The 144,179-nt window shown below is 34.3% G+C and overlaps 1 protein-coding gene across 2 annotated transcripts; it reads left to right on the forward strand.

Moving 5' to 3' along the window:
• Positions 1 to 1,622: 1,622 nt before the first annotated feature.
• LOC101712817 (SAM domain-containing protein SAMSN-1) lies at positions 1,623 to 81,837 on the forward strand. Of its 2 annotated transcripts, none has more exons than XM_087213839.1 (8): positions 1,623 to 1,694; positions 53,810 to 53,881; positions 57,565 to 57,714; positions 61,910 to 62,039; positions 63,702 to 63,853; positions 66,873 to 67,079; positions 68,935 to 69,085; positions 80,425 to 81,837. In XM_087213839.1, exons 1-8 carry the CDS (start codon positions 1,638 to 1,640, stop codon positions 80,625 to 80,627), a joined length of 1,122 nt encoding a protein of 373 aa, XP_087069965.1. In that variant the 5' UTR covers positions 1,623 to 1,637; the 3' UTR covers positions 80,628 to 81,837. The 2 variants fall into 2 exon arrangements, with proteins under 2 accessions (XP_087069965.1, XP_004842259.1); XM_004842202.4 differs by lacking the exon at positions 1,623 to 1,694 and adding an exon at positions 36,010 to 36,168 and having other exon boundaries at positions 80,425 to 81,284.
• The last annotated feature ends 62,342 nt before the right edge of the window (positions 81,838 to 144,179 follow it).

Below are 144,179 nucleotides of genomic sequence, written 5' to 3' on the forward strand. Positions count from 1 at the left end.
AGTATTTTTGACTTTTAGCATGACTGCAATAAATTGGTATGTCTATGACAAGCCAATGTCATATGTCTTTGATTTCATTTATTTATTTACAAAAATGCCTTATGAATCACAATGTGGTATTGTACCAATTAAACATTTGAATTTAGAGGGACTCAATGATTTAGAGCAATTTACTTTGGGTGCTACATAGTTTTGTTATCTGTAACTGCTTTGTATATTAAAATCATTTCTCCTTATCTGAAGTTTTACTTTCCACAGTTTAAGTTAGCTGTGGTCACCTATGGTTTCAAAATATTAGTGGAAAATTCCAAGAATAAACAATTCACAAGTTTTAAATTCTGAGCCATTGTGAGTAATCTAATGAAATCTGACATTGTCCTGCTTTGTCTAGCCAGAGACATGAATCATCCATTTGTCTAGCATTTCCACGCTATATAGTTTACCTGCCTGAAGCCAGTGGGGGGAGGGGGGCACAATGACATAACCTTTAATACAGTATAATGTTATAATTGTTCAATTATTGCTTTTAATCTTTTACTGTACCTAATTTATAAATTAAATTTGACCATAGCTATGTACATATAGAAAAACATAGTATATATAGGGTTTGGTACCATCTATCCACAGGGCTCTTGGGTCATATCCTCTGTGGATAAGAGAGGACTGTTTTACTAGAAAGGTTATCAGATGAATCACCATATTGTGTAAATATAGATCTCATTAGTCAACCTTTATGTGCCTCTGTTTTTCATTTTATTGGTTACATTTTTGCTTTTCCAAGATATTTTACTATGAGATAGACTTCTTAAATAAATCTCTTTGAGGATTGATATTCAGAAGCAAAATTTTAGAATATCAGTTGTATTTCTGCCTTTGTCCATTGAGATTTCATTCCTTTAAGTAAGGCCAAGAATTTCATTTACTCTCTTATGATTCTCTATTATACGATGACCTCAAAAAAATCTACAAATGTTTCAGAATAGAAGTGCACTATTTTATGCTTACAAAATATGGGTAATGATTTTTAATTAGTGATTTTTCTCGACTGTCTTGAGGTATGCTTTTAGTATGTGGCTCCCATTCATTCCAGTTCAATTAATATTAATCAATAAATATGTTTCAAAATGTTTGAAGTAAATCCAATTTTATAAAGCAATTACATATCTAAAATAACTTACTTTATAAAGAAATAGTACTATAAATTTGTGAAATTACATAATTTCTGGTTTATCTTAGTTTTACATGTACTTAATTATATGAAGAGAAAGAGTATTCATAATTTTTACATATAAAAATTTAATAGACATATTAAATTTTTAACTTATGTTTCTTTGTCATGCAGAGATGAAGATGACACATTGATTTCCTGTATGAAATTAACTAAATCCCAAGAAAAGAAAGCTTATAATGTTAATATAAGGAGGAAGGAGGAAATGGAGATTAGATTGTTATCTCTTTCTTCATCCCCGGGTAGATCCAGCACTTCAAGTGGGTACAACTTGGAAGATATGTTATCTCATTATGAGAATGAAGTTCCAATGTGGAACAGCTGGAAATTTTATCCAGAAAACCCTCTAAGGACATGTGTTGATTTCCAAATTGCCAAAGGTGAACCCTGGGGAAACTGCTTCTCCTGTATGCCCTGCGCTTATCTCAAAGCTTCTTATACAGATTTGGATCTCTTACATTTGTGGGTAAATTTGTAAACTACAGAAATGCATCATCTTAATCTGGGTGTACAGACAGGAAAAAACCAGATAACAAGTGTGCTAGTCAGTGAGGTTTATCAGTTCATGAAAATTACCAGAGTTGAAGCTGTCTTTTCAAAAATCAGAGCAGCTCTTAAGGCTGTTAGCAATATTATTTTCCATGTGTTCCTTTGTGTACAAATATACTACTGGATAACATTTTCCAGAGCTTTCTTTTTAATTGAAGGGAGTCATGGGATACCAATTCAGGTAAAGAAAATGTGTATTGAATTATCTAAATTCTTGCCACTGTAATGAAGTTGCATTAAAGTTCTCTAAGGCATGTATTGTACCTCAATTTCCCTTCAGGAAGTTACTGTTTGTATTTGCAGTGAATGAGTGGAAAAGCTATGTATATCTGGGAATCCTACTTATTCAATTTTCCTGTAAGCATCAATCTCTCATTAGACATGACCTACATTTTAAGATGCATTTTCACAAGAAGCTTATTCTCAGGTGGAATCCTTTTCATCTTTTAAGATTTGTTTATTAAGTCTCTGGTGACCTGAGTGAAGATCACCTGTGATTAGAGTATTATATTACATATTACAAGCATCTGGCAACGGACTCAAAACTAGTGACACTATGCAACACTAATCATTTTCAGAAATGCCTTTTCTACTTCTTTAGTGCCCCTCTTCTGGAGTAGCTGGATTTTACTGGTTTCTCTTCAGCAGATTCTTAGAGTGGTAATATAATTAATTAGGACTCATTTCAGAATTCTGTCTCTACTAACCTCAGAAGTAAGATCAAACAGCAAAGATAGAAAATAACACTACAACCAGAGATATTCAGACCTTTCTTCAAGAATAAAATCTAGTTTCTGCATTTCTAGATACCAGTAGTCTTTCTCCAATCTAATTTTTCAGTCTTCTCTTCTTGCTGGTTTTTTCTTGTGGATTTCCTATGCTGTATTACCAAACTGAATAATTTGATGTTCCTAAGAGCTTTCTTGAACGTTCCTGTTTCTGTATCTTTTTGTTTGTATTATGACCTCTGTCTTGTGTGTTTTTCTGTCTGTGTTGGAGCCACTGACTCATCTCTTAGGTTCATACCAAATACTTTGTCCTCCAGAAAATCTTCTTGAGTCACACTAGACAAAAGTAATCTTTCCCTCCTTTGCACTTCTAGATCACTTAAATGTGTTATTCTTTCATCGTACATTTACCAAATGCACATCAGCATCCACTATATGCCAAATCAAAATATTAGATAATGGGGAAAGAAAGCTTATATATATATATATATATATACACACACATATATATATATACACACACACACATACATATACACACATATATATATACATATATATATATATACACACACACACGCACACACACATATATATATACACTGATTCTGCCTTCATGAAGTTTACCCTGCTCCACCCTGTACTGGAATTCACTAGACATTGTTTCACTTCCCATAAGTAACTTATCTTTGCAATGTTCGTAAACTCTAGAATATAATATAAATATCTGAGAAATATTCACTGCCTAAATGAATGGAGTTTTAAAAGCCAATAGACTTTATTTTCATAGATTTAGATACATCACTCCTACTAATTTTCTGTTCTTATAGACAAAATTTTATTCATTGTAACTAATACACTCATATGTAAACTCGGCTAATGTGTGTTTGTGGATCTGTTAGTGTACATTTAGATAAATACACATTATCAAAGTTTTCTTTTTTCTTTACATGATTTTGTCTATTTTAGCACATCACTCAATGATTAAGTGAGTTTTATCTTCTGAAGGTCAAATATATCAGCAGAATGCTTAGAATTTCAAATGGTAATGTTCAGCATTTGTGACAAGAAGGCCTCAGTGGATTTGGAGAGAAGGTTCAAGATCATGTTAGAGTTAAATTGGTTTGGTAAACTTAATGAGACGATTTACACTCAGGGATTTGAGACACTAGAGTGAAAGAAGTTGGATGAGTGCAAATTATTATTTTTATATTCTATACATACATTCTCTAAATAACAAGTAAAATATAGTTTCATTTTAGTGTAGCTGGTATTTTTTCTGTAGTAATTGCAGAGTTATTATTTGGATTATTTAACTTTCACTCCATAGAAGGTACAGAAGGCAGATAATGTTGAGGGAAAAGATGTGCTTCTGAAATGAGTGTTACTTTAAATGACAGGTAGTGAAAGGTGACATTTTTGGAATCTTAGAAGGGTAAAAGTGTGACTTGATTTTTTAAAAAGTGTGCCAACATATTCAGATATAGAGGAACCAGGCCTGAAACCCCACAATTCATGGGAAATGACTCCAATATACAAGGACAGTAGTTTCTCCTTGAAGTCAGAAATTTCAGGACTGGTAGATTACAGTGTCTTTAATTTCATTATCAAAATCAAATGTTAAGGCAGTCTGAAACTGTTTTATCTTCCTTATTCACCTAGGTATGACCTGTATAAGCCCAGTGTAGGCTTGCGTTCTCTAGACTGGTTCTAATGGATTAAACCCAGCTCTGACATTAGCAGCAGAGACAGATTGAGCAACTGTTTACATTTCCTGAATTCCAGTACTGTATGTTGATTTCAATCCTTACTCTTTCCCTTTCCACTGACTGAGTCTTTGCATATGAAAAGCACTCATTTGTAAAGTTTTCAATATCTGCTATGCTGGACTATTGGGTTGATGCAATGAAATGATGTTAGGATTCAGTCAATGGTAAGTAACATTTATCCCCAAATCAAAGGATCCACTGGCCTACCTTAAGGTTGGAAAGAAGCAACATACCATTCTGTTGAAACACCATAAACAAGCTGAATCCGACAGGGAAGTGTATTGTTTGTGAAGAGCTCTTCATAGAAGTCAACAGGAGAATGAGACACACAGATGTTTAACATGCAGTTAGGTTTTTTGTTAAGACTGAGGGATCTGAGGAGTGGAGAAAGATATGTCAGTGTAGAATTGATATAAATTGAGAGAGTTAAAAGATCAGATTTATGAGTATTCCACAAGAGAAACTTGAAAGGAAAAACTAGGGATGCAGGTGTTTTCTAATATCTGAGATGAGTGGTTTTGAAAGGAATTTCAGATGCATCTTAAGAAAGATAATAGGAATGGTAACCAAACATAATATTTGAAGCCAAGTGTTTAGAGTCAGTTTACAAGAAGAGTGATTGAAGGATACTTAAGATGCTCTGCATGCTAAGAGCTTGAAGCAACTTAACAAAAAGAAGAAGAAAGTGAGCTACAGGCTTGGTAGGGTATAAAGGTAAGAAAGAAAGAACATGAAACTTTTCTTTAATAAAAAATTATAATAGCAAACATATTTTTTAAATCTGGGAGAAATTCTCAGAAAATTAAACAAATTATTTTTATAATACTAACAAATGGAAATGATGTAGACACAAAAAAGGAAATAACTATTCATTTCTCCCCTTAAATTTCTAAATTATTTTGAAACCTGTTTAATAAAAATAGTGATATATTTAAAAAGTGACAGTAACAAAGGCTTATACATAAATAGACAAAGGCAAAGACCTGAAATAACAAAACAGATACTTAAGCAGAATTCAAATACAATATAGTTAGAAATATATATATATATATAGTATATATATATGTATTTTTTTTTCTAGTACTGGGGATCGAACTCCGGTCTTTGTGCTTGTGAGGCAGGCGGTAGGCGACAGAACCACTGAGCTAAATCCCTGGCTAGTTAGAAAAATTATAATAGAGATAGAATCACATGTCAAAAATCAAAGAAAAATGAGTCAAGTTTGTATATAACATCTCAAGGTGAAAAAATAAACAAGGTTCCCCTTAAGGTATCAAGAAGAGGATGAAGAAATCCTGTTGGACTAGCATACGAACTAAACAAAATGGTGCCAAAAAAGAAAGTGTGAATAATGGCAAAAATTTTTGAAACTATTTCTGCAAGAGGAACAGGATGTGTGTTCCTGGTAACCATGGGTAAATAGTATGCTTTCAGCTCAGATGTGGAATAGTGGATGCTGATTACATGAGAAAATACTTTTAGAATACACAGATTCACTGCTAAATTGTAGAACAGTTTAAACACAGTGGTCTATGAAAGAAAGGTGATAAAATCACAGTAAACTGTTTGTATCTGTCTTCCACTTTGTCTCTCTATTCTACCCGTTTGGTGATCTCTTCTGGTATCTATGACTCTCCTATGACCCTTTTATCACTGTGACACCTTGTTACCAGATTAATTTACTTGACTAATCTAACCAAGTAATTCTACCTGACTCATAATCCTCAAGCTTGTGTCTACTAATGTTACTTTTCACCTTACAAAAAGTTGTGTCTTCCCAAGACCTATAGGGTCAAATACAAGCTTATTCACTTAATGTGTCTTCTAACCAGATCTCTGCATTTCTTTCACATGCTCTTCACTTCAGGCAAAGGGAGTAACATCTTTTTACTAAGTACAATTATTATTTACCTATCTTTATGTCTTTGTACCATTTCCCCATTTTGGCATTTCATTCTTCTGTTTTTGATGAATTATTCCTAGCACTATTGGAGGTTGAGGTAGGAGGATACAAAGTTCAAGTCCTGCCTGAGCATTTAGTAACTTAGTGAGATTCAAAATTTATAAAAAGGACAGGAGAATTAGCTCGGTGTGAAGGCTCAGGGTTCAATCTCTAGTACCAAAAAAACAAATAAAGTCTTAAAAATAAATGAATTTGATGCTGGAAAAATAAAAGGGGTTCGTATAGGGACGGGGAAAAAAAGAATTGAAATGTGTTATATACACATACCAGTTTCTTATAGTGAATGTAGTCATTATGTTCTGCAAACATGTACTAATAAAATTAACAATTAAAAAGAGTGGATGAATAACTCTTCAAGTGTATGGTGCAAATACACTTTGAAGAAAAAACAATAGTTGGAAAGGAATTAGAGTAGAGACCAGTAAAATATATTCTTTGTACATTCATGATGTTAGGCTGCCAAAAAGCCTCTGTGGTCTCATGAATAGGCATAATTTTTCTGACCCTGTAAATAATAAAATACAGTAAGAAGCCAACTCAGACATCCAAGCAGAAGAAGGTAGACTATAAATGATGAAACTATTAAACATAGCTTAATATTTGTGTGTTTCAACTCTATGACTGCAAAAACCATGTGTTGAAAGAGCTTTAAATTTTACTTGCTTTTACTGGAATTATTGTGGGATGGAAAGTAAAAGAGTTAGCTTTGGGCAACGTGTGAAAAGGAAGGCATAGTAAACAATAATTTGGACTGCGAATTTTGAAAGGAAAAAGAAGAAAATGTATATTACGTTTTATATCCAGAACGCCCCCACAAAGTTCCATGTTTGGAGGTGGGCCCTGATCTGAAGAGACGAATCACTAAGGATGCAACCTAGCAGGGTATATTCTCGTTCCCAGGTTCTGTCTTCTCTCTCTCCTTCTTGACTGTCTGTCAAAGGGTAAGTAGGTTTCCTCCCACAGGCACTTTTACCATGCTATTTCTTCCATGGAGCATGGACTGATGCCACTGAAACTGCAAGCCAAAATGGACTTACTCCTTGAAGTTGCAGGTGTCAGGTATTTTGTCTAAGCAACAGGAAAGCTGCCCAATATAATGATAGTCAATAGGCTCTTATTAAAAGGAAAAGGAAAAAAGGGAGATTAAATCAACACACTTCTTGGTGTAAAAATTCACTCAGATAGTGAACACAGTACAGTACTTGTATATAAAAATAAGTCTAGAGCATGATTTAGTCAGACTTTCAAACATTTTACATTTTTAAAAGTAGAGTTTATAGAAGAAACATGTAAAGTATGATACAATGTAATGTTATAAACTGTTAGGTTTATGAAAATTCTTTAGGCTGAACTTGGAAAAGGTAAATTGTAAGTTGTGTACAAAATATTTAAATGTCCTGTCTAATAAAGTTTTTGTAATAAAAAAAAGTTAAAATGAGAAAATGTAATTGCTCAGTAAGAATGAAGTATTATTCCAGAAGTCTAGGATAGAGATGTTATCAAATTAGTCTTTTGAAGGACAGCAGTGTAGCATTCAAACCAACCTAGTTATTTGGGTGAATGTTTGGCATTTCCTGACACACAAACTTTATGTATATTAGTAAGAATAATAGACCTGTGATATAGGTCTAAAACTGTTATAGAAGTCAAGAATATCTATTTCTGAATTACCCTAAGGCTTTTGCCACTTTTCTCTCTTTGTGGTTTTTTTTTTGCATTCTATATTTGTTTACACAAGTGTATCAAATTAAGGAAGAAGACAAATTGATACTGTCCATAATAAAATCTTGTTTCTATGTTGTTTCTTTGCTTTGTGTAAATATTTCAGGCTTAGTATTTTTTTATTCTTTAGCTGACCAGCTAAACTTCCTCTGTCATGACTACTTCCTCTCTTCTCCTGTTCTCTGGATAGAACACCAGCTGTTATTCCAGCAGTGAAGACAGAACCAGCAATTTGCATATGAATTTACTTCACTTAGGTTTCAGTCAAAGTTTCTTGCCCATGAAAAATTCTTAATAAATCAAAATGTGTACATTTTTATTCTTAGGTGCTAAAAAGGCCCTTGCCACTCCAAAAGGAGCTACTTAAAAATCCCTTTAAGTGACATTTCAGAGGACTAAAACTGCTTTAAAAAATGAATGTGTGGAGCTTAAAATTGTAGAAGTGGCCAGGAGATGAGGGGCTAATGAGTGCGGGGTTACAGTGAGCCATTTTTTTCACTACCGCCATCAGCCACACACATAACATATATGTTCCTTGTGAGTAGTTCAATTTCTTTGAGCTTTAGTTTGGTTCATGTGGACATATCAGAACAATGACAATCAGGCCTAGGATTTAGTTCACTGGTGCCGCCGCCTGCCTCTCAAACGCAAGGTCTGGAGTTTGATCCCTGGTACCAAAAAAAAAAAAAAAAAAGAATAATGACAATCATTATTCCCCTTCCATTGACATTAGACTATGTTTCAGTTGCTGTCTTTACTGCATTATGTCTGTAAGGCGGTATTATTATCCCTATTTTAATGAGGGAAATATGAAGTTCGAAGAAGGCAAGTAATCTATACAGTATAACAGCTGTATTTTAGGTGAAATCTGTGAGTCCAAACTTTTCTAAAATTGTGGTTTCACTACTTTTGAAACAATGCTAGTAGCTTAACCTTAACTTTTCTCATCTGTAAAAATGGAGACATTAGTTCCTAACTTGCAGTATAGAAAGAAATGATGCAAGCGAAAGAATAGGTTCAAGACAGGAGTTTATTAGCTTAGTAGTTAGAACCCTTGTCTTCAAGGTGCAATGTAAAATTTCTGAGATTTTATCTTACATTAATCCGCAGAATATTCTTCCATTTTACATGGAGAAATTGAGTCACACAAAGATTAAGTGAATTAACTGAAGTCCAACGATGGCAGAGCTGATGCTGAATATATCTTCTAAATCTCAGTCCAGACTTTTCCTATCACTAAATTGTCCTTAATTTCTGCACCAGATAGGGATAAATAAAGGTAGCAATAAAAAGAAGCAAAATAAAATAAAAAGAAAGTGTAAATTCCGTGAGTACTGTAGACAAATAAGCCCTGACTTCAATTGTAGCCTCATCATTATTGTATGTGTAACTGTTAAGTTACATATTTATCTGAGCTTTAGTTTCTTACCTATTAATTGAACAAAACAAAGAGTTTTTGTAGTATTCTTATAATAATTGAAGTAAACAATGTACTTGAAGTATTCAATTGTGCCTGACGCCTTGTTGGAAATTAATGAAACAGAGCTAAGAAGTGTGATCAACATATAAGGTAAATGCTTAAATCCAAAAAGAAAATGTATTACAGTGAAAAACACATTGACATTAGTCTTCCTCAAAATGCTCCCCACCACTACAAATACACTATGCCATCATTTTTGCCACTTTCTGAAACAGTTCTGAAAATTCTCATTTGGCTTTGTGAATGTCTTTACCAGATGTGATGAAATATATGTTGAATGCTGCTGCTGCTGCATGTCTTCCAATGGAAATGCAGGCTTCTAAACGCATTATGGTGTATCTTCACACACCTTATTCACCAGATCTGGAACTGTGTGACTTCTGGTTTTTCCATAAAATCAAAATGATCATAGAAGGTAAACATTTTGAATCAATTCAGGATACTGAGGCAGCCAGAACAATGTAACTAAAGACACTCCTGAAAGAGGTCTTCCAGAACTGCTTCAGAAAAATGATGTCAAGAATGATGAGATAAGTGTGATCAAAGTGAGGGGAAGTACTTTGAGGGGATTTATGGATATGTGTCTTTTACTGTAATAATTTTTTAAAATTTAAGCAGTCATTGTATATATTGATTACATGTCTCATTTTCGATGGCAACTGTTGCTATTTAATTATAATTTATAATTATATATTTATATTTAACTTCATTCAGTGAACAATAACATATATGATAGATCAAGAATTTTCTTGGACTGTAGGTCCACAAAGATGACAAAGTCATGTACTCGGTGTTAGAATACTACCATTACCAATTTGTGACAGTTCTGTGTCACATGCGATAACCTTGATTTAAAAGTACTATACTGGTTTTCACTAGTTTTTGATTTCCCATAGTTGAATTTTCTCCCTGCAGATATGAAAATCAGAACTACTTTATTGAAATGCACACAATTGGGCTAGGTTGAGCCTGCTTTTACTCTTCCCAGGGTACCATTGTTACCCAACTCCAGGACTCTCAGTTTCTGGAACATGAAGACAAACCATGGGGCTGGCTGTGGGTGCTGGGTTCACCATTGTGATTTCCTCACCTCCCAAATTATCACCTGGTTAACAATGTCTTACATAAGTAAAATAATTTAGCTTTCTAAAACTTCTGTGGTGCATTTTATTACAGCCACATTACATAAACACTTCATGATATTTTATTTCAGAATCAGAATATAACTCTCAGGCATAACCACATTTTTCAGATGACAATGAAAAATGAAAGAAGAAATTCATGTTCATTTTTCTTCTTGAATCATTGTAAAGCAAGTGGTTGAATTCATTCTAAAATCCTTATAAATATTCAGTGTAAGTTCTTATGCATCTCATGGTTCCCAACTATTAAAAACAACTATACTGATGAATAGAATAATTGGATAAAAATATGCCCTTATTCTAACTTACCTCAAGCCCAACCCAACTGAGGCAATGTGTAACCCGTGGAAATGACTTGTAGCCAAGGCACAAAAGACTTAAAATCAAGAAGTCATTCATTCATTCACTCCACAATTTGTTTTGGTGTCTTTGCATTGTGCCAGAGGATGAAATATTGGGTAGAAACATACACTGTGGACAGCATAGTTTAATAAGAGACAAAAATAGAAATATATTTTTCAAGAAATATGAAGTGGCAACTTTGATAATTGCTATCTATGATCTCCACGTGGTTTTATGAAAGTCTATAAGGAATAGATTTGATATAACTCTGAAGTCAGAAAACAATTTCAGGGGTACTGATGTTTGATTCCAAATCAGACTAAAAGTCAAATCTACCTAACCCCAAATAGGTAGAATAAAAGAACAATCGGAATGGCTGCAAGAGAAAACAAGGAGATGTGGAACAATGTCTGGGGGCAGGGGAAGGTGTCAGACAACATAGTACCTTATAGATTGTGTTCTTTTATTACACATCTTCTAAAGGCAACCAGAAGTTATGCAAAACTTGTTTTAAGTCAACACCTCGCTCTTTTGTTTCTTGTTTGTTGAGGGTCTGAGGTGATGCAATTAAGTTTGTAGTTTGAAAGGATGAGTCTTCTGAACACAGTGAAGAGAATAGTTTGAAAGGGAAAATCAGACAAAAGATGATACTGACTTAAAGCAATGATGGTAAGAAGACAGAGATTAATGAAATGTTCTCAGGCTCATAGGTTTATGTCCTCAATATACACATTTCTCTAAATGAAAGAAGTGTCAGTTTTAAAAGTCATCTTCCATGATGCTAACAAAAAAGTCCCATTCATTCTAAGACATATGGTCACAGATTATTGTAGGACAATGATACAATGACAGGATTGCACATCCCAAATCTGTCCTTTAATTTTTACAATTCAGAGTCTCATAGCCACTGCAGAAGTTTAATGGAATAATTACCAGTGGAAAGGAAATGTCATCCATTTGCCTCCCCTGATTCCACTTGGACATAGGCCATTGTTTCTACAAAAAGTGGCTTACAGCCATGTGAGGTTCCAAGGGAAATTGGCCTTTCAGAGGGGCATAAGAATAGATAATGCATATTGCCACTGTAAAATCTCTAATGAATATTAAGGGTGGCTTTCATTTGTGGTGATTGAAATGAACTCATAAATTCTCTCTCTAGGATGCGGGAATTTTTTCCTCCCTGTGGAGTAATTTAATGGATTTGCAGCATTCTGAATGATTTGGCAAGAAATCAGAGGTACCTGTGCAGTCACCCACAAAGGGCACTTAGTTTTTGCTTGTGATAGTCAACCACTACAAAATATTTTCTGTGAGAACCCAGAATGATTGATGTAACCCACTGTAAGTCATGACAAGATGTCAACTGAAAAACTGGAAAAAGAAGTGGTTAAAGACACCACAGCTTTAAAAGCAAATTTGACTTTTAGAGAAGGGCTATTTCCTTTTAGAAAAAAAAATGTTAACTTGCCACCTGCAAGAAATTTAAATCAGTTGTTTGTGGTAAGGGCCATCATATTCTGAGGCCACTGAGAGCTCCTACTGCTCTCTGTATGGAGTAAATTAAACTGTTTCCACACAGTGATAAATATATCACAAAAAGCTGTAACAGGAATGCAGTAGTTGTAGCAGTTAATGGTACAACTTCCAGTTAAAACAATATTCTTTGGGCTTCTTTGGCCAGTTCTCATTTTCTGTGTGCTATTTTTTTTTGATAAGTTAATTTTTCACATTTGCAGAATCAATAACTTTCAAAGCTTTATAGGACTGAAAAGGAAAATTGAAGGCAAGTATTCTAAGAGGTTTGTTGGCTATTGGGATTGGATTAACAGAACAATTTCAGAAAAATGAAAGAATAATCTATCAAAACATCAGATGATTATTTGCACTAAAATTATCTTGTACATGTGGAAAGAAAATGAAGAAATAACCCGAAGATGCAATGTCACAAAATTTATTCATATGAAGTAGCAGTTACCCAAAATGCATTCATCCATTTTACTATGGTATGTAGAAGACAATCTCTTTTCAGATAAAGCAACTCTTTCATGCTTTTTTAATGGTGGAATTTCAAATACTAGAAGTAAAAAAGAATTCTGTGTGATTTTATTCAGTGGAAGGAGTATATTCCTTTGTAAAATGAATCTGTGATTTTTTCTGTGATTTCTTATGGAAATGAGCAGGACATTTAGAAGAAAGTTAACTTAAATATCCAACATTTATTTGCATGAAGAATTTACTGCCATCATTTATGACAGCAGACTCCTTTTAAATAGTGGATGGCAGAGCTTGGCTTAGTTGGGAAATTCTTCTGAGTTTAGACTTGGCTCCCAATTATGCTTTACTTGAGTGAGAATCTTTTTCATTTGTGATGATTCTGGACTAGACAGGACAAATGGTATGGGTATGGTTTCTTTAGCTTTAAAATAAATAAATATTGCTAGATGATAACTAAGATCTCTTCCTTGAATAAATATCAGGAATCAACTTTGCAAAGGAGTGAATAGTAGTTGTAGGCTATATTATTAATTTATCATCTCTGGGGAAGGACCTAATTCACAAGAAAATATTACCAAACTCAATCCCTTATATGGCAGAATGGTGATCATCTGATTTTAAAATAATTTTAAAAAAGAAGCACTGTGTAGTCTTTTTCTCATAGCCATTATACATGTATTAGAACTCAATGCTGCTCAAATGTCAAAGGTTATTCTTTGAGGAGGATTTAGGGGACTCATTCTTGATGATAATCTGGGGCCTTTGTAAGTTTAAAATTTTGAAGGAGAGAAATGATATTGGAAGAAAGAATCATTGCACATATAGTAATTATAAATAAAACAATCTCTGTTTCACAATTTTAGTAGAGCATTATATTATAAAGCTTTATTTCTCAACATGTGGTCCAGTGAACCAATATCAGAGTCACCAAAGGCATTAATGCTTGCCTGTTCCAGATTTACCAAATCATAATTTCTGGAATGGACACTCTTGTACAAGCTCCTATCTTGTGTTCATCAAAGTTTGAAAATCAATTCTGAATAGAGGAAAGCAATTTATTATCCTCTAATTTCTCAGTTTTTTGAGAATATTTCATCTTTTCAGATGATTAAATCTAAAAGACACAAGAACTTTGTAAAGCAAGTAATTAAATTTTCCAAAGGAGGCTGGCTCTCAGGATTGAGGAAGCTTCCTAAGGTCAAATCAGTATCAGAGCTGAGCTGGGGTTTCAACCAAAGTCTTCTGAATCTCATTCTTATATATTACTATAGGGACCTCACACTGAGAACACAGAAAAGGATAAGGCCACAAAGAATGCACTGGATGACCCTAGGTCATCCTTGGTACTCAAAGTATTTATGATCAGCTGAAAAAAACGTACAGTCTCCAATGAGTGCAGCTGACAAATCCCCAGAGGTAGCTTTGTGCTTTCCAACTGACTTGGTTAAAAATCCCATCAGAGAGTGTTTGGGACTTTTTATAAATCATGTAATAGAAAAATCCCCAAGTAAAGGGTATAACAAACCATCAGGCCACTTACCACATTTTTTCCAGATTTTAGAAAATGTTTTAAAATAAGATTTTATGATTGTAACCTAATCATTATTTTCTTTGTTATCTGTGTAAATCAAATTTGATTATCTTAAATAAATCATTGCTTTTGTTTTTTTCCTTCAAGTTTAATATCAACACTGGACTAAGAACTGTTCACCTGACTTTTCGTGCTACTTCTTCCAACTTGCTGATACTTCCGTATTTTCTCTGTTGCCATTTTCCAGCCTCACTTCTGACAACTCCCTTCTGGGTTGGGTGTTTTACTGGATTCCCTTCCCATGGTTTTCCATGGGACTGCCAAAACCACTTCTGTATGCCTTAAGGCCTTCAACACAGAATCATACCAAATCACTGAAGAGCAAAAGTCATCCCTTCCACCAGAGGGTCAAAAAAAATCCGCAGACTGCTAATTATTAAACTCACTTACTATATCAAGAGTTTTTAGTATTGTTTGGCCATGATCTCTGAATCATAATATATTAAACTTTGCTATTATTCTGAAAGAAATCTTGAGATGGAGAGTGTGTGTGTGTGTGTGTGTGTGTGTGTTTGTGTGTGTGTGTTCTTCGTACTGGATTACACTAACAGGTCAAAAAGAAATATGCAAAAGGGGAAAGTTTAATTTGATTCACCAGGAAGAACCTCTCTCTGATTTTATTTTCATAAAAAAATGGTTGCCGGGGATTTAGCTCAGTAGTTCCACTGCCTGCCTTGCAAGTGCAAGGTCCCGAGTTCGATCCCTGGTACCAAAAAAACAAAAACAAAAACAAAAGCAAAAAAACCCTAAAAACGGTAATTTTAAGTGGCAATATGTGCTGGTAGCCATATACAGTGCAATAGATTTTTTTCAGTTTCTTTAAATATCAAAATAGATTGTGATAAGTGAAAATCACTGGGGTTAAATGAGAACAAAACTAATGATTTTGAAATATTTATATTAAAAGATTTTTTGAAATTGAATACTTACCTTCTGAAATGTGCTTTTCCAGACCATCTTTCAACCTAGGATATTCTTACTCAACATAATTAGTAACTCTGATGGCTGTACTTACTGTACATTAATTCAGTTGAGATAAAAGTGAAGAGGAATCTTTCTTGACTAAAACACAACTGAATTTGAATTGAATCAAAGGAACTGCAGTGTAAATGTGGTTTCTGTCAATGAGTTTTCTACCAAACTCTTTGTATCTGGGCATTAGAGAGTCATTCTACATAGATGTAATGGTAGATGAAGAAACTATGATATGTACATATCATTTCCATTGTAACTGGAAATTGGAAATGAAAACTGATATCTCATTGTCAAGGAGAGGCAGTACATTGGTTGCCTTTGGAATTAAACATATTAAACAATCAACAAATATTTATTAATCTCCCAGGATCTGCCAAGCATTGTTATATTTTAGTGTGGCTAACTCTGCATTTATTACGTTTAGAAGCTTATGTTTTATGGTGTAAGGAAAAGACCTTAAAAGAAGAAATTCTGAACTTAAATTTGGAATCCATGGTCTTCACAGTCATACAATTCTTTTATTCCTAGTCATTTCTTCTGTGTAGCAGAAAAAACCATAGCCTGTCCCTAGGACTTCTCATTAGGTGGTTAAGATGTCTGTTTCTTTTGTATTGTTATAACAAAATTGCCAAGGACGGATAATTTACAAAGAGAGAAGCTTATTTAGTGATATGCTTCTAGAGACCATGAAAGTTCTTGAAAATTCAAGGGCATAACACATTACTTGCTTGGCTTCTCATGAGGCCTGCCTGTTGGTTTACCTCATGGCAGAAAAAGCAGAAAGGTAAGTGGGCATGTGTGAAGAGAGAGGACATGGGGTCCTGGGGGACTTGCTTTAAAATGACCCACTCTAATGATACCTGATCCAGTTTGTGAGAGGAGAGTCACTCATGAGACAAAGGCATTAATCCACTCATGAGGGCTGACTCCCATGACCCGAGTAATTCCCAGTATGCCCTGCGTCTCAAGGTGGCCACACTGAGGAGTGAAGCCACTCATGACTTTGGGTGGGAACTACATTTGAACCATAGCAATATGTGATGATGCTTAGCTTTCTGCTTCATATACAGATATTGGCTACAAATCAGTGTTGTAAGGAAACAAATGTGTATATTAGGAAACCACATCTCTAAACCAGTAAGTCAATTATAGATTTATGTGTAAAGGGAGACTTTTGTTGAGTTCATTTATTTGTTTTAAACTTTCACACTCTCTCTAAATTTATCAGTATAGTTCATAGTGTAAATGTTAACATTATCCACTGAGAATGAATGTTGAAATTATTTTCCATATATCTTTGAGGGCTTCAATATGATGCACACAGATCAAAATGTTCTCTTTTCTTCCCAGATTGTCATGTTCCCTATGGGTCCCTCTCCTTTACCTCTGTTCAGTTTCCATTAGTTTTCCAGTCATTTTCCCATTCCAACCAAGCTTCACTGTCTTGTAAGCTTATGCACACTACAACTTTTCTTCCTCGGTTCATTTTGAGTGATCATCTTCAGCCTTCAGTTTATTCCTCTGACTATTCTTGAAGAACACTCCTTTGGGTCATAGGAGGAGGTGACATCATAGTGAGCCCTTGAAAAATAAATACAAAAAGAAAGTGCAAAAAAGAAAAGAGAACAGAAGAAAGGGTGGAGGATAAGGAGGCTATATTCTTTGCTTATAAAATCAAAGATTATGCATACAGTTAACTGCTAAGCAAATGAGAAGGGTGGTTTTGGTTTATAATCTTTCTTGCTTAATTTTCTTGTGAGTTTTATTCTGCATAAAAGGTTCAGCTGAGGAATAGTGCATTCTGAGAGGATTCAGAGAAGTGTTTAGCTTTTTTTAACTATAAGTGAGTTGGGTGTTATGTGCCTCAGTTTCCGCTTTGTAAAACAAGAGATTAAAAATTGATACTGTTGCTGAAAGGATTAAATAAAATGCAGTGATTACAACAAAGTATCAATAAATGTTTCCTCATTTTCCTCATGCAACAAATCTCACTTCTTCTCATCTCCTTCTATATTTTAATAATGAAGTAGACTGAGCTTGTGAGTGTGGGGAATGGTGACTTCCTAATTCACCAATCACATTCTCCAACTGGATTTCCACATAACCATTCATTCAAGTCTGTACGGAGGCATGTAGTTTCTTCTTAGATTATGTGATTTGAAATAAATTGCACAGGTTCAGAGTAGATATTACTCCTAAAAAATCCAGATATTATAATGAGAAAAGACGTTTAGAACCTTTGTTAAAGGGAAGAGGACCAAGAAATGGAGGGAGGGGAAAAAGAGGAAAGGGATAAAAAAAAAAAGAATTAAGACATATTGTGTACATGCACCAACTCTCCACAATGAATGTAGCCATTATATACTGCAAATATGTACTAATGAAAAAGAAAATAAAAATAAATAACATGAAGATTAATTGCAGATGTGAGGCATCTATTAGAGATTGAAGAATGGTATTTGAAGGAAAGAATGAAAAAATAATCAAATAGCATGGTTAAGTATACACAACTCAGCCATACCACATAGATATAAGAGATTTTGGTTTCATTTTCACAACTTAATTGTACCTCTCTCTTTGTTCAGTCCTTTTCTATTTAGGTAATTCTACCCAATACCAATCCTGAAACAGTTGCCAGTTACAGAGAGACAGGGCATCCTCTATCAATACACATGTTCTAACTTTTTCCAAATGTGTTAAATCTGTTCTTTCCTTGGAGAAAATGTATTTTGCAGGATAAAAAACTATGATACAATCCTGACTAAGGTTCCTAATCTCTAAAATGTACAAAAACTTGTGCTGGTTTTGGATACAGGGATTTATCTACTGGAGAAGAGTCATGTGCCAATGGTATGGAGCTACTGTACATTCGCACCACAAATGAAAGGACTTGGGCTCCAGATCCAGAGCTTTGTCCTCGGCCACCTTTCTTCCTTTCCTTCCTTCCTTCCTTCCTTGCTTCCTTCCTTCCTTCCTTCCTTCCTCCCTCCCTCCCTCCCTCTCTTTCTCTTTCTTCTTTCTTTCTTTCTTTCTTTCTTTCTTTCTTTCTTTCTTTCTTTCTTTCTTTCTTTCTTTCTTTCTTTCTTTCTTTCTTTCTTTCTTTCTTTCTTTCTCTTTTCTCTCTCTCTCCCTCCCTCCCGGCCACCTCCAGTGATCAAACTCAGAACCTTGCACTTGCAAGGCAGGCACGGCACCAAGGAGCTTAAATTCCCAGTCCCATCTTTGTTTCTTTAAATCAAGCCTTTCCACATCCTCTCTGAGAGTTAACTATCCCAAATTAAGTTATTTTACTTAGTGCAAAGGCAGGTCTGACTATTAAGATATACACAAGAGTTTTTCAGGTTTAGAAAAAAAATCCTCACTGAATAATATCATTGCTTTTTAAACTTATTTGACTATTTATTTCATGTATAAAACAAAGAAAAGTTATATTAAATTTGTCCTTCAACATAATTCAATTAAAAATATACACTTTACAGTTTTGGTGATGTCACACAACTAATATTTTTTGTAACATTGTCAATTATGATATTCTAGGAAATGAATTGAAAGAAATAATGAAATATCCCATATCCATTAAATGATTTACTCATATATGAAGCACAACATATCATTTCTCAGGAGGTTGTCATGAAATTGCAGAATGTGAATTAGAATGCTTTAACTATCTTCTTGCTCTCCAGTGAATTCTGTCATTTTAGTAAAGATATATCACTTATCATGTCTAAGTGCAAATATTTTTACGTTGCTCCAAATACTGAAAATATATTAAACTCCTCTGTATTTATAATAGGAGTTACTTAAACTATGCAAGGTTAGAAATCATTAAAGAGTGTAATCCTGTAGGTGTGTCATAGGTTTGAATGCCACTTACCAAAATTAGAAAGAAGTCATTTGCGTGCAGCAAACCTACCAATTATTGTCACAGCTCATGACATTTGGAGGGAATATACCTAGAAAATTATACTTTTCCTCCAACATCCTTGGTATTGATGTTAGTTATAGTGTATGTCTGAAGTTTTGTACTTGTTTAGGAATAGACATTTCAAAATATAGATATAAGTCAGTTTCTCCAATTAGGATAAAGATCATGGGAAACAATTCTGGGAACTCAAATGGCTAGCTACTGGAAAAATTAATTTTACTTATTTTATGGTTATGAGTTTCAAGTGAATTTTTTATCAGCATCAAAATATCAATATCAACATAATTTAAATGTCTGTATCATAGTATTAGTGCTATGATTTTTCATTGTGACAACCTCATCACTAAATAAGAAGTTCTGGCAGGACCAAATGCCAAAGTACACCTCTTCTGTACCCAGGTAATATAATGCAAACAGGAGAAGTCTAATATAACATTATGGGTCAAATTGAGAGAAGGTGAAATGTGATTTTTTTTTCTCCATTTCATATGCTTGTTTTGCAGATAAGGAGATACCGAGGAAGTATAGTGGTCAACAATCTCTGAGAATCTTGAAAATTGGAGGAAAATTACATATTCTGTTCACTTCTCATCTCTAATCTATGTTTCACATTCAGCCAGAAACTTTTATCTAAGACAAAAATCTAATTATGTCTGTCTCTTGCTTTGGCAACAATCCCTCATCTCATACAAGTGTATGATTCCATTACATTAAACTCTGTAATACTTAGTGTAGAATATTGGTTTCTAGGGCTACCATGACAAAGCAGTATAAGTTGATTGGCTCAAAATAATAGACTATATTGTCTCACAGTTCTGGAGACAGACTAGAAGTTCGAAATCAAGGTGTTGCTAGGGCCATGACCTCATCTAAGCCACTTGAGAGATTCTATCCTTCCTTGCCTCTTCCAGCTTCTGATAGTCCCAGGCATTCCTTGCTTTGTGGTGGCATAACTGCAATTTCTGCCTCTATTATCCCATGGACACCCTCTGTGTGTTCCTGCCTAGCTTTCCCTTTGTCCATATTTCCCCTTTCTTTTAAATATATCAGTCTTGTTCGATTAAAGGCTCACCTGCCATGTTAAGAGCTCTTGTTTCCTAACCGAAATAGATCTGCAACAACCTGATTTCCAAGCAAGATCACATTCTGAGGTTCTGGAGATTAGTACTTCTGTATATCTTTTCTGTTGGATAAAACCCATAATACATGCCATTCAAATCTCATAATCTGGCCTTAACCAAACACCTGCCAGACCCCTCTTCTTTCTTTCTCCTTGTGTAATATACATACCTGTTGTAAGGAATAACTTTCCATTTCCCGATCATACCAAATGCTCTTAGCCTCTGATCCTATCACATAGTCCGTCCATCAATCACTAGAATGTCCTTCACTTTTCACTTGCCCATGTGGCAGATTCCTATTTTGCTCAATATTTCTTCACACATTGCCTCATTAGTGAAACTACTTTCTTACTTCTTTAGGCAAATTAGCAATTTTTCCCTGTATGTTTTTACTACTTATTGTATCTTGGATTGATACAGAACAAATTATAGTACATTGGTTTCTCATTGGCTATTGGTCTGCCTGTTTTCCAGTGAACTATAACCTCTTAGAAGGCAGGGTGTATGCCTTTTTATCTTTGTACAACTGATAGAGTGCCAGGCCCATAGTAGATACTCAATAAATACTTTTAAATAAGACAAGGTCACCCTCTAAATCTTTGAATATGACAAGAATAACGGGAAGATCCCAGAAAGAATGTCTTATGCTTGTTGAAAATTCATATCTCATTCAATCTTCTCTCTGCTTACTCTAAAAGAAAAGGATTTTATCAAGGGGATCTCCCTAGGGCAAGGAAAACATAGGAAAGACTCTTGAGTGTAGTGTATTAGGGTTTCCCAAGCTTATTGGTGCATTGGCTTAAGGTCTAGCAGCACACAGAAGTTTCCAAGTAGGTGTCATGGCAAGATTATACTACCAAGGGGTTATTGTTCACTTCCTGCTTGCCAGTAGAGAAGATGACCTTTGCTAGCTAAAATGAAGAAGTTGGCTTCACTTGGACTATATGACATACTTACAGATTGCATCATGAACAGGAAAACAAATGTTCATGTTTTTCCCCCTGATATTTATCATCTCATAAAGAAAGTTTCTTCTTTCTTTTGAAAGAGAAATGTTGGTTTTCTAAAGTGTCATCACCATAAAGATGAGGTGGCAAATTCAAGACAAAGTCTAATATTCAGAGAATTATAGGGCCAGGATTTTATTAGAGATTTCTTTCAATAGGAAAATAGATATTTCATTTCAATGAATGCTTTGCAGGAAAGATCAGAAGCTCAAAATTAGAAGTCCTGGAATCAGGAGCTGAGATGGTAGAAAGGGAAATTCAAACAGTTTCCCATATGAGCAAAATCAAGATGAATACTTCAAAGGAAAGCTGTTTGAGTAAAACAATTTATATTAAAAGATGTTGGAGCCTTGAAAAAGAATGGCATATAAATGAATAATAGATTACTATCATTAGAAAGGTATTTTATATGTCTTACAGATTTATTTATAAAACAAGAAGTATTTTTAAAGTGGTTTGTAGTCTGTATTTCAAAATTTTTCAAAGTTTTAAAATTATCTAATTCAACATTTACTACACCTAGTATATCTTTCTTAGTTTTAAGAGATACAAAATCTGAGATTTTAATCCTGATATATGTCAGTCTAAGGAGGAAGCCTAAAGGGTATGCATCTATAGGAGTGAGTTTACATATTTATTCAACAAATACTTCTGGAGCTCTCTCTTCTCCCGGGTTTAGTAGTACAAGCAATAGGTCTGGCTTTTGCCTTCTAGGTTACCAAAACAAACCAACAAACAGAATAGTAAAAGCTATCAGTAACCTCCGTATAATTATTTGGATAAGCCCTGCTGTCTAAATGAAATGAAGGCTGATGTCTTACAGATGACAGGGAGCCAGCCACATCAAAATAAAGGGGAAAACATTTCCTGTAGAGGGAAGAGAGTATGGCAAAGCCTACCTCCAAGAAGAACTCAATGATTGTCCAAGCACAGAGAGACAAGATCAGTATGACCAGAGCAGAGAGAAAAAAAGAGAAAGACATAAATGCAAAGGGAAAAGGGCAAAGAAATTCAAGCCTTTCTGGTCATTGGAAGACTATGGAGTTTAAGGTTATTTGCAAACCTACAGTCAAATGCTATCACCAAATCTAAGTGAAAGCAGAACTGAATTCCCCCATAGAAATTTCCCCTACCTGGCAGGTCAGGATAAAAAGCACATTCAAATATCATTACAACATGTGACAGTAAGGGAGCAAGTTATACTAGCCAGACATATGTATAGACTTTGGAAATTAGGTTGAACATGTTACCAGGAAGTTGAGTCATACTGTGACCACATCCTAAAATGAAATTAAAGCTTGAATGCTAGGAATCTCGTGCTTTCCTCTTTGTAAATGATAGTATTAGTATTTATTAAGACTTTCTCCATGTCAAGAATTTTATATATTTTTCCTGACTTAATTCTAATAACAATCTTATGAGGAAATAGCTATGTCAAATCCTCCAAACATCATTCACTTTTGTCATTCCACAGTTCCTCCGTGAATGAGTGGCAAAAGGAAAAAGACAGTCCCCCAGCCAAGCTTTCTTTGCAGACCAGTCCTCAAAGTACATAACTGATTGTAAGAGTCACTTCAGGTGATCACAATTCCTAGCTCTAGAAAATCAAATGAGTATTGATTTCTCTCCAACTAGATAATGCTTTTCGGCTGATTAGTTAGTTTTCTTGGGCAGCCAAGCGCACATATTAAATTGACTATTTGGTTCAGCATACTATTAGTTAACAAAGAAAACCAGACTTTTCTTTCCTTTCTCACCAGTTTAGTTGCAAAAGTTATGGAAATATTTCTTATGAGAAAGAAAAGTGGTATTGACTTTCAAGTAGCAAACTTACAAAAGCTGTAAATGATATGCTAAGGTTTTTAAGAATTTCTACTTTTTAAAAAAATTCAATTCTTTTATTGGTACATTGTAGGTATACAACACAATTACATTTCTCATTGGGAATTGTACCTTTACATAATGCATCTTGGTTCTTATTTTTTCCCCATTCCTAGCCCTCCCTTCACCCCCTCCACCCTTCCCTATTACAAAGACTTTATTTCCATTTTTTCCATTTCTCATCATTTTTCCTTTCCCTTCTTTCCTTTCCCTTGCCCCTCCCACTACCCTTACCCATTTGGACCTTTTCTTCCTATTTTGCATTATCGATTATTCACTCTAATCATTGGTACATTTTAGGTATACAATATAATGACATTCATCATTGGAAATTTGCACCTTTACATAGTCTCTCTTGGTTCTTATTTTTCACCGTTGCCCAGCCCTCCCTTCAACCCCTCCATTCCTCCCTATTTGCAAAGATTTTGCTCCTATTTTTCCATTTTCTCATATTAATCCCATTCCCTTCTATCCTTTCCCCTGGCCCTCCCACTTCCTTAACCTTTGCCCCTTTTCTTCCTATTTCACATTACCTATTATACATTTAGTCCTTATTTACACTTTCAGTTTCTCACACCAGAGAAACTATTCAGTATTTATACATGTGTGTCCTATTTATTCCACTTAAGAGTATTGCCTCAATGTGCATCCACTTAGCTATAAATGTCTCTAATTTCTCATTTTTTATGGCTGAGTAGTACTCTATTTTATAAAAAAAACACATTTTCTTTATCCAGTCTCCAGGTGATGGGCATTTGGACTGTTTCCAAGTTTTAGCTATTACAAACTGTGCTGCTATGAACATGGGTGCACATATATCACTGTGGTATGATTCTTTTAATTCTTTGGGGAAGAGCGCCAGCAGTGGAATAGCGGGGTCAAATGGGACTTCCAGTCCTAGTTCTTTGAGGTATCTCCATACTGATTTCCACAGTGCTTGCACCAGTCTATACTCCCACCAGCAGTGGAGAAAGGTTCCTCTTTCCCCACAGCCCCACCAGCATTTGTTATTGGTTGATTTCATGATAGCAGCCATTCTTTCTGGAGTGAAGTGGAATCTCAGCATTGTTCTCATTTGCATCTCTCGAATGACCAGTGATGTTGAACATTTTTTCATGTATTTATTTCCTATTTCTACTTCTTTGTCTGAGAAATGTCTGTTCATTTCAGTTGCCCATTTTTGGATTGGGTCTTTAAATTTGGGAGGTCTGATCTTTTCAAGTTCTTTATAGATTCGAGATAGTAGACCTTTGTCTGAGGAAGAGCAGGTGAAGATTTTTTCCCACATTATGGGTTGTCTCTTCACACTGCTGGTGGTTTCTCTTGCTATGCAGAAGTCTTTTAATAAGAAGAGATCCCACTTGTTGATTATTTGTGCTAGTTCACAGGCAACTGAGGTTTTGTTCATAAAATCTTTTCCAACACCAATGTCTTCAAGGGCTCTACCTAACCTCTGCTCCAACTGGTTCAGAGTTTCTATTTTAATATTTAGATCTTTAATCCATTTTGATTTTAGTTTAGTGCATGGTGAGAGATATAGGTCTAATTTTAGTGTTTGGCAAGTTGAAGCCCAGTTTTTATAGCACCATTTATTAAAGAGGCTATCTTTCCTCCAGTGAGGGTGTTTGGCTCCTTTATCAAAGATGAGATGGCTGAGTGTGTCTCGTGTTGTTTCTGCATCTTCTAATCTGTTCCACTGATCCTCAGGTCTGTTTCTTTGCCAGTACCATGTTGTTTTTATCACAGTAGCTTTGTAGTATAGTTGCAGGTTGGGGATTGTGATACCCCCTGCCATGTCTCTGTTACCTAGAATTGTTTTTGCTATTCTGGGTCTCTTCTTGTTCCAAATGAATTTTTGGATTGTTTTCTCGAGGTCTATGAAGTATGCTGCTGGAATCTCAATTGGAATTGCATTAAAACTATATAGCAGTTTTGGAAGTATGGCCATTTTCACTATATTAATCCTTCCTACCCAGGAGCAGGGGATGTCTGTCCATTTTCTGATATCATCTTCAATCTCTCTTTTCAGAGTGCCATAGTATTCAGAGAAGAGGTCTTTGATTTCTTTTGTTAGGTTGATTCCTAGGTATTTTAGTTTTTTGGATGCTATTGTGAAAGGAATTATTTGCCCTATTTCTCTCTCAGTGAGTCTGTCATTTTGTAACCAGCTACTTGCCTGAATTTGGTTATTAAGTCTAGAAGACTTTTGGTGGAGTTCTTGGGGTCTTCTATATAGAGTATCATGTCATCTGCAAATAATGACAATTTGGCTTCTTCATTTCCTATCTTTATTCCTTTTATTTCTTTCTCTTGTCTAATTGCCATGGCTAATGTTTCCAGAACTCTATTGAACAAGAGTGGTGATAGTGGACATCCTTGTCTTGTTCCTGATTTTAGTGTGAAGGATTTCAGTTTTTGACCATTTAGTATGATATTGGCTGTTGGTTTTTCATAGATGGCTTTTATCAGTCTGAGGTAGAGACCATCTATTCCAATTTTTTGTAAGGTTTTTATCATAAATGCATGTTGGATTTTGTCAAATGCTTTTTCTGCATCTATGGAGATAATCATATGATTTTTGTCCTTGGCTCTATTGATAGAGTGTATTACATTGATTGATTTGTGTATATTGAACCATCCCTGCATCCCTGGGATGAATCCCACTTGATCAGGGTGTATGATCTTCTTGATGATCTTCTGCATTCTGTTTGCCAGAATCTTATTAAGGATTTTTGCATCTATGTTCATTAGTGAGATTGGCCTATAGTTCTCCTTTTCGCTTGGGTCTTTCTCTGCTTTGGGGATCAAGGTGATGCTTGCTTCCAGGAATGAATTTGGGAGTATTGCTTCCCTTTCAATTTCATTGAAGAGTTTAAACAGTAGTGGCAGCAGTTCCATTTATTCTTCATGTGAAAAGGAAAATGTAGAAAAAAAAAAAAAAAGGAAAATGTAGAGTTCTGTCTAAATGAAGCTTGTCCACATACGTACACCTATGTAAAATACGTTGGATTATCATGTCATTTGATTTTGCTGTGGTGAACATTCTAGATTAAAAGCATATGCCACAATTCTGTGGTATTAATTTGCAATTCAAATGATACAAAATTATAGTATTTTACCTTATAATAGCACTGTTGTAAGAGGTGAGGGTATGAATATCATACGAGGGTTTTGATTGTTTTAGAAAATAGACTATACAATTGCCATCTCTTATGGCTAGCTATAAATTAGCACAATTTCTTAGGAAAAGGCCTGAAAAATAACCTGTTCATATTTAAATCTGCTATAAATTTTGCTTATGAGTAAAGGTAGAAAGAAAATAGAAATGATGTTGCTCTTATTGTTTAAGAATAGCTTTTCTAAGAAAAGGAAATTGTATCTATCTCTTCAGTAGTATTTTATTAAGTACATTTTTCTTTAGTAGGTAGAGACAGGAAATCATGGTCTATTGATCAGTGTAACTTACCTTCCTCTTGTGCTTCTGAAGAACAAAATACAAATTAAACAGGAGATTTTAAGAACACATGTGAAGTGCACTGTGCTCAGATAAAAGTGAATAAAAACACTTGCTTGCCAAATTGTATTTATTTTGTCACTATTCTACTATGAAGAGAAATTACTTTCAGCCAAATGAAGTATAATTTGGATGATGCTGAATTAAACTCAGTTTAAAATTGTTTTGAAGGTTGTTAACAAAAACACAAGTCTTTGGTTATTGTGTTATTGTTATAAAAAATGAAAAGGTGAACTATTACAAAAGATACTATTTCCAGTCTTTGATAGAAGACTATGAAAATGTGGAGAGAAATTAATTCTTTGAATCTGAGAATGGGGTTCCATGGAAAATTTCATTTGTGTCATGTATTCTTCCTACTGTGCCACACCAGCAGCCATGACATTATGCTATGTGAGATAGAGGTGGTAGTGACAAAGATCAGTTTTATATAATTAACTATGTGTTTCCTTGCCAAATTAGAAAGGTGCAAATGTTTTAAAGAACAGCATGAAAAATGAGAATCAGAGATAATAAAAATGTGAAGCAAAGTATTTTGCCAAACTACATTTGCTGAGATATAGATGCTGTGGTGTGGATCTCCCATGTCTCCTGTTTGTTGGACATTTGGTTCCCAGCCTGTGGTACTATTGAGAGCTGGTAGAATCTTTAGGAAGGGGGCCTATTGGAAAGAAGTGAGGTCACTGGAGATGTGCCCTTGAAGCAACTATTGGGGTGCTGGTCTCTTCCTCTTTTTGACTCCTGGACACCATGAAATAAACAGGCCTCCTCTAGAACATGCTCTGGTTATGCTAGATCATGCCACAACAGACAGAAAGCAACAAGACCAGAAAGCCATGGACAGAAGCCTCTGAAACTATGAGCTACAATAAACCTTTCCTCCTTTTAAATTATCTTAGATGTTTTGTCACAGTGATGCAAAGCTGACTGACGTAATTATGGATTAGCCACATACAATTAGCAAAAAATGCAAACCCAGGAAAATAAAGCGAATTTGGGGAAAAAGTTGAAGAAAAGATGTCCACTAGTGTTTTAGCTAATGAAAGATAAACAAAGGATCAGAACAAGTAGCCATATTGCAAACTAAAGAAGATCCTGCAAGGAAGTGAGTCAGCGGGCATCACAGACCCCTAAAAGCCTCTGAACTGGAAGGCTGTGAGGGAGCTTTTCTCCCTCCTACACAGCCCTAGCAGGGCATGGGAGGATTTTTCACCTGCAGAATCTGAATGGTCTCGGAGAAAAAACTACACAAACTGCTAGTTGAGGGTGATCTGGTGACAGGGCATCCACACTGTCATGCACATCCATTTACACAGAGATTCCAGTTGGCTTTTCACACTATACTCTTAGGAATGCACCAGCAACCAAGAATTACTAGACATTTGATGATAGCTATGAAGATGAAAGACAAAAAGCAAACAGAAAAAAAGAAATACAGACAGCAACAAGGGCAATAAATAGTACAGAGAAAACTTCTAAAAATGAAATTTTATTAATTGCAGAGATAAATATTTCATGTATTTATTTGGCTATTATCTAGTGTGCAGTATGTATATGTTAGGCAGTTTTCTACTAACTTTATAATAAATTTTCAGTTAATCCTCCTAACAACACCTGTCAGGTAGGCATTATGTTGCGCACTTTAATGGAGGCTAAAATAACTTATCACAGTTACTGTAGTAAATAGCAGAGCCAGAACTGCTGTCAGGTAGTCTAGTTAAAGCCTACCCTGTTTGTTTGTTTGAGAGTCTTGCTGTATAATTTATAACTCAGACTGGCCTTGAACTCACTATGTAGCCCAGGCTGGCCTCAAACTGATAACCCATCTTGGTCATTTTCCTGCCTCAGCTTCCCCAGTGCTGCAGTTACAGGAGTGGGCCACCACGCTGGCCTACTCTCTTAATTATTGCACTTAATGGGCTCTCCAAAAATTAAGAGCAGAATGTTATGAAAAGAGAACAACCAGGAAAAAAATTTGCAAACTAAAAATACCGTAACTAAAATAAAATATTTATAACGAGAAATAGTAAAACAAAAATGGAATTTTCTCAGAATGTAGAACAAAAACTCAAAGAAATGAAAAAATATATATATTTTCAAATAGAGTAACAATCCTGGATGCCCAACATTAGATTATCATTTTCAAAAAGAGAGAACACAGAGAGATGGAGAATTTATCATGGAAACGCAGAACTTCAGGGAATAAAAGAAATCACCCTTATCAAGTCACATAATATGATGTTTTTAAAATGTACCAAGGATAAAGGAAAAATATAGAGACTGAAAGAGAGAGGAGAGAGAACGGAGGGGGAGGGGAAATAATCCATACATAATAAAGGAAGAATAACAAAGACATTAGACCTCTGGGCAACTCTGGAAACTAGTAAACAAATGGAGAGGTCTAGATCCTGAGAAAATAAGATGATTTGCAACCTGGAATCCTATTTCAAATCAAAATATCATTTAAATGTGAAAGATCTGAAAGGAGCTAGGTGTCCTTTTTCTGAGGCAGATGTATTTCTGCAAATGAGAGAAGAGACAAAAACAGATGTGAGACTCAGGCCAGAGAATATTGAGAGAGATCAAGGAGAAATTTCCTCTTAGCCTCAGAGGACAACAATCAAACTACACTGACGAGAGGGGAAAAAAACCTGAAATGTCTGAGCAACTGAAATTACAAGTGTGATGTTTAAAATTAAATATTCAAAACAAATCACTTGACAGATTTGTTGGACCCTTTATTTAGGAAATCTTAACAATAATGCATAGGGAAACAATCATATAAAGAGAGATATTCATTTCAAAAATTGACAACAAAAGAAACACAAAGCCTTAACCACTATTTGACTTAGCCATTAACAATATTATTTACATAATAATAATATAAGCAATGACTAATTATTTAACCAAGTAATTTAAAGGGAGTTGGAGAGTGAGAAGAGTTACAAAATCCTCAAGGGCAAGAATGGGAACCAGTGCATAATGTCTCATACATAAATCAGGAAAGTACTAGCCTATTATTCAGAGAAATGAATCTAACCAACTAGAAAAATGGTATTAACACAAGAGGGATCAAAAAAGGGTTGCAATAGGAGGTTTCAGTGGAGTAGAGAGCTGAGATTAGGAGCTCCTGTTTTTAATTTTTTTAGTATAGCATTTTCATTTTTATGAAAATAAAAATGACATTTAAGGGAAAGAAGGAAAATACTACAGAGATACAAAGATTATGATCATAGTTTGAATGTGATATTGAAGCAAATAAAAAACGGTTATTAAAGTTAAGAGTCCAAGACTAAGGGAATAACAAGTACTTTCTAGAAACAGAAATTGGAGAGTTATAATTCCAAACCAAACAGAAAGTATAGAGTAGTGATTTCACAGATGATAACAGTTTACAGATAGATAGAATACAAATATTCAGACTATGGTACCAAGGAACTTTAGAACCTAAGGAATTTCATAAAGTGTAGACAAGCCAATTTCTGCTCTTACCGTGATTTACCTACACTGATTTTTGCATGAGTAAAATTAGAGAAAATGATATAATCAAGTTCACCACTGAATGACAGAATCTCAATAGTGTAGCGTGGGTTGAAAGATGGTAGCCTTGTCCTTGTGGGGTTTGAGTCTTAACTACAGAAGAAGATTCTGGATTAGTTGCACAGTTTTTCTTTTATACAAGTTATGGTTGGATCAATTTTCTCTACAACCCACTGCCAACAGCTCAATATTATCCTTTCCTTAGTCCTTTGTATTCTTGACCCTAACTGCCATTAAGTCACTCCTATTTTATGCCAGGTCTTGTAAGTGGGCCAAGACTTTGTTATGACATGGAATGATGGCTATGAGCTGAGGGTTTGGACTGAATCCTATGCCAGCACTTCAAAGATGATAACATTAGTAGCAGCGCTTGAAGGTTTGTGAAGATTACATGAGAGATAATATATAAAGTACATGGCGTTATTCATGGTATATAATAAACATTCAAAATGAGACTCATTGTTAATGATATTAACTTTGAGAATAAGATTACTTCATGAATATTATGACTTAATCATAAATGAATGGCTCTATTTTATTATTATTTATCATGGCAACTACAAGAAGGTCCTTATGTAGCTTTGGAATCACTTGTAAGTGTATGTTTATAAGTTATTGAAGTAATCTCAGTAATTTATATTCATTTTAACTATCAGCTACTCTAAATATTTCAAACCCATTTGAACTGGTATTGTTCATTTTTTGTTTTACTCAGATATATCTTACACTGTGTTTTCAAACATTTTGTCATGTATAGATGAGATCTAACAAGTTCTTTGTCTCTTTCAAGGCAGTTTCATCCTAAAAGATTCTTAGGGTTTATTGCTCATCTTAGACCATTGGTCCTTTTTATTTATTTTAACTCTCAATTTCTTCTACAAATAAGACAACAGTATGCTGGATTATGTTTTTAGAAATTTAGAATAAGAAATAATTTTTGCAGAATCAAGCTCTCTCCAAGAGGCTTCCAAAGATAAGCAGAACCTGACAAGGACCTCTCGTCTCTCAGAAACATATTTTAACTACAATGGTAGATCCTTCTTGGGAACATGTTCTAATTAGCCATCATGGAAATTTTAAAATTTAAAGTCAGAACTAGCAGTTGCAGTGTTTTGAGTACTTGATGTGCATATAAATGTTCCCTTCTTCTATTCTAGATATATATATATACACTAACCTAAGGAACTAAGCTTTCATTTTCTAATAAAGCTTAAAATCAAAGAAAGGGTAATAATTGCACAAATCTGTGTTCACTGAAATCCATCTAAAATTGCTTAATGAATCCATCTCCACATGGTGGATTGTCTCATAAGAACAAAAAATTCACTGACGCTTTCTTTTCCTTCACTCTACCAGCTTGCATGAGTACTACTAATATTCACCTCTGTTACTCTTCTTTATCTATGCAAGGCAGAACTAATTAAGCTTCTCCCCCTTCCTAATTATTTAAAAGTGTTTTGGGCATCACCTCATCACTGTGATGTGTGTATAGGGACTCTGCAATGTAACTTAGGCAAGGGCAGCATATCATAAGGAGAAATTACTAACAATTTAAACATTTCTCATGTGGACTTGAAATACATTCAGGAACTGGGGAAGAAGAAAATCCCTCAAATGAAAAGGGAAGACAAGATGGACTCCATAGGCAGAATAGGTAAATGACTTCAGAAAAGAAAGGGATATAAGTCCACAGGAAAGCCGCCACTCCCGCCTCTAACTCCTGCCATCAGCCTCATGGAACTGCTATTCCATCATTCCTTCATAGACTCCAAGTGCAAATGAGGGAACGTTTTATTAAGAATAAACTAGATAATGAGAGGAGAATACAATACTCAGTTTCCCATATCCCTTTAAAACTAACATCTGAATTATTTCAGAACTTCATAGAATTTCTTCAGATGCCAGTATGTAACTGCTTTAGGAAATCCTGAATAGAAATAGGATTTGTATGATAGTGTAAGATCTGCAATTCCACTAAGCCATAAACAGAGAGGAAAACAATAACGGAGCCTGAACTTCTTTTATGAATTTCCCTTCTCTACTGAAAAAAAATGTAGCCTGATCTCAGGAGCCAAGTAGAAAGGAGGCCCTATCAAGGTTAAGTTTTTTTATGGCTGATTTGTTTTCTTTACCATAGATGATTGCATTCTGAAGACTTAAATGGAATATAACCTACTCTTTTTCTATACAATGATTAGCCTATTTTCTGCTTTTTGTATACAAAGATTTGTCTATTTTACATTAAATGTTAATTTCATAGTTGAAGCCTATGATGATCCTATGTCTCTTAATTTCAAGATCTTGGACAATACCGCTCTGTTGTTTTTCTCCAACAAAGCATTTGAGATATAGTCAGTGGTCTTTTAGGCTATAGTTACTCAATTAGCTCTTGGGCATGGTTGTCCCAGCAATCCATGAAGGGATAAGATTTGTGACCAAGTCTACACATTAGAAAAGGTATAACTGTTAAGGCAATGAAAGGAACCTAGTCCCAGTCTTTAGGTCTGATTTTGAAGCCCTTCATCCACTGAACAAATATAAATGTCCTAAAATAAAATATGGACTAGAGTTAATACTCTTCACCTTGGTTACAGAGGACACAAAGATGTAGAAGCAGGTCCTCTTGCAATCAATGTCTTACAATCCAGGTCAATGGAGAGTTTTTGCATGATAGTAACTTTTACTAATCTTATGATTTAAATTTGATGATTCCCATTTTAGCACTCCACTAAACAAACATTTGTAAGATTGCTGAAACAACCCTTCTATGCTTCACCTTACTTTCCCATAAAATACACCTCAATCTCTGTCATTAGATTGCAGTTTCTTTAAAATTTTTACTCACCACTCATGACGCAGGAAGTGACTGATATATAGGTCACAAAGTCCCAACCTTGTTTCACCTTCCCAGGGTTATAAAACTATTAAAGTAATGTGTGAAGACAAAGTGGTTTGGACTGTGCTTTTGCAATTTCCCTGTTTCAGTACACCTTTTAAGCAACATGTGGTCTAGTGGCTTAATCATCAGCCGGAGTTAGGGAGCTCAATTGACTTTCCATCTGAATCCTATTCTGTCTTTGACTTTTGAGGTTGTTAGGTCACTCTGGGTCACTCATTAGAAATCCCAGTGTCCTCAGAATTCCATTAAATAGAAGAAGGGTGAAAAAAACATTTGCCACCTTGTCATCTGGGATTTTGTTTAACATCAAATAGCTTAACATTGTGAGGTTATAATAGGATTTCAAATGTTGTACCTGATTTTCAATCTCCAGGAAGTGATTATCCCAAGTAGAAGAATGATTGGAAATTACTTCTTCCATCTGCAATTTTGAAGGAAAACATTCATTTTATTTACATTCTATATATTTCTTAGGTATTAACGATGGACAAAAGACTAGAGATCATAAACTGAGATTTTACACAAAGTGTTTGAGTAAAACCCTTTTTAAAATTCAATCCAGTCCAGCTAGGTTACCAGGAATATGGGTGTTTGCTATTCATTAGTTATCACTGCAGAAATAAAGACTGGAACAAGTACCAGCACAAATGTAACTGATATTTCATGCCTTTTTAGGATCCATAAAACAATTGACATAAAACTTTTTAAAATACGTCACATCAGTAGGTATGGCCTTTATTAGTATTGGCTTTTGTTCTCAGAAAACCTCTATCACGTAATAAATTAAGCATTATCTTTCCCACTTTAATAATTAAACACCACTAAATTAATACATATTCATAGATAATGAACTTGATATTCAAAGGATGCAATGTTTCAGCTAAGAAATAAACTTTTTCATGACTTTCGATTTATTAAAAGATGGAATAAAATATTTGCTTAGGTTACTACCTTAAAGCCCAAAAAGGAAGTTTAAAAAAAGCAAACTTCTAGGGAATTACCCAACTGTAGAGCGCTCAAATCTTTCAATGTTATTTCCCCATCAGTATTTTGAAAACATTAGCCCATTAATTCTCAAAAATATATCAGTAGGCAGCCATGGTGGCATTTGCCTGTAATCCCAGAAATCTAGGAGGCTGAGGCAAAAGGACTGGAAATTCAAGCCCAGCCTGGATAATTTAGTGACTTAGTAAGACCTGTCTCAAATGGAGATGATGGAGGGTTGAGGGAGGAAGGAAAAACATAAAAAATAATAAATAAAAGGAAAAAAGGAAATAAAAGAAGGCAGAAAGGAATTATGATGTGTTATGTACATATACCTATTCCCCACAAAGAATGCAAACAGGTAAACAGTATGTACTACAAACATGTACTAAAAAAAATGACATAAAACAAAAATAAAAAGGAGCTGTGAATATAGGTTAGTGTGATATAGGTTAGTGTGCATATAGGTTAGTGGTTTCAATCCCCAGATATCCCATACCAAAAATAAAAAAAAGGACCATAATTTAATTCTATTGTAGAAGAAAAACAGATTGGGTTTGTTGTTGTTAGTGAAGAGGTTTGATGTATTGTCAAATGGCACATAAGAGACACCCAATTCACTAATTCTTAAATAAATTAGTAAAATTTGAACACAAACTGTGCTTCCAGGTGGAGGGGGTTAGAGGTGTGAGAGAAAATTGAGAAACAGAGCCAGTTGATTCTAAACCTAAACAAGCTGGTGATTAAGAATGTGGCACTACTGCTTTTCAATTCAAGGAAAATATGAACAGAAATCTAGGTTGGTTTCCTTAAAGTAGGCCAGGTTTATGAGAACTAGAGTGTCAGACATTGTCTGAGCCTCCCTTTGGTAAATCTTCATTTAACAAGAAACTCGAAATTCTTGCTTTTGCCTCTAAGTATCTTGGTTTTGTTTATAATGAAATCTTTAATTTGATGAGGAAAGTTTTTTTAAACTCATATTAGCACTATTGCATTCCTATTAAAGAGAGTCTAAATGCTTCATTGATCTGCTGGACCATAACTGGAACAGCAATTATGTGTGAGAATAAGTCATTATACTTTGTGGCAGAAAATCATCTACTGAATTGGAGGTTCATTTAATTGATTTCTTTATTAATCAGGACTTTACAACAGAGTAATACATTTTAAAAGTAACATGCATAATCATTTACTGCTGGAGTTATATCTGCATTTATATTTAATTTCATCCATATTCTAAAGTATTTACAAATATGCATTAAATAGGATTAGTATTGCTTAACTTCTCATTTGTTTCATCGTCTAACAATGTTTATTTAGAAATATAAAATTGAATATCCAAAGCCAATATCTCAAGTTTTAGTTAATATGTTAACTCAGATATTTCCTTCTTTATTTCCATAGAATGTGTCATAGGTTTTTATTTTTATATAAGCAGAAAATGAGTTTTCTTTTGAAATCTTCATGGCCCTTGTTATCGTTGCAAGCATGTCACAGCGTGAGATTTGAGAATCTATCTCCTAGAATATAGCAGATACAGAGCGATAGTTACCAAAAAAATTACAGTAAAAAAATAAAATTAAAAAAACTTTACCCATGTAGATGTTGAAGTCATATCCTGACCAAAAGAGGAAGTGGCAGATTACTGGGCTCAAACTTATCTGATGCTGTATCTCACGGGAGGCAACTGCTGACTGTTTTTAGTCGTTTCTGTAGCAGCAGAAAGCGCACTAAGTAGAAGTAGTCTGAATTCAAAATGCTGAAGAGAAAACCATCCAATGTTACAGAAAAAGAGAAACATCAAAAACCAAAGGTAAGATAATTTCATAGTAATTAAATAAATAAAACTAAACCATTTCATATAAAACACACAGTGTTCTTATTGGTCATAAGTCAGTTCAAGCAGAGTTGAATGCAAAGGCAAATATGGAGAAGTTGTATTCTGAAGTAACAACTTCAGTAAAAATTGTATTCTGATGTTAATAACTAACAATTACTGTCGCTGAAGTTTTTAAAATATGATCAGTTACATCTTTAACTGAAGTCTGAGTTCAGATCAACTCCATGAATCTCAATTTGGTTGTCTGTGTTTGAGAGGTTCGATGACTGTGTTTGAAATTTTCAATGACTATGAAGTTGTCTATGTCTATTTAACTCTACCAAAAGCACTTATTCTCTTAAGAACTTAGCTCTTCTTAATGTATTTAATTATGAGAAAGTTGTAAATGGGGATCTTTCAATTAATGTATGAATGGTAAAATTTTAGAGATATGTTTTTCCTACTCTTTCCCTTAAACAAAAATTATTACTAGAGAGAAGAGTAGGCTGTGCTTTGAGAAATATCCAATCCCCATCAACTGGTACATTTGACCAGTTGGCATTATGTAGAATGCTATTCTATGCTCTGTCTTGACATTAATTCTACTGTGAAAAAGTAGAGTATAGGATAATAAAGTTTAAATTCTGTCCTAGAACTCTAAATTAGGTTCATTAATAATATTAAAAATTTATGAAATACTGAGGTCAAAAACTTTCTCCAATAATTGCACATTTCTTGAATTTCTTAGGTTAACAAAAATTATAATCTCTTTGTGATTCAGACAGTAGCTAAGTCCAGATGTCTTTTTTAATGATTGATTTACTGTTTGTTATCAGCCTTTGTTAGGCACTTCTTTTAGACAAATGGGTTGGGAATTGACTATGATATTTCAAACTAATGTGGCATTGGAAAATGATCAATATTTTGAAACATTTTGGAAGTTACTGTACAACATCTTTGACGGAAACCAGAAACAAATTATTTCTAATCTTTGAAACTAAGAATACTGTAACTGTATATCAATTTCAATATTTTCTGACACAAAAATCCGATAAAGACCAGATGAGCATCTTCAGTTGAAATTTTAGCATATAACATATTATGATTTCTGTCTTGTCTCCAAATAAAATTAAAAATGTCAGGTAACATTTTCCAAAGTATACAAAAAAAGTTTTTAAAAGCATCAATTATCCTCCTATTTAGAATTAATTTTACATAAATATATCTGATTAAATATAGCAAGTATTCATTTGGGGGAGATTATAAAAATTAATATGAAGCTATAGCTTTCTTCAAATATTCAAAATTTAAAGCTAGACTATTTCGTAAGTACTGAAGTATGTAGTGAGTTACTATCTATGTCACTGAATTATTTCTATATTGATGCTTTATCATCATTTGGCTTAATAGAAAAAATCATTGTAATACATGTAAACTACTTTTTATCTTATTGACATCCTCATTCATAATATAAAAACATATTTGATAAAATATACTCCAGAGAACAAAATATTTCACAGAAAATAGCCATATTAAAACATGTTGTACTGTTTTTCTGTGAGTGAATTCTCTCTTTAGGTAGATGGTTCCATTCTATATACGAATTTAAAGAGATGTGTGAGTTTAAATGCATAAATGTGACTTTCTTATACTTCAGATCAACTGGATTCTTTAATTTTTATAATTTTCTTCATCAGAATATATTTTAAATCCTTGACATTTAAATTTGTTTTACATTTATATATATTTATATAATTTTCAATACCCTCTTTCATTCTCCTTATCCTTCTCCCCTCTCCCTTCCCCTGAACCCATTCCCTTTCTCCAAATGTTTGCTTTTATTTTATTCTTTAATTGGGTCCTTTCTTTTCAATATGGAAGGGATACTTTTTTAATTATTATATTTATGTCTCTTAATTCATAGTTATTTAATTGTGTAATTTTCTTTGAGTATTTTATGTATAAAGATAAAAATCCATGAAAAATGGCAAAGATAGATGATATGATGATCCCACAAATAAATGGCTAGTAAAAGGAGAAGCACAAATCCTTTCATCAACTGAAAGAGAATGTAAGTTTTGTGTCTAGAAAATAGACTATAACCACAAAGAAATTGGTCTGAAACATGAGACTCATTGTACTAATTATACAGCGGATGGTAGTCTCCATCTCCCTATCCATAAACATATAGTCTTTGAAGTATACTCTCAAAATTTTGTAAAAGAATTTTTTTTGTTATAGTAAATGTTGAAGTAGGTAAGAAGTAACAGTATTAAAAATAAAAGAAATATTGTTTAATATCTAGTTCATGTTAAGTCCCAGAGTTACAGTTCATGTGACCCACTAACCAATTCAAATATAAGGCATTTTATATTCCATGTTACCTAAAGTAAAAAGTATACAACTTTGCATTTCAAAGAAAGTAAATGGATAGTAAATTATAGTTAGATAGATGTAATAATAGATGAGAATGTACTGTGCATTTTGAAACCTGGAAGAAAGGAATTTAAATGTTTTCACCGTAAAGAAATGATGAAGATATGTATAGCAAGATTTAAACTTTTGCACAATGTATACATGAATCAGCAAATCACATGGAACCTCATGGATATGTATACTTCTAATATTTTGATATATCATGTAAACATAAATTTAATAAAGGAAATAAACGAGTTTGTTACTAGTATTTTCAAATAGGTCCTATATTTGTGATAATGTTAAGAACATTCATGCAGTAGTAGATTTTATAAAAATCCTATATCAAAAGTAATTATTTTCTTATATTCATAATTCTTACCAACACATATCCATGACTAAAAAAAAAGTAAATCAAAATATATGTTAAAATGTAGTTGTACTATCTATAATTTTATCATTAATGTGATAACATTTTCATTTATTCTGCTGTTTATTTTTGATATGGGTTCTTTCCTTTGCATCAATAATATGCCCAATAGATTCAAATTTATCAGAAGACATTCACAGCATAGATTGAGAGTCACAGGGTAGAGATATTTCCCAAGGGAAACTTTAAAGCCTTTGGAAAATTGTTGTAAAATAAACCAATTACATATACTGGAAAACTAATGAATTCTAGCAAGTTTAATATGTGCCTCAGCATTTTCTAGGTATATAGGTAAACTCCAATTTTAAAAGAAATTTGACTAATAGTGGTTAAGTAATTCACATTTAGACTAGTTTTAAAAAACCTTGTTAAAGTATTGAAACTTCCTTCTTAAATTCTGTTTTTACATTCCTACCACTAGTGCCAAATACTGATAGTGTATATCCATGCACTATCATGTCTATGGTTTAGGATTTATGGCATATTTTCATTCAATATTCTCTAAATACTGAAATTATAGAGAATAGTTCTACTTGTTTTTTTGACTAAAATATTTCTAATTGTGAGTTTATTACATACCAGTTGCTGTGCTCAGAAATAGATGTGAACTAATTTATTAAATATTTTTGACAACTCTGTGGAAGAATCACTTGTGTTTGGCCTCATAGATGAAGAGCCTAAGGGATACAGAAGGTTAAGTATTATTTAAAAAGAAATAGATGAAGAATAAAACTGTCATATGAAAAATATATGATGTCAATTTCCCACATACTATTCTTAATTTTCTTTTTTTTATCCTGTTACAAGTAACAGGATTGTCAATATTATTTCTGTTTCTGTCTTAATTGACAGATTGATTTTAGAGAGACCAGGGAGATTATTTCTTTAAAGAGCATTTGTAATTTGAACAGGGATTTGGTTCTCCATTTTTTTCTCTGACTAAACACAGGAAGTTCATCTATGAAATCTCTCCAGGTATCTACCCAAGTTTCAAAACTTAGAATTATTTTTTTTAAAGAAACCAGAAATTTCCTAATATTAAAATACTTAGAAAAAATGGTGAACTATATTGAAATGAGTATAACCATTTATCTTCCTTCTGCACCTACTATAGAGCCTTCAGAGTAGGAGACTTTCAATAAATACTTGTGAAGTGAATAAAGTTTCTTGAGTCTACCTAAAAAGGCCTGGTTCATGGTTAGATACTCACTAAGTACTGTGTATTCTTATTATTATTGGTAGCAAGGCTGTTAGTGAGCATGTAATAAAGTTTGTGTGTATGTGAATAAATACAACTGTAATTCATTTTTAAATTGTATTTTACCAACTCCAATATACCAAATGTTATACAGTTATCCTAGAGAAGCACATTATTATATAATAGTGGATCTTTGTACCAGGTTAAAGATTATGGTAGAAACTTTGAAAATAAAAAGAATCAGATCCCACAAATAAAACTTGGTAACTGTAATTACAACAACTTGGCCTCTATTTGGCTGGATTAATGATCTGTGGTAGTAAATTTTAACTGAGATTTTCTTTGTCTTATGAAGATTCCAGTACCACTGTTTTTGTAAAAGGAAACATTGGAATGATAGCACTTTCTGAAATAGCTATTTTTTTTTACCATGCTTTTTAATCTAAAGTGCATACTAAATGAGACACCATTAGTGTCACAGATGCTAATTTTCACTAGCAATGACTGAAGTGGCATTCTTCACCATTTGCATTTGATCCTAGCAATGATGAGAGGTGATGAGTTGATTATGAGCTGTTTTCACTGCAGTGCCCGCTGTGCAAATTTATGCTCCTAGACAGGGATGACACATAGTTGTGGCATTAAAGAGCTTTCTTCATTGCTTTTTGTATTAAGTCTGTTAAAATACATTTTAACTCTTATCTAACCAGTTGTACGAAAGAGAATTATCTACTTGTACTGGTGCTTATTTCAGGACAGGCTCTTGGTTGAGGAGCTCATGTCTATTATTTTTGCAAAATCTTCACAGGGCTCTTAGATATATGCATTATTTTCCTCAAGTTTACAGAGAAGAAAATAGTCCTGTTGATGTGAAATGTTTTGTCTAAGATATCATTATTAGTAAAAAAATAATTGTTTGGGGATCTATAGGACTGCTTTTCAGCTTCTGAGCCTGTGTCCTACTACTGAGCCCACTACTCCTGTTGCTTCTTCATCTGGACTATAATTTCAGAGATTAATTTAGATTAGTTCACTTGACTGTTTGGCTTTTCAAACAGAGTTCTATGGAATGTAGGTAATATATTAGATTCACTCTTTTCCCATTTAAGTAGTGGGTATAAATAAATGTTTATTTTTACTTTTGGTTATTCCTGCCTTCTTCAAAAAGAAATATATATATATATATATATATATATATATAGAGAGAGAGAGAGAGAGAGAGAGAGAGAGAGAGAGAGAGAGAGAGAGGGAGGGAGAGATTCTATTCCTTCATGAATTTACTTAGTATTTATGCCATGTTTGTTTCCAAAAATGCCAAAACTTCTGAAGTAAATTACAAAGCAAATGTAAACCAAATAAGACAAGCCAAGAGAAAATGAAGTATAGACTGTGTTAAAAGATATCCAAGAGTCACCAAACTTTAATTTAACATGGTGGCCCTAAGTACTTAGCACTGTGGTCCTACAGACCAGCAATACTGACCTTCCAGGAGAGTGACAGTAATGATGATTCTTCGGCCTGCCTGCTCTGCAACTGTTAGAATATACATTTTAATAAGATACGCAGGAGTTGTGCAAACACTTTAGAATTTGGAGGTGATGTTCTAGACTGATGTTTTTAAACTTAAATGGAACTTCCACTCCACACAGCCACTAGAAATTCATCTTAAAATTGATATGCCACTTCCAAAGATTTTTTTTTCCTTTTCCTTCAAAATATTGGATTTGATTTTAGATGGTAGTAGAGGAAGTGATTCTTAAATAAATGGAGAGAGCCATTTGTTACAAGAGCAGACATTGTCTTTGTCTCACATAAAGAGCTTTCAAAGTTTTACCTCACTCTACAGTAGTTTGCCAGGGCTGCCACAAGTGTTGGGTGGCTAAAGAAAGTCCAAAATGAAGGTGTTAAGAAGGTTGATTTTTCACTCTGGGTGGAAGGGAAGGATGTGTTCCAAGCTTCTCCTTTTGGCCAGCAGATGACTCTTTCTCTGAGCATGCAAGACCTGGAGTCTCCTATTTGTGGATGCTTATATCATCTTATAGGGACATCAGAAGGATTAGACAAGCGCCCATCCTAGTGGCCATGTTTTTAACTTAATTATCTCTATCAAGGCCTTATCTCCAAATTCAATCACTCTCTGAGATCTTAAGAGTTAGGATAATAATGCATGAATTTGGCAGAGTACAATTCTGCCGGTAATATGGTCTAAAAGCTACTACTAATTGTAAATGAGGATTTGATTTTCAGCTGTTTCTTTCACTCCAATTACAACCACTTTCAGTTGATCAGTATCCTAATGTTGTTATCCCCACATATGACCTAGACTCCCCACTACAGAGTTTCCTTTTTACCCACACTCACCAGTATTTTTCTTATTCTTTCCTTCTCACCCAAATGCATCCCATTAGACCTTCTACTGCATCCCATTAGACCTTCCACTGCATCCCATTAGACCTCCATTAGGAATCATTTGAAGACTAATAGAAAGGTAACATATCTGTTCTACTCCTTGGCCTGCTTTCTAACCTCATAAATTCATCTGGGTTGCTTTCCTGTGTTGGAGTCACACTGTCAGATATCTGGTTTAGTTGATCCACTGAGGCCTATGTTCCTGATGCTTCGACCATTCTCACACTTTTATGTCTCTACTTCCTTTTGCCTAAAATGTTTCTGTGCAATTTTTTCCAACTTGAGAACTCCTTTCTATTTGAATATCTAGCTATACTTTCACCCTCTCAAGAAACCCTCAACCACTTACCCCAAAGCAGAGTATTACAGGGCCCTCTCGTAGAATAATAGACAACATAGACTAAAGTCATATAGGCCTGGCTTTAAATATCCTATACAGATATGTCCTTATCAGGGGACATGGAACATTTTATTAAACATCTTTTGAACCCCAATGTTGTAATGTGAAAAACAGGAAGTATTAAAATATGTTACAAAGAGTTGATGTGAAAATTAACTACCATATGTGAATATCTTAGCCCATAGTATATGTTGCTTAATAATCTCTTCCTTTTTTCTAATTTCATAGTACCTGATCCACACCCTTACTGTTTCTCTTGCCTTGGTTGATTACAGTATGTCCTCCCAACTACATCCACCATCAACAACAGGGGATGTATCTTATTCGTAATTGTATCTCTGGCATTTTGGGGGAATTCAGGAGGATTTAACTTGATCTGTGTGACTTTCAGACTCAGTGTGCTTTCTATTACATGTTGGTTACCACCAAAAATATTTACAGAACAGAGCCTAGTAGTAATTTCTCAATGTATGCAGAATGAGGGCAGGATGACTAATGGGTAATATTAGTCATTTACAGAAGTAATCTATTCCAGAGATGGAGAGAAATCTGGGCAATACATCAAAATAAAGTAATTGTTGCTGCAACCAAAATATAACGAAAAAACAATAATCAAACATTGTAATGTAAACTGTGTAAAGGGCAGAAAAGTGTTAGCAAAGGGGTGTTGCTTTGTGGGGAGCTAAGAAATGTGTTGGAAAGTGGAAATTTGCCACCATATTTGCAAAAGTATACAGAGCAGCTGAAGCAAATAACCCATTTAGCTCAGTAGACTTCTCCCAGGCTGTTACAATCACTTCATATGTGCAGCCTTGATATCACCTAACTGACTTTACTGAAGCTACACTACACTAATCAAAGACACTTACAGAAATGATCTAGTATCTCATGAACTATTTATTCCAGGAAAGACCATTCTTTGTTCAATCAGTAGGAATATGCATTTTTCTTGACAGGGCAAATTTCTTATAAGACGTCAGTACTTGGTATTTTCATTATGGGTAGCTTATTAGTTTGGTTTATGAAGCAGTCAGTCTGAGGTTATTTATTTCTGGAGCTTGAAAAATGAAGTACCTTTAAAGGAATAAGTGTAAAAAAGAAAGAAGACAAATTATCATTATTTGCAGATGACATGATCATCTATATAGAAGACCTCAAAATTCCACCAATAGTCCTAGAATTAATAAACAAATTCAGCAATGTGGCAGGGTACAAAATCAACTCAAAAAATCAATAGCATTCCTGTATACCAAGGATGAAATTACTGAAAAAGAAATCAGGAAAAAATATCATACGTAATTGCACCAAGAAAAATTAAATACTTAAAAATTAGCCTAACTAAAAAAAGTGAAAGATTTTTACAATGAAATCTACAGGGCTCTGAAAAGGAAGATGAAAAAAGGTATCAGAAAGATAGCCCATGTTCTTGGATAGGCAGAACAAATATCGTCAAAATAGTCATTCTTCACTTGATCTTAGCCAAAAGGCCGAGAAGCAATAAAATAGTCATTCTTTCAAATATATAGATTTAATGCAATCCAAATCAAAATACCAATAGAACTGGAGAAAACAATCCTTAAATTCACATGGAACTAAAAAAGACACAGAATAACAAAAATAATACTGGGTAATAAGAGCAAAGTGAGAGGCATCACAATCCCAGATTTGAAGATGTTACAAAACTACATTGAAAAAAACAGTATGGTACTGGCACAAAAACAGATATGCAAATCAATGGAACAGAATCCAGAAACAATTCTGATGCACAGTCAACTGTCTGATCTTTGACAGATTGACCAAAATGTACACTGGAGAAAAGATAGCCTCTTAAATAAATGGTGTTGGGAAAACTGGCTATCCACATGAGGAATACTGAATATAGACCATATCTCTCACTACATAGTAAACTAAAATCAAAATGGATCAAAAATGTAAATGTTAAGACAGAAAAAATTTGCTGGAAGTTAAATAGGTAAAAATTTTGAAGTCAGAGGCATAGGCAAGGACTTTCTGAACTGAATCCTGGTTGCACAGGAAATACAGTAGTACCAAGAATCAACATACAGAATCATATCAAATTTAAAAGCTTCTACACAACAAAATAAACAACCAACAGAAACAGAATGGGAAAAATTCCTCAGACAGAGAACTAAAATCTAGAATATATAAAGAACTCAAAAAATGTAGGTTCCCTAAAAATAAGACTCAATCAGAAAATGGGCAAGTGAAATTAATACGTATTTTTCAGAAGTACAAATGGCCAATAAATAAATGAAATGCTCAACACTGCTAGCCATTAGAGAGATTAAAATTTAAGCAACACTAACATTCTATCTTACCACTGAAAGAATGGCTAACATCAAAAAATCAAATGATAACAAGTGCTATGTGGCTAAGGGGAAAAAGGAACATGTGTACATTGTTGGTGGGAATTCAAACTAGTACAACCAGTATGGAAATCCGTGTGGAGATACCTCAAAACATTAAAATGAGAAATCCCACTTGGCCTAGCTTTTCCCTTTTATATATATTCCCAAAAGAGTTAAGGAAATCATATTAGAGTAACATTTATCTACCCTTGTTTATAGCAGCACAATTCATAATAGCTAAATCTAGGAAGTAGCCTGTGTCCATCAACAATGAATGGACAAAGAAAATTTATCTTATATAACCTCATAAATTTATTTATCTTTATATAAACTAAAAACTAGACTAATGTGCCAAAAAATATAAAACATGTAAGACAATCGTACCAAGTCAAAGTACACTTTTAGATACACTGTCTGTACTGGATTACAATACCTTTTCCCCTCTCTCTCTTTTTTCCTATATCTGTCTTATTTTGTACTTTATTTATACATTAAATTTTTCGTATAAGAGAAACCATGTGATACTTAATCTTGTGTGCCTGATTTACTTCACTTAATGTTATGGTCTTATAATTTTTGTTTGATTTACTTTATTAGCACATCTACAAATTTCAACTTATTTTAAGATAATGAATATCTAATCATAATTACTTATCAATTTTAAGGCAGCTTTTGCAAATAAAACAAATGTCTGTAATTTTAAAAATATATTTTCCTAGGCTGTGCTTGTAGCTCAGTAGTAAAACTGGTTCAAGTGCTTGCCTAGCGTGTGCAAGGTCATGGTCTGGATCTGCTGAGATGCAAATACACAAATACAGTAGATAAATATTCTTCAAGTATTTGACATTACATTGTAAATCAAGAAATTTTCATAAAGTGAATTCATTTCTATTCTCAGTATTTACCCCTCAATTTACTGAAATATTCATATAGCCAGTACCAAATTTGCTGAAAGTAAAATAAATGTAACTGACAATGAAGAAGGTATAGAACCCACTTGTCTCTTCTTTTTTGCACCCATTCTTTCCCTCTTTAGGATTATGTACCATATATTTGCCCCGCATAAACATGTCTGTTCTTACTAAGAAAAAAACGTTTAAATTCCTAAGCCTAGTGGCAGCGGGTGCTGCCTAAGATGGGAATGTTTATAAGCTTTATGATATTAACTGCAGCACTCAACCTCAGGTGGCATAAAGCATGTAAAAAAAAAAGAACTTTCTGTCAGTTTTATTATTTCTAAAAAGGTTCCCCTTGAAGCAGAAGAGTGACCTTGCTCTGCTGAGCTGACATATGCCACTGGATTAATGGTGGAGCTCTGCTGGAGGGAAGCTCACAGAAACATTACAACTCCAGAAGCTGGGCTGGCGGTGACCATTAATCAGGGGGACCAAAATCATGCATCAAACACACTCATTTAAAAGCAGTAAAAAGGACTTTAAAAAAATTTTTTTTGAGAATTAGCTTATTGTTTGTCATGATGTGTTCAAGGAGACGGCTGCATGACTAAAATATCCCTTGGGGAGACTTTTAGAAAGGTTAGTATGAACCCAGAGGTCAAATGAATACAGAGGGCCTTTAAGACATAGAAGTTACAGGGAGTTTTTATTCCAGAGAATTGGATGAGAAAGTTTATTAAATGGATTATATTTTCCAAACGTAATTTTCATACCTTTAGTTAAGTGGGATTTCAAAGTAATGGGTACTAAGGATGTTTACCTCTTTGTTAAAATTTTATTTTAATTTTAAAACTGGGTTGACAGGATTTTGTGGTATTGACATATGACTCACAAATGTGTTTGACAACTTTTCAGGGACCTAAAGTTTAAGTCAACATATTAAACTATTAAATAGATTTTAAAAAGTATCTTAGGCTTAAAAGTTCTGTACATTCTATCAGGTTAGCTACTAAATATTTTCAGGATATTTTTTCCCTCTTTGATGACTGAAAATGAAAAAGAGGTTACATATAAGACCCTGAAAATGTTCAGTTTAACTAAGCTGATAATTAAAATTCTTTAATGCTAAAATTAAGCAGACATAATTTCTTTTATTCTTTAAAAGTTGTCTTTTAGATTAATGATACTGCACATAATACATATGATATAATTTTATTAATAGGTGATACAGATGGAAGAATCAGCCACTTACTAAGAAAACTAAAATAAATTTGTTTTTAAAGATTATAGTTAAGGGGGCCGGGGATTTAGCTCAGTGGTTCCACCGCCTCCCTCAAAACCGTGAGGTCCTGAATTCGATCCCTGGTTCCAAAAAAAAAAGATTACAGTTAAGGTAGGAAAGGCCTGTTGAGATCAGCATTTCAAAAGTCTTCTTCTAGCTATCAGTTACCTTCTGTTGTCATGATCACCAGTATTACCTTGTGTTTATTTACTAGACATATCTTATACAAAGTTATTTATGCAAAATTCATTATTTATAAATTATTTGTTTTTAAAATTTAGATAAGATTGAAATCGTTGATAAATGGTCTGAGCAGTTAAAAGGTTATTCAATATTTGGTTATAAGTAGAAAAAGTACATAGAGCATAAAGTCAATTTTTAACCTTTTGGGAAGATAATGTAAATATCTTTTAATTGAAAATTTCTATCACCCTTCCTTGCAACCACCTTTACTGTATCAAAGTACACAGAAAAGAAAATTAGTAATATAAAATTTACTCGGGAAAATTTGAGTACAAGTAATGGAAAAAGATCCTACAATAGGATCTGAAGAAAGGATTGAGCAGAAGTGCAGGCTAGAAGACTGTGTTGGGTGCATTACATTTTGCATTATGTGCTCAAGCTCCCCAAAATGAACAGTGAGTAAGTACAAATTTTAATAGTACAAGTACAGGATTCAGAGGCAGGGCCCAAACAGACGCCCAGGGGTGGCAGAGACACCTGCCTTCCAGCCCAAAGGCAGGTGGACAGTGACTGTGGACTAGAAGAGGTATAAAGTGAGCTTCCTAGCCGGGGATTTAGCTCAGTGATTTTGCTGCCTGCTGAGCAAGTGCAAGGACCCAAGTTCGATCCCCGGTACCCCCCAAAAAATTAAAAAAATAAAAAAATAAAGTGAGCTTCCTAGAGAAACTCCTGCACATTTCAATAAAGTGGTAGAATAATAAAAGAACTACAGGAGGATCAAGAAGGACCATTTACTCTACTTGCTTATGAGTTTAGTAGTCAAAGAGAGAGAAGAAATAGAAAGTGTATAATAAAGCAGCGTAGGAGGGGTGGCCCAAATAGAAGTTTTATATTAACAATAAAAATATCTCAGAAGTTCAGGGCAGTGTGATAATAGTCACATTGCTTTAAAACTATTTGTTTCTTTTATATTTTACAATATTTCAAAGAGTTGGTCACATTGAATGATTAACTTTTGCTATGTTATGCATTTTGTTGAAAAAAGACACTTAAAATATATAAAATATTGTTTAAGAACCCTTTCAACTAAAATATAATTTTTATTCAATTCTGAAAAATGTGGCATGACTTATAGTCTTTGTAAGCAGTGTAAATAATGAAACATTGATGTAAATTACTTAGAAGTGCAATTGAGAAGTTTAAATATTTGAGGTTTTTAACTCATAAAATTTTTTCCATTAAATAATTTGAAGCAAATACCTGCTATTGCAAGTGAAGGATCACTCCTCATTACTTTTTGTTCTTTTAAAAATTTCTAATCCCCACATATCCCCACCCCACACACCTTTAAGTAATCAGGCATTTTCAATTTGCAGAAAACACTTTAGTAGTATATCAACTTCTGAAAGAAAGCTTTAGCATGGAAATTTTGATCATTTTTTTAAAACTATGGTAGATATTGAATTTTGTACTTCCCCTAGATATTTTGCAGTTGATATAAAGGTATTGAATCAAAGAGATTAAGTGAACTAACTTTTTTGTTCTTAGAATCCAGATATACATCAAGAATATTTAGAGTACTGATACAAGTTTGAGCTCCAACTTGCCTTTATCTGAGGTTAAAATGTTAGTGTTAAAGTCAAGATTTTGCAGTTCTGGTTGATATTTAGCCTTCAGTTTTCTGTTACTCCACACACCATCTTCCACTGGCACCACGTGATAGTCTAATTATTCAACACTGAGGCAATCATAACAGATTATTTTAAGTAAGTTAAATTTGATGCGTCCTCTTAGTACCTGCGTTAGAACAATTAAATCCTCGAATGCTTTTGGAGAAAGGCTGACAAGCTTATTGGGATTTAACATTTTGTAATGGAATATTCATACAAGGGTGTGCTGAAACAGAATTCTGATTTTCAAAAAGCATCTTACTAACCAATGCTTTAAAAGCAATATTTAGAAGATGTGAGAACTTGTTGGCAGAATATGTATAATTTTTAATTTGCCAGGATATTTCAAAACACTGCAGATGTCTGACTCACATATGAGAAATTTTCTTTGATATAGACTGTAAAATTTTTTCAACAGTACCTTACTCAAATACTAAATCATGTTAAAGATGAGATTTTTATTTGATGACCCCAAAAGTTACTGGCTGGTTAAGGAAAAAAGTAAGACATGTTCTCCTAGTTTTAGTCAAAAGCTTGATTTTCTTTTCTGAAGGAGATTCCCTAATTTTCCTTTATGTTTTTGAACTCAGCCTGGTCATTGTTTCAGGAAACCTACTCAGTACCATATTTTTTATCAAAGTAACTTTGCCACACTTGTCATTCTGCTCAGATCACAAGTTTTGTTGGAAAGGAAGACTGTCAAAATTCTGTAATGGAATGCCATAATAGAGAGTAAATCAACATAAAAACATTTTAAACAGAAATCTCTTTACAAGTTGAAGTTCCTACAGAATTTCTTCATTGAGAGGGACTAAATGGTTTCTAAAAACACCAACAGCTTTATAATATGAAATAACATTCTAATTATTAAAATTGTTATGTAAACCTAGAAAAGTTTTTTAAAGTATTCTAAAAAAACAGAATTGCCTTAACTGTCTCTGTATTACTCATTGACTTGTGCAGGAACACATACATATACACAAATGTGGGCAAACATTTCAACTGACATTTGTTCAGCACTATTTTTTTGGAGGCCAAGTAGATTATGTATAAAAGGAAATCTGCACCATGTGATCACAGTTTCAAAAAGGCAGTCCCTAAACACACTTACATAAGAAAGATGTATACAATAAATTTAGATAAAATGAAACTTGATTTTCTCCTTTAATTTCTTTACTTCCAAATAACTATAACCTAAGCAATATTGAGAAATGTATATGAATTTGTTGCTTAATAAATTTATGAGACCATTATTTTTTCACAGATTGTAGTTGACTTATCTAATTTTCAAAGTTTCTTAACTTATGCTTTACTCTTATTTCTCTCTATTGATTAACTGAAAAAAACAGGTTATTTCTCCTGTAGTTTCTTACCTGGATTTTTTCTGATTGACTGCCTCCCTTTGGTGTCATTTAACATGATTCTCTGTCTCTTTATTATCAGAAATCTGGTAGTTAAATACAGAAGCTTCATGTGTTTCCCTCCCTTTCTTTCTCTTCCCTTTCATTTACAAAAAATATAAAGAAAAAATATAATCTAATGTCAACATAACCAGAGAATTATCTAAAATATGAATTGCACTTTTATTTAAGCTACTTTTCCTGTTGACAGCTATTTGTTTATACAATATCTCTATCTTGATGGGAGCTTCCTTCACCAGATAGTATTTGCAATATCTAATCTGTTAAGATTATACAATGCAAAATTATCAATATTCAAACATGTCTTTAAAAAAGTACTATTACGTAGGAAGCAGATTTTGCTTCCACATGGTTCCCTTTTCATCAGAAAACCTGGCAGGAGAAATTACGAATTTGTTCCTTTTCTATACCTCATAGTAGGCAATAACTCATTTTCTTTTATATTTTTTATTATTACACATTCATGATACATAATATTTCCTCTGTGAGGAGTTAGTACACATACACACTTTTAAGTTTCCCTCCCCACCTCCATCTCTTCTCCCTTCATCTCTAGATCTTCTTCTCATCTGCAAAAATCCCTTTGCATCATAAGCCATGACCTATAAATACCTTGTGCAACTATCTCAGAAAGTTATTACATTTTAGAATAGAGAATAATGAAAAATCATAAATGTCTCCTTACATACTTAGATTTGCTTAAGAGTGTCTTAGAATGGATTGGTGTTCCCTACTGATTTAAAGTTGTTGAGATGACTGACAAAATCCAAAGTAATAGGCATATCTTTTTTAAACCACTACTCCTAAATCTTCTTTTCTTTATTGATATAATGGGAAGATAATTAATTGTAAAAGGTGATGCCTATTGATTACTTAATGGAAGATAATAGTGTCAAGAAATGCTGAAATGAGTCTGTGCTGTGCCCTCCTTTGCAACACAACCCATTATCCAGTAGTGGAAGTCATTTTGTAGTTCTTATTAATATTTAATAGGCAGGAGGCAGGCTGGATGTAGGCTACAGAATTGCCATAGGCATAGGTTGTAATAGGCTTTAAGAGTGTTTTAAGTATATAACAGAGTAATAGATTTCCCTATTTTCAGATTATTTATATGCAAGACAACAAGCCTTCATTTCCCTTTTGTGATCTCTGAGCAACGATGACATGATGAAAACACCTAGTAGGCAAGTTAAAGTGATTAAAGCCCCAAGAAGTCTCTCTAGGTTAGTAAGTTCTGCACATTAAGACTGGGTATTTTCCAGTGTGGGTCTCAATTTCAGTCCTTTTTTTCCTTACCTCTCGCCATAAGCAAAAGGGGCTGACAGGCTTGTTCAGCAGGGATAGCAAGTCAGCAAAAGGTGCTAATTGTGTCTAACACAGTCATCATCCTTGGGGTGACATTCTGTAGCAGTATCTCTCAGGCTAACCCCTTGTCCTGAGTCAGAATCTTTTTACTTCAGTTCACTTAAAAAAGAAACAAGAGATTTTAAAGATAGCTGTTGGGGAGATGTGAATGCGAGGGTTCTTAAGGAGAAGGACTTTTGAAGCTGACTTCACTGAAATGGGCTTTGATTTCTGAGAGGACAATGCCAGTTTCTGTAGTTTATTGACCCTCATTATTAATTTTCCAAATAATTAGGTCATTTGTTCAGTACCATTGGCTTTTTAAAAAATATGGTAAGTTCAAAATGAGCTAAAGTTCTTAAAACAGGACATAATCTTGGGATTTATAAAAGAACCTAAGATCAGATATCCATCATCCTAAATAATGCACAAAATTAAATAGATTGTGAAGAAATATCAATTTTTAAATCAACAACTCCAAAGAATTTTGAATATGTGTTTAAGAGAACAATTTACTTCATAACATATCTGGATTATTTATAATTACTTGTCTGGAATAGGTTCCATAGGAGTAAAGATTTAGCCTTGTAAGCAAAATGTATTCAAGGGAATAGTCTCCTATTAACATATTAAGCTTGTTCTTTAAACCACTAAATGAAAATGACCCAGAGGTCTCATTGTAATTCTATGTTAAAGTGAAAAAATTCAGTTTTATTCCCAATCTTAGGCTGCGTGTATGCTACTTCAATTTATTAAGTCTCTAGGTGTGCATTTCCTTTCTGATATGCAGCGGAGAATTGCAAATTACCAAGAGTTAGTGTTGGGAAATGCACTTGTGTTCATTTTTATTTTTTAACAATCTTGATCTTTATGAGGTATAATGGTGGATCTAGTTAGATGCTTGTATTTTAGTTGTTTTGTTGTGTTATTTGTTTATTAGTTTGTTAATACCACCTGCTAGAAATGAGTTAGTAAAACATACTTTGTACCTTTTTAAGAAGTCCATCATTCATCCTTTACCCATTCATTTAAAGAACGCTCAAGGATCAAAATGTATAATAGACGTTGTGAAATAGGAAGAAAATATTCAAATGGGAAGGAGAGCCAGGGAGGAGTATAAGGGAAAGGAAGGAAGGGAAAAGGAAAAAAAGACAATAGAAGGAGAAATGGAAACAAAGCTTTTGAAAATAAGGCGGAGAAGAGGGGTTGAAGGGAGGGGAAGAGAATGGGAAAAAAAGATCAAGATATACCATGTACAGCTACAAATTCCGTATGAATGAATGTTATCATTATGTATATCTAAAATGTACCAATAAAATTAATTTAAAATTTAAAGAAGGCTCAGTTAGAATTCACAGATTTTCCAACCTCTGCTCTCAAAATAATAAAAATAATTACATCAAGACTTTCTCCAAAGTACTTAACACTATGACATAAAGGAGGGAAGATATTTTATCAACTATAAATAAAAATGTCAATAATATTTATAACTTCTATGCCTTTTGATATTGCAGAGAAGACTTTTTTATAGCCTGTATATGCAATATATAATTTATTAATTTTAGGAGTGAGAGTTACAAACCTTGACTTTTCTTTATTTTCCTTCCCAATTTTATAGCGCAGCAGCAGTTTTGGGCATTTTGATCATTTTCGGAATAATTCCATTTCAAAACCAGATGATTCAACTGAGGTTAGTCTTTTATTCTATTTTTATGAAAATTATATAAACATAAAATTAAACTTTTTGAGGATAATGTCACTTTTGCAAAGTATAGTACAGTGAATAAATATATTTTCAAATCATAGCCTTATATAAAGTTTTGGAATAACAAACAATTATTTACTTATTAGCAAATGAAGAGCATTAAGGTAAAACCTAACTCAGAAGCCTACCAGACATTGGCATAATATTAGTTGAGGAAGATAGTTACAATTCAAAATGGCACTATAATTTCAATGTTCTTGAGTATTTACATAAATAAACAGCATATGTGTGAGTTGTCTATACATGCATAATTGTATAGTGTGTAATTGATTTAAATTAAAAAATGATCAAGTAACTATATTGTAAATTTTTAAGGTGAGCATATGACTACTCAAATATACTCTTACCTTTCTACTACATGCATCAAAATGTGTCATAGTGACTATTACATTCACATCTTTAAACTATACACACTTAAAGTGTAGATTAAGAAAAGCTTCCCATAAATTTAAGTTTACACAATAATATATTAATACCAAGATCTAAATCTAATTGAGCAATTACTATAAAGTAAGAACAATACAAACATTTTTCTTACCTGTAACATAGGAACCATTTGTATTTCTATCACTGAAGAAATATGCTTGCTACATTGAGTGAAATTACTTTTACATTTCAGAGTTAATAAATGATGAACCTCTTCTCTGACTCCAAAAGTTGCCATTCTGTGATACTATCTCATAAACTAGGTGATTAATGAAAGGAATAGTTAAGAGAATAGTAGTGATATGTATTGAGAAAAATTGAAAATACAGTACATGTTTATCATGTAACCTAATTTGACAAATGACCAAGTGATACATTATTTGTAAGGAAAATAGTTTGTAGGTTGTAGATATCATGCTCACATACTTATGCATCTATCTATATTTTAATTGTTTTTAATTTCAGTAAGGAATATTCTGGACAAAAGAAAAGAAATAAAATGACATTTATTATTACTTTATTAATATTTCTATTTGCACATATATGTTCATGTTTATTTATGTCCCCTTTAATTCATATATATATATCTTATTAATTTAAATATTTATAGATGGACAAACATCACAGCTCTATGGTCCACCAACATTAAAATAATTCTAAGTAATATAACTGAGAGAGAGAGAGACAGAGATAGAGATAGAGACTTATTTTATTTCCAACTGGCATCTTATATAAACTTTATACTCTCCATAATCATACCTGCTATATTCTATGGTCATTTAATTTACAATTCTAGAATTAATCTGTAAAAGTAGCTCAAGCCTATTCAGGCTTATTGATAAATTATAATGGCTAAAAAATTTGTGAAAGAATATTGTTAACCTGATAAAGTCGTTAAACACATTTTTTTAGAAATTCATCATTCATTCTCCATCTATTCAACAAATATCTATTCTGTAACAATATTTCCATCAAGCCCTTAGGAATTACTATTGTAATCACAAATGAACATGTTTACCACCTGAAGCCTGGAGTCTAGTGAGGCAGATACATATTAAAAAGCCATTGGGAACAACAAAACCATAAATGAATATCTAAATAAAATTGTGGTTCAGGCTATGAAAAACAGCATAGAAAAAAATGTTATAATTTATAATCTATGGAAATAGTTTGTTTGAATTATCTGTAAATATTGATATACAAAATAAATAAAAATTTTATGTATTTGAAGCTTGTGTAATGATTGTAAGTAATCATTGATTATAATAAAATAATATTTTCACATTTATTTTAGTAAAATAATTTTGTAATGAAGATATAAAGTAAGTAGCAAGAAGAGAGAAGAAAAAGGCCAACTAACTTTTTAAAGTGCTTTGAAATTATATTTTATTCAGAGCTTTTGAGTTAAACAAAAAATCTTTGCATTTATAACCTTGAATGTAGAGATTAATAAAGTCCAGTGAGGGTTTAAATTGGCTGTCCATTCTTATTTATCATTGGCAATTTGGGGTAAGATATGAAGCAAAACAATATTGATTAATAATGATGTTAACTATGTGTTTAAACTTTCATATTAAAATATTCAATATCACTAAAGAGATATTTCTCATCATTTTTTATATTCAGGGAATAACTAGCTGTACTTCTATCCAAATGTTGGACAGTGCCAAATTTCATGACCTTCAAATTTCATTTCTTGCAAATTTGAGATAGTAAGGATGAGTATCCCAAATATGTTCTCCACAAAAATAATGCTGAAAAGTTCTACATGAGGGGTTCAATATAAAAACACCAGTTATGCGCTTGGAAGTATTCTAGACACTCAGAATAAAGAAAACAGATATGGTCTCCATTATCATGAATCATACAACAAATGGAGATACAGACAATAATTGAATGAACAAACAAACATATTATTGAGTAATGTTAAGTGCTTAGGAAAAAATAAATCAGGTTAAACAAACAGGATGTTTGGACAAGTGTGAAGAATGATCAGTTAGACAATTTCTGCCTTCTTACCTCCTATGTGAATAGAAATTAATGATTTAAGGCAGAAATCTGTGGATATTTAAGGAATCCAAGGAAAAGGCAGGTACATACATTGGTGCGAAACTGATAGCCGGCAGTGGAGTTATACTGTCAATACTTTAGTACAGTTGTTTTCAAACTTTGGTGTGCCGTCACAATCACTTGAAGAGCTTATTAAAATACAAATTGTCCCCTAAAATATTGTTGTTGTTGACCCGAGGACCACACTGTCAAAATCACTGTTGTAGTCAGCAAAGGAGATCTGAAAAGTAGCTAAGAGTGAAATAATGATGATATTTTATTTCATATAGATTCCATAAAATATATACAATTTTGTAATGTATAATATATTAATTATACTGTGTCATACTATTTGTGTCATGTTATTGAATTTTGTGTGCTATGAAAACTTTATGTTTTATTCTGTTAAGTGGGAAGTCATTGCTTTAACAAATTTCTTAATAAGCACCAGGCAGAATGAGTCCAAATAAGATAATTAATAAGGAGAGCATAGGAATTCCATGAAGATTTCTGTACTGATGGATGGAACCACATAATGTTTACTATTTCCTAAAAATGTGAAAAATGTGCATGTATTCTTTCTTACTTGACAAGGAGAAAAATTGCAAGTTCTCGATTATCTTAACAAAATTCAACATTTCCTAAAACTAACCATGTGCATCGTGATTTCTATCAAGAGGCTATTTTAGCCCTTCAATAAAATGTCTCCAATCTATGTAGACATACTCACTCTTTATGTATGGCATTCTCTTCTATTTTCTTATCTGTAAAACAAGAACGATTAAAATGCTTCTTCAAAAAACTGCATTTAAAAATAAACCTAACTGTCCCAAATAATTTTAGGTGTAGGGGTGGGAAAAATTGTTAAGTTGTAGAGTACTTGCGTAGCATGTACAGTGTTCTGGGTTCAAATCTCAGATCTGCAAAAATGAGAAAATATGTTAATTGTTACTCTCTGAGGTAACCAAGTAACCAGTCTTGGACAACATTAAAAATATGTATCTTGCACAGATTGTTTGAAATTTTAGAGGCCTCAACACAGTGTGTTTAGGAAGTGGACAAATTGGCAATATTTTCAAATCAGTGCTTTTATTACTTTATTATTTTGTCTTTTGTAAAAATTTCTAAACCAGGTACATGAAGGGGAACTAATAAATGATAATGGAGAACAAAACAAAACTTCAAATAATGGAGGAGCTCTGAGTAAAAAAATTAGAGCTATTTCATGGACAATGAAGAAGAAAGTGGGGAAAAAGTACATCAAAGCCCTTTCTGAGGAAAAGGTAAGAGCATCTTGTTAATCATTTATATTTTTCTATTAATTTTTTCTAAAAATATTCAATTACTTTTTCTTCTAGGTGTGGGTATAAGTTTTTAGTGCTTCATGAAGCAACACTTAAACAAATATTTTCTCCCTCAGTCATCATGTCCAAAAAGTGGGTTGGGGAAAATATTATTACTATCATTTTTTTTTTTAATTTTGGGATAGAATCTCACAGAGTTGTTAAGTTGCCCATACTAAGCTCAAACGTGAACCTCTGGTCTCCGCCTCCCAGAATACAGGAACTGTGGCATGCACAACCATGCCTATTTACTACCACCATCTTAAGAGAAGAGATTGAGTCAGAGAAATCATGCAACTAGCATATGAATAACAATGTGTAACATCTTGTAGGAAGCATCACTATATCTTTTTTATTGCAAACATTTCATTTTCTAGATAAATTGCAATTTACATGTCTTTTCAACATTTAGTAGCTACTGGGGTTCTTCCTAGTTTTGGACTGCCATGAATATGCTGCTGCAAATATTTCTGTTTGATTTTTTGTGTGGAAATGTTTTACATTTCTCTTGGGTATATGGTAACTATATATTTCATATTTTGAGAAATTAGTCATCTTCCAAAGCACCTGCATGATTTTTACATTACTCTAGCAAAGTAAAAAGAGTTCGAATTTTTCCACATCCCTGCCAACATTTGTTATTATCAGGGCATTTTTGTTTTGGTTTTTAATGCTAATTATTTAATAGAGGTGAAATGAAATCTCATTGTGATTTTTACATACATCCTTATGACTAATGATGTTAAGAATGTTTTCATGTGCTTGTCCATAACTATGTCTTTTTGAAGAAGTGTTTAAATCTATTACCATTTTTAAATTGATTTGTCTTTTTATTGCTCGGATTTTAATCATATATTCTAAATATGTTTTTATTAGATATATGACTTGTAATATAAATCATTTTCCACCATTTGTGAATTTTAGTTTTACTTTCTTCTTAATATTCTTTGCTGCACAAATATTTTGTTGTAATCCAGTTTACCTATTTTTTAACTTTTGTAACTTGGGCTTTGTGGTACACTAAGAAACCATTATTTTATTTATTTATTTATTTATTTATTTATTTATTTATTTATTGGTACCAGGGATCGAATTTAGGACCTTGCACTTGCGAGGTAGGCAGCAGCTCCACTGAGCTAAATCCCTGGCTCTTAAGAAACCATTATTAATCATAAAGTCATAAGGTTTACTGCTATGTTTTCTTCTAAGAGTTTTAAAATTTTAGCTCTAAAATTTTGGTGTATGATCCATTTTGAGTTAATTTTTCTATATGTTTTTTAACAGAAACCCAACTTCAGTCTTTTGTATGTGACTATTTAGTTGTCCTAATTTCATTTGTTGAAAAGATGATTCTTTCCCCATTGTGTTGTCTTGCTACCTTCTCTTAAAATTAGTTCACCATGAATATGGTTATAAAGGTATGAATCATAAATATATAGGCTTATTTATGGACTCTCAATTCTATTATTGATTTATAGTCTTATGCTCATTCTGTTTTAAACCCACTTCTACATGGCTTCCATCTCCAGTACTCCATCATAATCAGTGGTAATCTCTGTATTGCCAAATCTAATGGTCACTTTTTCTTTTGTCTTTCTTTTCTTTTCAGCTGACTTTGACACAAATGATAATATTGTTATATGAGAAGTATTGTCTTTTCTTGGTTCCTATGACTGGCCATTCTTTTGGAATTTCTTCTTCATAGCTTCCTTTCTTATCTTTTCTTTCCTTACTGTAACTATTGAATCTTTTGCAGGCTTGGTCCTATGCCATACTCAATTTATCCTCTTCTCTTATGTGAGAAGTATTCCCTAACTTTGTTTTTCATAATTATATATAATTGTATAGTATATTCAATTATAGTATATTTGTATAATATGTTCAAGCATGACTTTGGAGAAGTAGACCTTAAGAAAGGAAGAGAAACACAAAGATTTATTGAAAGAAACGTCTGCAAAAGACAAAGAAAAGAAAGAAAAAAACAGGCAGGAAAAGTCTTTTGACTGCACTGTATATCTGATCTATAAAAGGAGAGGAAAGAAGAAAGGAGGATCAGTTAGAGAGAATTTCAGATTTCAAACCCAGTTCTGAGAAAACTTTGGCAGGTTGATGGCAAAACTCTGAACCAAAATGTTCCATTACAGGAGCCTCATGTACCACCAAATGAGCTCAGATAATACTCTCACTTTCTTAGACATTGGGAAAAAACATGGCTTCAGTGAAAATACTGTGGTGGATACAGAGTGGGGGATAATTAGAACTGTCAGTGTATTAATCCATTTTCTTTGGGTAATAATACAAAATCAGAAACTGAGTAAGTTATGGATAAAAGTGGTTTATTTTGGCTGACAGTTTTGGCTCAAGATAAAGGGATCACATCTGCATGATGGCTTTCTTGGTGGCAGAATATCAAGATGGTCCAGGGTATCACACAATGTAAAATTGGGACTATACACATGCATTTTCTAGTCTTCCTCTTCTAGTAAAGCCACCAGTATTCAATTATGGAGGCTTCACCCTGATGGTCTTATCTAATCCTAATCACCTGTCAGAACTCCTCTCAAAACACTGTTTCCCCTTCTTCATATTTCACAATGGGGATTAAATTTCAACATGGTTTTTGAGGTGATAAACCATATTCAAATCATCACATTCCTTCTTGATCCCCAACATTCACGTTCTTCTCACAATGTATAAATCAACCAATAATGCAGTTTTCTCACAGCAAGAGATCTGTGTGGCACATCTCCATGACCTCCACACAGGGTCTGCAAAGCTCTTTATGAACTAGCTCTGGTCTATTTCTCTGAATTCATATGTTAATATTCTCCTTTCTCTTATTACATTGGTCTGCACAGTCCAAGCTAATTCTGAGTTCAGTTATTTTTTCTTATTGTTCCTTTTGCTTAGAAAACTATCTCTAATGCTTCAAATAAGTCATATCTTCTTATCATTCTGGTCAGTAACTCAAAGCACATAATACCTTACAGTAGAGATCTTTGACAAGTAATCCATCCAAATAAATCATATTTCATTTTACCTTAGCCCTAGTAGCTTATTCTTTCATATCATCTAGTTTTATTTCCATTATAGCACTTATAATCCTCTGAAATTGTCTTCCTTGTTTTGTTTACACACCTCCCCAAACACTCTAAATGCACACAAATATACAGCATATGCATGTAAATAGCCTAATACACTATAATGTACCTCATTGGAGAAAGAGATAAGTTACCCTATTACATTGTTTACCATGAACTCTCCAGTTTCTAGAACAGTGCAAATACCTAAGAGGTACTTTATAAAGCTGAATTGAATGACTGAATGAATAAATGAAAAAATAGTTAGAATCAAAGTAAGTGTACATTATATACATATATTTTTTCCAAAGTTTTATCAATGCTTAGAAATGCTTAAAGTAAGCATATTGAATTACATTCTGATGAATATTAAATTTCAGTCTTTGTCCAAACTGTCTAAATATGGAAAACATTTGATTTGTTTTTGAGAAAATGTAATCTGTTTTGAAATTGTCTGTCTTTTCTAATTTTATGCAAGATTTGCTTTTCACTTGACTAGGTGGCAAGCACGGTATGAGATTTGTAAAGCTCCTTAGATAAGCTTTGCTTTAGAATTGCAAAGTGTGCATGTTTTATTCATATCAAGTGATCTGGTAGGGTGCAAAGAACTGACATGAAACAACTGTGCAGAGTTTAAATCTGTAGTATCGGATCTCAAAGGATTAATAATGGCGGTGAATAGATGAGAATGAGAACATAGAGAAGGAGAACATGAATAAGGAAAAGTGCTTTAACAGATAAAGCTCAGATGTCAATAAATCTAACATTTCTGATTAAATAGCCTTGATATGATATTCACCCTAATTTGCAAAAATAAGCCTTCATAAATTCAGTCAAATTCCACAATAAGAAATGTTTCATCTAAGGAATTTTTCCAAGTATACTCTAAAATGTTTCAGTAGAGATTGAAATAAAGATTAATGACACTCATATTTTATGCTGATGTATTCCTATTTTATTGCTAAAATATGTCTTGTTTGTTAAATCAATGCACACAGTGAACATCTCCATGGAAATATGCTCTCTACATTTAACTTCTGATTTTTTTTCTGAAGGATAGGGAAGATGGAGAGGATGCTCTGCCATGTCGAAACAGTGATCCTATGATGGGGACCCACACAGAGAAGGTCTTGCTTAAAGCCAGTGACTCCATGGATAGTCTCTACAGTGGGCAGAGCTCATCAAGTAAGGCTAATGAATAAAGGGCACAATCCTAGCTGTGAGGTCTGGGTTAAATTAATTTAAAAAACAATAAATCTGCCCCTCTCTGGCTTGTATATAAAATTAGTAACAAGGTTCCAGCTATTTGATTTTAAAAAATGGTAAAATGCATTGAATTTACATGGTAGTTTCATGGTAGATGGATTGAATCTACATAGTTACTATTATTCAAATCAATATATAATATATTTGAATTATACATTGTTTAACAATTTTAGTGCCATTGTCAACAGAGTTCTTGGGAATATGTCCCCAAATAGTTGTGTTGTATAATTAAATCTGTTATTTGAAATCAAAAAGATCAGATGTTTCCAATAATTTTTACTGCTATTTTCCTATTGGATATAGAACAGTTATTGTGAAAAAAAATCTAATCCAAAGACATTTCAAGGATTTTTTTTATCTGTATCAAATTCTGATTTCATAAGTATTCATTTCTTCTGGATGTTTTAAAATTCTAAATACTGATTCTTTCGTGGAGAAAATTTTATTAACTAGAATGTATCATAATCACAAGACTGTGTTCATTGTGGCAGAGAGGGCATGAGGTGATGCTCTCCCAATTAATCTTATACAACTTAATTCTTATGATTAGACACAACTCTTTTTTCTAAGGGCCAGGGATGTAGCTCAGTGGCACAGCCCCTGCCTGGCAAGCTTGAGGTCCTGAGTTTGATCCCCAGTACCAAAAAGAAAAAGGCATAATCTACTACAACTCATTTTTCATTTACATAAGTTCATATAAAATGTGGAGCTTCTCAAAGTATCTTTACCTTACTTCTGTAATGAATGATAGTGAAACCTGGGCTGTTCCCTCCTTGAACAGAGCACCAAAAGGCCAGCTTGTGGGGGAAATGAGAAGGCACTAAAGATTGGTGAGAAAAAGAGGCATTTCCCCTGGGGAATATTCTTGCCTGCCCTTGGGCAAGTAGCAAAAGAAAGTTACCCTTTTCTTTCTGAAGTTCAAAATCAAAAAGAAAGAAAATCAGCAAACAAGGACTTAGAGCAGTATTTTTCTTTTTTTGGATGGGAGCAATTTTTAAAAGCCCAGTTTAGTACAGTTTCAAACTATTTCAGACATTCCAACACACTTCCTCCTTCACTCACAGTACAAGCAAATGTATCATATTTTATGTGCCAAGATTTTGCCTCAAAATGGCCATTAGAGTACAGAAGGAGGACTGGGGAATTTTTGCTACAATTGCAGTCAATTATAGAGAACTTTGCAATGTCACGCTTTAACCATTTGTGATCAATAGCGCTCACACAAAGACCAAACTCTTGCTATCAATTTCTGTCTTGTTTTACATTTATAAAATTGTGTACTGTAGCTTGGGCAAGAGTTAAACCTATACCTTTCTCCTCTTTAGCAAGTGTCTATTATTAATATACAGTGTGCCGGATTAGGTCAGAGACCAAAACAAGAGTGTTTGATTTAGTGTTTGAAAGGACAGTGGTCCGATTGTGAGAAAGAGGTCTGAAGTAACCCAGAGGACAATATTCACTAGCAGAGAATGACTGGGTGTTAAAACAGGACTGGAATCCATTGCTTCAGGGTCCCAAAGGTGGTTTGAATGTTAATGTCAAAAGAGTTTGATAACAACTGTTAACCTCTGCTTTCCTCAGGTGGAATGACAAGTTGTTCAGATGGCACAAGCAACCGAGACAGCTTTCGCCTGGATGATGACAGCCCCTACTCAGGACCACTCTGTGGCCGTGCCAGAGTACACACGGATTTTACGCCAAGTCCCTATGACACTGACTCCCTCAAAATCAAAGTGAGCCAATATTACATTTGCTTTCTGGATAATTTGTCAAATTCTAGTTTATGATCTGTATCAAGAAGTAAAGAAATAAGAAGGAAGGTTGTGTGTTCTTCCTAACAGTTAAAATGGGGAATTGTGGTGATAGTGGCAGGATTTTTAATAAAACATGGGTGGGGTACTAGAGATCAGTCTTCTCAGGCTATTACCAGAAGTTGTTGTTAAGTTTATCATACAATTTCAGAGTTTATTGAGGAAAAAGAATTGTGTACTTTTTCTGAAAACTGAAAGTGTCTCAGGTTGCTGGAGGTGCCCAGCTCTGCTAGATAGTTGCTGGGAAGAAAATAATGGAGCTAAAGAGAAGAAAAGATGGAAATTTCGGGCAGGAGCACAGCAAAGCAAAGCAAAGCAAAGGTCTAGGAACCATAGTTGTCTGGGCAGCTCCAGTTCTTTTTAAATTGGTTACCCTGGTTAACCACAGACCATTCTCCAATGATTCCCTGCCTTGGGTTCGTTCTTCTTTGCTTTATCTGCTGTATTCATTTTGTACTGTTCCAGAATGAACTGCCCCAAACTCATGGGCGTCAAACATTGCAACTGTTTCACAGTTTCTATAAGAACATAAATTTGGGTGTGGCTCAGGGATCTTCTCTGTCTGAGGACTCACCTGGCTGAAATTAAATTGTCAGATTGTTATCTCACCTGCAGTTTGGGGTCCTCCTTCAAGGTCATTTAGCTGTACATGGAATTCAGTTCATTGCTGTTGTGCAAATTAGACCCTGGGCTTCTTGCTGGATATAAACTAGAGGCCATTCTGAGTCCTTATATTCCACCAGCCATGGTCCTCTCTCATAACATGGCAGCCTACTTTTTCAAGACTATAAAGAGAAAAGCTGCTACATGCTTCAGTATCTTTTTTAAAAGAGACCTCACATGATTAAGTCAGATGCACCAGGATAATCTTCCTTTTCATTAACTCCAAAATTGTAAAGTTTCTTCTGTCACATAAAGTAACACAATCATGAGTTTGAAATCCACCATTTTGGTAGCCCTGGGCACTATAAGGAGACAGGGCTGATAAAGGTTCATGCTAAAATATTTTTATAGATGTTAAATCATTCTGTTTAGTGTCACAAAGCACTGTAAGTAAAAGAACATTAATTATGAATTTTCTATACAATTAACACTAATTCATGTTAATGAATGATTATGATATGAAGTATTGATTTATTTCATTACTTAACGCACTCAATTTTCTTATTTCCTTCTATGCTATCAAATCAGAGTAAACCAGAGGAAGGAGAAAATACATTATTCCCCACAGTTAGACCCTTAGTCATTTATCTAAAATGATTTGAAATCTAAGTTCAAGTCTTGGAGATGCTTACATTCTAGAACTCATTTTGAAGGGAAGACAGTAAAAGGGAATAAACACAACTTTGACTCAGGATTGTTTTTTAACCTCCTTATAATACAATGTCAGTGTTCCACTGCTGGCACCCCCTGAGCTGATTTTTGTGGAGCTATTACAGTGCATAGCAAGGATCCCATAGTTAACAATTGAAACTTGAAATATTATTGTTTCTAACAATGAATTTATCCAAAGTGAAATTGAGTCTTTGCTTGGGTGACTTCTGGAATGTGCAAATTTACAAGTTAAAGGATATAAGTTACAAGTTTTAAGAACAATAGGAAGGATTCAGAAAAGGCTAACCAAACCTAGTAACTTTCTGGATCTTTCAGGGAGTTCCCTGGTGAGTTTAGTGGGTAGCATCTGCCCTATGATTTAATTTCCTGTAGTGAAAAGACAAGAAAACCGAGACTAATAGCTCAGAGGTCCAGACAAGCAGATGATCATAAATCAGAAATATCACATCATTCAACCACATTAAATTGTAATATTGCAAATAAAATTTGTGTTTTGTACAAATCATACATTCACAAATCAGCAGAAAAAAACATATTTTATTATCACATTTAATGCTGTGCTGTTGAAGGGTAGATCCTTAAACGTGGTAGAAATATTAGAATCTGTAACATCCTCTCTGGGGCAGACATGCCCAAGACTCAAAGGCATAACTAGTGTACTCTTAAATATAGATCCTTATTTGCATAGAATTCAGGGTTTTTTTAAACCAAGAAATACTCCCAGGGGATTTTCTACTTTTGCCAATAATTAGTAGCATGTTGCAAAATATAGCCTAAAATGCGAATAAACAAAATACTACTTTGTATGAACCATCTCAATGTGCTTCATTCGAACTTCAGTGCAAACTTTTGCTGGAGCTCAATCTAAATATTATCTCTTCTTGATAAGAAAAGCATTAAGAACTAAGTAGTATAACAGTGCACTCATACTTTTGATACATATTTGGTGAGTTCTGCATACTTTTATTATTGTATATGGATGAAATACTTTAGAGGACTTGACTTTATACTGAAAATTGATTCTATTGGATGAACTAGAATCTCAGACAGAGCCACAGACTTCTTTCTCTTGATGTTTTCCAATAGAAAAGCCCCCTCCCCCCCCAAATAATAAGAATATTACTTTTGTAATATGAATGAAAGGAACATAATTTTTAAGTTCAGAAAACTTGGGCTTAAATTGTCATTAACTTCTGCAAACTTTTGAGAAGTCATTCACTATCTTTGCTTCTTTTTCTGAAATATTTAATAAAGTGTTGTTTCACCTATGTATCTGAGGTGTGTTGTGAATATAAAATGACAGTGTATTCAAAATTATTGTGTAAGTTATACTGTGATATGCAAGCATGTTACACTGATATAACAAAAAAAAGAAATGTGTCACTATTTCTATGTAAGCTTTTCTTCAAGCATTTAGAAGTTTGCTTTATTATTACTGGAAAATAATTTCCTTAAACAAGTGAACTCAGATCTATTATTGATATCTTTGAACCTGTTTAGCATAATGTACTAATTACTCTAATTTTCAACCATTCTTTCTACCAATCTTCATAATACTATACTGCTTTGAAATCTGATTTGTATGTGTTTATCTCTTCTCCCTTAGAAAGGAGACATCATAGACATTATCTGCAAAACACCAATGGGGATATGGACGGGAATGTTGAACAATAAAGTGGGAAACTTCAAGTTTATTTATGTGGACATCATCTCAGAAGAGGAAGCAGCCCCTAAAAAAATAAAGGCACACAGAAGGAGTAAAAGCGAAAAACCTATGAGTCTTCAGGTGTTTTTAGAGAAGATTCACCTTCAGGTTAGCCACTCTTTGGCCTGTTTTTGGTGGTAATGTGGATGGAATCGTTGATGAGAGTGGATCAGTTTTTGTATAATGTTATTTAAAAATATAAGACTTACAGCAAGAAAAATCTGTTTTCCTAGAACAGCTCTTATTTCTTTTTTATTACTTTTATTATGCAAGGGCAGGTCTAAATATAACATCTCTTGGACTAAACCCTAATGCTACTTAGCAGTGACAGTAGAGATTAATGTTGAGAAAGTGCAATGAAAAATGAAAAATATCTAGGAGAATAAAAGAACAGGAGAAAATATCTAAATGAGAAAGAGAATATAAAGAGTAAAGTAAATCTAGAGAAGAGAAAGAAAAAATGAAAATTATATTTGCTATACAGCAGAGATCAAAATCAAGTCCAGGGAAGATAACTAAATAGGATCATCTAAACAGTAATCATTAAGCCTCATGATAATTGTGTTCAGAATACTATGTCATCTGGTTTTATAATCTATTTTTTATATTACATTAGTAAATTTTTATGAAATATCTACCTTCTTAAAAGATGTGTACATACAGTATAACTATTGGTATTCAACTTACATTTTTGCAACACATTTCTAAAATTAACTTAGTTAAATTTTGATAAACTTCAAAATTCATAAAGGCAATAGCCAATTAAAGTTTTCTTTATTGATTTTTCTGAATTATCTAGTTAACCATCTTGGCTGTGCATATACTGTCCAAGCATCCCAACATTACTATTATTTTATAGTATATACAGAGGAAGTATAATTTTGAATCCTGCCTCTCTACTTGTTTGTTCTGTGACTTATAGAAAAAAATCAACATCTGAGGGAGTACGTGGCTTATTCGAGAACCCATAATCAGATGGTTTTGTCAGAATGGAAATTATGGTTTTCTGTATTCTAATTCAGGGCTCTTGTAGAATACACTACTTTTTCCAAAGAACTGTCCCTTCTTTTTGTTGTTAAAATAGAGTTGGTAATAAGGTCTTCCTGATTACTTAAAACTTCTATGTTTTCCCTTATTCAGCTTTAGTAACTAAAATAAAGACATTGAAATTATGATCAAATGAAATGAGAGGATTTTGGGGGGAAGTTGAAAAAGCTTTTAACTTCAGTTTGCATTTTTATTCTGTTAGAGACAAAAGAGGTTGTATAAATAATACACAGACTAAAACCAAAAGTCTATGAATTTTAAATTAACACATACTAATGCAAATAACAGACAAAATATACATGCTGAAAAAAGGAAGTAAAATTTTTTCCAACTCTCTTATGTTTAATAAAGTTTTTAATTAAGTAGTTTGTGGTAGTTTTACATGTCTCTCAATCAAAATGCTAAACCCACTTTGTGTGTAGACTTGTGTCTGTTTTAAATTTGCTTTTAATCAACTCCAAGAAGTTAGTGAAAGTACATATTTTTGTAATCAAGGAACAGGAAGGTATGTAATTTAGAAATATTAGTACAATATACTCTGTTATAGGCATTTCATTGATAGACTTAAAAAAATTCTAGTTCTTTTGGTTTAGGTAGTTGGGAAGTAAAAAATGCTAAATGGGATATATGCTCCAGCTATTAAATTAATTCACAACTTGACATTGCATAGATTAAGATAATTATGTCTTCTTATGTCCCATCTTCCAGAAGGTGAGAATTACACAACATACTCATAAATGCCCTAGAGTTCATGTGTGGAAAGCTAGTACAAGTCAAATAAAGTTAAACAAAAGTTATACTGGGAACTCTGGTTTCCATATGCATTTCTATACTTTGTTTAAATCTAAAGAGAACTAAAAATAAAATAGTTGAATCTAACTAGTTTACATTGCATTATATTTTTTTCTCCCCATAGGAATATACCTCAACACTTTTACTTAATGGATATGAGATCCTAGAAGATTTAAAGGATATAAAAGAGAGTCATCTCATTGAATTAAACATTGCAAACCCAGAAGACAGAATGAGGTTACTATCAGCTGCTGAAAGTCTCCTTGATGAAGAAAGTAAGTGTACGCATCTACTCATTCCCTAGCTGATAATTTATGGTTTGAAGTAAAGAGTAAAATTATTACAACCACCTCTGTTTTATTTACATAAATCACATACAATATTATTTCCATAAAATTAGAATTTTCATATAACCTTGGAAGCAATGACTCCGATAAAATCTATAATTGGGGAAAAAGATATTTTTTTCCTTATTGGACTGAAAAATGAAAGGACTTTTCTAGGTCCCTCATTTTGATTTTGCAGAACTCTCAATTTATATGCAAGTGGATGGCTGCATTCCTGAAGACTGAGGGAGTCAGTGACAAATATTTAGTGACAGCATGAGCCATTAGTGAGAACTGTCACACGTGGCTTCTATAGAACAACACAGAGTGTGGCACTAACCTAATGAGCCTTTGTGCCACCAGAAAAATTCATTTTATTACCATATAGTCACATCTTGTGTGTGTTTATTGTACTCCTTCAAAATGTTATAATAGCTTGCAAAAATATTCGCACTCATTTTTATTATCTAAGATAGTTCTCTGTATTTGAAGTATAAACTGGGGACAGAATAATACGTATAAGTTCATTTATGGCAGGATGCTAGCTATGCCAACAAGAATTGTAAAGATAGAATAGCTTTTATTTTTGTAACTACTCATTTAGGACTCACTACTAAATCTCTTCAAACCCCCAGACCCTGAGCCTGGAGTGTGCCAATCTATACAGTACATTTTGTGAAGAAAAATTGGGTGGGGATCATGAAGAGTCTAAATTTAAAGATGAGAAAGAAGTTAAATTATTAAATCGAGACTTCTCTTTCAAAACTAATATTAGTAGTAATTATTAACTAGTTTATTTATTTGAATGTGTATTCTGAGTAAAACTTTAGGCAAGTTCTTTATGTTTATTATTTTATTTAATACTCTTCACAAGATAGTACTACCTCCACTTTTAAAATGAGAAATTGAGATAAGTAACTTCTCTAAGCTCAAACTCCTAGTGAATTGTAGCTAGGATTCCAACCCAGTATTTAGAAAGCTTTCTAAATACAAGTAACAGCCCAGATGGAGAGTGAGGAGGAAAGCTGTATTTAGCATCTAGACCTCCTGACTTCCTTCGTGGGCTCTCCTATGCCCTCTGTTTTAAATCCGACAAAATTTAGGCATAACACATGTTTACTACACACTTGCTTCTCATAGTAGAAATTCATTTATTTTTTAAGAAACTGTTTCTCGCTTTATTCTCACTTGCTTTCTTGTGTTTCCATGAACACAAGCAGAAGTTATCGCCAGACCTAGGTTCTTATGCTCTTTCTTGAAAGTTTTGGTGATTGGGCAATGAATATAAGGGGTTTAATGGAGTCACAAAGGTAGAAAAAACTAACCTTCCTAAGGTTACCTAAAGGAGCTGATTTCCTCAACAGTACCAGCCTCCCAAAACTTGACCTTTGTAAGTTGATGTGGCAGAATCTTTCAGGTAAATAAGGCAGTTTCTCTTACATCTTGTCAGTTCAAGACATCACACCTCACTAAACATTTGGCTACAAAGAAGATTCTGTAGATTTTTTCTACTGATTCATGCTCAGTGCCACTGGCAATACTCTCCAAAGTAAGAGAGAGAGAATACTTTTTAAACACTTGCAAAGAATTACTTTTCTTTTGAAATAGCATACATTTAGATATTTTGTTCAATTTACAGATGAGGAAATAATTCAGAGATGAATTTCAAAGAAGTTAATTAGCTAAATAAATAGGAAAGGTGGAATTTTAATCAAAAACAGACTGCTATACAACTCAAAGTTCTGTCTTCCACATAAGCAAACTGGTATATATGAGAACAGTGAATATTTGGAGATTAACATCTTCTGCTACTTAAATTTTCTCAAGGACTTCAGTTCAGTGTTCCATCTCAGTGTAGTGTTCAAGTGAGAACAAAACCCTGGCAAGAACAGAACTCTCTGAGAGGTGAGATATGTCTGTAGCTGCCTCACAGCAGACTTCATGAAGATAAGAGGCTAGAAGCTAGGAAGCTGAGCTCTTAGTAGTAAAACAGTGTTTAGTAAGGACTCCCAAAAGAAGATGGTTCCAGGGTCAGAGGATGTGTTTACCTCATTTCTGTGTTCTTATCTCTTGCATCACTTTTCTATTTTCTTTGTTAACCAAAAAATAATGATTTGCATGTGATAACAAATCGAGGGGTGGGCATAATTTTTTTAAAAACACACCTGACCCAAAGTCTTCCTTTGCGAAATGGGAAAAATAAGAGTCCAAATAGCCGTGTGGCTTATTTAAGCTCATACATCTGGAACTTAGTCTCTTAAGTCTATCTGAAACATGTTCCACTATATCCTGGTTTCTGAAAAGAAAATACAGTATTTTCAAGCATGAAGGGACTTTGCAGTGTTTGATATTTTAAAAAGGACAAGTCCAAAAAATTATTTTCCTCTATAAAACTTTAGAAAACTATAATTAAAGGTCAAGAAGAGCTGATCAGTTCATAACAATAGCCAGTAATATATAAACATACACACACAGAGCAAAATTCTTATAGATGTAAGATAGAAAAATGCAGATTCAATCAGTGTTATTTGGCAATACACAACCCTGAGATTTTTCTTATTTTAATCATATGGCCTAAAGTAGTATTAGAATATACATGTCAGAAAGATGCATATTGCATGTTAGGCTATTCTGACTGAAAGCTATTTATCTTATATGAAATGGCTTTGCTCAAGAAATAAAGAAGAATGACTTCCATTTGTTGATAAGATGGTGAATTCTGATGATTTTGCATCATGCTACTGCATGTTTATTTTTATCTATCCTACACTCTGTGAATCACATCTTCTACATCCATGCTAAAGATTAAACACAGAACCTTCATGTTCCTTGAATGATAAATACCTTGAATACATGGTTATATAAAGCTGAGACATTATAAAAAGCAAATATACATCATAACCACAGGTTAAAATAGCTTTTATTAAAAAAAAAGAATGGGGTATGCAAAGTGGATAGGGTTTTATATATGAATTTTTATTTTCATCATTGAGCAATGTTAATTTGGAGAATTCCAATAAATTCTTAGTTTAAGGTTTCAGGATTTTTACATTGAGAACTTGGAAAACTTTTGCTTTTCTGATCACTCAGTATAAAAGTTGAGCAAACTGGGAACATGTCTTGAGGATTAGAGTCAAAATTTGATGATAATGTAGGAAAGACCAAGTCTCTAATGAGTCTTTAGTACATCTAGAGAAACTAAGAGGATAGGAGATGAAACAGGAAAATAAAAAAAGGAGAAATGTAATATTTAGAACAAGCAGTTTTTCTGTTTGGTTAGCCTGAGATAGATAGCATTGTTCTCACTTTGACCTTGAACATGTAAAGCAGATTAAACTTTTTAGGTCCCTGCTTGGCAGAAGGTAAAGATGCTTCTCCAACAAACTGATAGAAAATCTGGTGAGTGGATCACAGGATTAGAGCTGATCATAGGATTACTGCTGAAGGGGGATAATGACTTTGGGATTTTACAATCATAGCAAGACAAGCAGCAAGATGCAGAATTTGCTCCTACATTGCACTAGAACCAGACAGAATTATGACATTGACTTCCTCAACTGGGAATCCAGATAAGGTTAAAGAGAAGAAAATTTGGGCGAGGTCCAGCTTTTGAAGGAGAAAAGAAGCACCAAATCTGTTTATTTTGTGCATATTAGGGTTTCTATATTTATCGTATGACTTTAAAAATCACTTATTTACTTTGGGAGTAAATATTTCCAGCAAGTAAAAAAGTGAATAAAGAATGCGTGTACATGTGCCTGTGTGTTTGCATTAACACAAACTTTAAAGCTCCTCTGCCTTACTGAAAAATTCTTCCTTAGGATAATAAGATAGTTAACTGCTGTTTATAGTACATGTTTTCCATCTATTCTGCAGTTACTTCTTTTTCCACATTTAGAAGCACTTTGATGTGTCTTAAAATTGTCCCAACCAGAATGTGTACTATTGTTTTTGGGGAAAATGGGAAATGGAAATAATTTCCTTTCCCTAAAATATAGGGATAAATTTTAAACTGAAAAAAATAGTAACAAAATAATTAAACTTTACAGAAATCTGTTTCAATATATTTCAGGTACCTGCAAGTCTAATTGCAGTGCCAAGTGAGGAGGAAGGGGAAAGGGTTGGCTGTGAGCCAGGCCATTGGCACAAGCTGTGGGCACAGCAGCCCCACATTGCTCAACCAACCCCAGTTGTGCTTCCCTGCCTGTCTGCCTGCCCAAAGCGATGCAGGGCCAATGGTGGGACCCAGTCAGGTGCTGGAAGATGAGCCATCAGCAAGGGAGACTTGTCGATATGCCAAGCCGCAGTCCAGCAGTTGGTCTGAAGGTGTGCCAGGCTAGGCTGGTGCCCCAGCCCCTGACATGTGTACCTGGGGTTTCCACTGCACTTGCCACATGATTTGAATTTAAATTCAAGAAGTGTAGAGCTCTTAGAAAAGATAAGATAGCTATCCATATATATATATATAGAGAGAGAGAGAGAGACAGAGAGAGAGAGAGAGGGAGGGGGAGAGAGAAGGCACATAAATGTTTTACTTGTATGTATTTACAAATATGGATTTAATATCTATTTCTAGTTGTAGCTATTTGGCTTTATTCAATTTAATTTCTTGGATTTATTTTGGCTCTACTCTAAGATTCCATTTATAACAGATACCATATTCTCTATAGTAAAATTAAAGTGAAATGTAAGCAATTTTACTCTTTAACAGAAAATACTTTCTAAACAAAATGGTTCAGGTTTTTTTTTTGTTTTTTTTTTTTTAGGGTTCAGTTTTTTACCACAGTCACATAAGGACCTTTGTAAGATCTCCTGTCCTTATTTTGTACTTGCACAGTGATTGTGTCCTATGCATGGTTTTGTAATGATTATCCTGGCCAAACAAAACCAAATCCTCTATTAAAGCGTATTTTTTCAAAGTTCCCAGTCCTGCAATTGGCATCCAGTGGATAGTTGATAAATGCTTATAGAATGAATAAATGCTGATTGAAGAGGTGTGAGATTTACAAATAGTAAGCAACGCTTTCTTTTCTAATGATAAAAATTAAAGTCACCTGCAATCCACCTCACATATACAATTTCTTATAATAGGAAGGTGTAGGACCGGGGATTTAGCTCAGTGGTTTCGCTGCCTGCTGCACAAGTGCAAGGACCCAAGTTTAATCCCCAGTACCAAAAACAATAAATAAGTAAATAAGTAAGTAAATAAATAAATAAATAAATAAGAAGGTGTGTATTGCTTGGTGTATGTTGTTAAGATTTAATTTATGTGTATGCTAACTATGTATGTGTGTTTGCAAAAGTATAAAGAAGTACAAATTTCTTGAGAGCAAACCTGTAAAAAGACTAAAAGTTAAATTATGCATAATTTTTCTATCCAGAAATTCCAGTTCTGGGAATTTGTCCTACTAAATTCACCATTTTAAAAATATCTTAAAAAGTAGTAGTTTTAGTTAAAAACTCAACAAATGTCAATTCCACTACTAATTAGTTTGTTAAATAAACCAAGATATCCACAAACAATAAATTAATTTGAATATGTTAAGAGAGTGATATAGAGCTGTGTATGTACTGACATGAAAATATGTCCAAAACACATTATATGGTAAAAGGGAAATTAGATAAATAATAGTAAGGATAACCTTATTTTTCAAAAAACAGTAATTTTAGAAATGATGAAAATATATTAAAATTTCACTATATCAATGTGGGGAAGTGAAATTTTAACCTCTCATCTCTTAGATTTTTTTGTTTTGTTTTATTTTTATTTTTGTGTATGTCCAGGCCCAAGAATTAAATTAGTGTAAAACATCAACTGGAAAAAAGCATAAAAATTTATTTTTTACAAGCCTTAAATCCGCAAAGACATTAAGAATCAAAGATTCAGTCACCTATATCTATATATATCTATATACTGAATTAGACAAAAAGTAGTAAACTGTAAAAAATATGACAAGGCAATGAGTTTGGAATAGAGGAGTTAATTAAAAAGAAAAGTGGCTAGGAAGATCAGAGTTAGTCTAGCAGAGTTTGTTCAGAAGTCCTTCTCTGGCTTCAAATGCCCGTGATAGAAATGATACTTTTTTTCTGGTCTAAGGAAGATATTATTCACATGGGACTTTCATGTCTTGGTTTTAAAAAGCAGAAAGAAAGTCAGAGTGATCTTGTATCTCCCATTTTTCAAGTATCTTTAACTCAAAATAGCCATTTTTCCCAAAGTGGTGTATTGTGGAACACCATTTCTTCATCAAGTGAGCCTATGAGAAATATAAAATAGATTTCTCTTGACAATCTATATTGACAGTCAGACAATATATAATCATAACTTTTAATCTTTCTTGATTGTTATCAAAATAATCAGTCCAATATAACAACAGTTCATTAAAGGGTAGGCATTTCCTAGGCCTAAAGCCTTCCATTCGAGCACGAGGTTGGGCTGAGGAGCAGCTTAATGATGCTGTTCTTGCTGGTGCTCAGGTATCTTGAGGGACTTTGCTTCTGCTCCTACTGAAGTAACCAGCACCATAGAAGTAGAGGTTACTGTGAGTGTGAGTAAAAACAATTCCTCCTCCGTACACACATCATTAAAGGATAAACTGTGATTCAAGGCTGCAAGAGATGTACAAATATAGAGTTGTTTCAACTCCGCATTAATCTCATGGCCTCAGAACAGCCAACACCAATTGTTTATTGATGAATGGATTTCTGTTTCTTATTTTTGTTATTTTTCTAAAAGCAAGATTTGTATTCAAGTGAAGTAAACATCAAATATTCACTATAACAAAGAAATTAAAGTGTTCAGGTAACTTAAGGACATGCTCAAGATAAAATTAAAAGTAAATGAGAACCATATAATTGCTAATTGTTCCTCCTTGGACAAAGTTTGAGTGACTCAAAGAGAGCCAAAACATGAGGCCAAGGTTAATGCGCATCCTGAGATGTATACTCCTGGCTTTTCCTCTTTGGGAATGGCACTCAGTTAAAAGAAAAAGATGACAATTATTCAAAGTCAAGAGGTATCATCATTTGAATTTCAACAAAGTTCTTCTTTCTGATGTTCATTAGTTTTTGTTTATTGCACACTTTCTTTGGCCAGGCATTTTCCTATACCTCTAGACTCCATATTTTATAATATTTGATCCCAAGAAACAGAGGCTTAACACCTCTGGCAAACAGACAGTAAAGGCAAATTCCGGAAGATTTAGGTAAAGAAACTTGGGAAGGTCAAGCAAAAATTAGTAGTTTTCATCATTTTTGAATCTTTAAATTTTTAATATGTGACTATGTGGAAGATTTCTTTGCTTAGAGTTTGAGAACCTCTTCCCAGAATAAGAATTTTGTTTTATTTCTTTAGAGCTTTCTTCACTTTTACTATAATTGAAATTGCCCATACTTAATTAAATGTCAAAGTTCTAATATAATTATTTTATGAATAATTATACTAGCTGTCTTCTGTTTTAATCACCCTATCACTGTTTTGAACATTGATGACTATCTTAAAATGTTGACTTATGGGCTTTATATAATTTCATGACAATTTAAACCAGAAATAAAATATTTTAATATCGAAACTAATTCCTCATAATAAAATATTCCCTAAATACTTTTTTCTTAACATGATCTTTCATTACATAGAGTACAGAAATGTACTGCTTTCTAGAGTCCCTAGTATGCCTGCTCTTAACAGAAAGCAATGAAAAATGTATCCAAAATTATTAATAATTCATCAATACACTATATTTGAAAATATGTAGACTTTGGGATATTTGCAAGATAGGGGCTTTATAAAAATACTATCATTTAAACTTTTTCATCATTTAAAAAACAAATGGTAAAACATAGATGATCTGAGAAATACTGAGAAAAATCCAAAATTCAAACATTTTCATTTGTTGAATTATATATATATGTGTGTGTATGTTGTTATACAACTGTAATAATATAATACACAAATTAGGAATACTTTTCCAACTTAACATATTATCAGAAACATGTTAGCTTAAAAAGATTCACTCAAATGTCCTATGAGAAGTCTAATTTTGGAGGTAGACTGATTCCTATTCCAATGTGTTACTTGCCTATTAGTTCAGATGATTGGGCCAGGCAACAAAATTGATGAAGGTTTGTGGTTTCAATTTCTGGGCAGGCCAGTTAGTGTTACTCTGTTTCATGGCCACATGAAGGGACTAAATGACTTACAAAGAAAATGTAAATGCATTAGTGTGAATTTACCTCTCTGTGGGATGGGAAAAAAAATATCCACAGCACAAGACCTAAGAGTGTGTCAATACCTGTCATTAGTGTCAGGGTGAAAAGAAATGAGAAGAGGAAAAATCTTGACTCTCCAAATACCAAGTTTGAGTGCTACATAGCTTTCATTTCCACAATAAAACATAATGACCTGCCTTTTCTTTTTATAGTGACAATTGAAGGGCTCATGCCTATCACCTGCCTGAAATTATTGTAAGCCTGGTGGGAAGCATTTGAGGAGGGATAGTCATGTTTTCATTTTACTAGGAAATCATTTAGCAAATTACCACTGTTCTCTAAATTACTATGCTGCATAACTTTCATACTGAGGAACTATTTTCTCTTTCCATAAAAACTGCAGATGAAAAGGTTCTATAATAAATAACTTGTATTTAAGACAAACCAATTCCTAGAATTCACAGGATACGATACAGCATTTCTCAGGTGGAAATAAAAACATGTATGTTTTATTGCTAATATTAAACAATGACATATTCTCCAGTAAAGTCAGATTTTCATTTATTATTTGTTTATTTTGCTGTACTTTCAGGTGAATTTGTGCAGGCTTCTAAGGATGAAATAACAAACTAAATGCTTATTTTTGGAGGAAAAGGGTGTTTAAGCTTAAGTTTTCAGTCTTAAAAAGAACCTAAAAGTTAGTGATCAACCTAAATAGAACACCATTTTGGGAGAAAACAGAATTTATTATGCCTAATCTTGTTGAGGATGTCAATCTGAAGGAAAGTATCTCAGTTCTTTAAACTTTGCATTGAGGTAAGAGTCCCAAAATTAATCCGGAGAAATATAGCCTTATCCCCATAACCATTATTACTAGAGGGTCACACTTCAAATCTGGTTATCGTGCTAATATGGCAGTATGCATATTAAAGGACTAATTCCTCTGGCCTTTTCCAGAAGTACTTTGATAATTGAATACGAAACTAGCTCATTTCATTTCAGTGTCAATAAGACAGAAGAGCAGAGGCAGAAGAAGCAACTCCTTAGAAAATGAGGTCACATTTCAGTACTCCCTTTTCATAAATGAAGGACTTGGAAAAAAATACAGTGACTGATTTTTCATAAAGACTAGTGAATAGTAAGTACATCCCCCCAAAGTTAAAGATTATGACCCATAAGCAAAATGTTTCATGACAGAAAGGTCCAAAAATAACAACTAAAATAGGTGAATTTTGAAATTAAGGCCCTAGAACTATTGGAACTAGACTTAAGTACCTGATATTTGAATTCATAGTTGAACAAAGTTGTAGCAAATGAGGAAACGATTTGGAAAAATAACATAAATATGGTTTCAGTGTTACAAATAAAAGGCTTGAGAAAAAGGTTAAAAGAACTGTTATGTTTCATTTTGAAGATGAATAGACTAAAGCAATTTTTAATCATTTCCTTCCAGCCTTTTTCTACCAGTATTCCTCATGTAAGCCACAGAATAAGAAAATTCTTTAAGTGACAATTTTTTTCAGTCCTCCTACGAGTGTGCATAACTACTACTTTTCTGATACATCAGAGTGAAGTAAATTAGTTACATACAAGCATACGTATCTTAGTTCACCGGGGCTTAATTCTCATGTGTAATAGAAGTTCATAAAAATTGGATACATAGTGGACCATTAACTAATGCTGGCAAGATATCTGGAACCTAGAAAAATGCTTTTTAAAAGCAGGAGATGTATAAGTAAGATAAATCAATAAACAAATAAATAAATAGTGAATTTCCTAAAGATAAGTTGATTAGCGTTATGATAGTTGATTAAAGAAAATTGTGCAACTTCCTTCTTCCAAAGATTTTGAAATTTGGATTTACTTTGAAACTGGGCAAAATATAGGGGAATGAGAGGAGGCAGAGTTTTTGTCCCAATCTTAAAAATGCAACTGTTTGGGTCTCCCGGTGAGGTACTTTTCAAATGGCAAAAATGAGGAAGTTCTGAGATTGGAAAGGGAAAGAGGAAGGCATGATAACAAAGCTAAGAGGCAGTAGGCTGAGATCCATTTCTTCTCTGAAGAAATCACCTCACAACACATAGAAATACTCCTCTACTGTAGGGTGGGGGTCAGACAAAGAGACTTGACATTGACAAGGAAAACTGATGCTAGAAGAATCTTGAGAAGCTGTGCCTTAGGTTCTTTAGGAATATTTTTTAATTTATATATTAATTGGTTCTAATATTAAATATTTGCTTCTAACAGATCAAGCTTTTTGAATATAAAAAGTATTTTAATAACACAATTATCAATCTAAACATAACTAATTATTATACAGAACTACAGAGATATGGAAGACAAACTAAATATTTATAAGGTAGATTCAGTGGCCATTTTATTGTTGTACTCTCTAAAGGCATTGTTTTCTTATGTCTATAGGAAAAGTCCAGATCCTTAAAGTTTTAATAGTTAAATTCTATCCACTTGAAGTCCTACTATACACTGTTGCCCATTGTAATTGCATATTCATTAATTCACATGATGATTCTGGAATTATTCAGAAAGTCCACTTTTGACTTTGTACATTTAAACTATCAATTACTTTTCTTAATGCTAATTTAAGAAGTATTTGGACAAGGCAGCAGTTATACTGTGGATACAATCTGCTTTCTCTGGCAACTTATTAATGTAAAATGGGAGTCCATACTGATCTTTGCTTGTGTAGGTACTTCACATGGATTCTATGAAACTGCAAGTGAGCAATTAAGAGCAAACTTGGCCTTTTATTTATTTTTTGGTACTGGGGATTGAACTCAGGACCTTGCACTTGTGAGACAGGTGCGGTGTCACTGAGCTAAATTCCCAGCCCTAAACTTGGTATTTTAAAGAGTAATAGATTGAGTATTTGAGTGTGAGTGTGAATATCTCATATATAATATATATAATATCACATATATAATCTTTTATTTGCAGGCATTTTCATTGTAATGATTTCAAGGTGGGAGCAGTTGAAATAGGATAATGCTTGAAAGTGAGTTAGTACATGAATAAAACTTTTCTTGGCTTCTTCTAACTCCTGTCTTTTTTTCCATTTATAGTTATTGAAGAAGAAGAAAATGAATCTGTGCCCCTATCCTTAAGCCCAGACCTATCCTTAAATAAGTCACAGTTAGATAACTGCCCAAGGGACTCTGGTTGTTATATCTCATCAGGAAATTCAGATAATGGCAAAGAAGATCTGGAGTCTGAAAATCTGCCTGACATGGTACAGAAGATTACTATCACAGAGTCAAGTGACTGAACGCACATTCTCACCTGATATCTACACATGCGTTCCACTTTAACTCTTCTTGTGCTTCATGATCAACTGGAAGAGGAAGAAAGATATTTGTAAATATAACTCAAAGTTAAAATGTTTTCATCTGAATGATTATACATAGAAGTTTATATTTCAAACTTTCCTAGTTATTATAAATAAAATGTATATTTATTATAAATACTATGCTAATATTTCACTTACCTCTATTAGAAAAACTTTCAGTGTAAGGCTTTGATATGTATGACATTTGCTTTATTTGGCTTACTTTACGAGTTTAAAATGATGAAATCTGATGGGGAAAAAAAGCATTTTTTTTTGCACCTTCCAGTATTGACTTTTTATGTATTATTGAATCAGTTTGCCCAAGATGCATCTTATACTCACTTTTGTATTTATTAGGAAAATGTGAGTTACTGTCGGGAGCATTTTATCCTGATCCATAGTAGTTTTAATAATTATTTTTGCTTATTTCTTTAATACATTATCTCATGTAGAATACAGATAATACATTGTCACTCTTGATTTAGTAAAACTACTTTAATAATTATGTAGTTGTTTTGTGTTCAAGTGTAAATATGTTTAAAATATGACATACCCTAATGTTAATAATAAAAAGAACTATATGCATGTTTTATTTTCCCATCCTGTATTATTTAAGGTATTTTAATAGTAGACTTAAAAAGAAAATTCTACCTATCAAATAAGGTTACATAGTTGGTCTTCATTTTTTAATATTAGTGATTCCCAAATCAATTATGTCAGCCTCAATCAATGTATTTAACCTCATCTATATGTTATATAACTTCAATACTCCCAGAAAACATCAACTTGACAAGCTCAAATCATTGATTTTCTCTAGAAAATTGTCTCTTTATCCCCAATCACTCCTTAATGATGCAGCACCCAGACAGTCATTGAAGTAGAAAGTCATTTTTCTCTTTACATCTCATATATCCTTCCTATATAAATCCAGTAAGTAATCAAGTCTTAAACATCCAACTCTGAAAGTACTTTCATATTCATGACTTCTAATCAATTCTGATGGTAGCCTGACTCTTTGGAGTCTCATGTTCTCATATGTAGGATGTTGCAGTATCTTTCCAGTCAATCTCCTACCTTCTGACCCATCCTCCACACACAGGGCCTCCAGAAAAAGCTTTCTAATGTGTAAATAAAAGCAAAAATCTCTCTACTCGAAGGTTTTTTATGGCCTATCATTTATCTTTAGTATAATATCTAAACATTCTTCCATGATGTGTAAAGTATTTCTCAACAACGTTTACCTACTTTATGAGTCATATCTCTACCCTCATTTCTCAGCCTACACTCTAGCCATAACAACTCTCTTGCATTTTTCCAAATTTACTATTTCTTTCATGACTTTTAATATGCTATTTTTTTTCTGGAATGTTTCCTGATGTTTTCAACATTGGAAGCGTCCCTCTGTTCTTTGTCTCAAAACTATTACAAAAGAGTCACTAGGAGCCTGACCAGAGAGGAGCTGCACAGGCACATGGGCTCCCATTCCATCCCTAAGTCCTGATCCCTGGCAGATACCTGGGAGCAGCTTTGTGGCCCAGACCAGCAGGCTGATGCCAGCTGGGGCTTTGCCCTGACCCCAGAGGCTTGGGCATACCTACCCAAGCCAAAAGCCCCCCCAGAAAGGTGCTGCACAGGAACATGGGCTTCATACAGAGGCTTGCCATACCATCCACCACTGCCAGGGACCCAACTGGAGAAGAGCTGTACAGGCACACAAGCAAAACCCAGAGGCTTGCCCCGATACCATTTATAAGTGCCTGGAGACCCTTGCCAAAGCCTGTGCAGACAACAGAAACTGGGGTGCACAGCCCCCAACCATAGGCCCTCCCAGACAATAGCTACATAAGGGCCCCAGTGAGAGGCATGACTAGATACCATCTCAAGAGTGCTCAGGCCCCGGCCAGAAGCTCACCCATACAACAGGTCAGCTCAGGAATCTAGAAGGCCACCACTCTGAACCCAGGAATTGGTATACTGGTGAGAAACAGAGTAAAGGCTGTTCAGAAGCTTGCTGAGAATTCAAGACCACTGGGTGAGCAAAAAGTCCCCTCAACAAAGACACAGCAGGCTGCATCTGTTGAAATGAGAAGACATGTAAATAAGTCCCCAAACCAGACTTCCAGATCACCTAGGAGAATCCCAAAGGGCAACCAGATAGAACAATCTGATACTCAACCACCAGGACTCCCTGAACTGCCAATGAAAGGGGACCTAGAAAAAATGAAATCAGAAATAATTTCTCAGATAACAACAGAGATTGTGCCCATAGTAGAAGACATGATTGATAAATCTAGAGTAGACACAGATAAAAAAATAGAGGAGCTCAGGAATATTATGGAATCCCAAAATGAGAAACAAATGGAATCCATAAAACAGATGCAAATATTTCCAGGAGATTAAAGACTCCACTGAAAGTTTACACAGCATAATGAGCCAATGTGAGGATAGTATTTCAGATAAAGAAGATAGAATTGCAATTAGTGACCAGGAAAAGAAAACTTTCTTAAAACTAGTAAGGGACTTTGAGAAATCAATCCAGCACCTGCTAGACAATACAAACAAGAATAATATTAGAATGTTTGGAATCAAGAAAGAAACAGGAGAGAGTGGAGATGACATAAAAAAAAACCTGTTCACAGAAGTAATGGCAGAAAAATTCCCAAATAGGGGAAAAGAACTTGACATAGAGATAAGTGAGGCATATAGGACTCCAAATAGCCATGATCAAAGAAAATCTACACATAGGGATATAATAAGATTCCAGAAATGCAACAAAAGAACAGGGTTCTACAAGCAGTTAGAGAAAAGAAAGAAATCACATACAATGGAAAGCCTATCAGGATCACAGCAGGCTTCTCAACAGAAACCCACAAGGCAAGAAGAGCATGGAGTGACTAAAGGAAAACAACCTCCAGTGCAGATTGATGTAACCTGCAAAACTGTCTTTCAAAATTGATGGAGAAATAAGATACTTTCATGACAAAGAGCACCTTATGAAACCAGCACTCCACAAATTTTTAAACAATATCCTAGGAAATAACAATGAGGATCACAAACCCAGGAAGCCCTGCAGAATGAATCCATCAGGCATGACAAGAAATTAAATGCAAAGGGGGAGAATCCAACAAAAAGAAAAACTCATGATAAGAAAAAGTCAATACATAGCAATTATAACCATCAATGTTAGGGTCTCAATTCACCAGTCAAAAGAAATAGATTACCAGAATGGGTCAAGAAAAAATATTCAACAATATGTTTCAGATAAGAAACACAATTCAAAAAGAAACTCATAGACTGAAAGTTAAAGGGTGGAAAAAAATACTCCATGTGACAGGAACCCCCCCCAAAAAAGCAGGAGTAGCTATCCTCTTTGCAGATCAAGTGGATTTCAAACCAACACTGATTAAGAGAGACAAAGAAGGACACTACCTCCTTGTAAAGGGAACAAGCCAACAGGAAGACATGACAATCATTAATATACATGCACCAAACACTAGTGGGCCAAACTATATAAAACAAATACTAACAGACATGAAAATAAGCACAATACAATAGTAGTGGGGGACCTCAATACCCCACTCTCACAAATAGATAGATCAACTAGACAAAAAGTAAACAACGAAATATCAGAACTCAATCAAACTCTTGAACAAATAACAGATGTTTACAGAGTGTTCCACCCCACAAAATCAGAATACACATTCTTTTCAGCTGTACATGGGTCATTCTCTGAAGTAGACCACATTACTGGCTCATAGAACATGTTTAAGTAAGAGCAAAGGAATTGAAGTTGTCCACTGTATACTGTCAGACCATAGTGTGATGAAATTAGAGATCAATAGCAAAAGAAACCACAAGAATTTCATAAATGCATGGAAACTGCACAACACACTTCTGAATAACCAATGGGTTATATACAGAGGAAATTAAAGAAGAAATCAGACAGTTCATACAACTAAATGACAAAGCCAATACAACATATTGGAATCTATGGGACACAATGAAAGCAGTCTTACGAGGGAAATTCATAGCAGTGAATACTCATATTAGGAAAACAGAGCAAGCCCAATTAAACAACCTGATGCTGAACCTCAAGCTTCTAGAAAAAGAAGAGCAGGACAAACCCAAAGCCCATAGGAGGGAGGAAATTATAAAGATCAGGGCAGAAATCAATGCAATGGAGTCTAAGAGAACAATACAAAAAAATCAATGAAGACAAGATTTGGTTCTTCGAAATAAACAAAATTGACAAATCCTTAGCCAGTCTCATCAAAAAAGGAAAGAAAAGACACAAACCCATGCAATTAGGAATGAAAAGGGTGAAATTACAATGGACCAGCAGAAATCCAGAGGATCATAAATACCTACTTCGAGAACCTATATGCCAATAAGATGGAAAATACATAAGAAGTGGACAGATTCCTAGATACCTGTGAATTACCAAAGTTGAATGAAGATGACCTAAAAATTCTAAACAACCAAATATCAATGAAATTGAAAACGTAATTAAAAACTTACCATCTAAGAAAAGCCTGGCTCCTGATGGCTTCACTGCTGAAATCTACAAGACATTTACAGAGGAATTACTGCCACTACTGTTTAAACTCTTCAATGAAATTGAAAGGGAAGCAATACTCCCAAATTCATTCCTGGAAGCAAACTTCACCTTGATCCCCAAAGCAGAGAAAGACCCAACTGAAAAAGAGAACTATAGGCCAATCTCACTAATGAACATAGATGCAAGAATCCTTAATAAGATACTGGCAAATAGAATGCAGAAGATCATCAAGAAGATCATACACCCTGACCAAGTCAGATTCATCCCAGGGATGCAGGGATGGTTCAACATACACAAATCAATCAAATACACTATATCAATAGAGCCAAGGACAAAAACCATATGATCATCTCAATAGATGCAGAAAAAGCATTTGACAAAATCTAACATGCATTTATGAGAAAAACCCTACAAAAAATTGGAATAGATGGGCTCTACCTTAATCTGATAGAAGCCATCTATGAAAAACCAACAGCCAGTATCATACCAAATAGTCAAAAACTGAAATCCTTCACACTAAAATCAGGAACAAGACAAGGATGTCCACTATCACCACTCTTGTTCAATATAATTTTGGAAATATTAGCCACAGCAATTAGACAAGAGAAAGAAATAAAAGGAATAAAGATAGGAAATGAAGAAGTCAAATTGTCATTATTTGCAGATGACATGATACTCTACGTAGACGACCCCAAGAACTTCACCAAAAGTCTTCCAAACTTAATAACCAATAAAGACTTAATAATCAATAAAGTAGCTGGATACAAGGTCAACACACAAAAATCAATAGCTTTTCTGTACACACACACAAAGAAACTAGAGACACTGAGAGAGAAATGGGGCAATGAATTCCTTTCACAATAGCATCCAAAAAATTGAAATACCTATGAATCAACCTAACAAAAGAAATCAAAGACCTGTTCTCTGAAAACAATAGCACTCTGAGAAGAGAGATTAAAGATGATATCAGAAAATGGATAGACATCCCTTGGTATTGGGTAGGAAGTATCAACATAATAAAAATGATCATACTTTCAAAACCGCTATATAGATTCAGTGCAATCCCAATTGAAATCCCAATAGCATACTTCACAGACCTGGGGAAAACAACCAAAAACTCATTTGGAACAAGAAGAGACCTAGAATAGCAAAAGACATACTAGGCAATAAAGCCAAAGTAGAGGGTGTCACAATCCCCAACTTGAAACTATACTACAAAGCTACTGTGATAAAAACAGCATGGTAAAAAAAATTTAAAAATTTAAAAAACAGCATGGTACTGGCAAAGAAACAGACCTGAGGACCAGTGGAACAGATTAGAAGATGCAGAAACAATTCCAGACACAGTCAGCCACCTCATCTTTGCCAAAGGAGCCAAACACCATCACTGGAGGAAACATTGCCTCTTTAATAAATGCTGCTGGAAAAACTGGGTTTCAACTTGCCAAAGATTAAAACTAGACCTATATCTCTTACCGTGCCCTAAACTAAAATCAAAATGGATTAAAGATCTAAATATTAAAACAGAAACACTGAACCGCCTTGAACAGAGGTTAGGAAGAACTCTTGAAGACACTGGCGTAGGAAAAGATTTTATGAACAAAACCTCAGTTGCCTGTGATCTATCACAAATAAACAAGAAGTGGGACCTCTTCTTACTAAAAAGCTTCTGCACAGCAAGAGAAACCACCAACAGTGTGAAGAGACAACCCACAATGTGGGAAAAAATTTTCACCAGCTGTCCCTGAGACAAAGGTCTACTGTCTAGAATATATAAAGATTAAAAAAATCAGACCTCCTTAAAGACCCAATTCAAAAATGGGCATCTGAAATGAACAGACATTTCTCAGACAAAGAAGTAAATAAACATATGAAAAAATATTCAACATCACTGGTCATTCAAGAGTTGCAAATGAAAACAATGCTGAGATTCCACCTCACTCCAGAAAGAATGGCTGCTGTCATGAAATCAACCAATAACAAATGCTGGTGGAGCTGTGGGGAAAGAGGAACCCTATTCTACTGCTGGTAGGAGTGTAGACTGGTTGAACTATTGTGGAAATCAGTATGGAGATACTTCAAAGAACTAGGACTGGAAGTCCCATTTGACCCAGCTATTCCCCTGCTGGGTATCTTCCCCCAAAGAATTAAAAGAATCCTACCACAATGATATATGTGCACTGATGCTCATAGCAGCACAACTCGTGATAGCTAAAACTTGGAAAAAACCCAACTGCCCATCTACTGGAGACTGGATAAAGAAAATGTGGGTTTTTTTTTTTTTTATAAAATGGAGTATTACTCAGCCATAAAGAAGGAGAAACTAGAGCTATTTATAGCTAAATGGATGCACATTGAGGCAACACTCTTAAGTGAAATAAAGAGGACACACATATGTAAATACCAAATAGTTTTTCTAGTTTGAGGAACCAAAGGTGTAAATAATTACTAAAAATTATAATAGATAATGTGAAATAGGAAGAAAAGGTGCAAAGGGGAGGGGAAAAAAAGGGTAGGGGAAAAGAAAGAAGGGAATGAAATTAATATGACAAAAAGAAATAATGGAACCAAAGTCTTTGCATATAGGGAGGGGTGGAGGGGTTGTAGGGAGGGCAGAGGAAAGGGGAAAAAATAAGAACCAAGATGGATTATTTAAAGGTGGAAATTTCCAATGATGAATGTCATTATATTGTATACCTTAAATGTACCAATATAATTATAAAAAAAAAGAGTCACTTAACTCTAGGAAGCCTTCCATGATTCCCTTTGGAGCTTTCTTGTATTTTGATTGTAACATGTAAGTTATTGATTATAGGAATTCTCACATGATATTCTATATGCATGATAGTTACTCTTCCAAAAGACTGTGACCTCCTTGTGACAGAAGTTACTTTGTTTAGCCTTTTTAATCTCTAGTGTCTAATAAGTTCTAGCACCAATCGGGCATTTAGGAAAAGTTTTCTAGAGTGCACTGAATAGGTTGGTCATGTCCCACAAAATAGATTTCATCTTTAAATTTAAATCAATCCATCCAAACTATTAGGAAATACCTTCCAAAGTGATCTAAACTTTCTTTTTTACAAAAAGGCAACATAATTAGTTAGGAAAAACTGGGAAGCATAAGATGCTATATCAAATACTGAAAGACAACATTACAGAACCAATCTTTATCATCTTTCTGCAGATTCATGAGATTTAATACCATATGCAATGCACAAGTCAGGCATAAAGTACATGTCTACCTCTATCCTTCCCCAGTCATACTAGGAAATAGTATTTCAATTTTAAACACTGCAAATGTTACCTCTATCATTGCCCCATTCCTGGGGTGGCTACCACATCTAGTAGGTTATTATAGAGCCTCCTTAAACAAAGCACAAATACTAATCATAATTTAAATCAAAGAAATAATTTTTATTCAATATGTTGTCTCAGTTTGGTCAAGAGGATTCAATGTCTTTATGGAGATGTCAGGAAATTTTGAGTTGGAAAGAATATAAGGAGCTACTTGATAATAAAGCACTGGAAATCTCTCATGAAGTAAGTATACAGCTACAACTTCAATCCCTTAAACATGCTACCTGGTCCAGCATTTAAGGAAATGCTTTTGAGTAAAAGAAAAATGCTTTTGAGCTACAGAGACCTTGAGGGGAATGAAGGAAGTCATGAGGGTGGAGAAACACTGGATTCCCACAAAGAGGGAGAATCAGAGGGAAGCAGAGACACCATGGAGTTCAAATAACTAGGAAGAAGACCCCATTTTGAAGTACTGCACTGTGCAAGACATATGTGTAGTAAAAGTACAACCCTAGAGTGAGTGAGTATTGCTGCTTTTTACTTACCCATCAGATCCCTGAAGCTCTGACCTCATTTTACTCATCTTGAGGGGGAGAATATTAGCAGGAGGAAAATAGGATTTTTCTTGACCATGGAAAGCTGAATAAAGAGAAATAGGAAGGGTAGAAATAGCTCATCCAAGACTTTGAGGAAGTTGATGGACTTAGAGTTTTTGGTACTTTCTTTTGTCTAGAAGAGAGACATAGGGCTGAGCCTTTTACAAGCAGTCAGGAAAATAATTAGAATTTCACAAGTTTGACAGGATGATATTGTTATTTTTTAGTTTTGGGGGTGAAATCTGGTAAGATTCCAAACTTCATTCATTTCTATATCTACTTAATGATATTTAGATATGAAACATATATACAGCCCAAAGCTATATCAATAAAGGTCTCTTAGACCAGATAATCTACTTAGAATAAATAAATCCTCTCCAATGTAGTTGGCTGAACTTTTTTGGCATATACACAGGTGTTAAACCTTTCAAGGTTACAATGTTTATCTAATCATAGAGATTTTTAGTATTTGCCAATTTGAATACATTATTACAATATACAGGATTAGAGAAACTTTATTCCCTGTAGATGGATAAAATCCTCACAATACTTTTTTGATATATATAAAATTTAGATCAATTAAATTCTAGTGTTTCTTCTAGTCAATTGCCAATAAAAACATGAACATATTTTCATCTTGAAGTATTTTCTTTGAAGCCTTTCTTTTGTTAAATTTCCAAAGGTATTAGTTAAAAAATGAAGCACTTTAAAAATTTCTAAAATGATACACAGCTAAAACTTATTACATTTTAGACAATGTCCAATTCATTGAAGTTACAGTCAAGTGCCTTGCAACTTCCTGAGTGAGCCCAAATTGATGACATTTTATGTTGAGAAACTTCCGTTACAAGTATAACTTTTGAGAAAAATAATATGAAGAAATTTTAGAGACTCCCTTACCCTACACACACACACACACACACACACACACACACACTTTTGTTTCCTCTACTACCATCAAAGAAAACTGCATAATTAATTAGCATGCAGGCTTTAAAGTACTCTTTCACAAAGTGAGAAATCATACTAAAATTATATGTAAAGATTGGGAGAAAAATAAGTAAGAACTAAATATAGGCATGTAGAATAGCAGTTTCTAATTTTAACTAGGGTTTTTGGCTATGGAAATAAGACAGCAGTGACTCCTATTTTGTGCTATGTCCTATTTTACCACTGGATTTTTCTGATCACATTCAGTGTTTACTTAAACACCTAGATACAGTCATGAACTTGGGCCACTTTCTTTAGGAAATGTGTGACTTCAAACAAGTCATTTACCCTCTAAAGTTAGCCTTTTTTAAAGAGAAGCTGAGCCAGGCCCAGCACCCGGAAGGAAGCTCCCCTGCTGCCTTCTCAAGCTCGTAGGGCAGAGAAGGTGAGCCGTTCAGGGGCCAGAAGCAGCCCCCCCCCCCGTGGAAATGAGAAGACAAGCCTCAAAAACAGACTTCTGGATCACCTGCAGCAACCCCAAAGGGAAATGAGATGGAACAATCAGATACTCAACCACCTGGACTCTGAACTGGCAACAAAAGAGGACCTGGGAAAAATGAAATCAGAAATAATTACTCAGATAACAGCAAAGATTGTGTTCATGGTGCAAGACATGATTAATAAATCTAGAGAGGACACAGATAAAAAAATAGAGGATCTGAGGAACATGGTGGAATCCCAATATAGGAAACAAATGGAATCCATAAAACAGATGCAAATAGATTTCCAGGAGATTAAAAACTCCATCGAAAGTCTGCACAGCAGAATGAACCAATGTGAGGATAGAATTTCACATATAGAAGAAAAGATTGCAATTAGTGACCAGGAAAAGAAAAACTGCTTTAAAATTGTAAAGGAACACAAGAAATCAATCCAGCAGCTGCTAGACGATGCAAAGAAGAATAACATAAGACTGATTGGAGTCAATGAAGAAACAGCAGAGAGTGCAAATGACATAAAAAAAACTGTTCACAGAAGTGATGGGAGAAAACTTTCCAAGGAGGGGAAAAGAACTTGACATACAGATAAGTGAGGCATATAGGACTCCAGGTAGCCTTGATCAAAAAAAATCTGCACATAGGCATATAATAGTTAGGATTCCAGAAATCCAACAGAAGAACAAAATTCTACAAGCAGTGAGAGAAAAGAAACAAATCACATACAAAGGAAGCCTATTAGAATCACAGCAGACTTCTCAGTGCAAACCCTCAAGGCAAGAAGAGCTTGGAGTGATGTATTTCAAGCCCTAAAGAAAAACGGCCTCCAAACCAGATTGATGTACCCGGCAAAACTATCTTTCAAAGTTGATGGAGAAATAAGATACTTTCATGATAAGGAGGACCTCAGGAACTTCATGAATATCAAACCGGCACTCCAAAAAATTTTAGACAATACCCTAGGAAAAGACAATGAGTTGATCATCACAACCCTAGGAAACCCAGCACAATGAATCCATTGGGCATGACAAATTAAATGCAAAGAGGGAGAATCCAACAAAAAGAAAAAGTCATGACAAGGCTTTTAAAACTTTTAACTTCATCTCCCTAATGAGGGTATAATTCAATCTTGTACTGATTAGTATTTTTCTGATTCTAGAGTTGCACACCATTCCTTGTGCTATACTGGCTATTTATCATCTTCTTATATCTACATTTTAATTGGGTTGTCTATTAATGAGCTCTATGAATTCTTTGTATATTCTGGTCATAGGTTATATGCATTGTAAATATGGTCTGTTTAAGGACTACTTTTCATTTTAACGACGTCATTTAAAGTTCTAAATTTTGATGGAATCTCATTTATCAATTTTTTTCTTTTATACATCATGTTTTTTGTATTCTAGGTAGTTCTTGCCTGCCCTGAATTCATAAACATTTTCCCTTATAATTTCTTCTTAAAGTTTTATACTTCTAGGCTTTCATATTTAGGTTCATAGATCCCTTCAAGTTATTTTCATGTATGGAAATAAAGGGTTGAGGTTATTTTTTTATATACGGATACCAGGTGTTCTAGTGCCATTTGCTGAAAACACTATCTCTTCCTCAGCTCTTGAATTGAGTTTATATTCTATAAAATGCTAATGTTAAATAATCTTTCAAAACTCAGTGGATCATATATGTGTGGTTCTATTTCTAGATTCTCTGTTTTATTCAAATGATCTATATGTCTTTCCTTACACCAACACTGCCTTGATTACTGTAGCTTTAGAAGAAGTCTTAAAATTAGGTACTAAACATCTTCCAACACTGTTTTTTTTTGGTTTTTTTTTTTTTACTTTTCTAGGTCCTTTGTACTCCTACATAACTTTTAAATTTCAATATCTAATTCTTCATTTATAGCAAGTATACACAGACCTGAATTTTTATATATACCTTGTGTTTTCTAATCCTGCTAAATTCAAATACAAGTTCTAAGGGCTCCTAGAGATTTCTTAATATTTTCTCTGTAGATCATCATTTCATCTACATATAGAGATTTTGATTCTACCTTGCCAATCCTATCCTAATTGTGTCATTTTACTGCCAGACTATTTTGGTGGGGCCTAGGTTTCAAAGTTTAATGGACAGATGAAGAGTAAACATATCTGCCCTTCTTCCCCACCTTAAGGAGAAAGCATTGTATCTTCTCCATTCATATAAGGCATTCTCGCTGGAAGTATGGAGTACATGTCTTTAATCTGTTGAGAAGGTTCTGTTCTACTTCCAGTCTCCTGATAGCTTTTACCATGAACAGCTATAGAATTCAGTCCAATACTTTTTCTCCAACTAGTGACAGGATCATATGGCTTTTTCCTTTCCTCTGTTAAAAGGATGACTTTTAGGGGTGGATCTTCAAATGCTGAACCAACAGTGCCATCCCTATAACAAAACTACTTTCTACATACTGCCAGATCTGACTTCTAATTGTTTTGTTAAACAAATTTCTATCTATGTTCATACTTTTTTCTTATATTATCTTTATCCAATTTTAGGATTAGCACAATGTTAAGTTCCTAAAATGAGGGGAGAAGTGTTCCTTCTTTTTTCTGCTTTAATTGTTTGATATAATTTATCAGTTAAAATGTACATGAGCCTGCTGTTGACATATAGATAGGTTTTCAAGCTATGAATATACTTTCTTTAATAGGTGCTATTCAAAGTTTATATTTCCTCCAGAGTTAGTTTCATTAATTTGTCTTCCAAGGTACTTCTTAGAAGTTGTCAAATTTATTTCAAAAAAGATTTTTGTAATATGCTTTCTATATCCTTTTAAATTCTGTTAAATCTGTGGTAATGTCTCCTATATCTTGATATTGTAATTTTAAAAATGTATAATTGATATTGTGTAACAGGAAGTAAAGGTCTAAAGGAGCAGGGGAAGTGTGGGGGGGTAGGGGAAAGGAAAGAAGGGAAAAGAAAAAATATTAGAAAAGGAAAGAAATGGAAACAAGGTCTTTTCAAATAGAGAAGGGTGGAGAAGGTGAAGGGAGGGCAAGGGAAGGGGAAAGAAATAAGAACCAAGATACTCATGTAATGGTACAAGATCCCAATGATGAATGTAACTGTATTTTATACCTAAAATATATCAATAAACTTTATGGGGGGGGAAATTAGCCTTTTTTCCCTTCCCTTATTGTACCCAATGGTGTAGATTAAATGGAATAATGTATTCAACATATTCAAGACAATGTTTTTGTATATGTAAAGTAAACACTACCATTTTTATGCCCACAACTAAATTTTTATTTACTGTTGTCTGAATATAAAATGAAAGCAGTGTGCATTTTACCAACATGCGGGCATACATTTGTAGTAACTCAAAGTTTTTCAAACACAAATTGTCTGAGGGCTAGGAAAACTGAGTTGGCAAGAAATAAAAAGAATCTGCTGGTTTAACAGAACTTTTTAAATAACAGAATTTTTATCATGACAGATTATTCATTTGTTTACTCTTGAAAAGTTGAGTAAGAGGCTCTGTGTACTTAGTTTTGATTTTTCACTCTTGGTACATGATACAAGTAATTACTTTTGAACAATGAGTGATTGAATATATAAATGAATGCCTACATTAATAGATGAAAAATAAATAGATTTGGGGTAATTACTACACCTGTTCCCTAACTTTCTACAAATTGTGGAGTCACAGCTGACTCCAAAAGTAACAGAGAGATTCCTAGAAGGTCACCCCAAATGTCGACATTCACATATTTACAAAGCTTATATATGCATTTAGGCAAATGATCATGGGAAATCAAAGTGTCAAAAGATGCTGAAAACCACTGGGTACATATCATGTGAGCTTTTCATTACTTCCCCTTTCAGAGCTTCTTTATGCAAACTTCTCACATTCAAATTACCAACAGTTAGAGTATCAGTTAGTCTTTGTGATATATTTTATGACTAAGAAACCCAAAGGAGAGTACCCTTAAAGAGTGACTTTAGCAAATTCAGTGATCTTTTTGCACCTCCCAGGGACTCTGGTGGAACTGAGTGGAAAGCACCATTTCTTCACAGGCCAGGAGTGGAATCCTAATGCATAATGCTACAGGATGGTTTCCTCTCTGAGTTTGTGGGCATTAGGCCAAGTGAATGGGCACGAATCATTCCATTTGCCTAGTAAAATAAGGTGAAAAGCACTTCTGGCACACTTTGTCCATATAAATTAGAGTTGTTTGCAATTCATCAACTCATTCTCTCCTTTATATCCATATGTAACGTAAATGATCATCTTTCTCTGAGGCTCCATAATGATGCACAACTCAAAAAAATGTGATAGAATCAGCTAAAAGAGAGCAGATGGAAGTTTTTTCCCTGGTATGAATATTCATAAAATAAAATGGAAAACTCAACAAAAGGAGATACATAAGTACTTGCACCCGCAGGCTCCATGGACTTATGTACAGCAGTAATTTGATTTTTTGCAACTATTTATTCTTGAAACCTTTATCCATTCATTCCCACAGCAATCATTGAAAATGCTCTGGGAAAAATATCTGCCTTTCTATACAGAAACAAATATATTTCCCTTTGAATTTTTATTGAACCTTAGAATCCATGATTGAGGAAGTAATGGTTAAATATTTTACTAGAGAAATATAATTGGAGAACAAACTATGTAAAAAAGCTAAATCTTAAGTGTTTCTTTAGTAATACAAACTACAGACATTTAAAAGAACACTGCCATACCCAAAAAATAATATACAGATAATAAGTTGTCTAGATTGCATTTATGTATTCTTTAAAAGTATTTGATTACTTAGGGGCAAAGGTGATTTGTGTAAGTGTACTAAGGAAGCAGCAATGTTGTAGAAAGTTTGTTAAAATAAACCAATCAAACTAAAAATATAGACTATTATAATAGGAAAGTAAGAAACATCATTCAGAAGGTAGCTGTGAGTTTTGGTAGCATAATCAAAGAAGTGGCTTTCATACCAAACTTAGACTTTTCTGATTTCTTCCATATTTCATTTATCCACTCTACTTACGAATTCTGGTATCCACCCAGGGTGGTTAATCTGGATGGATGGATTCTAGACCAGTGCCCTTGGGTTCCTGTTGGGATCGATGCATGGGCAACGTAATTAGGAGCCTGGAGGGGAAAGGGGAGTGAGGTGAGGGTATTTGTTCTACTTATGACATTATCCTATTCTGGCTATTGTACTTAATCAAGGGTCACTTGTCCTTTCAAGATGATTTCCATAGGACTACCTTCCTTCAGGGTCTGGTGATGGCTCTTTTCTCTCGTCTCCTAAGGCTTTGACTTAAATAACAGCTCTATGGCTGTTGACCACCATTTCCTGGCAGCTTTTGTTGGTTCATCTACTAGCCACTTTGCTCATGTCTTTGCAATTAGTTCCTTTATAAATAAGTCAGTATATTTCCCTTCTTGTGCAGAATTCCTGAAATTGGGGTGACTGACAACATTTAAACAGACATTTTCATGGTGCAGTTCAGGTCAACTGCAAAGATAATTGTTCACTCCCTCACTAACAATCATATCCATGGTTACTTTGGTATAAAACATGAGGTCATTTCTATTAGCACAACACACATCTATCAATATTAATATTCACCCACCAACTACGTAATAAAACAGGATGAAGTAAGTGCTTCTGGCTTTAGCTTTAGGAGCTTTCTTGCTCATTAATTACACATTTCTACCATTAGTAGCACTTTTGGTGTGTATATACATTTGCTCACACACAGATGCTAGAATTACACTAGCAAATCTTCCCTTCTGAAATTCTTTACTTTTAAGATATATTTCATCTGAAATATCATTCAATAACATATGTCTCTCATACAAAAAACTAGGTCTCATTACCGTAAAATATGGATGCCCAGGTAATTTGCATGATTAATGAAAATATGTTTTAGAATATTAAACATTTAAGATGTTATCATTTAGTAAGCTTTCTGACAGAAGTTAAAAGACTATTACAATGACTGATGAATTGCTACAGTACATTAGTCCTCAGAACAGGGAACAAGCTAGAGGACATTTATGTAATATCTTAGCATTTTTGTTTTTCCTCCCCTTCCCCTTCCACCCTAACCAACTAAACTGTCCTTTTGTGATTTGGGCTTGTTTTTAAATGGCTAAGCATAGAACTGTGCAAAGTTTTGAGAAACTTGTAAATTGCATGGAAAAATATTTACATAGGAAGAAAGAAAGCAACTGTATTAGGCAAGGTTTTGTACATGACATCAGTCACATTGTAGGAGATTAATAAAAATACTTTGAAAGAACAAGACACTTTTATGGTTAGGATGATCTTCATCAACAATGAAAAAAAAAGTAGAAAATTTCTCTCTGGTCATTGACAAGGTTGCCGACACTTAGGCTGTCCATTGTTAGAGAATGTAGAAATACATATTCTTTCCATTTGTCAGGAATTGTGTTTCCAAATGAAGCTCCCCACCTAGTCAAGTCTTTCTAGAGCCTTTCATCTGATCTGTGCAGAACTGATAAAACCTTATTTGTTCATTTATTTCTTCTTATTATATTGAAATGAAATATACCAGAAAGGTTTGTCAGGGAATTGTTTATATCCCCTCTGAATGAAAAGTAAGAAACTATTGAAAAAGCAGAACCATAAGAAAGATGAAATAAATTCTTTAGGTAGGAGTAACAAGTTCCTCAATGACTTTGCTTTGGGTGAGACAATTAACGGTAATCTTTGTGATATATTTTGTGAAGTTATGAGTTGCCTCTCATAGCCCTACTTACCAAACCCAACTTCTATAGGCAGCATTTCCTTCATAGCCTTATTTAGTTTAGAATTCTTCAACACACATTTTATCTAGTATTCTTATTCCTTTGTCAGTGAGCATGCAAAAAATTATACTATTACACATGACTTAAAATCCCATTACTTACTCATTAATGCAAATGTAGTAGGCTGAATAATTGTGCCTAAAGACAGCAAATATTAATCCATGCTACCTTGTAAATCCTACCTTATTTGGCCAAAAGGTCTTTGCAGTTGTGATTACACTAAAGATCTTAGATTGAAAGATTATTCAGGATTGTGTGGGTGGACCCTAAAGATAATCACCAGTGAGAGGCAGAGGGAGATTTGGTATGCAGTGAAGTCAATGTGAGTGCACAGATATTTGAAGATGCTGGCCTTGATGATAGGAATGAGGTAGCCACAATTAGGCAATGATGCTGGCAGCCACTAGAAGCTAGAAAAGGGAAGGAATGAATTTCTCCCTAGAGCCCCGAGAATAAAAGTGGCCCTCAGCAAACCTTGAATTTACTCATTTGATACTAATTTTGAACTTTTAATTACAAACTAGGAGAAAATAAATGTGTGCTGTTGTAAGTCACCAATTTTGTATTAATTTATTAGAGTAGCCACAGTAGACTAATATGGAAAGTAAACTATCTCCAGCCCTAAACAAGAAGATCGTGATGCTTATTTATGACATTTGCTGGTAGACTGTGAGAAAACATTGTATTCGAAATAGTAAGTTTAATAAAGAGTCCATGAGCATATATATCCTCAAAATCTATGAATACTGTTCTTTATTTAATTAATTCAATTTTTAGCATGACAGAAACATCCTTCACTACAATAATGAATTTATGAATATAACACTTAAATACACACTGTTTTTATCCTTTAAGTGTTTTAAATTCCCACTCAGTAAGAGTGTGCTTTCTTTCATCCCACTTGGAACATAGTTGCTATGGGCTAAAGAACATAATGAGAATTTAAAGTGTCCTTATAAGAAAAACACTCAGTTTTTTTTTTTCTTTATTAAGACCAAACAGAATCTTTCTCAAGGAATCTTGAGACTTGGAAATACATATTTTGCCACCTATAGAAAGAAAAGTGATTTTTTTAAAATCATGGCCTTCATTCTTCTTTTTCTCATCAAATATTTATTGAACATTTTCTAGGCTCCTGCTAGCACTACTAGGCTCTGGGAACAGGAAGACATAAAACCTGTTCTCAAGAGTTAAGAGTTCAGTGTGTTCCTTTTGCATATTTATAAATAAATAAATCCTTGTGGAATGTAATAAGCTAAAGTAGCAATATAAGCAAGTATCATAGAAGCAGCTTATACAAATTTTTTCAGAAACAAAAGATTCTGGAAATTGAAGACTCTTGGCCACTTTGTTTTTTAGTCTTAGCAATCAAGTTATATCTGAGCTTGAGAAGAGATAAATTCCACCTACCTAAAAGTAGGAGCACAATCTAGCACATTACATTGGAAAAAGTTTCTTATTCCTTATTCTTGTGGCCAAATATGTAGGACACTGATGGAGAAAATCATATTCAAAGTTACAGTAGAGAAGATTGAATAACTTCAGATTCTGTATAAAAGAATTAGCAAATTATAGTAGTTTTCTCATAGTTTTAAAAGGAACTACTTGCACAACAAAGGTTGCTTAATTAAAATTATCCAACTGAAACACCCATGTATCTGAAACAAATGCCTGTGCTAATAACATCAACCAACTCTTCACATGAGTAGCTAACAATAAACAATGTAATGATGCTCAGTGACTATCAATTAAAACAAATTGCTCTTAATAAACTTTGTCCTAAAAAATATATAGGTTTCTACGTGGGCACATATCCACATGTGTGAATGTGCACGCATGTGTACTCAAGAATGGTTTTGCTGTTGTAACAATGTTCTTTAAAAGGTCATTTAGCTTTGATTGCGTCTTAAATGTTTTATCTTCATTTTATCTGGAAGCCCCAGATTTAGTCACTGATAAGGCATGTGCTTCAGGTAGGACCAGCTACATAATGAGAGATGGTCAGAGTGCTTAGAATTTTGACCCAGTGAAAACGACCTCTTGAAAACTTTTGTTCACAATTATTAAGAATTTTAAGACAGCAAGATCAGAGCATTAAGCTAAATACGGGTCTTTGGAAGAGCACAACCATGTTCAACAACATAGGGTACATGCCCATAAAGTTGACCCTGGTTCCAAGCATTCCTTATCAAGAATTCCTGTTTGGATTTTCCCAGAACCACACTGTACATGTGTGGAAATGAAAATAACCTCCCTAAAAGTCACGTTGTGATCATACATTCTTTGCACATGCCTATCTTAACAATGGCTTCTCTGGTAGCCATTAAAATTCTATTATGATCAAAGTTTTTCATGCTTGCTTGATTTTGCTTCTCCTGTTCTAGGCGGCCTCACTCACATAACTTATGAGGCAGAGAAAATGCTCTGTGTTCACCAAACTGTGTGTATTAGTCTCCTGGGCATATTCCAGTCCTCTTACACTCAGGTCTATGTGACCATCTCTGGCCAAAGGGAGGGCCTGGTTGTAAGATCACCTTTAAGATCCATGTTCTCCTCTCCTTAGGTTTTCCTAATCTTTCTCTGGCTTCTTTCACCCCTTAATCTATATGGTCAGAATCAAGAAATTCTGAAAAATGGGGTATATTAACAGAAGAATCTGACTCTCTGGGTCATTTTTGAAGGGAGATATTCAGGAATCCTGACTGGGCCATGTTAGAGTGCAATATAAAATTAAATTTTTTTTGTGTTAAGTTACTTCTAGTGCACCAATACTCTATGTTAGGGAATATGATAGTCTGAAGCAGAAGAGTAGATCCTCCCAGGGGTATCAAACTTGCTGAACAATTGCAATACCATAAGGCTTGTGCTATCTGAATTACTGAAGTCGCCTTTTCAGTGGACTATAAAATAATGACCCAGCTAATAATTAAGGTATTGTCTTGTGAGGATTTTTATGTTCTCATAACAGTTTACATTCATAATTTTTAAAAGCATGTATTGTTTTCTTATATTTCTAGAGGATTCTGGACTTCAAAATCCACAGCAATAAATTATCAGGGATAGAATGACCAATCACTAAAATGATACATTGACAAGCATCACCTCAAATCTCACAAATCATTAACTCTCTGCCTATAGGACTTACAGACCTCTAAAACTTCAAAGTGCCTAAGGATGGATTTGATAGAAACCTGGAATGTGAGCTGACTCTAAGTATCTGTGGACACTCATCTTATGAATCTTAGGGCCTGGTGTCATTGGAAGGGACAAGGAGAGATGGCCAGAGTGCTTGGAATAATGGCAAGTGTTCTTTTCTCTTTGGCTGCAGAATGTCAGCATTTATGGGAAAAAGTCGATCAAGTACTTACTGGATCTGCTTAATCAAGCATAATTGTAACCACGTGACAGGCAGTTATTGGAAGCTCCTATGTGAGACAGTGCCAGAACCAGTATACAGTACAAGGAACTACCTACATTACTGAAAAGGAAAATAACTTGTTCCTCAACACAGAAAATCCACATGATACAATAAAAGAGCATGAATTTTGGAATGGGAAAGATTTGGGAGCAGACTTAGTCACTTATTTGGTTCAAGTTCATAAGCACCAAATATCAAGCATCCATTTTATGCAAATGTAAAATGAATGTTAAAGCCTACCCCATGAGGTTGTTACAAAGCTTAAACAAAGCATCTAATGTTATTTCTGCTAGATTTTACTTCTGTCTAGTTCAGTATTTGCCTTAGTGATATTATTAATAGTACCTTTAACAATTAAGAAGAAACATTTTTATCAGGCACTTTCAAATTTATACTATAAAGAATCCTACTAAACATCCTCTGCCCTCTCTAAAACTTAGGAGTTCTTTGGCCCAGACTTTTTAAAGACACACTCTTTAACAGACATTTATCACCATTCATTTCCTCACAGAGCCATACCTATACTCAAGTTGCAAACCAAGCTTCAGTTGTCCAAACAGTCATAAGTTGTAGGAAATAATAACTCATTAAATTTTTATATATATTGAACTATAATATTCACACCAAGGGAGTTTAAAGAGAGAAATTACTTCTTCACCTTGAATCTTAAAAGACTCTGATTTCTATCGATTTTTTTTCTAGACTGTCTCTTTCATATTCCTTATCTCTATAAATATTTTATTTACTATTCTTTGTGAAGTCTAGTATAATTTTTTCCAAACAGATGTCCAAAATATTTTAAACCTAAATGAAGGCTACGCATATAAGGATCATTGACAAGTGAATTTCTAGGATATGAAGCAAATGTTATATAAATCACTATTAATAAAAATTCACTCTTTTCAGTAATTTCAAAGCTGCCTCATACTTTAATGTGTAAGCAATGTTGATAAGAAAAGCATTCATGCCAGGGATTTAGTTCAGTGGTTCCACCTCCTGCCTTGCAAGCGGAAGGACCCAAGTTCGATGCCCGGTACAAAAAAAAAAAAGAAAAGCATTCATTTATCAAAAAATGTGTTATTTTAGATTAAGGTGTTTTTAATCTTGAAAGATTCTACAGCTACATAAGAATTCACACTAAATTCTATCACAATATCTAAAAACAACACACACAATCTATCCTTTGATGTAAGGGAAACAGATTTATATTTGCTGGTGCTATTGTGAAACATCAACAGGCAATGTGTCTATTTTCCTACCTATATGATTCCAGAAAATATTAATGGAGCACTTTCTAGATACAAAACAAAAAAACCCTCCATGAGACACTGCAGTAAAGGAATTGAGGATACATGGTTCTTTCTCTCAACAAATGTGTAATCTGGCTGGAAGGACAAGACAAATATCAGAGACTGTAGTAGGAATACAATATTGCAACAAAAGATGCATCATCATGCCAAACCAATAGAATAAAGAAATAGCTGTAAAGTTAAGAGAAATAAGAACTGTGAAGGTGGATATTTGCCTTGTAAACTATTTTACTTTTCAATACTCAGGGTTTTTTCCTTTCCAATGCATAAGGACAAAACAATTAAGAAACTCAGTATAAAATTATATACAAAATAAGCTACTTGTGAAGTCACAACTACTTAATAGACACAATATGATTTATAAGATGTATCATCAATTAAAAACAAATTTAAACTAATTAGCCCAGAGTGGCTTTCAGTTTCTGACAATAGGCCAAATGATTTATGTCTATACCCCTTTTTTATTGAGTTTGTGGGAAAATGTTTACATTTCAGTGATGAAAAAGAAATATTTACCATGTACAATTTTTACTTAAGCTTTTATATTTAAAAAATCATGTGTATAATTTGTTAAATTGTGAGTTGTGGGGCCAGGATGTACATGCTAGGTACTAGGGATGTTTAGAACTCAAAAACATGATCTCAGACCTACAAGTACTTATGTAGGTTGGAAGTCAAAACTCCATTTTAATACAATAATGAAGTGAGGATATGTTGAGGGCTAACTGAGCCTACAAGACACAGGTGTTTCACTAGATACAATATTCTCCAAACCAAAAGCAGCCATTCCCATTCTAACCCTGAGGCTATGAAGAAGAAAATCATACAACTATAACCTCTTTTAACCTCAAAGTTATCTAGTAGACAGGTAGTACAGAACTCCTTAAAAAGGGTTTGGAAAGTTGAACACTTGCAGTACCATAAAAAGCTCGTTTTACAAAATTATGTAGTAAGTACTACTTGGATGTTGATCAATTTCCCAAAGAGATTCCAACAGTTAAATTGGAATATCACTGGATTGGCCTTGGAGCTGCCCAGGGGAATAGTAAAACATACTTCTAGTTGTGTCTGGATGGGTCATGGAGGCATGACCTTGGGTACAATATTTAGTCCCTTGCCTCCTGCCCTCTAGAATGTTGTTTACTTTTTTTGCTATTCTTCCATCATAAAGTGAGCAGTTATTCTTTACCATGATCTTCTGCCATGATATTCCTGCCTTGGGGACAAATTCAGTCCAACACTGGACTGAGATCTCTAAAACTGTGAACCAAATTAGGCATTTTGCCCCTGCAAGGAAAAAGCTGACTAATACAGAGAGGGACTCCCATCTTTGTGTAATCATAGATTTCAAAGATAGGAGGTACCTATTCTAATTCCATCATGTCGTAGGAGAGATCCAAAGCCTACAAGAGTGAATAAATCCATAAAATATCCATAAAATCCTATCCATAAAATACCAATTCACACACAAGGAGAATTTAGCTTTGCACTGAGATCTGGAATTAAGCCCAGACTGCTTCATTCCATGCTGTTGAACCATACATAAAACAGAGGGCATTTGGTAAAGATGGATATTTAACAAAATGTTCTTGTGTGAAATAAGTTTCATCAAGAAAAAGCAACTTCTCTAATCCTTACAAAACATTTGAATTTGTGCTGCCTGAAAAATAGTATGGTTCCAAGGTAGGAAAAAAAGTAGAATTACAATAGATTACATATCATTGGTATTTCATAATAGCAAAATAAAAATATCAGTATGGTAGTGTTTGCTTTTAAGATCATGTTAAGCATGCTATCCCAGAATAAGAGAACTTATCGGTCAAACAAGATTTGCAAATCTTTCTCATTCATGTCACATGCTGCATTTTGATTAGGCTTTTGGATCCTCAATTTCAAGATCCACACTTTCCCCAGGACTCATCATTGCTTTATGATAATGATGAAGGTATGGTAATTGAGGTCCTTAAATCAAACATGCATGGTAGATCTGCTGTCACTGCAAGAACCATCTTCTTCCAAGCTGGCAGGGAATGATGTGCTTGCCTCTCAACTGGCAGAGCAGTCTTCTTGGATGGCACAGAAACCAATTCTGCCTTAAATATCCCTGAGCTACGCCCTGTTAGAGTAATTTGGTTAATTGAAAATGTCTGTCTTCAGAAAAGTCTCTCATAATGTTAGCATCATTTTCAGGTTGCAGAGGAAGATCTCCAGGGCTGCAGTACTGCCTATCTGCCTGCAAAGCCTGCACTGATCAAAGCCCCCACTGATACTGGCCAAAAATTCCACCTAGACAAGGGGCCATCCAATGGCATGCCAGCCACTCTTTTCTGCTAAACAGTATACATGACCAAAGTGTCTGTGAGAGAATGGAAAGCCTCCAATAAAGCACACAATGAAGATGAGAGAGTCCCAGCATAGCCCATTTCTTGATCACAAGAATAGTAAGGACCTGGAACGGCCCCTGAAACAAGATGCCCAGCCATCTTTAATTTTAACAGTACATTACAGAACACCTGAGAGGAATAGCAGAGGAAGGAAAAAGAATCAAGATTGAAATACTTTCACAATTTAGGTGAGAACCCTAGTTGAGAAAGTATGGGTTAAAAATTAAGTGTAAATTTTTTTTTAATAAAATACCAGCGAACATAGTATGTCTTCTTAATATTTTTTCATTTTGTAAACGTTTCTTGTCATTTTACATCTGAGAGTTACATTTCTCTAATCTTTAAAGCACTAATTTACCAATAGGAAATTGGCAAGTCTTTTAGTTCTTACCTTGAAATGGGAGGTTAAATTATACACCATGTCTTCACAAATAAAATTCTATCAAAATACACTTGTGAATTCTACAATTTAACATTGACAGGAAAAAAAATCGGTCTCTTAGAAGTGAATTCCTTTTACTTTATTCTGGCCCAGCTCCCCTTGAAGTGGCCTCTGGTTTCCCCTTTTCCTGGGTCTCTGGATCCCTTGACTAATCCTGGTCTTGCTGTGCTGTCTTGATTTTACCAATCCTTTCACATCCAATGCCTCAGTTCTGCTTCATCTCTTCACATCTTCCCTGAACACTACATGCCTTACCTTTCTTCCTTGTGCAGCTTACTGCTTTATTTTCTCCACAACCACCTCAAACCAGCAGTCCCAAACATTCACAAACACAAATATTTCTGGTACAACAATTGTTCCAGGAGCCCCCTAAATACAGATCCAATCTTCAGGATCTGATACTCTGCCAGAAGTGTCTCTTCTCAAGTCCATTTTAAAGGATCTAAAATATGCACTGGTGAGCACTCTGTTATAGGTCCTGGGAACAGACTATTTATTTAAAAGTACTCCACAGTTTGGTAAAGCTGTTTTCTCAAGTTTATTTGTGATTTAATTTTTTGGAATTGTGAATGCTTTTCTAATGATAGTGATTATATACAGAATGTTTCAAATTCCTCCACTAACTCCAAATCACTAGCCTACAAAGTACACGAAGAATAGTACTTCACTAAGAGATATTGCAGGCCCATTTGGTTAGAGCTCTAAAACGTAGAGCTTATATAGCCTATTTATTATTGTATGGATGATAAAATGGAAACGTTAAAATGTTAAGTCTTCCATTCTCCTAAAGCATGAAAGAGGCAGAACTGGGACTCTTCTTTTCTTCCAAGCCTGGGAAATATCTCAAGTAACTCACACAATGATCTTGAATGATTACTATTATCCATAAAAATCAAAGTGAGGCTGAGAGACCCCAAGTAATTTAGTTAAATTTTATACAACTAGTACCAGAAGAGTAGTGGAACTGACATTCAATCTGTTTTTTCAAACTTTATGCATGGCTCAATCCACTGCCCTCACAGATCCACAGTCATTATTTGTTATATAGTTTCACTGAGTATCTGACTAGAGGTACAAAGGCACCACATTTTTTTCTATTCCTTGGGAGAAGGAATCATCCACAAATCCAAGCCACAAATGATGGTCCTAGGATTTAGTGAAGAGGAAAAAAGAGAAATTTATGAATAATGAAGAAAACAGTTAAACTGAACCATACAAGAATTCTAATTTCTTGACTCCAACTCCTAATCTATATTCTGCTCTGTATTTTCTCTTCTCTTCATGTCTGAGGCTTCTCAGAGTTGTCTAAACTAGTTTTCTGGTTTTTGCCTACTATTTATGTCAAAACTTAGTGTAGTCCAGATTCTGCCCCTCAACTCCACTGTAATTGCTATAATAAGTATCATAGTAAACTTTTAATAGATCATTCAAGTCAATATAGATACTGCTTGATTTGTCATAGATTACATCCCAGTAGACCCACCATAGGTTGAAAATATTACAAATCAGAAATACACTTAATAAGCTTAACCTACTAAACATCATAGCTCAGCAACACCATATACTGTAAAAATTGCATTGTTTACCCTTAGCACATGGATGACTAGGAGCTGTAGCTCTGTCACTGCCCATCATTGTAAGACAATATTGTACAAGGTATTATTTCAGATTTGATGTGCAATTTGTAATGACTGTATTGCTTTTGCACCATTGTAAAGAAAAAAATCATTAAATTGAACCATGGTAAGTTGGGGAATATCTATATTTTTCAATTCATTTTCTCATCTGTGTAGTCAATGTTCAATAGCTTTGACTATTCTGTTCCTGACATTGCTTGCTATTTTGTTTTTTATAAACTCCATCTTTCTCTGAACCATTCCTTATCTACCTGATTAAGAAGCTCTTCTTCTTTTTGATTTTAAATGTTTGTGTTCCTTCATGATCTCGCCCTAAATTCTATTTCCTTTTCAAAGAAAAAAAAAAAACCAGTGCTTTTCAACTTTGCCTTAACATTGGAAATTACAATTAAAAATTATAATAGGAACACTTCTACATGACAGAGCATAGATCCCAAATGACTTGAGGGTCTCTCAGCCTTGATTTGATTTTTATGGAAAATAATACTTATCATTCAAGACTTCTCTGTAAGAGTGATGAGAATATTGTTAAAATGGTCAAAATAAACATTGTTAGAATTCTGGAAATTAACTGAAGACTTATTTTTTCAATGAACACTTATTTAAGAAAAATGTATGACCTTTGGTTAAAAAAAAAGCAAATATTGTAACACTTCAATTTATCCTGTTTCTCTCCTCATTTTAACAGTTGTTTTCAAAAGCTACATAAATACACAGACTGTAAAAACCAGCAGTCTAAGAGAGCATTTGGCATTATGACCATCTTAATTACTTTAATCCATGAACATGGAACACTTTTCTATTTATTTGAGTCTTCATTTTTTCATTAGTGTGTTACAGTTTTTACACTACAGATCTTTTACCTTTTGTAAAGTTTACTTCTAAGTACATTTTTAATGCTAGTGAAAATGGGATTATTTCCTTACTTTCTTTTCTAGAAAAGTTCATTTAGTGTGCACAAATGCAACTGATTTTGGTATGCTAATTGTGTAACCTGAACCCTCACTGAATTTGTGTATCAGTTCTAACAAATTTTTGTGGCAACTTGAGAATTTTCTCCATATAAGATCATGACATCAACAAACAGAAACAACAACTATTTTTCCTATGTGGATGCTTTTTATTTCCTTCTCTTGCCTAATAGTTCTGGCTAGGACTTCTAGTACTATATTCACAGAAGTGGTGAAAGTGGGTACCCTTTTCCTGTTCTGACGTTAAAGGAAAAGCTTTCACTTTTGATCACTGAGGATGATGTTAGCAACTTAGTGTCAATAAAATTAACTTAATTAAAATAACTTTTAACTAAAAATTAACTTAATTAAAAATAACTTAATTTTAAAATAGGTAAAAGATCTAAAGAGATATTTCTCAAAAAAAGGCACATGACCAGTAAATATATGAAAAATGTTTAACATCTCTAATCATCCAGTAAATAAAAATTAAAACCACAATGAGCTATCATTACTCACTTACTAAAATGGCTGTTACAGGATGAAGTAATAGATGTTGACATGAATGCGGAGAAAATGGAAATTTTGTACACTATTGTTAAGAATGTAAATCAGTGTGTCCATTTTGAAAAACACGGATGTTCTTCAAAAACTAAAAAGTACTACTTCTAGATATGTAGTCAAAGAAAGTGAAATTAATATGTAAAAGAGATATCTATACTGTTTATTACATCATTATTCACAATGGCCAAGATAATGTTGCAACCTTTATGTCCATTAGTGGATAAAGAAAGGATGGTATGGTATATGTATATAAACAATGAAATACTATATGGCCTTTAAAAAGAAGAAAATTCTATCACTGGAGACAACATACAGTGGACCCTTGACTTACAATTCAACTTATTTGTGAAGGCTGGTTGTAACTCAAGTTGGTTGTAAGTCAAAACTATTTTTCCCATAAGAAATAATGGAAATATCGTAATGTGTTCCAAATCTTCCAAAGTGCCCCTTAACTAACCTTTCCATAATAAAAAAGGGTTATAAAACAGGCATAATTTATCAGAAACACTGATAATTTCCCTAGTGTATTCACCAAAATATTGTAAAATGTGCCTAGTTTACCAGAAACAATAATTTCATTCAAGTTGACATCTTTGGCCTGAATGAAGGGAGGATGAAATGGAACATTGTTATTGTTTGGAAGAAGACACCCCTTCCATAAGAACATCAAAAATCTGCCTCTCTGGTGTCCTTTCTCTCCTACAGAGATTCTGTAGCCCACTAGGACCTGCTTCTGGCTCACTAAGGCTCAACCTTTTCAGAACTAAAAGCTAGTCTAAGGCTGTCTGTTTCTGTCTTTTCTTTAACACCATTCTATAGTATGACTTGGCATTGTCATTAAGCAAGTGAATGCAACTATTGGCTTCTTCTCTCCCTGGGTGGGTCTTCTCTACAAATGTTTGTAGCTCTGTCCATTTTTTCAGAATTTCCTCTATTTCAGAAGAACTTCGCTGCACTGATTGTTGATACTCCCCTTCCTTTTCAGAAAGCTCCTCAGCTGCCATTCTCTGTTGCTCAGCCAGAAATTGCTGAAATTCTTCTGTAGACACTTCCTCTGACTGTTCCTCCATCAGTTCCTCAACATCACCACTGTCTACCCGCAAGCCTATGGACTCTGCTATAGTGACAATGTCATCAACCACAGGGTCAATCAAAGGCTCCAAAATCTCTCCTGTATAATTTTAGGCCACACTTTCTTCCAGGAAGATTTCATTGTCTTTAGAGAGACAGTGGCCCAGAATTTCTCAACTCCACGTAAGAAAGACCAGCATTCACGTCATAACTCAAGACTTTGGTCATAAGTTAAAACTAAAATTCTGGCAGTAACTCAATGTTCATATGTGAGGCTGGTCATAACTGGGGTACACTGTTTGTGAAACTGGAAGACGTGGTGAACTAAGACAGGCACAGAAAGACCAGTATTATATAATCTTGCTTATATGTTAAATCATACAAGGCCAATCTCAAAAACAGAGAAAAGTTATTATTTGAGACTGGGGGAGGAAAGGTTTGGTGTTTTAGTCTACTTTTTGTTGCTGTAACAAAATATTTGAAGCTGGGTACTTTATTTTTAAAAAAGAATTTTATTTGCTCACAGTGTAAGGTTCAAGAGCTTGGCACTGATATGCACTGAGCTCTGGGAGGGCCTCATGACAGATGTCAACATATTGGTGGGAGAACATGCAGAATAGATCACATGTTGAAAAAGGAATTAAGAAGGGCCAGAAATGTACCTCAGTGGCATAGTGCCTGCCTTCCAAGTGTGAGGCCCTGAGTTTGATCCCTGGTACCAAAAAAAAAGGAAGAAAGAAAAAAAAAAGAAAAGGAACCAAGGAAAGGAGCCTAGGAAGCCAAACTTGCTTTATAATCACTCATTTTTATGGAACTAATCCACTCCCAGAAACTAGCATCAATCCTTTCTGTGAATTAGGTCTTTATGACCTAACTAACTTCCACTAGGCCCAATTGCTAAAGGTTCCTCTACCTCAACACCACTTCATTGAAGAGCAATTCTTTAGCACATGAACCTTGGGAGAAACACTTAAACCATATCCAAACCATATCAGATGGGGAAAGGGAAGATGTTGATCAAAGTTTTAGTTAGAACAGAAGTATAAGTTTAGTGATCTACTGCACTGCATGCAGTATAATGCACTTTATATTTCAGAGTTGCTAAAGGAATAAATTTTTTATTTTTTCATCACAAAGAAAGATAAGTTGATTAGATGAAGAATATATTAGTTTAATACAATTTTTCTTCAATGGATACATGGATCAAAACATCAAATTGTACCCCACAAATATACACAATTATTATTTTCAATTATAGAAATAAAGTAGAAGAAAGCTGCATAAAATAGTAATTATGAAGCATATAAATGGGCTTGTAATAGCTAAAAACACAATTTATATGATAATGATAGCACAAAAGTAGGAAAGGGGATGGAACAAGGCTATTGGAATAAGTTTTTGTATACTAAGTTGCTATTAATAAGAACTTTTTACAGTGAACATGTTAATTATAATCCTTAGAGCAACCACTAAGAAAATAACCTTTAAAAAGTAAAATAAACAAAATAAAAAGTAAAATAAACAAAGGAATTATAAAAGTATAATTAAAATGTATTTATAAACCAAAAAAGAAGTAATAGAAAAACAAAGGAAAATAAAGATTATAAAATAAAAATCCAAATTTACCATAATAAAATTAAATATATTAAACTCCCCAGTTAAAAGTAGAGTTTGGTTGAATGGATTTTAAATAAGTGATTCAACCATATACTATCTACAAGTGTCACATTTATAATTTAAAGATAAATAGGGTGAAAGTAAAAGTATGGGTAAAGATATGAAAAGTTAGTCAAAAGGAGAACTTGACTGATTTCCAATATTAGATCAAACAGATTTTAAGACAAAAATTGTTGTTAGAGAAAAAGAAGAGCACTTAAAACCTAGACAAAAGATAAGAAAGAAAATACAAGATTCTAATAAAATTAGAAACCAACTGGACCTACCAGATATCTACACAACACTCCACAAAACTACATCAGAATACACATTCTTAAAACTCAGCAAGATAAAAAAGATGGGCAAAAATTTGAACAGATATTTCTTCAGGGAGAATATACAAATTGCCCCAAATTACATAAAATGAAGCTTGATATTATATTTAGAGAAATGTAAATTACATGGAGATATTATTTCCCACCAACTGGGAGGGGTATAATCAAAAAGGCAAAAGATAAGAAATGTTAAGAATCTTCAGAAATTGGAATCCTAATCATCGTGGAAAGGATATAGCAACTTTGAAAAACAGCTTCCATAGAGTTAAATATAGACTTAACATATGACTCAGCAGCTCCACTATTAGATAAGAATCTAAGATAACAAAAAAAGTTTTTCCTTGACAAAATTTGTACACAAAGTTCATCGATTAATCATCACAACCAAAATGTGAAAGTAACTCATATTTCTAAGTGTGCATCAGTTCATTAACTTATCACTTGATGAGTGGATAAAGTGTGTTATATTTTTGCAATAGAAAATTATTGGACCATATAAAAGAGTCAAGTATTGGTACTACTATATGGATGAACCTCGAAAACACTGTGTTAAGAGACAGAAGCCAGATGCATGACCATATAATTCCACTTATATGAACTGTCCATATGAATTAAATATAGTAAAGATCATTGAATTGAACATTTTAAAAAGATGAATTTTATAATGTATTTATTACATCGCAATCAAGCTGATATAAAAATATTGATACACTATATAGGTTCTGTCTCCATTTGTTCCTGTAGAATATGGCCTGAAATGTGAGAGTCTTAAAAGCACATCAAATGATTGCATTGTGCAGCCAAGGTTGACTCACTGGGCTATGCCATCTCTGTAGGAGACTGGTTCTCCATCTTGGATGTCCACTGCAACCAGTTAGGGAGTTTTCCAAATGTTTTAATTCTGCCCCCAGAGATTCTATTTAATTGTTATGGAATATAGCCTTAGACAACAGAAATTTTACCCATTTACCAGTCCAATTATTTCAGTACAGGATGACCAAACATTTCATTACTTTTTTCATTAATTTTTATAAGATAATATAACAGGGAATATAAAAAAGACAATTTTATCAAATTTATTCAATACAAGAATCAACTGTTTGAGATGACACTTGCCTGAGCGATACTCTGGATAGTCAGTATGCAAACAAATGAGCTGCCCAAGTGACACTCAGGGTAAACTGTTAAGTAGTTAAAGTCCTGATTCTGATGTATAGCAAAGTTGAGATACAGTGAACTTATTTATATATTCTGTGCATTCTAAATTTTCAGCAAAGCAGTTCTACCCAATGACTTATTTGAATGCTCCATATGAATCTCAAACAAAAGCTCTTCAATATATTCCAAATGAATCTCAAACCTAGCCTGTTCAAAATGAAATATTCTTTCCAAGACCTTAACCTCTACCAGTGCTCTATCATTACCCAGAATCAAATTATTAATCCAAAAGAGTTCCTTGACTTTTTCCTCTTCCTCATGCTTCATATGCAGTCACTTGGTCCCATCATATTAGTGCTAAAACATAACTCTCAAGTTTATCCTTTTCCTTTCTGCCTCTGTCTCGGTACATATATGTATATGTCCTCTTTCTGAGAATCATTATCAGTGACAATCTAATTAATTTGTATAATTCTATACTTGATCTCTTCCAATCCATTTCATAGACTGCTTGGGAGAGCATTCTAAAATATACATCTGCTTACACCACTTCACTTCTGAGTTTAAAATCCCCTGACACTTAAACACGCTGAATAAAATTTATTTACACTGATTTGTAATTATCTGTTCCCACCAGATTCTCCCACCTTATCATTCAGCAATCCACCACTCCACTCCTTCCTTATTATCACTTTTTCCAATGTGTTTTATTCTGGTCCACTGTTCTTTTCTCAATGTAGAACCTCTCCCTTAACTGAAACTCTCTTGCAGGCTTTAATACTTAACTCAGATGTTAATCTTTCTTGAAAGTTATCCCTACTATGAATTAATTCCCTGCTATATTTTCTCCTGTTATTCTGGGTGTTCTTCTAAACTTACCACTCTTTAAAAATTGTCTACTTATTCTCTCTGTAAACTGATGGCTCTCTGAAACAGGGACTAGCCTCTGTACTGAGTAGTGAACATGCAAATAGAAAGTATTTAATAAGCTAAAATAATCAAGAGACAAACGATTAGCTTAGATTATATACCATTGCATTGGAATACATTTATCATTCATTGTTACATTTTAAAAATTATAAAATGGAATATAGTTATATGAATTATGTGTAGATACAAATATATACATATAGTGTGTGTATATATATATATGTATACACATGTACATACCCATACAAATGACCCTTTATTTATGATGGTTCTAATTATGATTTTTAATTGCGCAAAAACTACACTCATTCCACAGAAACCATATTTCAAGTTTTGAGTTCTGATTTTTTTCCCTTAGACTAGTCATTTGCATTATGACCCTCTCTTCTGGTCCCAAGGAAGGGACTTCAGACACAGCTTCCAGTCAGACAGGATTATGAGGAGAAACACTGACACTCTACAGTGTACTGTGTTGCTCAGCTATGATGTTCAGTAAGTTAGCTGAGGAGCATCTGCATAGTATGTACAACAGCTGATCAAAATGCACGGCAAATGATAAATTTTTAAAATGTATTACAGTAAAGTCACATTGCCATTATTCTCCCTCAAAGTACTTTTGATTTTTAACTCACTTATCCCATCTTTCTGGCCACTTTCTGAAGCGGTTATGGAAGACTTTTTTTTGTGCCTTTAGTAGGATAATCAAAAAATACAGTGAACGCTGCTGCCGAGTGCCATCCAATGGAAAGGCAAGATCGTAAAAATATTTGTGTATGTTCACATCTACTTATTCACTGAGTATTGTACCGTGTGACTCCTGGATTTTCCTCAAAGTCAAAATGACTATGAAAAATAAAAATTTTGAATGGATTTATGATACCAAAGCAGCCATGACAGCGCAACTAAAGACACTGACCAAAGAGGACTTCCAGAAGTGCTTCAGAAAGTAACAAGAATGATTGGGATAAGTGCATTCCAAGTAATGGGGATTACTTTGAGGGGGATTAATGACAATGTGTCTTTTACTATAATAACTTTAAGCATTTAAATATTTTCAATCATTCCTTGTATGCAATTACAAGGAAGAAACTGTAGAGAAATAAAAAATATTAGTAGACGATACTAAAATAAAATTGATTTATAGAAGAACTGAAAAGGAACTGAGTGAGTAGTTTAAATTTTTCATAGTTTCAGTCATTGTCATCACCATCTACAAATTATAGTCAACTTCCCTTTCCATACTTTAATGTGGGTGGAGATGGGGGAAAAAGGTACGTGTATTAGCTTTCTCATCACTGAGACACAATAGCTGACTCACACAATTTAAAGGAAAAAAAGGGTTAATTACCATGAATCCCCCTCAGAGTAATCCCTATTACTTGGAATGCACTTAGCCCATTGTTCTTGTCACTTTCTGAAGCAGTTCTGGAAGTCCTCTTTGGTGAGTATCTTTAGTTGCACTGTCCTGGCTGCTTTGCGTAGCCCATCATCAGGGGGCTCCAAGGCAGGAACACCTTGGCAGAAAAGCATGGCAGATGGAGGGAAGTTACTTAGTTCACAGTGGCCAGTAAGCAGAGCAAGGGAACAGTGCCAGAGAGAAAAGGAGTAAAGGTCAGACATAAACCTCAATGCCATACCTCTGTGACCCACCCAGACACACCTAGAAATGTACTCCACCAACTAACTACCCAGGGGGATCCCAAAGCCAATCAAGTTTACACTCCATCCTAACCACTACACATGTTTAAGAAATTCACATTTAATGAAATGAAAGATTATTTTAAAACCCAAATATGTATTTAAGAATAAACTTGCATTTTAAACACTGTGTACTCAAAAATTATAATTGCATCTTCTGAGTAGCAACATTGAATGGGAAAAATGTTCCTTACTAAAGCAGTTAAAATTATGTTGCAGATAACATTAAATTCAGGTACCATTTTATAGTAAGAAACAGTGTTTTACTGATTTCAGTTACCATTTTAGAGTGAAATGTACTGTTTTCCTGATTATACTATTGATCTGGCTGAAGCATATGGGCATTACATCTGGATATTATAAATTGCATTATATTCCATTAGAAGTCATTCATGTTTATAAAAGTAAAAGGCATTATAAAACTTCTAGTTTTTTAAATAAAATCATTTTCAAGCAATGTTAGATGAGAGATAAAATAATATAAGCAAAGCAAACCAGTATCTGATCATATATCTCTTTGATTTGATCATCTTAAAACATAGCCTATTAACTCCTCTCTAGAGATTTCCAAAGTTGGAAATGGAGGTAAAATTCAGTAATCTCTTGGGACTCTGGAAAATACATCCAGAAAAGAGAGCAAGAAAATCAAGAAAACTTCAAAAGTGAAATTCAGACACAAAGTAACATTCTAGAATTTAAATAAGAGGAACTTGAAATAGATAGAAAAGAACAATGGGGCTTGCCTTCTTGACAATGAGAGGATTCCCTAGATGTTCATATGAGTATAACCCTCAGGTTCTTTAAAGCATCCTTTGGCTTCCCTTCTCATTTCTACTTGGCCCTTCTGTTACCACCTACTAAATAGTCTCAATGTCATGCAAAGTTATGTATTGATATGTATTGGCTGTGCTTTCCCTACAATTTGGAGATTAGTTTGTGTATGCTGGACATATGGAGTTTACCTAAATGTAAACTGGGGGATAGTGTTTTAAAATACAAAAACCTGTGTGGTGGGATGCCTACAGCTGCTCTATCTTTGAGTTCTTTGCATTTCTTTTTTTTATTTTTAAATATTTTACTAGTACATGTTTGCAATACATAATATTTACATTCCTCATATGAAGTTGATACATAACATACCATAATTCATTTTTTTTAATCCCCTTTCCCTCCCCAACTCCCTCTATTTCTTGATCCCTTGATCCCCTTCCTTTTGGGAAAGATCAATCTCCCCACTTCCTATCTTTTCTTTAAGGTTTATGTTTTGTACTTTGGGAATATAAGCATTAAGAAAATTTCTAGAATTTAGAATAATAAATGCATACATTTGTAGATAATTGGTTTCCTTCAAAACGAACCTGAGTGTCCACATAAGCATTGATACTAGATACTATAATGTGATCCTGTGACCCTGTATCTGAAGGTAATACAATAAAAGCAAGAGAGGAAAAGTGAGAGAGACAGAGAGACAGACAAAGATTCCAAACAACTGTGTTCAAACTGACATGGTCACACTATGCTTGATCGTACCTGTGAGGGAGAAAAATTGTTTAAAGCTCCTTTTAAAATGTGGTTAACTCCTACATCCACTAGTATGTTGCCTACATTGGTTTCTTCTGCAGCTATAGGACTGAAAGACTCTAGGGGAATAAAATATATGGGAAAAAATTCTATCTAAGGAACTGAGATTACAGGATAAATCTCAATAAGTACAATAAAAGAAAGCTGTGTAAAGATTTAACAGCTTTAGATTTCCATCTCAACTCATCCTTGCCACAAATAGCAAAGAGCAGCTCTCCAAATTATGCTAGTTTTTTAAAAAACAAGTCTCACATTAATTGTACTATGAGGTCATGAAATTAAATTATATAATTTACTTTAGACTACTCTAAAATTGTTGATCCCACACAAACAAAGAGTATTAGCAATATTCCCACCTAAACACACTAATTTAGAGAATGATTTGGTTCATATATATTGGCTATAATGTGATCTACTTATTTTAAGCTGGTCAGTATTTATAGAAAAACTTTAAAGTATTTCATTTTCATAAAAATGAAAACAAATTAGTGTATTACTTAATGAATTATCTAAAATAAATATAAATATAATTTAGGATGTCTACCAGGTCATAGAATAGGTCATTGCTAGAATCTGAAATCTTGCTTTGTCTCTCTTCTTACTCCATCTCCTTCCTCCTTCAAAAAGTAATCATCCTGACATAAAATGGTATAGATTTGTTGTGTTGCCTTTAAAGTTTCTTTATATGGCACCACACAATATATGCTCTTTTGTGTTTGACTCTTTTTGTTCAATAGTGTGTCATGTTTATCAATATGTGGTGTTTATAGTTGTATATATTAATATATGGTTACTTATAATTTATTTCTCTTTGTTGCTGTTGAATGTTCGGTTGTATCCAGTCTGGGGCTACTGAAAATAATAGCTATGAACTTTCTCTTAAAACTTTTTTGTGGGAGATTTAGCTCAGGGGTGCTCCCACCTGGCTGGTAAGTACAAGGTCCTGAGTTCGATCCCTAGTACAAAAAAAAAAAAGGTTTTTGGTGCACCTCGGTGTGTATTTCTACTGAAATTAGACGTGAAATTTGTGGGTCATAGAGTTTGTGTATGCTCAAATTTGATATGTAATCCTAACAGTTTGACCAGTTTTGCAACTACCATCTAGAAAAAAATTCCAGTTGTTTGGCATACTTACCATCACTTAATAATATCAGTCCTGGTTTTAGCCATTCTAGAGTGTGCATAGTAAAATTTCAATACCACTTTTATTTGCATATTCCTAAATCACAAAAGTTTTATCTACTTTTCTAGAAGGAGAATTCTAGTTTTCTCATAGAACATCTACTTCTAACCATAAAGAATAAACTTATTTTTATTGGGACATTTTGTCTTTTTTCTTGGGTGAGAGATTTTAATGGTTATAGATTAGGTAATGGATATACAGATTTTTGTCATATTAAGTTAGATTTTCTATTGGAAGATAATCTCTACAATTTTTAAAAGGTATACAATATTTGAAAAACATGGAATGAAAGGGGAAAGTATTTCATGAAGTCTACAATAGGCAGTCTATAGAGGCTAGCACTCAAGATGGCTTAGTAAACACTCTTGAGTCTAGCTTCCCTGCTTCTAAAATTCTTTCTCTAATGACACAAGAAATAAAAGATAAAAATAAATCCACAACATCACTTGAAAGCCAGTAGGTGTATTAACACAAACCAGAAAAGTAAAGATTTCCTGGAAGCTATGACAAAGCAAGTGAGAACAGATTGACAGTGAACCCTAAAAAGGCTGAGGAATTATAAATCCTATACAGGCAAAGAGGAGCTAAAAATATAAGGATCTTTCAAGCACAATATCATACAAAGAACAAAAAGTACAATGTCTGGGAGAAGGAACAGGCCATAGGAAGACATGAGGTTAATCAATGAAAGATGATAAAACAATTGTGCCTGGAATCATTTCAAAGTACTGGATCTCACATTTTCACCAAAGTAGAAGGTCTCAAGCACCATGATGTAGAATGAGAATTCCAAGCTCAGATTGTGCTTGAGGGTATTCCTTATGAACAAGCTACACTCATTATAATGAAAAAACACCTGGCTGTTCAATCCTGTCATTTACTATGAAGAAGGAACAGAAGGAAGAGTGGATTCTTCTGAGACTTTTCAAGACCTAATACTTGCATAAAAAATAATGATGACATAATTCAAATTCTTTTGGTGGCAGACCTACACCAGTATCTACAGAGACCACATAATCTTTTATCCAAACTAGGAAACTTTTGAACATGACCAAGATAGTTAATAAAACTTTTGCTTGGAGAAAAGACTTAAACCAAGATTGTCTATAATGATCACAGACATGTGGCCATGCCTACCGCCATAGAAATAGACAGAGATAATGTATTAGTCAATGTTCTCATTGCTGACACACAATTCCTGAAATTCATAACATAAAGAAAGAGAGATTTAATTTAGTTTACAGTTTTAGTACATGGTTGGCTGGCTCTAAGCCAGGGACATCATGATAGAAAGGCACAATGGAGTAAAACTGTTCAGTTCATGAAGGTCGGGAGTGGAGCAGGAGAATGGTGCCAGAGAGCAAGGAACGAGGGACCAGATATAGTACCCAAGTTGATATCTTCATTATCCACACAGACATACCCAGAAGTGTACTTTTCTAATCCCCTCAGCAGGTCCAAAGTCAATCAAGTTGACACACTTAAGCTTAACCATTACATTCCATCCCTTGTCAACTTGGTACAAAACCACATCTACTTAAAACCTAGTTAATCTCCAAAAACACACAATAATAAGTTTAAAATCACAGATAACATGCTATAACTATCCTGCATACAACTGAAAATTCCTTCAGCACTGTGTCAAAAGGGGATTTTTTTCAAAAATCAAAGTCAGAGTTTCCTCTGAGATTCAAGACAAAATCTTAACTGTGATCCCCTGTTAAAATAAAAAATGAGTAATATAATCCCAAAGTGTAATAGCACAGGGTAAATATTTCCATCCCAAAAGAGATGAATAGGGGGATATAGAAGCAAAAGACCAAAGCAAGACTGAAATCCAGCAGGGAAAACATTAAGTCCTATACCTTTGTGTCCAGTATCCAGGGCCAATAGTATTGAAATGTGAGTTCCAGAGGGCTTGGGTGGCCTCACCCCTATGACCTAGCTGGTTCCAGCCCACCTAGTCTCTCTCTTGGACTGGCTCAAGGCCCTTATGTTTCCTTTACAGACATTCCATATTCCTGGCATCTTCAGCTTCCTGGACTCTCTATTGTGCCTTTCTGCTTTATCTCCATAGCTTCATGCACTGCTGTATCAAGGGCTTCTCTAGCCTCACAGACTTTTCTTTGATATCTGGGTGGCAGTCTTCTTGACCCACCACTGTTACATTCTTCATGCCAGCAAAACCAGCATGCCGTAGACAATGTCAAGGTCTGCTGTCAGCAGAAACAATAAGTAGGCAACCACAAACCATGGCTACAGTGGCCTCTGGATGCATAGATAGATGGATGAAAACAGTGAAATAAATTCTGGGGAATCATTTCCTTAGGAAATACTTCTTGCACATGTGTCCTAAGGACTGTTTTCTCAAATGAAAGTTTATATTGTTGCATCATTGAGCCTAAAATTGGTGGGATCTTTCTGATTTCTGAGATGCCCTAAAGACATCTTTCTTCTCATCTCTGTAGGAAGTATTGATTTCTTTCTAGTGGTGCTTATCTCTTCAGCAACAACATTTCTGTTGGCTCTAACTTTATATGTGGTGCCTTTTGAATCAAACCTTAAATTTTTGTGCTCTGATTTTTGTCCCTGATTCTCATTAGAAATTTGACTGAAAGCAGTCAACAGTGTCCATATCACAATGTCAACTTTGGTCTGCCTTGAAATTTGCTCTGACAAATCAATTAGTCCATAGTCTTTAAACTGAACCTCTCAGGACTTGGTCAAAATGTAGGCATATTTTTGTCAGAGTATAACATGCATGCTGTCTAACTTCCTAAAGAATCGCCTTTCCCATTTGCAACTATTTAAGCCTAGCCTTTATTGTCTGAGTTCTTATCACCATTCTGGTTTTCTGAGCTCTAGCCTGACTCACCCATCAGGCTGTGCTTACAGAGTGGTAGGGCTCCTTTAGTCTACTTTCTGCAAACCATTCTAAACTCTTCCTATAGACCAGTTCCAGAGGCTCTTGAACCACATGCCAGATACAGTCACAGCAGAGACCTCATTGCAGTTATCAATTTTCTGAATTATTCAGTATTTCCATTCATGGGGCACAATACACAACACCCACAACCTAAGGGAGGGGAGGTTTAATTTGATTCCCAGTTACAGGGGATTCAGTCTGTGATTAGCTGGCTCCAAGGGAAAAGTGCATGGTGGAGCAAAGATGATTAGTTAATAGCAACCAGGATGCAGAGCAGGAGAACAGTGCCAGGGAGGATGGGGTGAGGAACTAGGTATAGTATCCAAGGTGACACTTCTATTACCCACCCAGACACATCCAGAAGTGACACAAACCCCTTCAGTGATTTCCAATCTAATCAGTTTTACGCAATTAAGCTTAACCACCACAAGAAGGCATATTTCCTTAGAGCTTCTTGTTCAACAAGATAGTATGAAACTTTTGATTTAAAGAGGAAAAAGCAAATTAAAAGACAACTTTTGTGATACTGAAGGAGAACTGGATATTGGATTGGGAAATTAGGTATTAAATAATTGTCAATTTTGTTGGTTTTATTGTTTTGTGATTATATTTTAAGGCTTTCTCTGATAGAGTAACATGAGTATTATACATAAATAGAATTATAGGAATCCAGGCTTCCAATAATTTGAATATATAGGCATTTGTTGAAGCTGAGTGATAAGTACATATTTTGTATTTTATCTGTACTTTTGTTCCTGTTTTAAAATGTCCAAAATAAAATTGTCAATATAAGGATTTTTAAAGCTTCAATTCACAAAATAAGACAGTATACAAAGCAAATGAGATAATATTTAGGGAAGCAGAATGAATAATAAATGATTAGAGGTTCCAAGAAGATAAATTCTAAACTAACAATGACTAAATCTGAAAAATAGTTTGATTTGTTTCATGTGCTCTGAAAACTAGTGAATACAGAAGGTAGGTAGTTACAAAGGAATGTGAGCTAAAAAATAGAACTGCTTGAAAGTCTGTTTGAGAAGTGGTTAAGCTTAAAGATTTCATCTCCCTTGACATTTAGCCAAAGGTCTCTATACCATCGCAGACCACCAGAGATTTTATAGTTAAAATGTCATACAGAATTTTTCAGCTTTGAGAGATATTGACACCAGTCACTGAATCAGGTGTTACTTACTGGAAAGAAGGAAATGAAGCAGATATTTATACTTGTACGATGAAATTCCAAATTCTATTTTCTCTGTTAGCTTTAAGGGTGGAACTACTTGTCAGACATACCATCACACAGCAAAACATTGTCATTTGAAGAATGTGAACTTGTCATAAAAATGATCTAAATAAGTGGACTTGAGATTCCTAGTGAGATAAAGTAATAAGCACACCTTACAATCAAACCTATAATCATTAATTTACACACATACATACAAACATTCCAGGTGTTTAGTGCCTAATATGTATGTATTAGTATACATCTTCAAATTCCCAGACATCTATTAAAAGTCCTTAACATGAACAATGAGCCAAAATAGGCCAACAACATGTAAGTTAAAAGAAATAAAATCCATGCAGGGAAGCGGGGGGACTATTACTAATAGTTTCAGAGGAAAAAAAGGTATTTAATTTATGAAATAAGTAGTGCCATCTCTACAAAAGGAATAACCAAAGAACAAGAAAGAGGCTTTTAAAATTTAAAATATTGAAGAAGAAATTAAAAATTAAATAAAAGCATTAAACAATAACATTTTAGTCATGTAGAAAACAGCAAATCTGCCTGCTGCAGACAGGCAGGTCTGCAGACACAGTCTGGAGGTCGCCAGTTGCATGGAAAACACTGAATCAGCCCGAGCCCTGGTAGCAATCCGCTGGACCCCCCGCCCCGCTCCTTTGGCCTCTACTCTGTACAGCCACCTGGTTCCAAACTACAAAAATGCAGAGGACACCGGACCACCAGACCACTATACTGGAGCTAATCAAGTTCTCAGCATTTAAAGAATTCCTGCCCAGAGGTAGGGGGTTCTGAGATGCAATCCCACTCCTCTTGGTCCAGAGAAAGGGGCTGCCTGGCCACCATCCCTCCCACTGCTCCCAGCCCACAGGAAAGGGCTTTTGGGCTACCGTTCATCCCACTGCTCCCAGCCCAGAAGTAGGGGCTTCTGAGCCACCATCCCACTGTTCCTGGTCCAGAGGAAGGGGCTTCTGGGCCACCAAACGTCCTGCCACTCCCAGCCCAGAGGAAGGGGCTTTCTGACCACCATCCCTACTCCCGTCCCCTGTCCCACCTCTCCCAGCTCAGAGGAGGTGAGCTGCGCAGGCGCCAACAGCACCCCCCTGCCCCCCCCAGTCAAAATGAGAAAACATGTAAATAAGTCTCAAAATCAGACTTCCAGATCACGTACAGCAACCCCAAAGGGAAATGAGATGGAACACTCTGATACTCAACCACCTGGACACGCTGAACTGGCAACAAAAGGGGATCTGGAAAAAATGAAATCAGAAATAATTTTGCAGATAACAGGAGAAATTGTGTTCCTAGGGCAAGAGGAACTGAGAACCATGATGGAATCCCAACATAGGAAACAAATGGAATCCATAAAACAGATGCAAATAGATTTCCAGGACATGAAAGACTCCATTGAAAGTCTACACAGAAAAATGAGCCAATGTGAGGACAGAATTTCAGATATAGAAGATAAGATTGCAATTAATGACTAGGAAAAGAAAAATTGTTTCAAAATTATAAGGGAACATGAGAAATCAATCCAGCAGCTGCTAGATGATGCAAAGAAGAATAACGTAAGACTGATTGGAGTCAATGAAGAAACAAGAGAGAGTGTAAATGACATAAAAAAACTCTTTGCAGAAGTAATGGCAGAAAACTTCCCAAACAGGGGAAAAGAACTTGACATACAGGTAAGTGAGGCAAATAGGACTCCAAATAGCCTTGACGAAAAAAAATCTACACATAGACATATAATTGTTAAGTTTCCAGAAACTCAACAGAAGAACAAAGTTCTACAAGCAGTTTGAGAAAAGAAACAAATCACATACAAAGGAAAGCCCATCAGAATCACAGCAGACTTCTCACCAAAAACCATCAAGGCAAGAAGAGCTTGGAGTGACATATTTCAAGCCCTAAAAGAAAACAGCCTCCAACCCAGATTGATGTACCCTGCAAAAATATCTTTCAAAATGGATGGAGAAATAAGATACTTTCATGACAAAGAGCACCTCAGGAACTTCGTGAATGCCAAACCAGCACTCCAAAGAATTTTACACAATATCCTAGGAACAGACATTGAGGATTACAACACCAGGAAGCAAAGCAGAATGAAGCCATCTGGCATGACAAGAAATTAAATGTAAAGGGGGAGAACCCAACAAAAAGAAAAAGTCATGGCAATGATAAGTCAATACGTTTCAGTTATAACTATCAATGTTAATGGTCTCAATTCACCAATCAAAAGAAACAGACAGGCAGAATGGGTCAAGAAGCAAAATCCAACAATATGCTGCATACAAGAAACACACTTAATTCTAAAGGAAAGTCCTACACTGAAAGTTAAAGGGTAGAAAACAATACTCCATGTGACAGGAACCCCCCAAAAAAGCAGGAGTAGCTATCCTCTTTGCAGATCAAGTAGATTTCAAACTAACACTGATTAAGAGAGACAAAGAAGGACACTACCTCCTTGTAAAGGGAACAATCCAACAGGAAGACATGACAATCATAAATATCTATGCACCAAACACTAATATACCTAACCATATAAAACAAATACTAACAGACATGAAAAGTCATATATGCACTAATACAATTGTAGTGGGGGACCTCAACACCCCACTGTCACAAATAGATAGATTAACTAGACAAAAAATAAGTAATGAAATACTAGAACTCAATCGAACTCTTGAACAAATGAACTTAAGAGATGTTTACAGAGTCTTCCACCCCACAAAATCAGAATACACATTCTTCTCAGCTGCACATGGGTCATTCTCAAAATTAGACCACATACTGACACACAGAACATGTTTAAGTAAGTGCAAAGGAATTGAAGTTATCTCCTGCATATTATCATACCATAGTGCAATGAAATTGGAGATCAATAGCAAAAGAAACTCAAAAATTTCATAAACATGTGGAAATTGAACAACACACTTCTGAGTAATCAATGGGTCATAGAGGAAATTAAAGAAGAAATCAGACAGTTCCTTCAATTAAATGGTAATAAGAATACAACATATCGGAATCTATGGGACACAGTGAAAGCACTCTTATGAGGGAAATTCATAGCAATGAATATGCATATTAGGAAAACAGAACGAGCCCAATTAAACAACCTGATGCCGAACCTCAAGCTTCTAGAAAAAGAAGAGCAGGACAACCCCAGAGCTCATACAAGGGAGGAAATTATAAAGATCAGAGGAGAAATTAATGCAATGGAGACTAAGAGAATGATACAAAAAATCAATGAGGCCAAGAGTTGATTCTTTGAAAGAATCAACAAAATTGACAAACCCTTAGCCAATCTTATCAGAAAAAGGAGAGAAAAGCCCAAATCCATGCAATTAGGAATGAAAAGGGTGAAATTACAACAGACTCAGCAGAAATCCAGAGGATCATCAATACCTACTTCCAGAACCTATATGCCAATAAGATGGAAAACACAGAAGAAATGGACAGATTCCTAGATACATATGAATTACCAAAGTTGAATGAAGAAGACCTAAAATTCTAAACAACCCAATATCAACCAATGAAATTGAAAATGTAATTAAAAACTTAACAACAAAGAAAAGCCCGGGCCCTGATGGCTTCACTGTTGAATTCTACAAGATATTTAGAGAGGAACTACTGCCACTACTGCTTAAACTCTTCAATGAAATTGAAAGGGAAGCAATACTCCCAAATTCATTCCTGGAAGCAAGCATCACCTTGATCCCCAAAGCAGAGAAAGACCCAAGCGAAAAGGAGAACTATAGGCCAATCTCACTAATGAACATAGATGCAAAAATCCTTAATAAGATAATGGCAAACAGAATGCAGAAGATCATCAAGAAGATCATACACCCTGAACAAGTGGGATTCATCCCAGGGATGCAGGGATGGTTCAACATATGCAATTCAATCAATGCAATACACTATATCCATAGAGCCAAGGACAAAAATCATATGATTATCTCCATAGATGCAGAAAAAGCATTTGACAAAATCCAACATGCATTTATGATAAAAACCCTACAAAAAATTGGAATAGATGGTCTCTACATCAAACTGATAAAAGCCATCTATGAAAAACCAACAGCCAACATCATACTAAATGGTCAAAAACTGAAATCCTTCACACTAAAATCAGGAACAAGACAAGGATGTCCACCATCACCACTGTTGTTCAATATAGTTTTGGAAACATTAGCCACTGCAATTAGAAAAGAGAAAGAAATAAAAGGAATAAAGATAGGAAATGAAGAAGTCAAAGTGTCATTATTTGCAGATGACATGATACTCTATATAGAAGACCCCAAGAACTCCACCAAAAGTCTTCTAGACTTAATAACCAAATCCAGTCAAGTAGCTGGTTACAAGTTCAACACACAAAAATCAATAGCTTTCCTCTACATGAATGACAGACCCACTGAGAGAGAAATAGGGCAAACAATTCCTTTTGCAATAGCACCCAGAAAACTGAAATACTTAGGAATCAACCTAATGAAAGAAATTAAAGACCTCTTCTCTGAAAATTATAGCACTCTGAAGAGAGAGATTGAAGATGATATCAGAAAATGGATAGACATCCCCTGCTCCTGGGTAGGAAGGATTAATATAGTGAAAATGGCTATACTTCCAAAACTGCTATATAGATTTAGTGCAATTCTTATTGAGATCCCAGCAGCATACTTCATGGACCTTGAGAAAACAATCCAAAAATTCATTTGGAATAAGAAGAGACCCAGAATAGCAAAAGCAATTCTAGGTAATAGAGACATGGCAGGAGATATCACAATCCCCAACCTGCAACTATACTACAAAGCTACTGTGATAAAAACAGCATGGTAGTGGCAAAGAAACAGACTTGAGGACCAGTGGAACAGCTTAGAAGATGCAGAAACAATGCCAGACACACTCAGCCATCTTATCTTCGATAAAGGAGCCAAATCCCCTCACTGGAGGAAAGATAGCCTCTTTAATAAATGGTGCTGGAAAAATTGGGCTTCAACTTGCCAAAGTTAAAACTAGACCTATATCTCTCACCATGCACTGAATTAAAATAAAAATGGATTAAAGATCTAAATATTAAAATAGAAACTCTGAACCAGTTGGAACAGAGGTTAGGTACAACCCTTGAAGACATTGGTGTAGGAAAAGATTTTATGAACAAAACCTCAGTTGCCTGTGAACTAGCACAAACAATCAACAAGTGGGATCTCTTCTTATTAAAAAGCTTCTGCACAGCAAGAGAAACCACTAGCAGTGTGAAGAGACAACCCACAATGGGGAAAAATCTTCACCTGCTTTTCCTCAGACAAAGGCCTACTATCTCGAATCTATAAGGAACTTAAAAAGATCAGACCTCCCAAATTTTAAGACCCAATCAGAAAATGGGCATCTGAAATGAACAGACATTTCTCAGACAAGGAAATAGAAATAGCAAATGAATACATGAAAAAACCTTCAACATCACTGGTCATTTGAGAGATGCAAATGAAAACAATGCTGAGATTCCACCTCACCCCAGAAAAAATGGCTGCTATCATGAAATTAACCAATAACAAATGCCGGCAGGGCTGTGGGGAAAGAGGAACGCTGCTCCACTGCTGGTGGGAGTGTCGACTGGTGCAAGCACTGTGGAAATCAGTATGGAGATACCTCAAAGAACTAGGACTGGAAGTCCCATTTGACCCTGCTATTCCACTGCTGGGGATCTTCCCCAAAGAATTAAAAGAATCATACCACAGTGATATATGTGCACCCATGCTCATAGCAGCACAGTTTGTGATAGCTAAAACTTGGAAACAGCCCAAATGCCCATCAACTGGAGACTAGATAAAGAAAATGTGGTTTTTAATAAAATGAAGTACTACTCAGCCATAAAAAATGAGAAATTAGAGTCATTTATAGCTAAATGGATGCACACTGAGGCAATACTCTTAAGTGAAATAAATAGGACACACATGTATAAATACCGAATAGTTTCTCTGGTGTGAGAAACTGAAAGTGTAAGTAAGGACTAAAATGTATAATAGGTAATGTGAAATAGGAAGAAAAGGGGCAAAGGGAAAGAAGTGGGAGGGGTAGGGAAAAGGATAGAAGGGAATGGGATTAATATGAGAAAATGGAAAAATAGGAACAAAATCTTTGTAAATAGGAAGGAATGGAGGGGTTGAAGGGAGGGCTGGGCATGGGTGAAAAATAAGAATCAAGAGAGATTATGTAAAGGTGCAAATTTCCAACAATGAATGTCATTATATTGTATACCTAAAATGTACTAATGATTAGAATGAATAATTGATAATGCAAAATAGGAAGAAAATGTTCAAAGGGGTAGGGGTAGTGGGAGGGGCAGGGGAAAGGAAAGAAGGGAAAGAAAAAATGCTGAGAAATGGAAAAAATGGAAAGAAAGTCTTTATAAATAGGGAAGGGTGGAGGAGGTGAAGGGACGGCTAGGAATGGGGAAAAAATAAGAACCAAGATGCATCATGTAAAGTTACAAGTTCCCAATGAGAAATGTAATTGTGTTGTATACCTAAAATGTACCAATAAAAGAATTAAAAAAACAAACAAACAAACAAAAACAAAAACAAAAAACAATAACATTTTAAATCCAGATATAAAATAGAAAAGATAGGAAAATTATTGGTGTAGTATATAAGGGATAATATCCAAAAAAATAGGACTTGCCAAAAGGTTAGAGGAAAAAAATTCAATTTTAAGGTTTTTCAGTAAAATGTACTAAATTGAAGAAGCATTCAATTTGAAAGGATCATTAAGTGGTCATCACCATGGATGAATACATATACATGTTAAGCGTCAATTTTTCAGACTTCAAGATGAAGGATTTTATAGCAGTTACAAAAGATGACATAAAATTTAACCAAAAATGATTTATCTTACTTTGTGGAAGAATTAATCAATCATTTAATCAGTAATGCCTTTAAAATTCTGTGTGAAAATTATTTCTAAATTATGATATCTAGCCAAACTACCAAAATGAAAATAAAATAAACTTTTTTATTCAAAACAAAATAAAATAAAGATAGTGATAGATAAATAAGTGAATAATTTACCTAGAATATACTCTCCTCAAGAAATCACTGGAGGATAATCCATCAGGATAAAAAGGTAAGACACCCCCCACAAGAAAAAGGAATATTTAGGATCAACTCAAAGTAAAAGAGTTGCAGGGAAATAGCTGTAAAACTGATGCCGAGGAAACTCAATCCATGTTGGAGCTAGTCAGAATGCTAAAGTAGAGCTATTACCAGAAAGATGAAACTCATATTCTATATAACCAATCAAAGTAACATGATAAGTATTATGTGAATGTCAGGAGAGTTTTTTGTTTTGTTTTTTAAGTTTTAACAGGGAAAAGAAAAGAAATCTTACACATAGTGATTATAACGTATATCACATTCTCTTTTTCTTCTTGAGAATTCCACACCCTAATATCCTTGCAATTCTTAAGACCATCCAACTAGTTTGGGCCAATTAAGTGTGAGCAGGAGGAGCAAATAATCACTGTGGTCTAAAGTACTGAAAACCCCTTGGAAATTCCACTCCATTATCTCTTTCCTTCACCTTGTAGATTATTATTGAATTTGCACAGCCACAAAATCAGACCATTCTGGACTGCTGGTTCTGCGTATGAAGGACAACCAACCCTCTTGGAGAGTCACTTGAACCGGGTACAAATTTTGCATGAGCAGAAGTCACTCACATTCTGTTGTTCATTACTATGGTATGGATTTACATATTTATAATAAACAATTATTACTCTATCCAAAACTACAACTGCTATAGACACAGGAAAGCTGCTATGTGAGAGCACTATGTAAGTATGGGGAGGACAAGAGCCCTGGGTGGTGTTGTAATTGGATGTTAAAGGGAGTGCAGTCCTTCTCTTTCACAGTGAGAAGTCAAAACTATGACTAAAATGTAGGGAATAGGTCATAGGCCAATGACTTGTGCTCAGCTTTTGCTCTTACTTCCTACTTTGGCACACAGGAGGAAAATCCCCTTTTAGCAATTGCATAAAAAAGTTCAAGTGAGAATATTCATATAGTTCTTTTGGATGTGTGACTGTGAAGATCCTTTAACTGATTATTCTTGACTGGCTTCCCTCATTCACAGTGGCGGGAGAGGAACTGAAAAGGTAGTGAGAGAATATAGTGGCAGCCAAGTATGTGTTTCCTTACCAAACCCTTTCACCACATTTAGATGAAGAAAGAGCGGCCATCTCACATGAGCAGAGACTGTAAAATCCTCTCCTGCTGAATTTAGAATTGAAACTCAAATACCTTCCACTAGGTATTCTCTGTTGTCCTAGGAAAGTGTCTCAGGATCTGTGCCTATGGGGCACTTATCTTCTCCACAGTGTTGAACAAATAACAAAAAGCAATATGCAACATGAAAAGAAAATAAATGTACCCAAAGGTAATGGCCTTGGTTCTTCGGACTTCTCAGTTCCTAGGCTTGTGAAGTTAGACTAACTCAGTTTTTGTGAGCTACAAAGTTCTGACTTAAAATTACGCTTATCAATTGGGATGTAAAAACGCAGCTTTCTCATTTCCTTTGCACCTAAAAAATTCACTCCTTAGGTAGAGGAAAAGACCTCCACCAGAATCCCCCTTTGGCCTAGACACTTACATTTCTCCGACAGCTGTGCAGATCTCAGAATAGAGTTCTTGCCCTTCTTTCAAAAGCACAGAAAACCGGGCACTAGGTAACTAGCAAAACTATTAGAATCCAACTGTATGATATCATTACAGTGTCTTCTGCCTCGCTACATGTCAGATATCACACCACAAGGTTTTAAAGGATGTGGGGGAGAAAACACCACCCATCTCTAACATTTATTCTTGGTAGAAGAAACTAACTTTAATTATCTGTTCCTTCCACCTCTATAAAAACCTCTGGAATCCTTTTGCTGACAGTGTCATTGAAGGTTTATAGCATCCCACTCTCCTGGAAGACAGAGGAATGTCAAATGCATTATACCACCAAGAGACATACACTAATAAAGAAAAATGATTAATCAATATTTGTGAGCAACACATTGAAGTAAAGAGAGTCTGCATTAGCTCCTGAGTGTAAACCACTTTGTAGAGAGAGCATTTCTGAATCTACTCTGTCACTCTTGATTTAGCAAACGTGAGCTTTTTTTTTTCTTTCTCAGCTAGCAGCCAAAATAATTAACACAGAGTTTACATGTACTAGGGAAGTGCTGTGCTGAGAAAAAGAGACATTGTATAAACCCTGTGGCCAAGCAGTTTGCTGCCAGAAATAGAACTGTGAATATCAGTTTGATTGGAAAAGTTTCCATGTAAAGGTGACTGAAACTCAGAAATCAGCTCAACATTTTCCATATTCACACGCAATGCAAGGTTCTCAGAGTATCACATCCAGACATCTTAACTAATGAATGCAATAAAACAAAAAAGATTTGAAAATTTTCTTTGGTACTTTCCATCTTAAATTTATGACAAAGCCCAATGTTTTAAACTTCTTATAGCTTTATATGCTTTTTAGAGTTGAAAAGGACACCAGATCATGTAGTTCTTCCTGCTTGCATTAAAATGGCAGAAGACCCTCAAAAAGTATAAGTGTTTGGTCCAGTATAAGCGACCAGAGAAGAGCAGAATATAGTGTCAGAGCCAGGCCTTCTGACTCCTAATTAGAGCTCTTTCCACTGCACTGTGCTTCAGATAAAGTCCCTAAAAGTCTCAGCATGATAATGGGAATAACGCCACACATGAGAAAACTGGCCATCTCCAGAGATTATTAACTTGCTACTTGTAGGAAGGTAATTTTTCTTTCCAAAGAGAGAAAACTACTCAAAAGGTACAAATGTGTGAATGTCAAGCAAGTCTATTGCCTAAACAATAAAAAGTAATGTCATCAGTAAGATCAGGTGGACTTGTGTGCAAATGTTACCCACTGGTATCTAAATAACTGAATCATTCTCAAAGGATTAAAAAAAAAAAGAAAGAATATCAGCCTTATTCTTGTCACCACAATTGAACTACAACTCCATTATTGAATCAATACTCCTGCTAGCAAATATCCCTTCTGGAGTAGCCTTCTCACACAAATTAAAAGAGTTTTAGGGAGGGGGAAGTGGTAATTCTGGGAAACTTGGTGGGAGGGTGACCTCAAAACAGAATTTGTTTAATAGACAGAACCAGTGCAGTTAAAGGGGGGTAGAATTGATTATATTATAATGATTTTTAAAATAAAAGGACATAGACGCTTTAGCTTTAATATAGAATACAAAAGGATCAAATGAATCTTTTCCCCAAATGTTACTTTTCATGGCCAATAGTGTTCCATTTGTAGGTTCCCCTCATCTTAAAAACCAATTTGGCTTATCTGTTTTGTTCTACTTAAATATATCTCAAAAGCTGTAACTAATTCAGGGAAATAAATGACAGAGACACAAAAATGCCTGCTTCTCCAGGGACTTGCCTTTAAATTGATCTTGAGCTTCACAAACCAAAATGAGCATTTGTGTACCTCTGGACAGTATAAAATCTATTTTAAAAAGTGAAATAAAAAGTACCAACAGAGTTGGCCAACACCAATAAATACTCTTTTAGACAGTCAAACCAACAGATAAGAATGCAGGTCCCCCATTAAGCTGCTGACTCCTCATAGGCCCTAAGTGGTTACAGGAAATGTCTGTTTAGATTAATATCACACTATCATCAACGTTTTACAAGACATTTTAATATATGAACTTGTCCAACTTTTTAAGTGGCTTTGTGTTTTTGCTCTTTTAATTTAGAACTTTTCTTGGTGTAGAGGAGAAAAATAATACCCCAAGATTCACTCAAATTGTATGTGATCTAAGGAAAATTTTATTGTTTACTACTAATTTTAATGTACTTAGATACCACTTTTTTCTAAGTCATTAGTCTCTGAAAAGGAACCATATATGACTGTGTGGTGTATAAGTGGGATTATGGGCCGCTGATAAACTGAAACCAAGCTCTGGGTAACTTGTGGCATAAATAAAAACTGTTGCTATCATGGGAGGGAATTTTCCATAATACCCAATGGGTTCATGTAGGGTGGGCCCATTTTTTAAATCTCTAACTGTCACCTACCGATGAGTGCTATTTTAAAAGTTATATAATGAAAAGCTGAAGTTTGAATTTCCTATGCCAACCTAAAATAAACATAACCAGCACTTTTAAAAGGTAGTCAGTGATACAGTGACTATAGCTTAGATAGGCCTGTTACTTTCTAGATGCTGTGGAGAACATGGCAGATGAAGGATTTTTCCCAGACATACAGGGTCTCTTGCTACTTCTTGAATGTAGATTGGCTCTCTCTGACTGCTTTGACCAAGGAAATAAGGCTAAAATGTCTATATTAATTTCTGGACCCAGGTCCTAAGAAACTGTCAACTTCTCTTTCCTTTTCTTAAAACACTGTCTATAGGAGCCCTAGAATTCAAATAAGACAACTGATTATCTGGGGGAGGTTGGTCAAAAGATCAAATGTAGGCCCTCTGGTCAACCTTCCTAGCCATCTAGTTATATCTATCACATGCAAAAGCTGTGAATGAAACTGCTCAGACTCTCTGAACCAGCTAATTTTCTACATATTTACCACTACATGACTTTAGCTGATGAAGCACAATGAAGTAGAACTGTCCCTTTGAGATCTGCCTATATTTCTGACCTAAACATTTGTGTGATATTAAATGGCAATTTTTAAAAGCCAGTAAATTTTGGCATGAGCAAAAGAAAATGTAGTGTGTAAGGTCTTTATATGTCTAAATTTATTTAATCCACATAATAATCTAATCATGTAAGTGATACTATTTTTCTCATTTTAAAGATAAGCCTAAAGAAACAGAAGATTAATGAGATTTAGTAACTTGTCCACAATCACAGTGAAGGATCTACCAAGGATTTAAGTTCAGCATTCTGATGCCAGATCTATATTCTTAGCTATGATATGCTTAGCTATGATCCTGAGAAGATTAAATAAAATTATCAATCAATAAATATACATGAAGCTTATGAAATATTGTAAAGCATTGATAGGTATAGTATGGTAGAGGAGGCATGCCCACAATTATAATATAACAACTCAATCTTATAAAGGTATTTACTCACTACCTCCTTCAATCCAATCTAAACTATATTCCTTTCACTATCACATCTCCTTCCCAGTTATCTCTACTTCATCACACAAATTATTTCCTTTTTAATACTTAACTGCACCTGAAATCACCTTGTTCATTTTTTATTTAGTTGCTTATTGCCTTTCTCCCAAAAATATAAGCTAGGTGGAGCTAATGTGGCATGGTCTGAACACACTTGTATACTCAATTGTGTTTTATTCAGTTAAAAGTTCTTGACCAAATGTTGCTAATAGCTTGTCATTTCATCCCTCTGAGGCTCTCGGTTTTAAAATGTTAAAAGTATTCAGGCTAAAATCTTTACATGTTGAAGAAAAGAGTGCAAAAAGAATCATAGGGTCTTCCTCCTTTTTCTAGGAAAAACAGCATTTGAACACAGGAAGGGTTCTTAATTTGAGTTCAGTAGATGAGATTTACATAATCTCTAAACCCTTTAAAATTGTATCCAGTGGAGCAGGCGGCCCAGGCCTGTAATCTCAGTGATTCGTGAGGGTGAGGCAGAAGGATGATAAATTCAAGCCCAGCCTCAGTTCTTCCCTGGGTTCAATTCCTAGTACTGCAAGAAAAAAAAAGTACCCAAAACTACATAGGTCAATAGATTCATCTGTTATTATCTTGAGAGAGGGGCCATTATCATTATTATCATATTATCAAAAGAATCTTCAAATCAAAAAATAGTTATTTTTGAAGATGGTTTCTCATCCTTTTTTTATTGCCATCTTTCAAGAAAGTATATTTTTCATGAAGATTCAGTGTGTGATGTCCCAGATAAAAAGAAGGAAAAATAGAAACAAAAGTTTCATGAAACAACATTTACTCTAATTTCATGCAGTGTATTCTAATTTTAAAAAATTTTATTTTCCTTTATATTTGAAATAGTAGCCTTGACCCACAAAATTTATTTCACAAGTCATTAGTGAGAGTCTACTGAAAAAAACAACAACTGAGCCACATTTTCACCGATTTTAAATAAGGAATTAGAATCCATTGAGGAGGAGAGGTATAGAATCTAACCCCAAGGTGGAGACATAATTCAGGCAGACATGAGCTTGTGTATATTCCAACCATACTGAGTAACCTCTAATTGTACACATGCTTCGGAATAAGTCTCACATTTAAAAAATGCATAGGACGGTAAAAAGAGGTGGGAGTTTGTGCGCATGGCTATGTGCATGCATTTGTGTGCCACTGAGCTTCAGTGGGGGCAGAGTGTAGAGGGTGAGGAGTAGAATTGTTTGATGTTTCACAAAGGAAGTTCTCTGAGAGTACATCCTGTGGTGAATCTACAAATTGCCTACAGAACTTCACACAGCATCCTGTGGGTTCACTGAATGGGGAGACAGCCACTACGAGCAGAAGATCACTGCACTCTGAATCAAAAGAACTGGGATGAAGTCCTACTTCCACTACTTGGGCAAGTTACACAAGCTCTTTGAGCTTCAACTCATTCTCTAAAATGAAAAAAATAAAGGAACTATGTCCACATAAAGGTTTAGAACAAAGAACAAATGAAATAATGATTAAACAAACCTGGGGACTCTATTGTCTTCCCGTTAAACTAAATGTTACTAATTGAGAATTCCCATTAACCTAGAAGCTATTTTCAAATAATCCATGTTCCTTCAATAAATATTTTTTCAGACTAATAACTGTACAGTCTTCATAAATGCATTTCATTTGCAGACTGTCACCTCTTTTTCTTATAGCTCATCCACTTCATCTACTCAGAGAGGAAAGGCTTTAATTTCTTCAGAATCTTACTAGCAACTAGCAGCCCCTTAGGATGGTGGGAAATTGTTTGTTTAATGAGATGAAATGACCGAACTGGAGAATAGAATTAATGACACAGGTACCTTTGATCTAGTAAAAAAAGCTGGACTTCAGAGGCAGAAAAAACCATTGTTTAAATCTCAAAACCTTAATTCACTCTCTATGTATTATAAACTCTGTTGTCTCCCCCAAATTCACATGTTGAATTCCTCACAGCCAGGACTTCAGATTGTAACTGTATTCAGACACAGGGTCTTTAAAGAGTTAATTACATTAAAATAAAACCATTCCTATGGTCCTAATTCAATATGACTAGTAATATGTCTCCTTATAAAAATAGGAGTCTAGGACACAGACACATGAGGTAGGAGGACCACAGGAAGACACAAAGAAAAGATAGCAATCTACAAGCTAATGAGAGAGACATCAGAATGGAATCTATTTTGATGATACATTGATCTCAGACTTTAAGCTTCTAAAACTATAAGAAACTAAATTTCTGTTGTTTACTCCTCTTAGTCCTCATTACTTCGTTATGATAGTTCAAGTAAAGTAATAGTTATATCTTCAGTATGTCACATGAATTAATCTGATAAAAGCTACTTTATAAATTGCTATAGGAATTGATACTTTTTTCTTTCTTTTCTCAAGAGACAAAGAAGAGGAGTTTGTTGTAATCAAGGTAGGCAAAGCATTTACAATTTTCAAAATATGGGCTCTGAACTGAGAAATATGTCTGAACTGCGAAAATGGAAACCATCCTCATATCATTTGCTTAAATCTTCTTGTTTGTCCCAATCTTGTTTTGAAATATGTCTGGTTTTCTCTGCTGGGCAAGAAGAGATCTTTGAATAAGGGAGAATCCTGTGACTGGAAAATTGTGGCAAACCTGAATTTTCACTTGATTTCACAAATGGGCTCACAGTTTTAACCGTGGAGAATTTAAGGACCTTAAGTGTTAGGTTGGGACAGAGGTTCAAGAAAAAGTTCTCACTGAACTTTGCAGAACAAGATTTTAGAAGAAATGCTATAGCATTATGTTAGGATGTTCTTTTTTGGGTCTCCAAATCTTAAGAATTGCTTTCAAATCCATGTTGTTTCTTTTTAATAAAATGTTAAATGATTTAAGGCTTATAATGAACAAACATGAGAAGTCGAAGCCTATATACTAATAATCAAAACCCCGATTTTTGTCATGTGAAGAAAGAACAATGCCGTACTATTTAGCTTCCCTGTTATGGGGACAAAGTGACTCCCCCAACTTAAAGGAGGAGAGATTTAATTTTGCTAACAGTTTCAGGCGATTCAGTGCATGGTTGGCTGCATCCAAGGTATAAACATGATGGAGGGTATGGCAAAGTAAAAATGCTTTGTTCTTGGCAGCTGGAAATCAGAGCAGAGGAAACATGTCAGAGAGGATGGGGTTAGGGACCAGATAGAGATGTCAAAGTCAGGCCTCCACGATCTACTAGATACACCAAGATGTACTTTACTGATCACTTGGAGGTTTCCAAACCAGTAAAGTTGACAACTCATTTTAACTGCCAGAAGTGTATATGGCATAGATGGATACTGATGCAGATATAGACAGATATAGACATAGATATATAACATATAGATATAGTTATAGATGAGCTAGAGATAGGGATAGGGATAGAGATAGACAGACAGACAGACAGGCAGGCAGACAGGCAGATAGAAATTGCCGTAAGAAGATAGTGCTAAAGAACCCAGCTAGGTGGATAAGCTGGAAAAACTTTAAGAAGAAATATTTTAGTAGCTACCCAATTAAAGGTAGGAGTCATCAGAACAATTTTAAGGAAGTGTTTCAGGATAAACAGCATGTTTAAAGATGAGACAAGTATACATGCTTTAGGAAGAAAACACTACCATAAACCTGGGTTGGAGTGAGTAAGAAAATATAAAAAGTGAAATGGGAGAAGTAGGCAATGGGGTCAGAATAGACAGAGGTTGATTGGTCAATTTCCCCCGAACATTGGACCAGAATTTTATAAGGAGGGGAAACACAACTCAATATTTGTTTTTCAAAAGGTAATCAGAGCTACTGTGTGGATTAGATGGGATTCAGAATAGAGCCAAAAACCATTTTTTAGACTAAATGAGGGACAATAGTGACTTAAACTATCAAGTTGGTCTTGGATATGGAACTCAGTGAACAATTTGAGTTTTATGTTGTAGATAGAATCGATAAGACTGGTAGTGATCTGGGGCAGGGATATAGCTCAATGGTTCTGCTACCTGCCTTGAAAGCACAAGGTCCTGAGTTCAATCTCTGGTACCAAAAAAAAAACAAAAACAAGACTGGTAATGATATAAGCATGAGAGAAAGGGATGGCCAATTTACTGTTAAAATGAGGAAAGAAAAATTATCTACCACACAGGTTCATGGTGAGTATTAATTAAGATAGTGCATAACAGGGGCACAAAGGATGCATTCATTGATGTAAGCTGTTATTATAAAGATAAATGCAACAATACACATTTTAAAATTGTTTTACATCAGTATAAATTACCCAGAAAGTGAGTTCTATGGCTTGGATATGGTTTGTGTTTCAGAATTGAGACAGAAAAACCGTTGAGAGGTGAAACCTAGTGGAAATGATTAGGTCATGGGAGTATCACCCTTAGAAAAGATTAATTTCCCTCTCTAAAAGTGGGTTAGGTTTCATATGACTGGGTTAATTCTCACAAGAGCAGATTGTTATAGAGTGAGTCCATCCATGTGCCTGGCCCTTTATACATAAGGTTGGCTTCCTTTCTGCTTCTCTACCATGTAGACATCCAACCATAAGATTTCACTTGAAACCACAATGCTGTTTGGACTTCTCAGTCACCTAATCATGAACCAAATAAGTCTCATTTATACAGTAGTTCTCTTTGGATATTTTGTTATCAATGGAAAATGGACTAAGAAAGTGAGCACCTATGTGCTCGTTTGGAGTTGAAGGAAATTGAGGGATGATCATTGGCTAATTTTGATCCCTCAAAATTTTCCTTCAGATGCACATACATTCTTGAAGATACTGTCATTTTCTCAGTTTTGGATGACTGCATTGTAATTTCTCCAAATCCTATTAACAACCTCAATCAGAAAGAGAATTTCTTAGCTTCTGAATACCCAATAGAGACCCGAAAAGGTAGCAGAATAAACAAATATTAAAACTGTAATTAAAAGTTCGTTTCCACTGGCTCACAAGTACAAGATCTCAAGTTCAATCCCTGGCACACACACAAAAAAGATCATTTCCATGAAAGTAATTATAAAGTGGGCACATTCCTTATTTTTCAAACAAATAATATTGATTGAAGAATTTGGCTAAGCTAACTTCTTGACTGTATAGCTTGATATAATCCTGAGAAAGACAAATGTAGTTTTTTACAAGCCAAATTCTTAAACTTGTAAAGATATCATTTTCTTAACATGACCATAGAAATGACCAGAAAGATCCAAGAAATCAATGAGTGTTATTTGTATTCTGCAAAAACAGAAAAGGCAAATTCCAAGAGTTCTATACAGGAGATAAAAACACAGATCTCTCCTAGAAACTCTTCCAAAACAATAAATCTGTACCTCCTCATCAGGCTTCTGGTTATTTCCTCAAGCAAATAATTTCTGAAGATAACTCCCCCTCAAGATTTCTGGAAGAGTCTTTCGCCTCTTGTCATTCTAGTTGTTCTTATGGTTTTAGTAATGACCAAAGAAGGAAGCATAGGTATTTTAAAATAGTCCAGACTTGAGTCAAAACAGTGAGGCAGAATTTCTCAAGGTCTTTGGCAGTTCGATCTGTAAATATACCATTAACCCTTACCACAGAGTGCACTCCGTAGAATTTTCTAAGATATAGAACAGACTCAGTGAGTCACCTGATCTGATTTTCATTGATTTATTTGAAAAGTTTATGCAACTATTAATTGGTTAATATTTATATCCATTGGGGTGAATGAATTCTATTATCCCTGATTACAGTTCATATTACAATATTATCTCAGTAACTTTTCTGACTATTTACTGTGCCCTCTGATCTGCAAGGATGTCCTATTATATGACAACTTGTAATTTAGGCTTGCTATTGATTTTTTTAAGTCTTTATGCTAGCAGATTTTTCTACTAACAAGTAAAATTCTCCCCTGCCAATCCTCAAGATAAAAGGGTTCAGCCATTCCAAGGATACAAAAATGTTAAATCAGCCCATACTGGCCACAGGTTGCCCTAGTGCTTTCTATAGAAGTATAAGGAACACTTGTGCCACCTTCTAAGCTAAGAGAAGAACTAAGACAATGAGTGGGGATCAATGAGTGACCTTCCTATTGTGGTGATGATGGCCTCCCCTGAAAGAATGTTTGTTTGGAAATATAACTAACTGTCTCTCTATTACGATATATTGCTAGCATCTGCCTCCTCTAAAGTAAACCTCTATTCGTTTCTAATGTTCTACACCTGTCTCAGTGTGCTTTAAAAAATGTGTGTTAAACTGAACTTAACTGGTTTAGAGCAAGAATACTATGACCATTTGGCTTTCTCCTTTTCCCAAATTCAATAAAATGGCTGCTAACGTGCTTATTAATTTTTAATTGGTCTCAGCTGAGAGTGGCAAAAGGGTGAGTATGACGAGAATTGATAGTGTATTTTTTTTGTTCCCGGGTTGTGGGGTCTTGGCCATAGAAGAGAGTGGCAATGAGCCAGAAACAGAAGCCAAAATGGTACAAAGAGGAATCTCTGCCTTATACTAATGTATCCTGTACTTTTTACTCAAAGCTAGAACATGAGTCCTAAAGACAGTAACTAGCTGCAACCAATATTCTGCAGTATTCTGATAGGATTAGCATAGGCTCAGAAATCAAGGACAAAAGAGAGTTGAAACACCTAAACTTTCTGTTATTACATTTTAAAACTTACCTCCAGAAAATCTCTTCATTTTTCTTTCTTAATTCAGATCTGTTGACACATTTAAAAATAAGAATTGTACTTGATATGAGTCACGAGTTTCTTTTTTGAGTCCATGTTTGTAACACCTGCACTGACATAACAAATTGAAACATAAAAGTAGGGAGTGGTTTAACATAAAGCAATGAAACACAGGACAAGAGCTCAATTTCAGAAAAACATCACCCATGCAAGGGACAGGGCCAGGAACAGCTCATGCTAGATACAAGGGTGGGGAGTAAGGCTCTTATAGCTCTTATTAAAAAGGGAATAGTGGTTTCTGAGGTCCAGGATAGTGAGGCTTTTGTTGTAGCAGTGGTTAATTTGCTATTATTACAGTACAAATCACACATATACACTATGTATATTACTTATAAAAGTAGCAGATACCCATACATGTCTCCATTGATGATTTTTTGCATAATCAATAGAAAATGTCTCATAGAGGTTTAAATGTTAAATTTGGATTGGTGAGCTGTGACACTAGTACCACAAGGAATTTGTAGCACATTCTGTTCTCTCTGCTCTCTCCCTTGACTTTCTTTATTTCTTTCTTACTTTTGTGTCTCATATCCATTCCCTCTATCGTTGAGAACTACCATCAATACGTTGTGCCACAATCTAAACTCAATAATGAAACAGAGTTAAAATAATAGCCACATATTTCTTGTGATTTGTACACTTCAATGAGCAACGGGCTAGTAATTAAAGGACTTATGTATGCACCCAAGTTCTGCTAATGTGTATCCCTGAGATTAGACAGCCTCTGAGGTCATCTTATCTTCCATTTCCCATCTATAAAACAAAAGTAAAACAATTCTTAACTTGCCATGCTGAAGGCTACAGGACCAAATCATGTCATGTATATCTATGTAAGTGCTATAAAATATCCTGGAATTAATACTAATGGTCAATAAGTATGTATTTTATTCAATTTTGGGAGGGTGAGTATTTGGGGTTTTGTTTGTTTGTTTATTTGTTTTTTTGTTTGTTGGTAGTTCAGGCTGGCCTTGAATTCACTATGGAGCCCAGGCTGGCCTCCAACTTGCAATGATCCTCCTGCCTCAGCCTCCAAAGTGCTAAGATTACAGGCATGTACCACCACACCTGGTTTTTAATATGTATTTTAAAGTGAAAATATAACATAGGGTGATTAGTTTGAAATATAAAGATAAGAGATACAAAATTATTTGCTGGAACTAAATCAAAATTAGGATAATATAAGCAATAAGAATGTTTAATGTAACCCTATTTACACTGCTTCTGAAGTATGGTAAAGTTAGTGTAGCATTTGAATATTATCAATATATTGTGGATTTAATATGTAAAGTTTGTTTGACTAACAAATATCACAGATGCATCTCAAGACCATAATCTTAAGTGAAATAAACTAGACACACAAGTTTAGATATTGCATTGTTTCTCTTGTGTGAGGAAACCAAAGTGTAAATAAGGAGCAAAATAGGGGATAGATATTGAGAAGCAGGAAGAACCTGTTCAAATGAGAAAGGGAACAAAGGAGAGGGTGAGGTGCCAGGAAGGAAAAAACATTTTTTAAAAATAAAATAGAAGGAAAAAATGGAAACAGCTTTTATAAATTGGGAGGGGAGAAAGCTTTGAAGGAGGGAAGAGGAATGGGAGAAAAAAAATTAAGATACATTATGAACAGGTACAAATTCCTCATGATGAATGTGATCATTATGTATGGCAAACGTACTAATAAAAATAAATAAATTTTTAAAAATCACAGATACTAAGCTAATTTTGAGAAAGCATAATACCACCTTCCAGTGACCCCTAATCTTCTCCCACATATTTCAATTTCATTTTCCAGTCATTATGCATTGCCTTCAAGGCTATAAAGAAAGGAAGAGAAAGGATGAGTCAATAATGAATATTTGTACCAGAAAAATAGACAGCAAATTTGATGATTGTTAAGACGAATATCACATGTAAAAACAAGTAAGACAATTTTTCCACCCTAGTTGGCACTTTGAAAACTCTCAGCATTCAAGTTGGAAATCTCTTTGTTAAATTATACCAAGAAAGTGGAATAAATTCAGAGAACAGCTACAGAATTAAAAATAAATAAGTAAGTAAAAGATTGTGCAAGTGGCATGATCTTAATTATGAGAAAAACAAAACAACTAACATGGTAAAAGGTCAAGGAAATATAGAAAACTGAATCATTTTACATAGCAAGTATAGGACAAACTATCACACATTAAAGAACTTATGAGTAGGACTTGTTATTGCTAAGGAAAATACACAGAGGTATATTAATTACTCAGTTTCATTTGAGTGTGAAGAGGTCCTATATTTAAGAACAGACTTGAGGTTCATAACTGTAATCATCTCGATGCCAATTTGCTTGATATGTTGAAGTCACCTCCATTTCTTTTTTTTCCATGAACAGTAGAAATAAAGATGCAAATATTCTGGATGATATCTCTCAATACACATAAAATGCTGAAGTATAAACAGTGCAAAATAAAGTTAGATATTACTGAATACACAATCTTTATTTTATTGCTAAATTATTCTAAATCTCATGGAAATGTAGCCCCTATGGTATTGTAAACAATAACACCCAAAAACCATGACTGCCAGGAGACTATTTAATTATGTTTCATCGAGAATATCATGACTTCCATGTTTATGCACAGTGGGTAATTTATTTTCACTTTGGACTCTGCACAGGAAGTGGTTATTCCTGCCAAAGATGTAAAGTTTCCCCTCCCTGTCGATGCTGCTGAGGTTGCTGCTACTACAGACAGCAGCTGCCAAATAGAACATAGATCCAGATGGAAAACTGGGACATGAAGGGAGTGTCACAGCATCACATGGCCACAGAGAGCATTTGCTGAGATTCTGAACAAAATCAAGTGTTCTAAAGGAAATCAATCAAGACAGATTCAGTACTTTATGCACTCTGGTTAAAGATATAAGCATAAAATAAAAGATGATGACAAAGAAGTAAGTTGCAGCCATTCCTTGAAGACCACTTGGGATAAGAGGATATAAAGAACACCAAAACAATGACTCCAGACTAGACCAGATAAATTTTTTCAACTTAGGTAGGATTATTACTAGTATCTCAAAGAGTAAAAACTTGGTATAACAAAGAAAATGTTATTATTTTCAGGTGGTCTAATTTTCTACCTATGTGATAAAAAACCTACAATGATTTTTGAACCAATGAGTAAAATCCATAAATTGTGTATCTATAGGAAAATATATGGAAATCAATAATTTTTCCTTATGAAAAATGTAAGAAAGATGGAAAATAAGATGGGAAAAAAGATCCAATTCATATTAATAACAAAATATGGTAATTTCTAGGTATGAACTAAACAAAAAATAATAAAAATTATAAGGCATTATAAAAGAGCATACATGGACAAGCATATCATTTTTCCAGATGGGAAAGCTTAGCCCCATTCAGGTATAT

This window comes from Heterocephalus glaber, unplaced genomic scaffold, assembly GCF_053883595.1.
Source record: "Heterocephalus glaber isolate CG9 unplaced genomic scaffold, H.glaber_assembly_v1.0 deba00000122, whole genome shotgun sequence".
NCBI classification, from domain to species: Eukaryota; Metazoa; Chordata; class Mammalia; order Rodentia; family Bathyergidae; genus Heterocephalus; species Heterocephalus glaber.

Coding starts and splice junctions, on each gene's coding strand:
- LOC101712817 (XM_087213839.1), top strand. CDS start 1,638: ATGCCCTGCGCTTATCTCAAAGCTTCTTATACAGATTTGGATCTCTTA. Junction 53,882..57,564: donor AACCAGATGATTCAACTGAG/GTTAGTCTTTTA, acceptor TTTCTAAACCAG/GTACATGAAGGGGAACTAAT. Junction 69,086..80,424: donor AAGTCTCCTTGATGAAGAAA/GTAAGTGTACGC, acceptor TTCCATTTATAG/TTATTGAAGAAGAAGAAAAT.